The 144,179-nt window shown below is 40.1% G+C and overlaps 8 protein-coding genes across 14 annotated transcripts in view; 4 read left to right on the top strand and 4 right to left on the bottom strand.

Annotated features, from left to right (window-relative positions):
- Positions 1-17,191, bottom strand: part of LOC111217663 (MKL/myocardin-like protein 2) — a 17,380-nt gene extending 189 nt beyond the window's left edge. Inside the window, exons 1-14 of one of the 2 annotated variants that reach the window (XM_022739627.1) lie at positions 17,006-17,191; positions 13,657-13,722; positions 8,740-8,795; positions 8,553-8,628; positions 8,158-8,319; positions 7,404-7,585; positions 6,803-6,949; positions 5,641-5,888; positions 5,245-5,377; positions 4,225-5,151; positions 3,305-3,415; positions 2,884-3,015; positions 2,720-2,780; positions 1-2,623 (exon numbers count right to left, since the gene is read on the bottom strand). The exon at positions 1-2,623 is cut by the window's left edge and continues 189 nt beyond it. In XM_022739627.1, coding sequence (XP_022595348.1) covers positions 2,160-2,623; positions 2,720-2,780; positions 2,884-3,015; positions 3,305-3,415; positions 4,225-5,151; positions 5,245-5,377; positions 5,641-5,888; positions 6,803-6,949; positions 7,404-7,585; positions 8,158-8,319; positions 8,553-8,628; positions 8,740-8,795; positions 13,657-13,722; positions 17,006-17,105 — 2,865 coding nt within the window. In that variant the 5' untranslated portion in view covers positions 17,106-17,191 and the 3' untranslated portion in view covers positions 1-2,159. The remainder of the gene's footprint in view (positions 2,624-2,719; positions 2,781-2,883; positions 3,016-3,304; positions 3,416-4,224; positions 5,152-5,244; positions 5,378-5,640; positions 5,889-6,802; positions 6,950-7,403; positions 7,586-8,157; positions 8,320-8,552; positions 8,629-8,739; positions 8,796-13,656; positions 13,723-17,005) is intronic. The other variant, XM_022739628.1, reaches the window with a different exon arrangement.
- Positions 17,192-44,388: 27,197 nt separating this feature from the next.
- On the top strand, positions 44,389-62,549 carry LOC111217775 (protein shisa-9B-like). 2 transcript variants are annotated; one of them, XM_022739771.1, is made up of 4 exons: positions 44,389-45,042; positions 47,201-47,307; positions 56,388-56,528; positions 59,357-62,549. In XM_022739771.1, the coding sequence occupies exons 1-4, from the start codon at positions 44,534-44,536 to the stop codon at positions 59,734-59,736; spliced, it is 1,137 nt and encodes a 378-aa protein (XP_022595492.1). In that variant the 5' UTR covers positions 44,389-44,533; the 3' UTR covers positions 59,737-62,549. The 2 variants fall into 2 exon arrangements, with proteins under 2 accessions (XP_022595492.1, XP_022595491.1); XM_022739770.1 differs by having other exon boundaries at positions 59,354-62,549.
- A 13,549-nt stretch (positions 62,550-76,098) lies between these two features.
- igfals (insulin like growth factor binding protein acid labile subunit) lies at positions 76,099-79,147 on the top strand. Its single transcript, XM_022739769.1, has 2 exons — positions 76,099-76,188; positions 76,356-79,147. Exon 2 carries the CDS (start codon positions 76,361-76,363, stop codon positions 78,092-78,094), a length of 1,734 nt encoding a protein of 577 aa, XP_022595490.1. The 5' UTR covers positions 76,099-76,188; positions 76,356-76,360; the 3' UTR covers positions 78,095-79,147.
- A 3,349-nt stretch (positions 79,148-82,496) lies between these two features.
- On the top strand, positions 82,497-83,825 carry LOC111217709. The gene is made up of 6 exons (XM_022739694.1): positions 82,497-82,619; positions 82,725-82,868; positions 82,960-83,151; positions 83,251-83,358; positions 83,493-83,582; positions 83,769-83,825. Exons 1-6 carry the CDS (start codon positions 82,497-82,499, stop codon positions 83,823-83,825), a joined length of 714 nt encoding a protein of 237 aa, XP_022595415.1.
- Positions 83,826-83,933: 108 nt separating this feature from the next.
- Positions 83,934-89,106, top strand: LOC111217456. Its single transcript, XM_022739336.1, has 15 exons — positions 83,934-84,048; positions 84,513-84,595; positions 84,765-84,919; positions 85,087-85,210; positions 85,381-85,512; positions 85,609-85,773; positions 85,994-86,296; positions 86,957-87,120; positions 87,209-87,350; positions 87,470-87,564; positions 87,675-87,789; positions 88,160-88,374; positions 88,486-88,571; positions 88,671-88,740; positions 88,910-89,106. Exons 5-15 carry the CDS (start codon positions 85,386-85,388, stop codon positions 88,976-88,978), a joined length of 1,551 nt encoding a protein of 516 aa, XP_022595057.1. The 5' UTR covers positions 83,934-84,048; positions 84,513-84,595; positions 84,765-84,919; positions 85,087-85,210; positions 85,381-85,385; the 3' UTR covers positions 88,979-89,106.
- Positions 89,107-90,624: 1,518 nt separating this feature from the next.
- On the bottom strand, positions 90,625-104,770 carry unkl (unkempt family like zinc finger). 4 transcript variants are annotated; one of them, XM_022739331.1, is made up of 16 exons: positions 104,706-104,770; positions 103,853-104,062; positions 101,497-101,673; positions 100,785-100,918; positions 100,511-100,646; positions 100,300-100,417; positions 99,989-100,073; positions 99,519-99,685; positions 98,854-99,042; positions 97,964-98,014; positions 97,663-97,840; positions 97,473-97,583; positions 97,111-97,347; positions 95,694-95,881; positions 95,323-95,580; positions 90,625-95,140 (listed from the first exon to the last, which is right to left on the bottom strand). In XM_022739331.1, the coding sequence occupies exons 1-16, from the start codon at positions 104,768-104,770 to the stop codon at positions 94,985-94,987; spliced, it is 2,460 nt and encodes an 819-aa protein (XP_022595052.1). In that variant the 3' UTR covers positions 90,625-94,984. The 4 variants fall into 4 exon arrangements, with proteins under 4 accessions (XP_022595052.1, XP_022595054.1, XP_022595053.1 ...); XM_022739333.1 differs by having other exon boundaries at positions 95,694-95,812; XM_022739332.1 differs by having other exon boundaries at positions 97,473-97,562.
- A 4,303-nt stretch (positions 104,771-109,073) lies between these two features.
- Positions 109,074-110,184, bottom strand: gper1 (G protein-coupled estrogen receptor 1). The gene has a single exon (XM_022739699.1). It carries the CDS (start codon positions 110,182-110,184, stop codon positions 109,081-109,083), a length of 1,104 nt encoding a protein of 367 aa, XP_022595420.1. The 3' UTR covers positions 109,074-109,080.
- A 12,648-nt stretch (positions 110,185-122,832) lies between these two features.
- On the bottom strand, positions 122,833-130,646 carry gpr146 (G protein-coupled receptor 146). Of its 2 annotated transcripts, XM_022739682.1 has the most exons (3): positions 130,386-130,646; positions 124,784-124,906; positions 122,833-124,061 (listed from the first exon to the last, which is right to left on the bottom strand). In XM_022739682.1, exon 3 carries the CDS (start codon positions 124,018-124,020, stop codon positions 123,007-123,009), a length of 1,014 nt encoding a protein of 337 aa, XP_022595403.1. In that variant the 5' UTR covers positions 124,021-124,061; positions 124,784-124,906; positions 130,386-130,646; the 3' UTR covers positions 122,833-123,006. The 2 variants fall into 2 exon arrangements, with proteins under 2 accessions (XP_022595403.1, XP_022595402.1); XM_022739681.1 differs by lacking the exon at positions 124,784-124,906.
- Between the last annotated feature and the right edge of the window lie 13,533 nt (positions 130,647-144,179).

The following is a 144,179-nucleotide window of genomic DNA, read 5'->3' as shown; positions in this document are numbered from 1 at the left end:
TGTACAGTTTTTTTAATGACAAGCACTGAAAGGTAAATGATGTACTGCGGATGCTCATAGGCCGAGTGTGAAATCCCAAATATTCTCTGTATTTACAAAAAAGAACTGCTACATTTGTATAAAAGGTAACATAAATACACAATGTGTAAAACATGTGGCATACAAACTATGCATTAAAATGTTTCTTGCTGTTGCGTTACACTAGTAAAGACAAAATCATCTCATTCCAGCACATAATCCGTAAAGGGTGACATTTGAATAGTCAAATGAGGCACTAAAAAAAAAAAAAAAAAAAAAAAAAAAAAGGAACCAATCACATGAGTCCTTTTCACAACAGTTCCTTAAACATTCAGATGTGTTCGTAAGTGATGCTCCAGATAACCTGCAGAGGCAGACGGTGAATCCGTAACAATTCAACAAAACAACAGAGTCAGTACACTGTCCATTAGGCTCAAACACACCCACCCACTCCAGCAGCGGAGCGCCAAGACGCTGTGCTGCTGTCGTGCACCGTGTTGTGCATAATGGTTTATTTGACACTGAATTTTATTTCCTTCATACCAGAAGTCATCTTTTGCATAACAGAAAAGCAGATGTGGCCAGCAGGTGTCACTACTACACAAATCAACTGTGTTGCATTAGGGTTATTTCAGTATAAAAAGAAGGTAAAACACAAATGCACTCTGGATCATACTCATGAATACTGTTATATCTCTGTAGGTTGTGTGTTTGTGTGTAATGCTCTGCACAGAGATCATGCCCATGTTTGCACTTCTACCTTCTTGAATAAACTACCTGACCGAAAATGAAGCTGACCTTAATTCAGTCATTTTAAACCCTGGAAGAGTCAGTCTGCCAGACTTAAAGCAGCGAATGACGTTCCTATGACAGTTTATTATTATTTATTTGGACAGAGTCTTAACAGAGCAAGACTGTAACTATAAGTGAAGATTCTCCTTTTTTAAGCTTATAGGACAACTGGTCTTACAAGATTACACACAGTGTACAGATGCACACTCATTTTTGTAGTTTTCCCATCACTCATGATAGTAAAACAAGATTTGTCTGATCTGCAAGAACTTCTGTCAGACATGCTTGACATTTAGTTCTTGTGTGTTTACAGTCTATTCTCATAGTTGTAATTTCTGCTATTACCACAGTCAACACAACAATGTACATTCATAAAAATCGGAGGGCAAAGAGGACAAACGTGAGAAGAGATTGATAACAAACCAGCGGCATAACTTAAGATTGAAATCTAAAACAGCCATTAGCAGTCCAATGTTATGTCAGTCTCCACAGATAACCAGAGGGTTTACAGACCTCAAAGGACTGATTCATCTTGTCAAAAAGCAGAGCAGAGCTACCCACAACTCCGAACAGCTCTTATTCTCCCAGGGAAACAAATTAATTCCTCCCTTAAATAATTAAAAATGATATTTATCTGAAATGGCCTGTAGGTGTATAGAATCCACCTTAACAGAACCCAGTCCCAGTTCAAGTGCAGTTGTTCTGGATTTTGTCCGTCTTCAATAATGTTTCAAAACATCCATTGATAGATTCGTCGGAGCCGAACTCAGATGAACTTGACTTTATCTTTATCACACAATCATTTATTTTTCGGGTAACAGAGAGCACAAAGTACAAATCTGACATATTAATGGTCTGGATCCAGATTGCAGAGCTGAGATATTTTCCCGGACTGCACTTTTAAACCTCTGTGACCCCCTTCCTCTCCTATCCTGCACTCCTCCTAGTGAGATGGGATGTGACTGATTGGGCAATAAACACACATGGGACACTCGCATAGATATGACCATGGCTAGTGTGCTGCTTCAGCCATTAGAGGGTTTGTGTCCCATCTGCACACCACAGAAGGCTTCTCCTGCAGTTCGGTTAGCATTAGGTGGTGTGTCTGACTCTACACCCGCTACCTTTTCCCAAAAATTGGCAGTTCCTGATGCACACTCATTCTGGAATCCACTAGTCCAAGTGACATTTTTCCTGCTCTTCTTTGCACAGTTACATGAGTAAATGTACTGTTTGATTACAAATAATACGCAGTAAATGGATTACATACAAGTAATATACTGATTAATATGCCTTATATTGATAACACACCAGTTATGCGTTGATTGATGTAAATTACCTCAAATCCATCAACACAGTTCATGAGGGTCCAGGAAGTCAGAGGAGAAGACACCCACTGGTGTTGACATGTCCAAAGGGTTGACCCCCTCTGCTGGCACAGACAGGGTAAGGTCCAGCCAGTCCATATTGTCAATGTTGGTGTTATGCAAGGTCAAAGCAGAGGGCGGTGTGTTTTCATTAAAGTCCACATCCATGGCGTCTATGGGTGAGTGTAACTCCTCCATCAGCTTCAGTGTTTGTGGCTCTGTGTCAGCACCTAGTGTGCAGTCCAAGAGGGTGTCCAGCTGGGTGTCAGAGGTCAGTGCTGCCAAGGTGGTTGAGGGTTTAAGGGGTGAAGAAGGCAGCTGGGCCACTTGAACCATGGGAGGAGGGCGTGATAAAACCATGTTGATAGGAAGGGTGGTAACGCTGGCGGTCACAGGGAGAGGCTTGTCCAGGCTGGGAGGATCCTGTCTGATGAAGGGGGAGATCTCTGGAAAAACACATGCAGAACAAAAAGTGTGAAAATAAAAAAAAAACATTATTATGTTGAATTAAAAAAAAAAAAAAAAAGTCCAGTATTTCTCACCACCGCTCTCAATCAACACGTCAAACAGGTCATCCATCTGCTGGCTGGCTGCAGTGGGACCCTGCAGAGGAACAGTAACCAGCAAATGTTTCAGTGGCTATAGTAACAACTTAAAGATATATAATGTACTAAACAGTACATTTCATTGTTATTTCATTTTTCACCTGAGCGGCTGTTAGCATGCTGCGTGTCTGTTTAACTGCATCCTCATAGCGGGGTGGGTCTTTACACTTTGACACATGGTTTGTGAATGTTGGCTGCTGAAAGATCAACGGTGGCTGGCTGGGACCAGGAGACTGTTTAAGAGGAAAACACAACAGTCACTTACACCAAATGGAAAACAGGACACATCTCATACAAACCGTCATTCAAATGCAGCTCACATTGCACAAAGAAGTAAAACGGTTATGTGACGGTTATGCATTGATTATGAAAATGACCTCGTTTCCATCAACACAGTTCATGAGAGTCCGGGAGAAGACGGCCACAAACGGTAAACATCAGTCTAAACAGTGGCTGCAAGGTGCTTTGCAGGAAAAGAAAAAAGAAAGAGAAAGTAGAAGAGACTAAAGGGTCATTCTCTACCTTATTCCTCGGGCCTTTAGGGACGGGCTGGTTAGCAGCGGCTCCTGCAGGACATCCACTTGCTGGGAATGTGTTGAGTAAGCTTTGTGCTGTGGTATCCATCCTCCACGTCTGAAGGGGAATTTAGACAAGTCAGCATGGAGGCATGCATTAATGCAATCAATGTGGATAAATGCTTTCTGCTTCTACGGAAAAGTAGTGCATTGCAACACGCACTCTCTGTGGGAGATACTTCTGTTTAAGTATCCAAGCAGCAGTGAATAGTGTAGCTGGGAATAAGATCAAATGCTTTTAAGCAAAATAACTTAAATTGAATTGCTGTGGGCCCTCTTTGGCTGAGGCATCACCACAATTCAGCCCTCTAGTGACAACAGTGTTTGCAGTGCTATGCAGTACAACTCATGAGTGCTGTGTTTGCATTGAGCTGCGGTTTCTGTTGCTAATTCTGGCTGCAAGCTAGGCTCCGAGCAGAGGGACGACAGAGGGCAGTAAGGGCGAGATGGTCAGGCCTCACTCAGCACCTGCTCCAGAAGCCCATGTTTCCACAGGCCTTCTTTTGATGTGAGTCGAAGATTTCACCACCCAGCTGAGGCCTGTTATTACCGTGGCAACAAGGACGATGTATTACCCATGGTAGTACGTAATTGATTGTTAGTGAGAAAAACACATGATATGTGATATATCGGGCAGTGCCATCAAAAACATTGGACCACATCTATGATGTGCAACTTAATGACAATTTACTGCACAGAAAACAGACTTTATGATTTCAGGTGCACACACGCTTCACGTCCGGGTGATCACATACAATTCAAGTGTGTACGTTTTGAAGGAATCCAAATCTAGCACAAAATCACAGCTGATAGTGTTGACTAATAAGGAGGCAGACCGAGGCAGTCTGCGCAAATGTGTTTTCTTACCTTTGTCAGTGACTGAGTGTGAGTGCTGCATTGCTGTTGTAATGCTGCTGAGGCCTCTATTTTCTGTGGCACCTGTCCAGAGGTCTGGATGAGGCCTGCGGCTGCGCTGCTGACAGTAGGATGTAATTTGATGCCGTTGGCTGGGAGCTGGATAGTGACTGCTGAGGCAGGAAGGGATGCAGGCAGGAGGATCTGTGCTCCAGCTTGGACAGACTGCAGGGCTTCAGGCTGCTTGATGGTCTGATGGCTGATGATGAATTGATTTGGAGCAGCTAAGTGGCTCTGATCTGCAGCTTCCTCCTGTTTGACCAACACTGGCAGACCAGGAGAGCTACAGGACATGGAGCAGTTTAAGGGGGACCTATTTTCCTCTTTAACCTGGATGGGAGCAAGAGGGCTGAGCTGAGGTGGAGAATCTCCTTGCTGACTCCTCTTCTCCACCTCCAGCTGCATCTTCAGTTCCTCCACCAGCCTCTGCTCCTGCTCCAGCTTCCTCATCAGCTCCTCGATCTGACGCTCCTTCTCATGCAGACGTTTGTCCTTTTCAGAGTCCTTCTCATGCAGACGTTTGTCCTTGGCACAGTCCTTCTCATAGGACCTTGTCTCTGTGGGAAACTCCTCCTGTGGAGCTCTCTGAGGGGAGCTCACACAGGGAGCAGCGTAAGTTGGAGACAGAGCATCTGAAAGATTTGCTGGACTGTCTGCCATACTACTGTCCTCTATGCCCAGACTGGACACCTTGGAGGCTATAGGGGACACAGGTGGGGTTAGCCTTATGTTTTCAGACTGTGAGGCTGTTGTGACGGCTGTTGTTTCCACGGTAGCAGCAGAGGTCTCCTGATACAACTTTAGCCTCTCTATCAGGTCTGTCTTAGTCCCAGAAACAGGCAGAGATCTGCGTTTTAGTTCCATTTTCAGCTCAGCCACCTGTAAACATAACAGATTATCATCTCAAAACTCTGCTCTGCAGCATGCATGAGGTGCATATAGTCAGACTGTGTGCAGGCAGCAATGCGTCACCTTCATCTCATCCAGATTAGCTGGTAAATGATCCGGCTTGCGGTTCGGTCGAGTGTGGCGGGGCTGCGCAGGGGCAGACGCAGCGTTTCCACTCAGAACACTGGAACAGCTGGTTTGTACCTCAGTTGCTGGTCTGTTGTAATAAGATGGAAGAAAAAGGGAGTACAGAGTCTGAACTATTATCCATTTTTCACAATTAACAGCTTCTGTGTAGGAAACCTTGGGCAGGAAATGTAAAGTATTTAAGACAAACAGCAGCTGTGGTCAAACAGTTGTGGCAGTGAGCTTCACATTCTCTAAAACCAGGTGTGGGTGTTTGATTGAGTTTGAAGAAAATTAAAATTCAAATGAAAAGGAATGTAAAAGGAATGTTTGTGTTGCTGAATGAAAACATACTTTACTGTGGCAGGCAGCAAGGCCTGGTAGTTGTACTGCTGCTGTTGCTGGCTTAAGATCTGCAGCTGCAGGAACTGCTGCTGCTGCTGCAGGAGGCGGGCATAAGCAGAGTCCATCGGCACTTCGTTGAGCTCCTGCTTCTGGTCCGGAGGAATGTACTGATGGTACTTCAGCTTTTTCACCCATGGTTTGGGCTCTTTGCTCTTTTTGCTGCGGCTTTTATCGCCAGGTATCTTGGGCAGGCTTTGCTGCAGAGCACAACAAAGAAAAGGGGCATGTAAAACCTGAGCGGACCATCTGGAGGAAATTTGATCCCTGTGACTGATCTCAGTCCAGTTTATCAGGGAATACAGATAGCATTGCCAGTACCAACACTGCAAGACTTGGAACTGATACTGGATTTTTATAGCTTGAAGCGCTGAGGTGGAACATTGTTCTGACACCCGATGAGAACTGCAGGATGAGGAAACGGGTAGTGGAAATGTGACCCTTATTGTTTTACCACCTGCAATTACAGGATACACATGAAAATGGCCTGGCATAAGAGCAGCAGGTTCTAACTATGAAACCAGAAACTCAAGTTGGGTTAAGCAAGCACACACCCTCCAATTTGTCAAATTCATTCCCCTATCATATTCCAAGGGAGGGAGAGTTCATCTTATGCTCGCAGGATAACTGGATTATGATAAATGCACAAGTCATTGCTTCACCCCCGTCCTTTGATTTTTGGCTAAGATTTTACGCAGCCTGAATGAGGAGCCTGCCTGAGCCAGTCTGTCATTTGACCCTAATTGAAGACAAACTGTGGCTGGCACAGATTTAAAACCACGGATTTGTTAAATGACTTTAAACCCTGTTGTTCTTTGAACTGCGTTTGACTTGGCTGAATACTGACTTTCAGTTCACCCCTAAACTGAAGTGACTTTCAGAATGACAAAACACAGACTCTGTATCTTCTGACACTGTATCTATCATAACATTCCCAAAGGAAACAAAAAACCCACGCAGTAAATAAATCAGAGAGACAGAGAGCTGAGGACCAGCGGTCAGTTTCATATCAGCTGATTATAAACTAAATGAACTCATCCTTTAAAAAAAAACAATCACTGCTACTTAAGTTTAAGAAGACTTTGAAATGACCTCTGCCAAACTTGGAGCTCACCTTCACAAGAACTGGCCCTGGTGTGATACTGGGGACAACAGTGGGGATTGGCTGAGGTGTAGATGCTCGTGGATTGCTTTGTTGCTCGTTGGTAGAGACGAGGTTGACTAAATCTGGTGTGGACTGTGAGTTGGGTGGCGGGGATTGCTAAGAAAAGAAGAGACCGAGAAAAAAACACGTGAGCCGTTCAGTCAGCACAGTGAAGCCGCTACGCCTGTTAATCATCATCTCACGCAGGACAAGAAAAGCACCTCAAATGAAGTTGTATAACCAAAAACAGGTTAATAAACATTCAGAAAAAAAAAAAAAAAAAATGAGCACGATATGTTCCAACAAATTGTGAAAAATACATTATACATGGTTAGAACACTGTGTGCAAGCACTAAATGAAGTTAACTTGGGTTTCAAAATATTATTTTTCTCATAATTGAAAAATTTTACCAGTGACATCAGATAACTTCATTACGATCAAATGCAGTGTTCAACCTTCCCCACCATGAAAAGTTTCTTATAATTTTATGAATCTAGGTTAGAAAACTTGAAACATGAAGAAGGATAGTCTATGATTTAAAAATTGCAACAGTTCACAGTATTGGTTTACCTGTTTGGGAGAGTTTAACTGAGAGGAGGATGAAGTGGCCTCAGTCCCTCCAGACTCTCTTAGAGAGGCCGAGGTGGAACTGGGAGTTTCCTGGCTGGAAGGCTGTTCTGGTGATAAGGCATCACTGCTGTCCTCATCAAAGCTGTAAACATCTGGTGTCTTAGAGTAGTTTACCTTATCACCTATGAGGCCAACATCAAACATAAACAAGTACGCCTTATTATTTGTTTAAAGGGTATATCAAAACTGAACAAAAAGAAAGAATTTTTAGCATTTGCTGACAATTCAGACACACAGTGAATGCCGTCTGTGTATATACTGTTTATCTTTCATGACTGCAAAAGGAAAACTTGAGTTATCAGTCACTACAGAGTAAGGCAGCAATGTACACATAACAATACAGTAGAGATGTAACACCAGCCATGCTAGCGGCTCTGCACGTCAGCATGCTAACATAGTCACAGTGGCAATGCTAACATGTCATGTCATAAGTCATGCTATCACCAAAGTCACTAGGCTTCATCCTCTAGGTTCCAAATTCAGTGGTAATCCATCAAACAGTTGTTGAGAGGGTTGTTTAAGTAAGGGCCAACTTCTCAGTACCGGGCAGATAAGTTGCCCATCATTGAGTAACTTTCTGGGTGTCACTGTAAGTAGTGAATTGTTGGTGGTGAACATGACACCAAAGTGGGCTAAAACAATAACTTTTAATGGCTTAATGGCTGAGGATATAATCATGGTAATGAGTCTGTACCATTGGTGTCCTCTTCGCCAGCAGAGTCCACAGGCAGGATGTTCTTCTCCACCAGCTCCATGGGTCCAGGACGCTGGGCGATCTTCTCATTGAGATCATCAGCCAGTCTGGCCCTCTTCAGCTTCATCTGTGTGGCCTGCAGGGAGGGCTCAGCCTGGGTCTCTGATAAACACACAGAGGATCATTGGCTATGATCTGGCCAACATCCATCAGCCTCTTAACTGCTTCGTCAGGGTGACTCACAGCAGCTTCAGTCGGAACTCACACAGACATTTATCTGGTTTTAACTTTGTAAAACAAAACAGGCAGTAAGCTCAGACAGATGAATAACCACCATATTCATCTCCGTTATCTCACCACTATTAACCATTAAGAACACACAGCAGGATGATCACCTTGTAGGATGTGCATACGGACCAGCTCAGATCGCTCGGGTCTGCTGCAGAGTTTGTGCTTTAAGAAGTTTCCGGTCTGTTAAGAAAATGGACAGTTTTTTTCTTAATATTATGAGAATATAATTTAGATGTAGATTAATAAAATCATGATACCCTGCAGTGTTGATGACATTAGTTGATGTCTTACCTTAGCTCTCTCCAGGCTGCGAATCTGCTCATGAAAGGCCGCTGGTGTTTTCAGAGCTGTAAAAGGTGAATAAACAACATCTTCTTGGTCACTATGTTTCCACATACAAGCAAACTGCTCCTTCCATTTTAAAACAAATGATTTCTGCTGTTATGACAAAGTACCTGTAAGTTATTGATTTATTTAATGCACTTAATCATGATGTCCTTTTGAAATCTATACAGATTTTAAAATCATGGGCATCTAGTGTGTAAATAGGCCTAAAAAAGTTGTAATTACTTAGGAACAATATCAACTGGTCTATATATAAAAAACAAAAGATGATACGTCACTTCTTTGCATCACCGATGTCAAATCAATACAAACCGCATGTAAGTGATGACCTTCATTTCAGCATTTCTATTGTGTAGTAAAACTTTCCAAAGTTCTCTGGTCAGTTTTGGGACCTAGAATCCACTATATTGATAATTTATCACTTACATCTGGCATCAACTAGTTTTGGTTATACCGTGACTTAAGACACCACACCCTTATCGACCAACCTTCCATTCTTTTCAAAAGTACTAGAAAGAGCTGTGTCAGCAGCTTTCAGCTCACATATCTCACAGTAATCTTTTTGAACCTTTTCAGTCTGCTTTCAGGCCAAGTCACTCCACTAAAACTGCACTTGCTGACGTGGTTAATGATCTTCTGCTCACTACAGATTCAGATTCCACCTCTGTGCTTCTCTTACTTGTTCTCAATGCAGCCTTTGATTCCGCAGATCACTGTATACTCCTAGACCAACTGGAAAAAACATTTGGCGTCTGTGTTTTCTACAATAATAACATCAATATTTTCTGATGTGACATATGGAGTACCCCAGGGCTCTGTTCTTGGCCCTCTGTTTTTCCTCTCTTTATATTTCACCTCTTGGCTGAATTATAAGCAGTAATGGAATTAATTTCCACTGTTACGCTGAAGATTATATTTGATACTATGCGCTTATGATTTATATATATGATGATCATGATCATTTTTGTTTGATTTTATTTTCTTTCTTCTTCCTTTTATTTGATTATTGTATCTTACCTTGTGTTATCATTGTATTTTGTTGTCGTGAATTGAATTAATTAGCAGAAGTTCATATCGGCTGGTTGAATCGTCTTTTACTTGAACTCCACTGGGAAATGTTTCAAGTCAAGTCAAGTCCTCTTTATAATGTTTGGCCTGTGGCTGACCTTTCATAGCGCATTGACGTGGATTGTTGAATCACATATCTATCTTTTAGATGTATTTTGATTGACAACTGGTGTGTGCTATGATCTATAAACTGTAGAGTTTTGTTACTTCAATTCTGGCAGATGTCCTACCTTTACTTCACATGGTTCAGTTAGTTGATTAATTAATTAATGGTGATCTTACAATCAAAAAGCAAACTGTGAGGGAATTTTCTTTCTTTCAGTCTACTTTTTCTCAGTTTGCTGGCTCACACAAACTCTACAAGGGTAGGTTAGGTCATACAGAGCTCATATTGTTAGACAATAGCTCAATGTTTAACTTCCATTATGATGGATAATGTCCAGAAGGCCCCATTTCTACCCTCAGTAAACATGACAACCAAGGCCTTATAGATAAGGATGAGGGAAGAAGCAATAACTCAGAGAGGATCGCCCAGCTTCAGATAGTTCCAGATGCAGATAGTGATACTGTGTTAGTAAGGTACAAGGCAAGACGTGTAAAAATTATTAGGTAAGACATGAGATTATGTTTAGGTTCAAGTAACCAAAAGTCATATAGGTGAAGACTCTAGAATATTCTTATTTGAAAATGAGAGAAATGTGTGATGCAACATTGTGATGCCTGGTCTATATACACTCTGGAGGAATTGGTGTGGCATTACTCTGATTCACTTGACATTGTAATTCTCATCATTTCCCCTTGGCATGTCAAGCTTTCAATAAATACTTCTGCTTGAGACATCAGAAATCTCCTTCTGAACATCTGAAGTCTCCTAGTGAGCTCACAAGAATTTCCACAACAATACTCAGCTGTATTTTCCCATATAAACTAATGACCCTTCTCAAATGGTCAAATTAGAGACCTTGTCTGCTGTGAAAAGCTGGGTGTCAAACAAATGTCCTGCTCCTAAACCACCACAAGATCTCCAACTGAGATGGTGGTCATTGGCCCGACCATACATAGAAACCAGTTTGTAACAGTAACCTTGTGTGATTTATCAAAGTTGGACAGCCAAGAACCTTGTTGTTACATTTGATCCTGCCCTCTATTTTGATCAGCATACAGAAGACCTTTTTCACCTACATAACATAGATAGAATTTGGTCTTTTCTGTCCATGGCAGATGCTGAGACCCTAACTCACACCTTTGTGTTGTCCAGACTGGATTAATGTAATGTTTTTTAGGCCTGTCATTTGCCAGTACTAAAAGTCTTCAAATGGTTCAAAATGCTGAAACTGGATTTTTAACTAAATCCAGAAAATTTGACCAAATTACACCAATCTTTCATTGGCCCCACATCCATGACAGATTAAACTTTAAGGTGCTTTTGATGACTTACAAAATCATAAATGGGCAGGCCCCTTCACACCTGTCTGATCTCCTTAAACCTTATATCTGATCCTGTGCTCTTCCTTACATCCAATCTGTCAGGCTGCAGGGCCTATTCCTATCATGCCCTCTTCCTTTAGAATAACCTCCCTGCTGAGGTCTTTAAATCCAAACTTAAAATTCATCTTTTTATGCCTTAACTTTCAGTTAGTGTCTGGCTACTCCCGCCGGTGGGTGAGTCTCAATCTCAATGAATCCATTAAACCTAGTACGTACAACATAGTCCATGATATCCTGCTGACGAGGTTCCTGTAAACTTTCTGTGGTTATCAGAAAGTTTGTATTTGTATCTCTCTAATCCTCTGTTTGTTTATTCCCTGAAGCACATGAGCGTCCAGGCTGTGTGCCTCTCTCTCTCTCTTTCTCTCTCTATCCTCCTATTTTCTCCTCCCTGTCCTCTCTTTTCACTCAGGCTCTCTGTGCTGGACCATCTACCATCCTGGGACCTCTCTCCCTCTTCCGGCTGTCAGTGCCTCATTACAGATGTTTTAGATCTGGATCTTTGTCTTGGAGGAGTCCCAGCCTCCTCCCTGTCTCTCTGTCCGTTTGTGTGTTTGTTTCCTTCTCCTAGACGTGTGAATGATGTGTATGTTCGTGTGGTCTATCCTCTTTCCAAGTCTTTATGATGGAGAAGAGGTCATGTAGCTCAGATCTTATCTGTTGGCGACACCTGGAAGTTGCTCAGTGTCCTCCCAGATCATATTCTTCATTAATGTTACACTCCATGATGTTGTCATCCTGTTGGTCCATACTGTAGATCTACTTCTTTGTGTTTCTGCTCACTATACTTGACATCTATAGCATGTCTGTCTGTCCTGGAAGAGGGATCACTCTTCCTGAGGTCTTTTTTTTCCATGTGTTCCATTTATTTTTTATTTCTTTGGGAGTTTTTCCTCGTCTGATAGGAGGGACAGAGGGTGTCATAATGCTGCATAGATTGTTAAGCCCCTTGAGGCAAATTTGTGATTTGTGATATTGGGCTATATAAATAAAATTGGACTTGACTTGACTGTCTTCTCCTGGACATGGCAACAGTCACTTTCCACAATAACCTGGCTACAGTGTAATTTTTTCTATCATTATTTTCATGTGTTTTGTCTTTGTTCTGCATGAGTGTGACATTAATAATAAACAGAGGCTCATGGGAGTCCAACAGGAAGTGTCAGCTTTACTGATTCAAGCAGAGAGGAGATTGTTCCATGCAGAGAGTAACTCTTTGATCTCTCAGAATAAACCCATGCTGCTCTAGGCGAGGTCTGGCTCACTGACTAGTCACCTCTGCTATGATGAGCACTGTTTGCTTTAAAGACATTGGCTGGGGGGACGCTCTGAGGAGTGTGTCAGAGGAGCAAAGCAAAACATTCCTGCTCGTCACCTAAATCTCTGTGCATACCTACCATAAGACTATAAGTGTGGGAGTAGCAGAGTGCTTCAGTGGAGAATAGGAGGTTTGTGTGCAAGCCATGCCTGACCAGGCCACAGAGAGGGTGACTGACCTCCACTGAAGGCTCAGTCGTTGACTCATTTGGCTGCGTGGAGCCAGAGAGGAGTTGAAAACCTGACTGCAGGAGACTTCTCAAGAGAGAACAGGACAAAGAGGAAGAGCTGTGTCGTTTTCTCTTTCTACCTTCCCAGCTATCAGCATGATTCTGTCACAGATTCAGCTTGTCTTTTATTAGGTGTTCTCTAAAACACAATGCTCACCCGGGGAAAGTAGCACAGGGACTGAGTCTGCTCCACTTGTGTCACATCAAAGGATGAATCTGGATGGTATTAAAGTAGGAGCTAGTCCTTTCTGGTTTGGCACTGGTGTGCTGCTTGGTGGCCTATCTGTGTTAAATCTTTGAGTCATTCTCACCATTGCCTATATTTACATGAGACCAATGATGCAACTATTAGTGGGAGTAGAATAAAACCTGACTATTTATAGAATAAAATTGATTTATGTGCAGATAATGTAAGTTTGCCAATTACAAGAGACATTAAAACAATATGGCAGTTTAATGTAAAAACAATTACAAATGTAATCTTTTTTAAGCCTTGACGAGTGGTGGATTCGAATCATTTACTTAAGTAAAAGTAGCAATCACGCCACAAATACGCTCTCTAAAAGCCACGAAGATGCAGTACTCTGAGTGAAGCAGAAGATAGTTGTGAGAAAGAAAGGCACTCTGGAGTGAGGGCATCCTGGTTTCTTTCTTCGTGGCTGTCTGAATTTTCCCTACAGTAGTTGGCAGTCAATTAACCTAATTTTGTCAGTGTGAGTGTGAGGTAAGAGTTTTGTTAATGTGTGATGTGAATACTCACGTGGCATGATGCCTTGCTCCACAAGCTGCTCCCGAGTTCTCCTCTGCTGCAGACAGAGCTGGAGGACTGTGAGAGTGCAGAGACACAGAGGTCAGAGTTCAACTTTTACCATTCAGAGCCAACTCCGCTGCGTCAACTAACAACCATCTCTGGCTTTAAACTGTGAAACCTGCCAGACTTCAAATAAAACAAAGTACTTATTATTTCTCAATCAATATGCTACCCCAAAGGCCTGTTCACCACCACAGACATCCTATTCACTTCCTGTATGGTTTTAACTGGGGTTGTTAAAAGTACCGCACATTTGACAACAGTTTGACTCAAATGTGATTGGCTGAGAGCCTTCCCAGTGAGAGTCAATATCTGTGTGGGATGCAAATGCATTTAGGAATCATGCAACGTAACAGCAGTGCAGAACACAAGCAGATAAAAGAGGGATTAATGTTAGAGCTGCAGTCACGATAAGGAACAAAACTGGACATGGTCATGACGCCACAAAGAGCCGAGTGAGTTTTTAAAATGTAATCTTGCTGTGGAACATCAAAGACATGACTATCTTGCAGGAGAGACTGTTGAGTCCTGCATGTAGGCCCCACATAGAGTGGTTGTCCTCAGTCCTCAGTGTTGTTTTACCATCAATATAAACTGTAGTAAGACCTCAGTTTAAACATTTATAAACAAGGGAGCGTGGACATGTTATTTCAGTATAATAACACAGCTCCGTGCATGAAAAACAGTTTGAAGAGAAAGGTGACGGGTGATGGTGACGAATGAGGCAGCGGGTGTGAGCTACATGAGGCCCTTATCGTCACCACTGTAGTGAAGTGAGGCCGGCTTAGCTAGAGCTACTCAGTGGGCTCGAGGGGGGGGGGGGGGGCTACTCCCACACACACACACACACACACACCAGACCTGCTCTACTCTCCTGGGAAAGGCGCTGCGTCTGAACAGGCCTCTGTGAGTCACTCTAGCAAAAATAAACTGGGCAGCTGTGAGAACAAGGCCTGGGAACCATGAAATTTGGGGGTAGTTAAGGGGGTGGGATCTCCAGTTGTATGCAGAGCTGAGGGGACGTTCACGGGCTTCTACTGGTGGGCAAGGGAACACAGAGCGACAAGAGCTGAGGCAAAGGGTGGGAGGCCGAGTCCATTCTCACAGCAGCCCATCAACTGCGGGGCAGAGAACACAGTGTGCCTGCCCCGCCTGCTGTGTTTCCTATTACAAACCCAAGCCAGGGGGGTTATGGTCAGCATGAGACAGATCATACCAGGAGATTTAAAAAAATTGCCATTGGTTTGTTTCAATATTTATATCCACTGTGACTTGGAGAGAATGCCACAAGCTAGAAAATTTATGATTTCATATTACTACATATCAATAACATCAAAAGCTGCCTTCCAGCGCCACAAGAGAGAATGCAGAGTTTAATTTGAGCATCGGTATAGGGGTACACCTCATGCCCGGGGTCCTCCTCTCTTTCTGTCATCTTGCGTTCAACCTGAACCCTGGCTAACCTCTCCGTGATGCAAACCGGCTCCGCTCTCCTGCTCACCAGCAGAGCGTAAACAGAGGTTGTGGAGAGACACAGAGAGAGGACTCTGCTGAAATCCTTGCCTACTGATGTAATCTCTAATCTCAGACCCACGTTGTTCTCAGCAAATCATCCCTGGAGGTCTCCCATCAGACCCTTTATTTTATTTGACTTTTTTTTCCTTTTTTTTTTTAAGAAACAGTACAAATAAAAAATACTGTTTAGGGTGGCTACAGATAGTCCCTAGGCAGACAAAGCTGAATTTAGTTTAGAAACAGACTGACACTGGGTTATGTTGACTTTGCTGTTATAAATACCAAAGACTTTAAACAAAACCCAATTTTAGCAAAGATTTGTGCATCTATAACCAAAGACAGACTAAACCATGATACACAGATTATATTGGATTATCAAAAATTCCCTTTACTGCTTTCATGAGGGCAAAAAGTCTACCTGAATTGAATTTAACTGATAGACTTTGTGTTACATTGTAAAAAAATAATTGAGTCATCTTGTAATCATTCAAAGGGTCTGTAAACATATCAGCTGACTTCAGCTGACAGGAATTTTACCAACATTTATGTAGATAGTTTGTTAATGTAGACCAGTTTAACAGCAAATATAAAATACAGTGTCACTCATTTTATCCTATAATTGAAGAAAGCAGGAAATTTATCAGTGAGGTTTACACACAACAAATTAAATGGCTGTTACATAATGACTGAGAATGAATGGAAGGGAAGATGAGGCTGTTTAATACAGAATACAGAACTTCATAGTATTATTTTAGTCTGGTCTGGGTTTGGTTATTCAGGTTATATTTATGCAGGGCATGAATAATAATCTGTTGACATAGGATTTAAACAAAAAGTCATACATGCAAATCTTGCGTGATGGCCCTGATGGAAAGGAATAGACATTTTGCTTACTTTTTGCATGTCATATACACTATATCCAGCATTAGACACTTTTGTTATGTGAGTGCTGTTATGCATCTTCCATTGTACAGTATCACTTTAGCAAGATGCAGAAATACTGTATCTAAACACTGCTCCTTACATAGGTCATGAAGGTTAGAGGCTGCCATATATTTTCATCAAATGTGACTTCACTGATGTTACAACAACTTGGCTATAATCTATTATAGAGGCTAAATACCAGTGACATTTGTTTCTAATCATAAAAAGATGGATATGTTTTTTTTTTTTCTTTTGTTTTATTTTAAGAGTCCACATTACTCATGGCCTGGTCTAATCAAAGGAATTTGCAGCTGATGAATGCACACAAGGAAGATAAGAAATATTCAAATAATGACAGAATCTTGATCGGCAGCATGTCTGCGTATTGCACTTGATTTGAATGAAGCTCATTGTGTGTACTTACATTACAGATGTGAATTCATGCTTAAATTGTGTGACAGAAAACCATAACAACGTTTCAGCAGAGTGCCAGTATAAACATAGTCAGTATAAACCGATGTATTCTCTCTGAAATGTCTCTCTCACAGACTCTGACCGTCTTTGCAGAACAACTTCGATTCACTACCCATCAGAAATCAATAGTCTCTCCTGCAAGAATGATGCTTGGCATGAGTCACTGTGATGAGCTTTACTGTTGCCCTGTCATTTCCTGTTAGGGCTGCATCCACGTCACTACAACCCCTTTGCCACTGCTGCCAGCATCAGTTAAGACTAACAAGAGTAAAAAAAAAAAAAAAAAACTGAAAAAACTGAAAAAACTTGAGTTAACTTAATGCCGATATTCAAACAAAACAATGAAATGCATGCGGATTAGACAAGAAAAAGAAAGGAAAAGCACCTGATTTGAATTTACCCCTGCAGATGGAAGGGGTCTCCACATCAAGGCAGGCCATGGAGGACAGTGGTGGTTTGCTTGGCGGCCAGGTCTGGAGTCCCATGGAGTGATGAGGCCAGTGGAGAACGGGGGAGTGAGGGAGAGAAAAGACCCAGCTCTGAGCGAACGACAGCTGGCTCTCAGAGCTGCACACGGTCCCTCCTCTCTGGCTCTTTGCTGGCCTCAGCGGAGAAAGTGTGTGTGTGTGTGTGTGTGTGTGAGAGAGAGTGTGTAAGTGTGTGTGAGTGCTCAGTCAACGTCAGGAGGAGGGAACACAGTGCTGCTTATGTTAACCCTCGCTGGGTCACTTCGTTCTACTCACAGAGGACTCACCATACTACAACACCAAACCCTGGGGAACTTTTGATTACTTTGTGATTATCTCATAATAATCAATAAGTTTTGGTTTGGAAAATCACTCAGCAGGGCACCAAATCATTTACTGGTAAAAAATACAGAGTCAATGAAAACAAGCTGTTGGGGATTTTGAGTGAGTGTTTTTCCCCCCTCTATAAAATTTGTAACACTAAATAACAATGACAGGAACAAACACACTGGCTCCTCAAGGACATGGAAGCTTATCTTCAAACATTTTTTAATGATTAGTTGTGAGTTGGCGTTAATATTTGTAGTCATTATTGATTTCATTGGTATTTTCCATTACACCACCATTGATTTATAGCAGCTGATGACAATTTCATCATCAGCTGTTGTGTTAATTCCCAGGAATTCCAACGGGTGTGAAAAAAATGTGATGAGCAAACATTAAAATAAAACATATGAGGGATGTAAAAATTCAAAGAGGGGACCAAGAAGAACTAAAATGCTGTGGCTCATCCAAAAAACATGCTTATTCGTGGCTTACAGTGGTGGTTAGATGCCATTCATGACTACAAAAGCACTAACAGGAAATAAGATAAAAGGGAATTACACTAATTGTGGTGAGTTCCGTGTGTCTAAGTGGATCCAGGAAGGCTGGTTTGACAATATGTCAGCGCTAAAGAGCGGGCGTCATTTCCAGCAAAGGGTCTGATGTCAAGGTGAAGCTGCAGAGACACGGGATGCGTTCGGTCCTCCGGCTGTTCCTGTGATGTGTCTGAACAGGACAATGCATGCTGGGGAGGACGGGACCGCTGTGCTCTGGATTAATAATGTTCACTTGTGGGATCAAGAAGTATGCAAGTCAAACAGCATGGGGACAGGGGGAAACATGGAGCTGATAAAGTAAATGGGACTAGTACAGTCAGACGCAATATGTTATGACAGCTCACCGCTGAGATTGAGTAACGGTGAACAACAAGGCCATAAAAAATATGGGGGAGTTAGTTGGAGCAGTAGGAATGTGGAAAAACATCTTTCCGTATGTCACACTGTCCGTAAATACACAGAATTCCTTTGAGTTCACATTTCATAAGTGTGTTAGCCACATAAACATAACAACAGATTTTATGAATGCCTCATACACCTGATTTATCCCACAAGCAAAACCTCTCTCCAGCATCAAAGTCTGCTGTGGGCTCTCAAATTCCCACACCAGTCAAGAACAATGCTGTTTCTCATCAGCTCTCGTCTTAAACCACCAGGTAGTTTGTATTAATTCAAGATGTGTTCCACTCACATGGAATATATATTAAATTATATTCAGATCATCACTTTCATTGATGATCTACAGTTTAGACTTGAACATCCTTTTAGCACTGCAACTATTTCATTGCACTGACTGTTATTAATTGCCATTTCAGCTTGATGATTATCACGCTCACTACATTATTACATCCACCTGCTTCCCACTGGCCATTTGTTTTCACTATCTTACGAATTTATAATTGCTCATTTAGAACAGAGTGAAAACACATGAGTTTGCAGCTGCAGTCACGAAGCAGTATTTGATCAGGTTTGTGTTGCAAGATCAAAATTTGGTAACTCTACAACAAATCATAACATTGTCTTAAAAAGGTACCATGCAATATGAGAAGATTAAGTTGGCATTCACACTGTAGTTCAAAATTATAAACTGTTGCCTTTTATTTTTGGTCCCATTTGTATTCACACTGACTGTGCACATAAACCCAGAGGCGTAAACATGAAGTCACATGGACCAACAGGTAACCCATTCGGTGCCTCCTGTATAATCAGCACCACACGGACCCACCCGACTGATAATATTATTGCTGCTGAAAATCACATACTGTAATATGTTCTGGTTTTACTTGCACACTCTATTGCTACAGTATGAACGGCACCCCCCTTCTCAGGTGGCCTTGGTTGTTTACCCCACACCAGAGTTTGATTGTAGGACTTTGGTTTGGTTTTATTCTGTCATAAAACAACCTGCACACAACACATAATACTTTCGCACCAACCTAAACAAATCGAGCTCAACTGACAAAACACACCAGAGTTGCTGTAAACAGAACACAAACAGATGAGGTGTGAAAGCAGCCTATAAAAAGCAGTTTAAAGCTTTATGTTATAGCCGACAAATTACAGTGGGCGTGTGGGTTTGAGTATCTATAAAATACTTGGAATACAATGGAGGGAGAATAAAAAAAACTTGCATGTAAGAGGGACAGAGAACAGGGCTATTGGGCTAAATAACAGCATAGTCACTTACTAATAATACTAAGCTACAATTGAGTGGGGAAGAATGGAAAAGAAGCGAGGCAGTAAGCTCTCAATTGTGTTTTATCACCACTGAGGGACAGAAAAGTCTCCACAATAATTCACTGCAGAAATGAACTCCACAGCTAATTTTCCTACTGGAAAACCTGTTAATCATGCTCACTCGGCTTCATCCACAGGCTCCCAACTAAGGCTGAGCACCATAGATCTTCAAGTTAATACAAGGAGAAAAACATTGCTTCATAGTTATTATATAATTTTAAATAAATTATGCCCCTATACTTAGTTTATTGGTTCCTCAAGAATCCTCAATACAATTTTCCCCACACTTTCTTCTGATTTACAGTGTAATTTACTTCTATGACCCTCTTATATAAAGAAATTGTACTGTTCTCTTCTTCCTGTGCACCTACATATTTGTGCCAACACTAACTTGGCATCAAGTTCGAGGCCTTCTTTGTCATTATGCATAATGAAATTACTGTGAACATCCTCACAAATTTTCTATTACTTATACCAGATTATTAAAAGTGATGGGTTCTTGGTAGCTTGGTGAGAACCAGGATACCCAGTGATGTGTATATGACATTTTTCTGCCATATGGTAAGTAAAAAAAAAAAAATATTTGTAACATTAATCACAGGCAGACAAAACATTTTGGTGACGCAAAATAACATTGCTGTAAATACATAACAAATCCATTTTCCCAAGGAAAGGCTTTGATTTCAGTAACTAAGCTGTGATTATGTGCTGGCTTCAAGAGGCATTTCTGATATAATTCCTTACTTAATTCCACAAACAAATCACTGAAGAGTTTGTTTTCCCACAGTGGCCTTGCTCTTAAATGGTCAACGTAAAGTATGTCTTACCAAACTCTGATGTTTTGGTCACTGATTCTGCCGCATTGAGTTCCACTCACTGGTATTGTAGGCCTTGAGGCAGCAGCAACAGTGGCGGCGGCAGCGGCGGCAGCAGCAGCAGCAGCAGCAGCAGCAGCAGCGGCTGCTACATTTCTTCTAGCTATGCAGGAAGGAGCGAGGCCTTCTTGGACATCAGTGAAACACGACTCCTGATGAGCTAGGAGGACAGGAATCATTGTTCATTTATACTGGATTATACTGAACAAAAATATAAGCGCAACACTTTTGTGTTTATCAAATTTGTCATGAGTAGAAAATCCATGTTAATGAGCATATCTTTGTCAAGATCCTCACAGGTGTTGCATATCAAGATGCCGATTACACAGCATGATTATTGCACAGGTGTGCCTTGAGCTGCTCACAATAAAAAGGCCACTCTGAAATGTGCAGTTTTATCACACACAATGTCACAGATGTTGCAGGTTTTGAGAGAGCGTGCAGTTTGACATGCTGTATGTTCATCAGAGCTGTTGCCCGTGAAATGAATGGTCATTTCACGACCATAAGGTTTCTCCAGTGTCGTTTCTGAGAATTTGGCAGTACATCCAACCAGCCTCACAACCGCAGACCACATGTAACCATGCCAGCCCAGGACAATCCAAATCTGGCTTCTTCATCTGCAAGATCGTCTGAGACCAGCCACCCGGACGGCTGATGCAACAGTTGATTTGCATGATCAAAGAATTTCTGCAAGAACTGTCAGAAACCATCTGCAGTTTGTTGTCTTGACCGACCTGAGAGGGTAAATGTTCACCACATATGAATCCTGGATTTCACTGCACTGGGCAGATGGGAGACAGCATTTATGGCGTCGTGTTGGCGAGCGGTTTACTAATGTCAGCATTGTGAACAAAGTGCCCCGTGCTGGTGGTAGGTGAGTTATGGTATGGGCAGGCATAAGCTGCAGACAGTTAACACTGGTGCATTTCATTGATGGCAATTTGTATGCACAGAGACACACTGTGATGAGATCCTGAAGCCCATAGTTGTGCTATTCATCCACCGCCATTGCAGCATGTTGCAAGGATCTGTATCACTGAAGCCACTGAACGGGAGAGGGTCAACAATCCACAGGCCGCAAACAAAAACCTGGTGCAAGGGAGATGTGTCGGGCTGCACGAGGCACATGGTGGTCATCCCACATTGTCTCGTTTTCTGATTTGTACATCTGTAGCTGAAGTCACGTGAAATTCATAGTTCGTTGCCTGAGAAATGTCTTTTTTTTTTCAAAACAAAACTACACATTTCAGAGCTGCCTTTTATTGTGAGCAGCTCAAAGCACACCTGTGCAGTAATCTTGCTGTGTAATCAGCATCTTGATATGCAACACCTGTCAGGTGGATAGAGGATCTTGGCAAAGGAGAAGTGCTCTCTAACACGGATTTAAACCCATTTGTGAAAAACATTTGAGAGAAAGAAGCCTTTCATTTCAACTGATGAAAAATAGGAGCAAAAGTGTTGTGTTTTTTTTGTTCAGTGTATATTGTATATTGCTTTAGGTATTTAGTTTGTTGGAAATAATGCATGGATATGAATGGACCACACAAAAACTGTAATGGATAAACACAGTGACTGTCCTTCCCATCACATCACACTATCAGCTTATCTGCTGTATGACATTGTCTGGAGTAGCCTGTTGTGTGCGTGAAACCCTTAGTGACAGGGGGATGAGCAGTTCCTGTGACACAGAAACCCCAGATGAATAAGTGCGAGCTGCAGATTCCCAAGGCCGATCTCATCTCAAGCACTAATGACTATTCGATGAGGAGCTGGCTGTGTCACATGAAACAAATCAGTAATGATGAGAAGTTAAAATTTGCTCAAATATCTACAAAGTTTGGAAGTAATTTAGTAGAATAAACAATCTGCCATTAGGAAGTTTAAAATAAAAAGAAGGGAGGGTGCAATGCTGCTGTCCAGTGTAACATTTGTTGTTGGTATTGAAGGGCAATTTGCAACATGAGCCTTGAATCTCAGCCAGGAACGATGCCAGCAGCTTTCACTGTGCTTTTCATGTTAAATCCATACTCTCACTCCCAGTGCATCTTTGTTTGCACTGATAATGTCAGTTCTAGCACATACCATCAGAGATGTTACACAGACATAATAATGATTATGATTTTTAGGCCGGTTTTCCATTTATTTCACTGAAGACGTGGTGAAGCTTAACTGCAGCTATTTTATTTATTATTCTACGTCATTACACAACCAAGACCGCAGCATTTCCTCTTAGACACACAGCAGCTACTTAGCAAAGAAACAAACACTTTGCCACTACAGATATCAATGACCAAATTAAGTGTCTGCGCCTTAGTTTTTGAGTCAGATTGTCCAAGTAGACCACATAAAAAAAAAAAACAAACTCTGCTCTGCTCCATGCTCTTCTGGATACTTTATATTTTATGTGGACAAAACTGTCGGCCTTTTAAGCACCAAGCATCAATTATTTTAGATTTAAGCTTTTATGTCTATAAAGTTAAAGCTAGTACTTTTAGAGCACACACAGTTCACTCATTCCTGCAAGATGAAGAGATGATTTCTTGTGATTTTGCTTGATTTGTCCTCCACATGATTTTACCAAATATGTTCTTAAGAAGACTGAGTACTTGCTGGTCTTCCCTGATCATCCATGGATCAGGGATTTTGAGTTATTGCCATCTGGTCTTTGCTTTAGGGCATCAGCTGGACAAATGAACTAAAGCATCTTCTTGTTTCTGTAGCCTGTTGAGCTCTTAAAGCACTGGAGCTACGCATGGAGTTAGACTATCAAACTACCAATTACTGACTTTTAGGGCTTCAACTAACGATTATTGTCATCAATATTCATATCAATCAATCTGCTGATTATTTGTTTGATTAACTGATTAATCTTTGGTCTATCAAATATATATATAAAAAAAGAAGCCAATTAGTGCCCCAAGAGTAACATTCAAATATCTTATTTTCTCTGACCAAAACCCAAAGATATTGAATTTACAATGATAAGAGAGCAATCAAATTTGGGAAACTGTAAACTGAAAAATTGTATTTTTTCTTGATAAATGATTGAAATTGATTATCAAAGCTGCCAATTATTCGCCTATTTGATTAATTAACAAACAGTTTCAGCTCTATTGACTGTGGGAAGGGGGGAGTCTCCTGAGGGTCCCAGCTCCTTCTTTAGAACTGATGGCTTGTGTCAGTTGTATTGTGTTTTTTTAACTGCTGCAATTACTGCATTGCAGCTTAAAGAAACTGGATGTACAACCCACTCATCACACTCTCATCAAAATCTTTTATGTTCTCCCTTTTTTTTTTATATCACCAGTCAATAAACAAATAATGTGATGTGCATTCCAGGCTGAAGTGCTATAATGTCTCCCTGACACACTACTTTAGAGTGATATTGACGATGCAGTAACCCTCTCCTGTAACTTCACATCCTGTGTTTATTCAACTATATTTGCTACTTATGTCACGACGGTTCACTGAAACAGAAGTGACTCTTGCAGGATATTTCCTTTGTTTAGTGAGGGATACAAAGAACAGTGTGTGCCCCAAACAAAAGCCCATTAATATATATATATCAGTCCGTAATATTTCCTGCAGTTATTTTTTACCAGTGATGTCAGAGATTGTTAGTTTGTGCTGCTGTGCTGTCATAATGTCCTAGTGAGAAAGTGCACAGCAACCCCATCACTGAGATCCTGACAATCTCATTAGACTCTTGCCAAAATCCACACTTCTTTTTCCCGGATAAAGTTTCTTTGAACATCAAAGCACTCATTAACATCAAGTCCCATGTGGGGGCTTCAAACTAACACACATACTTAGATTTATGAAATCATGCTCAGCTTGTTTTTGCTCACGGTACAGTAAAGTGTCAAGGTCGAACTAAATTCTGTGACAAACGCATGAGTTTTAACTTCCATCACATAAGAAGAAAAACACTAAAGGTCAAAAGCACTCTCCAAAGACCATAAGCCGATTTCAAGCCACCACTTAAAGGCTTTGGGAGTAACTCTGTCCTTTTTCTGATGCTGCCTGCTGATGGGCACATGTTAATCAAGTTCAGGTGCACTATGATGAGCGAGTCATCTACACAGCCCCTTTCAGCTCGCATAGGTATTTCCTATAAAACCCAGACTGCGTCGAATTCCTTGTGGTTTTTCACTGGGGTGGTTCCAGGAAGAATCCCAGGGAGGGGCTGGATGAGATGCACATTTAAATTAATCTAGGTGCAGGTATGGGCAGCAGACAGCTCCTTCCATAACACACAGCTCATTCCTGGCTCGCTCTGAGCCAAGACGTCAGACTGAATAAGATCGATTTGAGTTTAGCCAGCACATTGTTGTGCATGTGCTGCTACACCAAAGACAGATGTTCACTTTAATCAAACTATGAATCTGTTAATCAAACTATTTCTCAAGGTATCAGGTGTTGGATTGTGGGGGATTGATTGCAGGGTTACGAAGCACTGACATTTCGAGCCTTAGAGTAGAGTTATTTATCATGGTAGTGAAAAGTCTGGGTGGTTGCCACGGCATTATCTTCGGTAAAGGATCACCAGGATCTATGTTTAGTCAAAGACAATAAACCAAGAGTGTGTTTTACTGATGGGATAAAGGCAAAATGTTATGTACGACGGCTGGTGCCTGATCAGCCTGTGAATGGATAAGAATATAAAAGGTAAATGACTCAAATCACGAATGAGCATATTTAATGACTGCACGTGTTGAAAGAGGTTGCAGTAAAACTGGATATTCCTTTTCACAGGGGAGTCTCCACAACAACCACTACCATCACATCCCATGAAGGCCTCTGCAGATGGTGGGAAAGCCAGAGGAAAATCCCTGTAGGCCTCCACTTTTCTTTGAAGCTGTGCTACACGCAGCTGCCACAAGAGGCTAAAAAAGGCAGGCATGGCCACATCAACATCATCACCCAAAAAATAACTAATTGCACACACTTAGCAGAAAGTAAACATACTCACAGTTGCTCACAGGCTAAATGTAATGGCATTCAAGCATGTGCATCAAAACACAAATAACCACAAATCATTTGCACAGTATTTACTCTCTTAGATGAACTGCATTAACAAGAGTAATCAAGGACTTGCATTCTTTCCCACGTTTTATTATTGATAAATAATGATACTGTCAGTTTGACCAAGTGTTTCACCAAGACTGATAATCATTCACTATTTACAACACTAAACAGAGAAGCTAAGGTTTGAAAAATTGTTGTTTTTCCATGACATCCAAATGCCATTGTAACTGACCGGACAGATTTACCATAACTATAACTGAAACACAATGGTGCAATGCAAATGTAACTGAGTCACAGCATCAGATAGTTGAATTTGTTTCATCATTTGTGGCATTTTTATTGAGAAACAGCCTATAAAATGTACTTGAGGTTGATTTAATCTTTTAGACTCCCATAGCCTTTAGTGGTTAAAACATCAGAGATTTTATCTCCCAACATTTCTCCTAAAGTCACATATCATTAACCAAGTACAGAAAAATCGCAGTAACATCAATGTATTACAACTACAGAGGCAATATTACTGTCAAATTTGTATTTATGCTTGAGACTTAAGATAATTTAATAACATGTATATGTATCCTGTTGTTACTGTAGTAGACTACATACAGATAGTGGAGTCACATATATTTTATCCATGCGAAATAATCTATCAGTTCTTGGTTGAAATCAATAAATAAAGAGGAGATGCATTTAGACAATAGCTTGACTACACAGAAGCACTGTGCACTGTTCAGAGGTAGTCAGATCAAACCTTCGTAAAGGTCAGATGGGTTGATAGCGGTCCACTAAATTGAAAGGCATCATACCATTGCAAAAGTTCTGAATGAGTAACGGATGAGTATACGGCTATAAAGAACAGAACAAAGTTATGTTGAAACAAAGGAGGCACAAAAACCTTGTCATGGAAAAACAACTCAGCACTATAAAGCAGGAGCAGGCTATGCTGCTAAAAATAGCTGGCCATATAGACACAGCAAGCAGCTGGATAAGGGCGGTGGGGGCGGGGGTGGGGGTCTCTTCCGTTTCTGTGTACGTCTGGGATACGAGGGCATCCCCACAATCTGGACATCATGTAAGAAAAGAACATGTTACATCTACAGCGAAGGCCAGGCGACTCATTCACACTTCCCCTCTAACATTCCCCGATTTCAACAACCATAACTTTCCCATAAGTCAAATTAACCCTTGAGTGGCTGTTACACACAACATGAGGCCCCCCCCCCTCCCCACTCGCTCCTGTTTGGACCCAGCCAGCAGTGTGCTTGGCGGGGGGTTGGTTAGGGGTCGACCACAGACAGAAATAACCTCTTGTTTGCTCACTGGCACGCCGTTACTCGTGGTGTTGTTCTGAGAGCCAGATGGTGGACTTGTGTTTTCGTCTAGTATCATAGTGAAACTCTTATTTAACAATCATGCTGTGCAATAAGCTTCAAATGATTTATTTAAAACTGACACAGCCTTTCTGAAAGATCATGTTTTAAACTGTCCATATCTGGTGAAACCAGAGGGAAAAAGATTGTTAAGATTAGTAAATCGATTCTTAAAAGCCATTTTTTAATGAGATTAACTTTTACTTTTTAATTCTGAAAAGTAAATTCTTAAAAACTCCCCTAAGAAGATTTCTGCATTAGAATAGTAGGACTGAGCATGGATTGCTTAGACGACTGCTCAGCTATGTTATACTTTATGTAATACAATCACAGGCCTGCAGCTCTGCTGACTCAAGGGAAAAGCTTCTTACTTTGTGTCAGCTATAGTTTTCACATTGCAAAAAGATGTATGTGCTTTTAATACAAATGAGATTAACAGAAACCTGGTTTTAGCATGTGGCATAGTCACCAGAAAACTGAAAATTTTGGAGATTGTGAAGTGTAAAAAAGTCATTACTCTAAATTACTGTTGATGCACCAGACTTACACAGAGGCAACGTGCCAACATTTGGCACCTCCTAAGTTTTCCATGCCTGAATGGAAAGCGTAAACTCCTTCCCTTACTCCGTTTTAGGAGTCAATGAGCACAGGAGTCATGGGTAAATCTTAGCGTTAGGAGAATCCAGTGTAGGTATCCTCTACTGTTTCCTAAATCTTATCTTCGAACATTTTCTTCCTGAACTCTCCATCAACACAGCCCCGCGCTATGCATATGATATTTGTGTCCCCAGAAAAGGATCAGAAATAACATTTGTTCATTGGAATAACAGGTAGCAATAACAGTGTAACCCTGGCCTCAGCCCCAGGAGAGATGGACAGTCAGAGCAGCAGACTGTGAAAATACAGCCCAGACCACAAGGGAAGCATTAACTGCCCTATAAATGCCAGGAATATAAAGTGAGCAGTGTTGTTTTCAAATGGACAATGTATAATGAAGGCTAAGGACTAAAGGCAAAATAAAAAACCCTGTGTAGCTTACTGGTTATCATTCAAAAACACAGTGAAATAATGTCCCTTTGATGATGCATATTGAAATAAAATATGATGCTGAAAACTAAAGCTTTACCTAAGAACTCTTTCTTTTTGTGTCCTTCAGATATGCTCCCTCTATTCAACTACTATCATCTCCCTGCAACTGGTTTACTTCCTGACTCAGCTATGGGAAACCGTGAAGTTACCCTGATTACAGACATTTCCTTCCTCCACCATTCACAGCAATGCCTGGAATGGCTGCAGTATTTACTCAGGGCTGAAGTGGTAAACTGCAGATCCCACACCCACATGGCATATGCATCATAGGCTCTAAAGGCCAAAGGCTCCTGGGAGAGTTCCTCCTAATCCAGACAGAAAAAAATATTATTTTGCAAGAGACATGATGCAATTAGATAATCTGGCCAGGTCGGTTGGTGTTTCAGACGTTTCCCTTCTGTTTGAATTATATCTGCTGAGGGACCCCTGACAGGACCCAAGACTAGATTTGCTGTACAAATGTTTACAGCAGCACTTTGCCTCTCTGATCGCTCCCCTTCTGCCTTGGGACCCCCTGAAACTTCCCCAAAATATTTCCCCAACTAGTAACATCTATGTTTGGATCCTGAATGGTTTTCACGCCCACTTGTTGTGATGTCCATGTGTGCGTGTATATACACACACAAACACACACACATATATGTATTTATATGTGTTTATGTGTCTCTTGGTTATACTCTGTAAATTTAGGCTGCACTTAACAAGCAAAATAAAAATCAAGCGAATCACCTTCTGCAGGAACACAGGATACTTTGTATTGCTGGACACAATAAACAGAACTAGACTTTTGCACACTATTGCCATGAGATTGTCCAGCTCTTGGCTAATTATGTCCAGCACTACAAACTGTTCCACATTCCTTGTGAGAGTCTCACAAAGAGATCATGTTTCTTTTTCTTTGGGACATAGTCTGACGTTGTCAGGTTTCTATTTTGACAGGTAGACCTACATATGATGGACTGATGCATAGTCTCTCCTCTAAGGGTGATTAGCTCCTATAGCCTGGGTACAATTAAATTTTATAAGCACCATCTGATGACAGCTTTAATATACAGATATTATACATATTATTTACATATTTACAACTAAAAGAAACAATTCCTCATTTTACATCTCATTGAGTCCTTAGCCTCCCCTTTTTGGCACTTTGTCACCCTATACCATGAGAAAAAAACATAACTTAGATAAGAGCATGCTGATGTTTGATATTTTTGTCAACCTTTTTGACATATTTTACCAGGGCACACTTAATTTATTGGCATGTGATGAGGAAACGATGCAGCTACAACTGGCTCAGAAGGAAAAAATAAGAAGAAACACAGAAATATTACAGATTTGTGCATTTCCTGCCTTGCAAATACAGTCACACCATCCCTTAGGAAAGATCTCATTTTTCAAATTCAAGAACAATACTATGTATGAAGCCATAATAACACTCACTGTTATTTGAACTACGCTGCCATCTAGTGTAATAAAGGGGGAAAATAATAGGTTTCTCCATACATTTTACAGTATTGCGTAATTCCACAGGTATCTTCTTTTTCAAACAGTATAGTGAAGAGGGAGTCATCATCCCGGCCCTGTTATTACTTAGGAGGCATTAAGTCTACCAAAGAGACAGAAATCTAAGTTACATGAAAAAGTGACATTTTATACTTTAGTGAGGACTGAAACCAAAAGCAGCTCTAACCATCAGAGACGCTGTAACTGAAAGAGCCAGGAAGTGGCAGAACATATCTTTCAATTCCTATTTAACTGAGCATGATAAGCAGTCACATAACATCACCTCCTGTGTGGTGGAACGTGTCAGATAAACACTGGACTGGCGCCCATAAGATGGAGGCATAAATTACCAGCTGTGGTGTTTCTAATTGCTCAGCATCTTGGCCAAAAGTGTCATCAAGCATCATCCAGTGTTGCCGAGACAGGCTACTACTAGTTGGTACACCAAATACATTTCTTAGACCAGGAGCAGTTGAGCTAAACTAGATTCATGTACATCTAGGAAACAACCAATAAAGATGTAGGCATTGCATTCAGGACAAACTACTCCAGGGATACCATTCATAAACACCTTTCTGTTTCACAGAGGATGTCACAAATGGAATGAGCTGGCTTGGAGGATACGTATATACCTGGAGGATTAATACTGTGACAGTGAGACTATTTGATGGATAGTTATTGTTTAATATAATCAAGTTTGGCTTTTAAGAAGTCAATCTTCCTCAAGTAAACTTAAAGTAATTATTCACAAAAAGAAAATCGATACCCCAAAACCTAAACAATTCACATAAAGAAATGAACATAAAGATTAAATTAATGATTAACCCATAATACCTCCTTACCTTTATAAAGACCGCATAGCCTGGATGTAATTACAGACACAAGGGGGCAGTGAAGTCATTATGTGCTGCAGCTTGTCACTTGGCTCCTTTGAATCTGGGAGGTTAAAATTATATCTGAAGTGTTGCTTCAGTATCACACAGTGGTAATTTTAAAAATCGATTCAGTCCATATGCCCCCCCATCAGCTCTGTCCCAAATATAGCGCTAAGTATGAAGCTACAGGAGTGTGATTATATTAGTCAGTGATTCTCTCCCTTGGAGGCGAATCGTTGGAGTGAAGCCTTCATGAATCTGCAGGACGTTATCTGTTCTCAAATGTCCAGCCATACTGAAATAATGCTTGCTGAGGTACCCATGATCAGGATAACTCAATTTAATTCTACATTCACATTTATTTCACTCACTTCGATATATTATCTATTATCTTATATCTACAAAGTATGAAGGGGTGGGATTAAAAGTTTTATACAAACTGAAGTACATATTTTATTTAAGTCAGCATAACGTCAATTTTTCAGAGGGGGTTTTATAAACTGGGGAATGAATCTAGCTAAAGCTAATGTTTGAGTCTAATGTAAGCTGCGTGGTTGCTTGGGGTGCCATGACTATACCTGGGGAAAAAACAAAGTTTAAAACTTAAAGCGGTGGTATTTTAGGGCTTTGTTCGTGATGAACTGTGCAAAATATCTGCTGAGTTATTGCTAACTGAATTAATTAATCTGCTTTGGTGCCACCTGCAGGCAAAATGTCATCAAATTTGTTATAATGCTTGGAGTTAATACAAAAACAACTTTTCAGACTGCTCGAAATACCTTACATACCAAACTTAGTAAAGACTGAATGGAGTTTGTAAAATTGGCAAAACTCCAATTCCCGCCTTGCAGGTGTATGACTCCGCCAACCAGTCAAGTTGCAGGAAATATGGTCACGATCTTCCCAGAACATTATGATGTCACAGTCTAGCTGACCTTTGACCTTTTGGATATGAAATTGTCACTTCATTAACTTATCCTTTTAGACAGTTGTGTTAAATTGTGTCATTATTAGTGTATAAATTCACGAGTTTTGTGAGGTCACAGTGACCTTTGACCTATGACCTTTGACCACCAAATTCTAATCGGTTCATCCTTGACTCCAAGTGAATGTTTGTGCCAGATGAAATGAAATTCCCTCCGGGTGTTACTCAGATATCGCCACGGCTGTCGCTGGCATGGAGGCATAAGAATTTCAAAAGTCTGGGAATGGGCATGGTACTTTATAATTGGACCCATGGTGGAACAATTGGGTCTGGATCAACATAAAAGACTAAACTTGTTCCCTGGCAAGTGGTCTAAATATACATCAAATTTCACTGAAATTTGTCAAGTTGTTTTGGAGATATCTGCAAACAAAGACACAAACAAACAGAACTGAAAACATGAAGTGGAGTTATCTTGAGTTCTGAGGAGAAACACAGTCTTGCTCATTTGAAATCAACTCTTTGCTTGCAGCAAACATCAGGCTTCAACAAAAAAGCAAATCTATGACAAAGTCTTAAACAATCTCCACATGCTTCTTTGAATCTGAGACCAATTTAAGTAAGAAATGTCACTGTACTCTAAAGAAATGCAGAAAAATGGAATTGCAAAGACATATTGTATTTTCTGCCTTTTTCTAAGCACCTACAGTATTGTATATGAGCATATGATTTCATGAAGAAAAGTATGACTACAATGCAACATCCCTCTCTATTGCTAAACCCATTCCCAGTAAGGATAGGAGACATATAGTATATTGAGTCACCAGTCAAGAGTCAGCCATTGCTCCCGTGGTTTTCTATAAGCAATCCACACTGAACTCTTAAGTCAATGAGTAATTTGATTAGAGTCATTTCATTTTCAAACAGTATGTTGCTCTCTGAATGTGGCTGAAGCTAAGTCCTCGGAGTCTGCAACAGTGATTAAGGCCCATGCAAATAAATCAGCTTCGACTTGACTCTCATTGAATGTAAATGTCAGAACAATTTGAGAGGTGGGACACTGTCATTTGGCAAAAAATTCACTGGAGCCACTGAGGTTTCTGAGCAATATCAACTGGAAAAGCATGACATTTGCTTTAAAAAGATAAGAGTTGAAGGGTTGATATGAAATCCCCCTGGGTGCAGTTGCTGAGAAGCTTATTAGCCTTTTTCTTTTTTCCATCTATGACATTTTACGGTTGTTCGTTACTTTCCCACAATAACTCCACTTTGAAAAAAAAAAGAAGAAAAAAAAAAAAAGAAACAAACAAAAACAAAAAACACTCTCAGTGCAATCAAGCATCTATTTGTTGAAGGGTAATTTGGAGGTTTTTCTGTGTCATTTGCTTTTGTACACAAGCAGTTTATAGTTAATTGAATTCAAATGACTAACAATAATATGGCTTTCTTAAAAGCCCTGGGTACAAACATATATTAAGAGCAACACAAACAACTCTAATTGAAAGTAGGGCTGCGGCTTACCTTTATTTTTTATCATTGTTTAATTTACCAATTATTTCCTTGATTAATCAATTAATCATTTTGTGTATAAAATGCCAGAAAATGTTGAAAATAGGCAATTACAATTTCCCACAGTCCAATGTGTTGTCACCGAATGTCTTATTTTCTCCAGTCCAAAGCCCAAACACAGTCACCTTTCAATTACATAAAACAGAAGAAGGCAGCTTAAAGAATTTTGCTTTAAAATGATTTAAATCAAAATAGTTACCAGTTAATTTCTATAGATAAAATAATCAGTGAGCTCTTATTAAAACACATCAAATGACAGTGTGCTGCACAGTTTTGTGCAGTAAAGTGGACTAAGATTTGAGTTTGCTTCAGAAAGCCTACAAACCATTATGCAAATGAGGCTTCAGTTTGCTCCTTTTTAGCCTAGCTGATTCTAAATACTCACATCTAATATTGGACGCTGCCCTAGAACACAGCATTTTTGTCCATAGGGGTTTCCAGGAGACCTTGGTGCCAGTGGTTGAGGCACACTTAAAGAGTTCAGCGTGATGCAGAATTAAAGACCTCAATCAATAGAGTTTAGTTTGCTTTTGTCAACCAGCCATTTCCAGACATCAATCTTTATATGCTCAAAAGTAGATTTTCTTAGTAAGGAATAGAAATCGATTGTAATTTATGTGTCCATGTTCTGTATCAGTAACTTGGGAGTCAGTGGTCGAGTGTGATGGCAAATATGTGAGGGCTGTCAGAAGAGAAGTTCCATAAAAACAGCCATTTTGGAAAGAATTTATAGCTGTGATGTCTACAGTTATCAGTTTCAATTCAACTCCACCGAATGACTTTGGCAATAACGCTGTGAAAATACTGGGCAGAGGGGACGATCTGGAGAGATAAGTGACTTGGGGAAAGTAAATTTGCAGAGAGAAAGAAAACAGCAGCAAAATAAATGTCTGTCCTAGCTGCGGTAAAATACCGCTCTGACAGGAGCTCGGCCAAATAAAAGCACAATTTGTCGTAAATGGAAAAATCTTGTGGTCCTGGCACGAATCGGGCAGCTTGATCATGTTGTCAAAACAGTGTTACAAACAGTGTTTTGAAAAGTAGTGGCAGTGACACTGACTCATTAAAACAAGCTAATTTAAGTCAACATGATGAAGTGCTGTACATATATGTCCAGGATTTAGCAAAGACAAAATCTGCAAAACTACTGACATTTCTTATCTGATTCTACTGTACTGCAAGACGTATTTCAGTCCATTGTAAATTCAGCTGAAACATATATCAGTTCGATGTGTGTTAATGTGACTCTGGATGTTTTCAGACGTTATTTGCAGATGATGATTTGCTGGACAGACCTGAGACTTTCCCTCAGAGGTCAAATTTAGGCCCAATTTGATTTGAGTAACCCAGCCAAGTGTCTGCCCTGTGTCTGTGTGTGTGTGTGTGTGTGTGTGCGTGTGTGCACATTCCTGCCAAATTCTCCCAGAGTGCATGTTAGGGAGATCAGCTTTGCTCCAGTAAAATGTGTGGGCTGAAAATAGGCCTGATCGAAGAATAGTGTGTCATATTACATTGCACAGGAGACCCATGCAGCTGAAGCTCTTACTGATGACTGAGGTCTCCACTTCTCCTGAACAGCACACAGTGGACTCTTACAGGACACTGGTCAAGGTCACATTATCACAACACTACACTACACTAGCAGAGGCCTAGGACAGTGACATGCACAAAAAGTAAAAGTAAGGATCATTATTGTTAGTGTTACTGCAGTTGTCTTTCACCTGGCCTTAAATAGTAACTAATTATAGAATTTCTTTGTGTTTTGTTGATATCATTTAAATAAATGAGCTTTTAATTTCTGGACTATAAATGCTCTTATAAAAGTTGTATATGAGTTTATTATCACTCAGCTCTTAATTGTGAGTCATAAACAACTTGGTCCCTCGAGTGACACAGAGTCTGTTTTTTGTTACTTGTAATAAAATGTTTTGAGTATGACTTTGCCGCTCACGCTCATGCTTTGAAAGCCACTGAAAATAATCAAAGAAGCCACAAGCACTGTAAACATAGTAATGGGCTGCCTGTGGGCTGGCTCACCTGGGAGAGGACTGGACGGACATTCAAACGTTACTGCTACAGTTGAGTCACAATTCTCTGGGATACGTGCCAAGGCTGGCAGCCCAATTCTGGATATCTCTGCTGCGGCAGGTCCACAGTTTTCTCCCTCCAAGCAGCTAATGTTCCCAGCACTAAAAGTATTACGCCCCTCCCCACCCCCCCACCTCCACCAGACCCACATATCTGGGTCTCTCACACATAATGCATCGCCTGCAGCAAGAGTGTTTTTGAAAGGCAAGGTGAATACTCAATGACATCTGAAAATAACCACCTACAGCTGTGATTCTTGAAATGGAAGAAGAATTTGCTCCAGTAAAGCTACGAGTGTACGAGTTTTTTTCTTTGACTAAAATTTCAAATCAGTGGCAGTGGGGCGTCACGGGTTAGTGGAGTGTAACGTGTAACTTTTATGTCATGGGTCTGAATCCACCAAAGTCATTTCTGTCTTCCTGTGGCCTAACATCTAAGACGATAGCAAATTAGAAGTGCACTAATAGTAGCAGTGCAACTCTGGAACTTAAACATCTTTAATAAATAGATGTGCAAGTTTCCATCCTTTGACTGTGTATTTCTAAGCATTTAAAATAATTGTTTGACATTTGGGGAAATACACTTACTACACTCATTTTGAATATGTCCAACAGTGACAAAATCCGCCTCCCATCCCAGCTAAAGCTCACTAATTAACACGTTGCATCTTGTTTCTTCGATTCCTACAAATAAACATAAAGTGTGAAAACAAAAAATTTGCTGTTTTACAGGTGTTTATGTGCCGGACTATTTCTTGGCCATGGCCAGTAACTTCCTGCAGTCTCGGCTGGTTGCCTGGCAACTGCTTAGAGCCAGGAAATAGTTTGGTGCATAACCTCCTGTAAATCGGCGGACTGTCGTTTTTACACTTCGGGTTTTTGTGCGGATTGAACAGACAAAAATAAGTGAGCTTCAGACGTGCTACTAGGCAGATTTTTATTAGACTGTGAGACTCCAGGGCCAGGCAAGCTGTTTCCCTTTTTCCAGACCTTATGCTAAGCTAAGCTAACCGGATGCTGGCTGTAGCGCTGTATTTATCAGACAGACTTGAGAGTGGTCTTGACTTTCTCATTGAACTCCTTGACAGGAAGCGAATAAGCATATATGCCAAAACTTTTACTTTTACAAACTTGGCTGTAATCAAATAACATGCAATCATGGTGTTATATATTAAAGCTTCTTATCTTTCTGACAGGCACATATGACTTATAGAAGTCTAACAAACATATATAAGACATGCCTGTTAAGTGTCGTCTGCAAGGTGACGCGTATCACAAACTATGATGATGGAATTCAGGAGGAAAACAACCAGGAGTGAAGGCTCCTCTGCTACAGACACACTGAAGCAGCCAGACAAGCATTTACTCCCAGTGGTCAGGAGGCTCATTATCCCTAGTGAAGCTCTCATGCAGTAGTTAGAGGAGAAGTGAACTCTCATCCCGCTATAATGAGCCTGGCATTCCAATAGAGACTTTGGCATGAGGCTGGCCAACTTGGAGCGAGGCAGCCACCCTGTTGCTCTGCAGCTGACTGAGGGAAATGAGCAGAGCCTCTGATGGCGTCCTGAACGGGCTGTTAGGTGTCTTCTGCCAGGCATCGCTGCTTCCACCGCTCTCTGTGGAGCAGGATCACCTGACTTTCAACACACATGCAAGACTTTATCTTTTGGGCCTTTCTCTGACTCAGTTGAAGGCCGTTGAATCTTGCAGTTTGTAAGAAGTGAAAGAGGAGACTCAAAGATCTACGCATCTCTACCTCCACCTTTTTGTTTATAATCCATCTTACTCCCCAGGTATCTGTAATTCATCAGCTATCTTTTTGTGTGTAATGGCAGTCCTTTAAAAGGATCTTTAGACAGGAACAAGTCAGATTTCCAAGTGAGGCTGATCACAGCATCCGTGTCATTTGCCTTCTGTTTAATATGTTTTCATTTTCATCAAGTAGTGCTAACTTTGCGGTTAGTGGTTGTGTCTTTGTGGTCTTCTTTTTTTGTAGTTCAAGCTTCTTTTTCCCCTGGATTATTTTCATATTAATGCCATTATAAGTCATTCACAAAACAAAACAGAAATAATGAAAATTTAAATGTTTTTAGTTTATTTTGTTAAAAAGTTAAAAAGGTAATTTAAACATGATGATTGACGTTATCAGAATATTTTCTGTACTGATCTTTATCATTTTTTTTATTTTAATGTGATTTAGTATTTTCTTAATGAGCGAGACTTGATCACAAGAATACAAATACAATGATTGATAAATGAGAAGAGGAGAGAAGAGAAGAGAAGAGAAGAGAAGAGAAGAGAAGAGAAGAGAAGAGAGACATTTCTAAAATAGGCATTTTTACAAAAATAACAAAAATGTCCAAAAGTTTCACCTCACATTCTTTTCAACAACAGCTTTAAACTCAGAAAGAGTTTGAAGCCTTTCCGGTGGCTATTTCCAGCTATAGAGCAGTCGGATATTATGAAGTCTTTCTTACCAGAATAATAAGCAGACACACCTGCAGGTATGTCAGTGACCAAACGCTTCAGCAAAGTTCAGCTGTCTCCTGAGGGAATCTCTTCCCGTCTCACAGAGCTGCCTCTCTATGCGAGACTGACCAATAGATTGTGGTTTCTGTGACAATGAAATCTCAGAAGCGCTAAAGAGAAAAATATGCATACCATCTACAACATCTGAAACATCATGAGAGGTTGAACACTAATCTGCTTAGGACACCATGAAACAGAAGTGCTGCCCTGCTCTTTCTATATGAGGTCACTTGATCTCAAACCCTCTCAACTGGGCGCTTAACTAATCAGATTTGGTTCGGCTTCTTTCTGCTTTGAGACTTTTCTAAAAGACACTCAATTTTACACGCTCAGCTTCAAAAGTTTGTCTCAGCCATAGAAAGCTATCACTGATAAATCTGGAAATGCTTAGGACCATTGTGAGCTGCCAGTCCATCTAGTGATTGGTTTGGACTTAAAAGACAACAAATTATGCATTTCTCTCTGCTGCAACTCGGACTCGGCTTCCAGAAGACACACTGAAAACACCAAGAGAAATAAGCAACTTGAGAGATAGGCCACGTTGACAGCAGTGACTTCAGTGAAGATGAGCCGTGCTCAGTATTACGCTGCTTTTCTAAATGTATATTTAAGACCGAAAACTGAAACGTACTAACTATACATCTCAGGGTAATAATAATGCTCAGAAAGCCAGTTTCCAGTAGAGTAATAACCTTGAAGCTCCTACTACTGTATCACTTATTTTTCATCCGCAGGAAATCTCTAAGTAATATCCTGCAGCTGTAGTATCAGGTCATGAAATACTTTGAACAGTACAGTGTGCTATCAGGTCTGTCTCACTCATGGTCATCCTGGCTATTTTTTCTGTTACCATGACAACATTTCTCTGCACTCCTCTGCCTCTTGATTGTGTGGAAAATGAGCAAGAAGACAAAGGGAAAAATGTCAGACGCTGAGAAGCAGAGATTGAACACAGACGAACAGTTAGCACTGACTGGCCTACTTTGTCTACAAAATTACTTAAAGGCTCAGCTTGATGTATTTGAGACGTTGCGTATCTCACCAATTTTAGTCTCGGTGTTCGCAGCTATCTATAGTCATGGAAAAGTGTGTTGCTCCATCTCACAAGCCAATCTTTCACTGTCATCCTACATTAATAAAACAGTCACATGGTGTGAACCTCGGGTCTGGTTTTAAAGGTTGATTTGGAACCCTTCAAATTTCATACAGACTAGTTAGGTCTCTTTTTTTCCAGTATGCTCTAATACTTCTTATAACTAGGACAAAGGAAAAATGAAAACAAGCACAGCGGCTATTCGCTAGGGCCCACACTGGGTCCAAAAGCCCGAAGTGAAAAGCTTACAGCTTTTTGACCCAGTAAGACTTCATCAACAGTGAAGGCCTGGGCCTGTATTTATCAAGCATCTCAGGAATCACACTGAGAGGTAAACTAGGTCTCAAAACACAAAAAATTAATTCAGAGACACAATGTGCCTGTATGTTTCTCAAGAGCTGTCAAAAGCATTAACTCTCCTTGCCAGTGGCTTGGTGTACTGAGCCTTTCTGATGGTGGCTGCATTTCCTTTCTCATAAAACCAACCAGTCCTCCAACCTGAACAACCATACAGGTTGTTTTTTTAACCCTCTGATGCGACCCATAGGAATCTCCTGAAATAGCACCCCTATGGCAGCAGGTGTACTGGACCTTGGTTGTCATGGTTACAATAATAAACACACGGACTGTACAGACAGTAGCATCGCCACATTACTAAATAACGGTCATGACTTGGTTTGGTTTAGACACTAAAACTACTTGGTTATGTTTAGGAGTAGATCGTGATTTGGGTTTTAAATGAGTACTTCCTTAACATTAGACAGTCTTTGTTGTCACGGTTACAATATTAACAATGTTGAACGGTCATGGGTATAGAAACGACATAAACTGCTACTTTCACATGGAAATAGAACAGATATCGAATTGAACACCGCTCTCGTGTGTTTTGTTGACCCATCCATCCACCCCGACCTCGTCCTGACACGGACTTTGTTGCTCTTTATATTATGTCACCGCACATTTCTCTTTGCTCCTGTCATAATTACTACGGCTGCTAGATGTCGCCTAACAGCAGAACGTAACTATGGGTCATAATAACCTGACGCACAAATGACCTATGGGCCCGTTTTTTACAGGACAGTCATGTACACTTGCAAAGATATGTTTCGGAAGATTTTTAACCGGCATTGTTTTACATCCATGTTTACTAGCTTGCAGTTTCCTCAGTTCTGAACTGAACTGAAGAAAACCTTTCGGGTGAGAGGTGAAACGTCTTCATGAACCTTGAGAAAGTCCAGTTGCCTTCATTAAGCTCTAAGAGATATGACACTGGCAGCAGGAGTGTTGTGCAATGATATAAACAAAATTAGGTCCCACTTATAAAAACAAGCCTCCAGTGGTCAAAAACTCCACAGGGTACCTTTAAAATAAATGTAAGCAAGTTGAGAAAACATACTACAGGTACTACAAGTCAGTCCTAAGCAAGGAGATCGTCCCCTTTCCTCTGGCTTGAAAACACAGCGTGCTGCCTCATATTAGAACAATGAGTAGTTCATCCAGTATCAAGAGAATCTGGAGATGAAAAGAAACCACGGAGTTGAGAAAGTCAAATCAGAAGGTCATGTACATTTGTTTGTGTGTCTCACTTTGAAGCGGAAAGCTTCAAGCCATGCCGGCATGAATAACTCATACAGCTGTGAGCAGAGGCCATAACACTGGGGTCACATGACAAAAGACTGTCTGCATGACACCTACTGCTTTATACTGGTCCCACAACCTGTTTCAGAGAACATCTGTTGAAATAAAGCTGCAAACATTTTACTGCCGAGATTTAATCTTACAAAACGTCAAATGTATGGATGTTTCTTGCTGAAAAATGATTGAAATATTCAATTTGTCACAGATTTAAGAAATCACAATATTTCATCTGATGATCAAAATAATGCCACATGCAGGCAAAGTAGTTTATATAACTGAACAGCGCTTTGTTATGAAGGGTCCTCCTAACAACCTCTTTAAACACTGGAATAATAAAGCATGATGCAGCAATGAACATCATAATTCAGGATGGGAAAGGTCAGCATGCTAACAGCAAGTCTTCCCCAGAGAAAAATTGGAAAACCCTCATATTTTCTCATTACATCATGGTACTATATACATACACGATGTATAAATTTGAAGTTAAAAACACTGTCAAAAATAATATACTGCAACTGGTTAACATAAATTACAAGGTGGAGGCTGCTTTTTTTTTTCTTTTTTTTTTTTATAAAAGGGAGGGATCCTGTATTTATAGTATAAAATCAAATGACTATTAATTATTTCTTGGGTTGAGGGCTTGTGTATAAAAGGTTATGTCTGACAGTCCAGTAAAAATGTATTAATCTCTTCCACATACTCAACACAGTGATATTAACATGATATGTACAGTACAAGTAATTGCTTAAAAAGAACAGATAAATATAGAGCCCTTATGAGCAAGAGTAGACTAGACTGGGCTGGAAAAAATAAAAAGCACGCACAGCAGACAGATGTAACAGAAACAAGTGTAAATCAAAACCTTTGTCACAGAAAAGTCAAAGTATCTTTTTCCACCTTTACAATTACTGAAGGAACATCAAAACCACTTTAATATGTTGTCACCCAGCTGTTGACACTGGGCGTAAATGCTAATGTGATTCACCGCACATTTCTTTTAGAGTTTTGACTCTAGCATATTCTAACTGACAGACCCTTAACTCTTTGTATTTGAAGTTTAATCAAGGAGTTTGAGAACAACCTGCTTAAACAATAGAGAGAAAACACCTTATTTTAAGCCATATTTAAGGTGTAAATATCAACCTCTTAGAAATTTGTAAATGTACATGATGTGGGAAGTTCTTATTTTGGCCAATAAAAGAATACATGCAATGTTAAAAAAAAAAGAAGTTATCCTAAGACACCGATGTCATGGTTTCCATACAGGTGGTTGTATGGATTTCAAAGCAGACCCCTCTCCAGCATGCTGGAGCAACAGACAGTCAAACAGTCTGAGCCGATCCATGTGACAGTTGCATTACTCAACTATAACAGAAAGGGATTACATTAAAATTCCCCAGTGTGTAAGTATTTAATTAGGCTCTTCCTCGTCCTGCCCACCTGCTCCCACCCAAGGAATGGCACAGAATGACTTGCACCGCAAAATTTTTGTGACAAAGATGTAGCTGCAAGAGTCATCCAGTTGTCATGCTGCACAAAGTATTGAAATTTATGCTTGTACATATTTGATCATTGTCGTCTTGGAGCAATCTTACAGAAATAATGTATGTGATTTGTTCGTGCTTCAAAAACATGAGCTCAAGTCATACATTTATATTGTTGCACAATGGAATTTTTGTATTTATTCATTTAGTCTGGTATAATGTGAAAATTGAAATGTCCAACTTGGCACACACACACACACACACACACACACACACACACACAAAACACTATACAACAAACTCAGAACAAACTAATTAACACCTAAGCATCGGCAATTACTTAAAACACCCTCAGAGACTTTATCAGGACATAATAAAGACTCTGCTTTAGCTTCGCTCAGAGATCTTATTCGCGGTAAGCTACTGGATTTCATTTACGGGTAGAGTTGGAAATAAAATAAAAGATAATTGGGACTTCTTATTAACTTTTTTTTTTGTTTTTGTGTAAGGTGTATAAAAATATCATCCACATAATGAAGCTGTAAAAAGTGGTGCATAATAATATAAAAATAAAAAGCAGTTACAACAGCTATGTTTCACGGGGTGTCACTAACACTGACCAGCCCCATTGCGAGAATACCAACTGGTGGAGGGTATAAACAGCAACAAATCTATGACATGTTTGTTTCACTTGGCAGTCATCTTTACAGTAGAACATTTAAATGAAATGTCACCGTCTGGAGATTATCCTGTCCTAATAAAGCTGTTGTGGTTTTACTTTAAAGGAGCACTAAAGTTTCATCCTCGGGGACCGTGTGCACTATTTATAGGGAACTTTAAAGATGCACAAAGACGAGACAAGCAAAACCTCCCCTGACAGCCAATTGTAAATAAAACTTGCCTCTCACGGCTAAGATGATTCAACATCAAACAAAAAGAGTGAGATTTCTCAAGTGGCAGATGGTAAGCCTCCTTTCATTAATCATAATTTTAGATGAAAAGGTTTCTCTAAAAATAAATTGCCAACTAGCTGTTTTCAGATCAATGCTTGTCAAGGCCCCTTCATCATCTTCTACTGTTTGTAAATGATCAGTAATTAATAGCTGATGGTCAGCACAGGGTCTGTGGCATGAAATGAACACTGGAATAAAGTGATGAGTCTGGGGTTAATCAAACTCTAATTCAGATCATAGTGTTTACACACAAAAGTCTTTATAAGTAATAAAAATCTTTTTTTTTTTGTTTTAATTTCTAAGTCTTTCCTTGGAGAAACGAGAGGTAGTTAGGTAGTTGCAGCAGTTGGTGCAGTGTGTGTCACTTATACGAACCAGACTGATTTAGGCAGGCAGAGTACATTTAAATTACATTTGACATGCTTTTGACCACCAGTGGCTATGTATCCACACAGCAGTATTAAGTTATATTATTTCAGTATTTGGTGCTTATATTCTGTATATCTGATTTGACCCTTCTAAAGAATCGCAACGGTGCTGTTTTCTTGTTGGAGTGGATGAAACCCTAAATGATCATTTTCACTTTTGTGACTGTGCAGGAGAGGTGATAATAACAGAGGCCAGCAGGGTTACAGCTCTAATGAAAACTGCTATACATATTGACATTGTATTGACTTGTATGGTAAAAACATGCGAGATTTATTTGTTCCTTATTTTGCAGGAACCAACATTTGTTTGATACGATGCTATTTCAAAACATTGAAATTGTTATCCTTCCTAATTCCTGATATCTTTGTTGTTGTGTTGCTCAGTGAGCCATTTTTAATTGAAATTGATGCAAAATCTTCAAGAAGGATGGACATCTAGAAACCAAAAGCTTTTGAGATATTTTTTTATGAACCAAAGGACTTGGTACGCACAGACAACATCAATTTCCTCAAAACACAAAACATCCACTACAAGATGTAACAGGGCAGATTAATGGCTTCTTACTCATTAGTGCACAAAGTGAAATCCACAGATAAAACACAACTGTTTTAAAAACTCAGTCAGTAACTGTGCAGCATATAAATCACAGAGCTGAGTTTTACTTAAAAACATGCACTTTGTGTTTGTTCATATTTTATTCTCATGTGAAGACACTGCTAATTTAAACAAATGTTTAAAAGTATCATTAATAACTTGGGATTAACAGTTTCTATTGTTAGCGCCGGTTCCACAGTCTGTCAGGTGACTATAGGTTACAATCCTGCCTTCTGAATTCTAGGGAGGGGATTTGGATCTTTACAGCCGATTTTAAAACTCAACACAATAATAAATGGCTGTGAGGGTTGTAATTAGAGCTATTGCACCAAGCTCTCTCGCTTTCTCTCTCATTGGCTCTCTCTCTCTCTCCCCTGATTCACTCACTCATCGGGGTCCCTTACTTTGTGTTGTCTTTCTCCTACTCTCTCTCTGTCTCTGTCTGTGACTGGCTCTGTGGAGGGAAGCAGCCTCAGAGGTGTCTGTGACACCCTTCAGCACAGCTAAGGGCACCGCTTCAGTGATGCTACCACTCTCCAACTATTTACAGTAGTTTGCCCTTTGGAAAGTGTCTGAACTGCCACTGCACAATAATTGTAATATTTATTTATTTTTTTTTTGTCCAAGGAAAGAAAAGTACGCGGCTGATCTGTGCTTTTACGCATGGAAGTTGGAATCAGCCTCATTACCTTTACGCATGGCTGTGTCTCGTCTCTTCGGAAGATGCTGCCGGGCTTATGAGAGCGTGTCAGGGCGTCAAGAGCGGGGTAAAAAGTGAGCAACGATGCGGGGCACTGAGCTGCTGCTCGGTTACTTTCTGGTGAAAGTTATGGTGTGCGACGCGGAGGGCGAGCCGGGTCAGACCGTCGACGACTTCATAATAGTAACCGGGTTCAACGACTCAAAAGAAGGGGAGAGCAGAGTCACGGAGAACCCGCACATGGAGGACAAGTGCCGCGGCTACTACGACGTGATGGGCCAGTGGGACCCGCCGTTCGTGTGCAGGACGGGCAGCTACCTGTATTGCTGCGGCACCTGTGGCTTCCGGTTCTGCTGCGCGTTTAAAAGCTCCAGGCTGGACCAGACCACCTGTAAGAACTACGACACCCCGCCGTGGATGATGACAGGCAAACCCCCGCCGAAAGTGGACGTGGCGCTGGACACCGCGAAGGATAAAACGAACCTCATTGTGTATGTCATATGCGGGGTCGTGGCCATAATGGCACTGATAGGAATTTTCACCAAGCTCGGTTTGGAAAAGACGCACCGGCCGCACAGAGAGAACATGTCGAGGTAGGTTCTAATTGGTTTTTCATTGACAATTACTTTAGAGTGTGACGGAGAAGATTTATCCGTGTGGAACAAGATACTGTAATAATTTCATCAGCACCAAGTCACAAAGCAACAAGTTATTTTGTAAATAAAACTGTGTAAGTTCAGCTGCACTTTACTACATTTTCAAAAGTGATCTCCTCTATGGGATTTTGAATAGGGGAGAAGGGATTCAGTGGGACCATGGAGTTTAACCATCAGTTTCCTCTTAGAGACGTGTTTAATGAAACTCGGCCTGCTCAGTGTCAGTGCAACAGTAAATCACACGCACATTTTTGTCAAGGTCACTGACAAAAGTGTATTTCTGATGTTCATTGCATTGTCCTTGACTTGCAGCTTTACTCTGAAACTGACAATTGTCAGTGATGTTGTGAAATGTGCTACAAATGTTAAATGTGTCCCTGCTCAAGGTAAAACTTCTTTTTGTTTTAAATTTAACCCAATAGATGGTCAACATGGTTATCACAAAAAATGGCTTAAATAAAAAAAAAAAAGCGCATGTCAAATTATTTTCAGCATGTTACAATTAAAACAAAGCACATGGTCACTTCTGTATTTTTTTTTAATCCAAATTATTAACTATCTGCAAGATGTACATGTACAGCGTACTTTTGTCATATGTACAACAATCAAGTTGAAGGCTGGTTGGTGGTGTATGTCAAACACACACACACACACACATACTCTCCATCATTCTCAAACACACTTCACACATACACACCAAGAGGCTTATTAAGCTCTTGCGGCCCACTCAGGAGAGTGAAAAAAGTCCGCACTGAGGAGACACTGTGTTGTCTCTGTGCAGGCCAGTACAGGTTGTACTCTTGTACACTGCCATTCGGATTAGTTGGATTCTGAAGGAGCTTAGGATTTTTATTACAGGCAATGTTACTCGAGTCTGAGCGGACACCTGTGATAAAGTAAGTACAAAATACCTGGGAGGTGCTGAACTCACACCATGATGATGAAATAGATGTGTGTGCACCACAAATACCTCATAATATATATATTATTGTATGTACCCTAAAAATGAAAGGAAAACTGTGGCCGTTCGATCACTGCTTGACAATGGTGAACATTTTTTAACTGCGGATAGTTTTCTGTATATTTACGCACCAGGCGACAAGTTTGAGAGAGATTGATTTCAGAAAAACCATGGTGGTTTCTGTGATTTGAAAGAATATCTTAACACCAGTTGAAAGTCTTGTTTTTGATGACCTCACCTTCCCACAGTGCGGTAAACGTGTACTCAGGGTTTTGGTCGATACACTCAGACATGACAGTTGGGTGAGTGTAGTCACAGGTGTGATGAGGCACACGTTTGATCAGCCCCGCCACACCCGACACTGACGCTAAATGTAGGCAGATCTGCCTGACTTGAAACTTTAGAGCAGCATTAATGAGGAGTGCTACTAAGGGTCGGGTTATGCTCGATCACAACTGGCTCAGGCAACGTGTTGTCAGGCCATGTTGTGAATCAAACACTTGTTGTGAACGGCCACACGGGATGGTGGTGTGAAAAGCTGATCTGACTTGGTTGTTCACAAGAAAATGGTTGTGTCAAGAGCTAGAGAGAGAAGTTCAAACCCTGGCTGGGTAATCACAACATGAAGTGGGTATGAATGTTGTAAAATGCGGATGTGTGTGTGTGTGTGTGTGTGTGTGTGTGTGTGTGTGGTGATTCCGAAGCAATTCGACAACATCAGACAAGTAGTTTGGACAGGGTTTATCGGCAGCTCATGCTTGTGAAGACAGTTGTGTCTTCTGTGGGTCTGAGGGGAGCTTTGTCAAGTTTGAGAAAAATAACCCTGATGACGTCATGGTGATGTCATCAGGGTTATGACTGATTGTCATGCGACTCTGACGCCAGAGACACCACGTTGTGTGCTACCAACAGTCAAACTTGTTCTCTGTTTACCATAAATGCTCTCTTTAACCTCAACCAATCAGATTTAGTTTGGTGGAACAGGCCGATAAAAAAAATGCTCATCTTTACATTATAATTTGTCATTTAGAAGAACTTGGTATAAAGACTGGCGGGCACTGCCGGCCTGCACAGAATCCGTAGTTGTCATTTACTGAAAATTACCCTCTCTGAGATTTTTCTTCGTCTTTCCAGGGCTCTCGCACACGTGATCCGCCACCCAGCGACAGAGCATACGGACGACATTGGACTTGGCCAACACTATGAGAACATACAAACCAGAGTCACAGTTAACAGCCTCCGTAAGTACTGTGACGTCAGCAGCACACAGCAAACCACACACCTACACACACACACATTCGCATGACTGAGCGGTTTGTTTAAACACCTCGTCTACACCTGTATATCTATTCGCTGTAGCAGCTTTTTTAAAATATAAATATAAACCTAATATTATCCCTACATATCTGCTTGCCTATCCTGAAATAGCTCTGGAACCGGAAGTGGTGGAAGGAAAAAAAAAAAAAAAAAAGATCCATCCAAAATCCTGCGGGCTGGTGAAGCAATTAGTCATGCCCTCAGCAATCACTTAACATACACACTAATTACCACCGGCAACCTAGCTAACAAGCTTTCTCTCTTAGCCACTACTTATACACATTATATCGCACCCTCGTTCTCTCAGTCATCAGCACCGACGCCTACACACACCCACACGGACACACACAGACAGAGCAGAGTTCTCATTAAAGCTAACCTGCTTACTGGCTTGACAGCTACAGTCAATTAAGATCTCTCTGCCTCTCTCCCGCATTTCACATTAAAAAAAAAGGTTAAACAGTCAAGCAGCATTTTTGTGATTATACTCTTCATTTATAGAAAAAAAAAAAATATTTGGCTTAACTGAGGTTAGAAGGTTTTTTTTTTCTCATGACTAATCCAAATTTTAAATACAAACTTAAATGGCAAAAAAAAAGTCTCCCTTTACAGATTAAGTCCAATGTCATGATGTATTTAGTGAAATAATTACACCTCACATCCCCTACAGTAAAGGTTAGAAGGAATGAATAAAATAATTAATCGAGCCAGGTTATGTGTTAGTGCTGCAGTTACAGTATAAAACGAATCACCGAATGAAGCAAAGAGAAATAAATAAGTGACAATCGTCCTTCAAGCAGATGCTTCTCAAGATGTTTCACGAGAGGCGGATGCAGACAAATATCGGGGATTATGTTGTGCTACGGACGGCCAGAAGTTTGTTCTCATTACAGGCGCAGAGTGCAGCAGGTGATTTCACTGATTAGTTTGGACGGTTTGATAATAAGTGAAAACACCTGGTGTAATCTGTGGTTGGAATGAACACCAGCCTGTTCTTGGCACACACAGCAGATGATTACCTTATCTCACATTATCTCATAGCCAGGTTTTGGTTACTACAGATGTTTAAGCATGTTAAATACTTGGTCCATGTCGGTAATGAATCCTAAAAGACGACAAAGAAAGTTACAGATGAATTATTCTCCAACCCAAGCTGCTGAGTCAAACATCATCCACAAGGTTTAAATGCAAAAATAGATGAAAGTTACAAGCACCAATCATCTAAAACCCTAAAATGCCCCCAAACAATAAGTCTTGATGAGCAAAATACTGGAGTAACAATACAGGCAATGTAAATTCTTTCACTTGGTCATAGAAATGTTATGGAGTCAGACATCTCAGGAAACCTGCGTTGACAGTTTTCTATGTGCTGTTTAACTTGTTGCTCAGTATGGGCTTTCAACATGGCCACATGCCACAAGGGCATTGTGCTTCATGTCACCTTGAAAATTTGTATTTGCATTTCCATAGTAATTGCTATAAATGTTTCTGGAGTGAGAAATTCAATTAATCTAAAAACAAAAGTAACCTCAAAAAATGGAAAGGTATTCTTTCATAGGTAGGAAAGGTATTCTATTTTAAGAGCTAGATATCTATCCTTTTTTTTTTTTTTTTTGCTAAAAACCAGCTGAGGTGAGGTGTCAGCACTGACATGATAATAATTAATCATTCTAAAATCAGAGCGCTCCCTTTCTTACCTTGCGCCCTCACAGAATAATTATCAGTTCATTAAAAACCAGCCAACACATTGACAGGTAGGACTGAATGTGAGGAAAAATATACAGCTTCCTCTAGTGCGGTGTACAGTATTATACTTCTTCATCAATTTTAGTATGACACACTACAAGATAATTCAAGAAGACAATGCACTGATGAATTTACTTGCTAACTGCACATGAGGAAAATATTTTTTTTTTCACTGTTGTTCTGCCTGTATGGTGTGAAGATCAATACTTTGGGGGGCAGTGCTTGTATACAGCTTTCAGAAAACAGTATCTGTGCTAAACATGTTGTGTGTGGTGAGCACACTTACATTACACAAACTGTGCGTGGACACAGTGAGAAACTTGTGTTCTCATTTAAAATCCCATTTTCCCTGCTGCTATTCCCAAGAGTAAATGAAAGAAAATGACCAATCATGTGAGGTAACACAATATTGTACAACAAGTGCAGTCACTACACCTATTTAAAGGTTATGCCACCTTTGAAAGTAAAAATTGATCTGATTTGAAAATGTGCAAGTTCTCTCACATCACCTGCTTCCTCCAGTGAGTCAGAAAATAACACTACACCTGGGGATAACTGTTTATCAAGTTTCAATTCGAGCCTGTAATAATCTGGAAAATTACCACAAACGACTGGAAGCTTCTTCTTCAGTCAACAGCAATGTAAAGACAATCTTTGCATCCTTGCAATTATAAATACACAGCATACTAGTTTACATATTTGCAAAGAAATGTCACATTTACTACTTAGAACAAATTTGAAAAAACATATACTGTAAGAAATCTCCTGATTAAAATACACGTATTTGACTATTTAACAAAGGCACATGGATTCACCTCAACCATATAGTGTAGATTCTTAGGTGTATTACAGGGGTAAGAGTCGCCCGTCAGAAGATTACTTCTGTATGATGAATGTCTCCCAGATGATGGGTTTAGTTTAGCTTTCTTTTTAATTTTGTGACCTTGGACATGGAGATCCAGGGCACAGTGTGCTGGCTCCTGTATCTTACAGGGAGGTAAGGGAATTATTCTGTGTAACTGAGCTGGCAACAGCACATGGATGGCCGTTGTTTTCTTGACAGCAATCCTTGCAAGGGTGCAAGAGGTGAGGTAATTTTTTTTTTTTTTGCTGCATGAATCCGTCCTGCACTTGTCCTCTCCAGCTGTGCTTTCTAGTGGCATGTGTGACTATGCCACAGCTATAATAGTCACTGTATATTACAGATACTAGTGCAAAGCAGTGATTGAAACGCTCCAGAGGGAGCCCCTGTTCCTCATCTGTTGCCTGTCAAAGATAACAAAAATCTGTTAGACTGGGCTATGAGCTCTCATTCTCCTCAAGACACCAGTAATACAGATTTTGCGAGCTGGGTTTCTTTGGCTACCAGCACTATCATGTTCATGTCCTGCTGGCCATGTGCGTACATGGGGCAATTGTGAGTGTGGCCTCTTTTTACTCCAGGCAGTCAGCCAGAGAGAACAAAGTCTCCGCTCACTGCCAACACTCCACTGGTGCATGACAGTCCATTTCCTCACTGCCAGATAGAAATGTATTTCAGCTGCATTACCTCTGACAGCAGCTGAGAAATCGCTACCAAGTGCAGAGTCTACCTATGGTTCTATTTTCCATCTGCCATATACTGCACTTTGAACTGTATACTGAAGCCTCAAACCGTTAAGGAGGTAATTACAAACTCGCAATACAGATCTTAAAAATATTTGGATGGAGACACATGAGTTGTTTTCTCGTATTAGTTTGTGAAATGAGAACGTGGCTATGGGACAGTTTGTTTATCTTAAATTTTCACCATATTAACAACTTACAACACAGATACAGTGGGGCCATTAGCCAGTGGAACATGTCACTATAATCTTGAAGGAATGTAAAAAATGTGAGCTGAAGAAAACCCCGACTGTTTCCTGAGTGATCGAATAAAAATATAGCAGATTTCAGGTGAACACTCAGAGAAACCAAATCCTGCAAGGTTTGATGGTGGGTCGAGGTGGGCTTGGACTGGGGTGTGGCTGAGAGCGGTGACTGCTTTGTTGTGACATCACAAAGTTACAGAAGTCCTGACGGCTTGTTAAGACACAGTTTCTGAATACAGGCTTTCACATTATTAATATAGAACCTAAACCTGCTTTATAATAAAAAAAGATGGAAATCTACCTTTATACAATATGGACCCTTAATGGTTCTGAACTGCAATTTCCCTCTTTCTCTACATTTTGAATAGTGCATTTCCTGTCTTTACTCTTAAATCCGACTGATGAACTTGATTTTATTGTAATAGTGGGAAAAATTGCTTTTTACACCATCCTCACTGCCACATCCCAAAGCTCTGCATAACTAACAAAAATTAAAAGTAATTTAGATAGATTTGTTCCAAAGCAACGTATGCTACGTCACAAAGGTTCTGAAACTACAATCAACTAGAAACCAAAGTTTGAGGTTTTAGGATTTAGGGTGTTATGAGTCAGGGTTATATCAGTCAAGCTGATCTAATCTGAACTGCTCTGAAGGGAAGGCCAAGTGATGGATAATGAGAGATACTGATACTGAGACATTTTGATGTAATGTATTAATGTGACAGAAGTTAGTTAAATATGTATTTTTACTTTGACTTTCAAACAGTGGTGTGATAAATGTAGCTTTGCACCATATTAGATTTCTTTCTTCTTACTGTCTTATTATTACTAGTATCAGAATTTTTATCAGGCCACTGGCATCAATACAGCTGAATTTTTATCTTAGATACTTAACATACTTTGGCCTAATATGTTCAATACCCTTTGGGATAATAAATATCTGCCACTGGTCAGGAAATTTGTTCGGTTTTTACAAGAATTAACCGAGAATAATGAGATGCTGTATGAAGTTGTTGATTCTACAGAAACAAAGCATTAGTTTTCTTAACTTTTAAAAGTACTCTTCATTGTTCTCTATCAGATATATTTCAGTTTCTTAAATCTTCTCGCCCCTCCCAAGCTATGAGTTATGTTTTGGTTCGTCCAATGTAAACATAACTGACACACATACGTGCATACTTGTTTTTATTAAAACTACATCATTTAAAACAGCATGAATAACTCCATTTAACTTACTCTAAACTCTGTCGTCTTGCTGATAAAAGAAAAAGAACTCAATAATAATTATGTTAAGTCCTCAGCTAAAAAATCTTGGCGTCATTTTTCATCATGACTTGCATTTCGAACCACAGCTGAAGAAAGTTGCTCAGTCATGTTTTTATCATTTGAGAAATATAGCCAAGGTTAAGTCTTTCATTTCAGCCACAGATCTGGAGAAACCCATCCACGCTTTTATTTCCTCCCGCCTCGACTGCTGCAACTCCCTATATACCTGTCTCAGTCAGAAATCAATTCACCGCCTACAGTTAGTTCAAAATGCTGCAGGTCGGCTCCTAACTCAGTCCAAAAAATGTGTTCACATCACCCCTGTTTTTTTTGCATCCTTGCATTGGCTGCCTGTTTATTTCAGGATTGATTTTAAAGTTCTCTTACTTACTTCTAAGGCCAGGCTTGGGCTGGCCCCTCCCTATATTTCTGAGCTTTTATCCCCCTATGAGCCAGGACGCAGTCTGAGATCCTCGGGTAGTGCATTGCTGGATATTCCAAGGTCCAGGCTGAAAACCAAAGGAGACTGGGCCTGTACTCTCTGGGCACCTAGACTAGTCTAACAACCTGTCAGAGGAGATCAGACTTGCAGAGTCATATCCCCGTTTTATTTAATTTCTCATGATATATTTTTTGTTTGTATGTTTATTTTAATTATACTTTGATCTGGTTTATATTGACTGTTATGAAAAACGCTATTTATTATTACAAAGTCTTCTTCTTCTCTTCTTACCGATGATCAAGCTGACAATGAAGTGTAACTTAGCTCAACTCTAAATTAGTGATGTAGACATAATTCTGGATGTTAGGAGTTTCAGAAGTCTGACACAAATGGCCGGATATTGACTCGAAGAGAATAGAATATTTTCATCACTGACTTGAAAGTAGGCTGCCTGTAAATAAGAGCGCCCTTCTCCTTGTACCATTTATTTCAGGGCATACAGCTCCCAAAATACTCTCTTAAATCTTTTATGAGTTCCAGGGAGGTGTCTGTGTCTGGAGTGTTAACTCGCTTATTTCCCGCAACAACCATGGAGTCTTTAACCTTACAAGTCTTCAGAAGTGGCCTACTTTCTCCCAGCAGCTGACATGAAAGCTGTGACTTTGACAACAGTACAAGCACAAATGAAACTCAGTCAACATAAAGTCAGACGAACATTAAAGAGGGAGATAAACAACTGTGTACATCAGCACATCAGCTTAAATTGAGTTTGGCATCCTCAAAATAGCAAAGTTGCACCAGATGTTCAGAAAAGCACTGCCACTAGTTATTAGCTGCAGTGAAATCTATTCCCATCTTGGACTTTAGTGTCTATATTTCTAGAGGACATTTGAGATACCGGAGACATCCAGACAGCTTGAAAAATTAATGTTTTTGATAAATACTGGGATACAAAACAGTTTTGCCAAAGCCCTCTGTGTATATTGATAAATATTTACTTCCGTTGGCTTCTGCCTTTAAGGGGATACCCTGACTCCGACCTTGACTGGAGCATCAGATAAGCGCAACAGTCAGGTTAGACTGCTCAGGTAGTGTAGATTACAGAGTAGCTGCTGAGTGGGTGGCTCAGCTAAGGAAGACATCAAAATAGTTCTCCATGGTTGAATGAGCTTATCTGATACAAAACTCCACGGGACTAAATTTGATCTAAGTCTTTTTCTTGTTTGTGTTGTTTTTAACAGACATGTGTACCTCAGACTTCAGACTGTGGTTAAATAACTTTAAAAGGAGATAAATTCAGTGGGAGGCAGAAGATCTCATTTGACTTTCAGCTAAAACAAGATCAGACTGAGTGAGAGCCTGTGTGCGTGGCCCACTTGCAATGAAAGGTATGAAACTGAAACAGGTCAACAAGCTCAGAAGGAAACCAAGGTAACACAGAAAGAGTAGATTTAATTCAGAAATTAACTTTCAGGTCTTGGAGGATTTGATTCTTTTTGTTTGTAACACAGCCAAATGTCATCAGGCCACAGCTATGACACAACATGTAAAAAACATTAATATGACACGGTCAGCATCTATCCTGCTGCTCACATTAAAAAACTTAATGAACCAGTTTCTTTTGGAGAGTTAAAAGGATTTAATGAGGCTTTATGAACACCACTTCATCACTGATATTAATAAGGTAGGCTATCTGTACATGTGAAAGTGCTATGCTGTATTTCTTAACGACTACAGTTTTTTAATAAGGCTTTCAACAAAACTGGATAACACGGGAGCTTGTTATAAAGAAATCCATATCGTAAGGAGAACACAGTGGCACCATCAATCTTTTGCAACCTCAAGTGACCTCCAAATCTGATCTTCCTCATTACACCGCCCACGTGTCCAGGTATGGTGAAGTGAAAGAACTGTCGAAGCTGTCCTCTGCATCATTTCATGAGGCAGCATTGATAATTTGAGACTTTCCAAATTAATTAGCACAGTAATAAAATTTCTTGCTGACCAGTAGGGAATAAGAGCCTAATTAACCCATTTTCTGTATTAATGATCTGTTTTTATCAGACACGTTCTAGAACAAGGACTAGAGGACTCCCCACATTTGAAAGTTTGTAAACTTTAACCATTAACAACGGCGGTGAGAGGTTGATGCCAGTGGTGAGGACAGTGGGTTGACACCGGCACCTCCAATGAACCACGTGTCCTTTAAAAGGAAGATAAAAAATTCACAACCTCATGACATTGAAAATGACAATCAGTGTGATTCTGTGACAGGAACAGCCCCAAGCTCCCAGTTTTTATTGAAACCTCAGCAGTTCAAGTCCAGTCAAGTCAAGTCCTGGATAACATTAAATGATAGAAAGGTGAGCTGTAAACTGCTTAAGGTGAAAAAAAAACAAAAACAAAACAAGTCTAGGTCACCAAAAACTGAATAAAATGTTTAATAGAAAACAGGCCTTTTTCAGGGATTAGGAAATGAATGGAATGGAAGTAAATGAGGCCTTGAAAGTTATTGCAAACCTACAGGTGCCCCAAGAAACCAACAAACCTTCTGTCTGCACAAAGACAGAGTTGGAACAAACTGTGTTACTACACCCTCTGATGCATTATTGGGACAATACTATACTGCAGGAAGTAGTGCTGTGTACACACACACACACACACACACACACACACACACACACACACACACACACACACACACACACACGGAACAACTTGAGCGGAGAAACATCGCAAGTACAGTAAGGGCACGAGGGGTCACTGGATGGTTTGATGCGTATGAAAATGATGTGAACCATATGCAACGGCCTTCACAGCCACTAGATCTTAACCCTGTTGAACACCTATGGGAGAATTTGGGTCAACGCGTTAGACGGCGCTCTCCATCACCATCATCAAAACACCAGATGAGGGAATATCTTTTGAAAGAATGGTGTTCAACCCTCCAGAGACTTCAAGGAGCATTGAAGCTGTTCTGGTGGCAAGTGGTGGCCCAAGACCTTTTCTAAGGCAATTCCTTTCGTTTGACACCTGTCTGTGTGTGTGTATATATACATATATATATACATATATATACATATATATATATATATATATATATATATATATAGCACATGAAGTAGCCTTCAAACTGCTGCCTGTGAATTGGTACGTTCCACTAATCTCCTCCGATCTAAACGCGGAGAAGACACTCTGAACATCTGTTTGCTCTGTCATGCCAGTAGGCAGGGGGCCAGTCTATTTGCTGTGCACCCCTTAATTTACCAGATGTCTACTGTAGGATTAGCGCAGTTTTACAAAGAGCAGTCATGACTCTCCAGCTGGGTCCCCACAAAAAGCCTACTTAAAGGAAAGTGACACCATCAAGTTAGAGGGACCGTTATTGTATATTCACATGCATCCATCAAGCAGGTTTATATGCTGGGAATTCAACATTGTGCAATAGTCGCTTAGAGGAAACCAAGACAGTTTAAATAAATCATAAAATAAATAATAAATAGATAATAAAATAATGACAATATTATAATAAAACATTATAATACATATGCTACTAATAATAGGGATTTTGTTGCTGCAAAGTGTTGCTGGTGTAGTTAACTTTTTTGATCTCCAAAATGTCAATTGCTCATTCACATACTTGCACTTAACAACAGTGTCTGAATTTATGCATTAATGACTTGTGTTTTCCCTCTTTTAGATAGCAACCAGATGAACAACGTGGTTCAAACTTCAACTTTAATAACTCAGCCTTACCCGGCTGTGGGACAGATCACCAGCCCTTACGAACAACAGAAGCCTGTCAAGGATCTCAACAAGTACGCCACGCTCAAGGCCGTGGGTAAGAAGCTGTTCACAGTGAGCCGTAATGATGAGAAAGCGGTTTGCATTTATCATTTGATCTGATTAGGTAGCTCATTACATCCTCTATGAATAAAACTTGCATAATTAATCAGGGTTTTCCCTGCCTCAAATAAAGAGGGTCAAGGTTTAATTGAGTGAAGTGGAAACAATACAATCTGTAATCATGGGGACAGGTTTAAAGGTTTATGAGGCAGAAAATTCATCTGCAGTGCTTCATGAAATATTTTTTTTGGGATCCCAGTAGGATGAAATGTGTTTAATTTAGTGTTAAACATGGCTTGTCTCAACAGAAAACAAAAACGTGTTATTAAAATTTTCTGCCAGCTGCTGTTGTTAGTAAACTGCCACCCCTCTCTTTGTAGTAAGCAAAAATGATATGGCTCTGACAGTTGTTCACTCTTTTATTTCTTTCTGCTTCAGATACAGAAAGGTTCCTGTATAATCACCACACGTTGATAGAAATGAAAATGGTCTTTTTCTTTAAATAGAAACCTAGCTGGTTTGAATCTCTTCTGTCTGGCTGACAGAAATCCTTGTCAGTTAATCCATAGTCCATCAATGCCAACAGAGAGGGGAACTGAAAGTTTATTTTTAGAGGCAAGTTTGTTGTTCTTCTCATGTGCTAATTTTGGAAAGTCTGCAGCCAGTCAGTGCCTGGACAAGCAGCATTTCAAACAAGAAATAACAGCAAATACCAAAATAGTACAACTGAGCAAGATTGGTGCTGTGATTTTCTTTTAATGTCTTTTAGATTTTTAAGTCTTGAAAAAAATGTTTAGTGTCAAAGTATGTAAATAAAAATACCTCAGGACAAATCAGTTGGCATGCTACTGATATTTAAAAGTGGATGACAGTAAAGTGAATTCTCCATCACACTAGCCAAATAAAAATAAACAGATTCATGCATATCCAGTAATTTACTACTTAAATCAACCAAACACACATATATATATATATATATATATATATATATATATGAGTTTCTTAGCAATATTCAAAGTTGACTTGATTAATGAAGAGAATTCAGTCATAAGTAATGAAGTCATTGATTTCTCACTATTTTTCATATTAGATTCCTGCTGCAAAATGTTAATTCTGTTTTGACCAACAGTCATCTGCCTGTTCTCTTAATGTGAGCAGATAAAAAATAATCCCAATAACTAAGAGAAATGAGCAGCATCAAAGCGTGCAGTGAAAGTATTTGTGGATCAGTATTTGATGCTATTCAGCAGAGTGAAACAGGAGTCTTTTTATAGAGTCTACTTGAATCAATTAGCTGTGTTTGACAGACCTGGCCAGAGAAGGGATGACAGCTATCAGCATGCGTCTAGTAGGTCCAATCGCATAAAACAGCTCGCTCTCTTTGTGATTCACTCGAGCAGCTGAAGCTTCTCCATTGCTAATCCACTGAAGTGCTGTCAAACAAACTGATCATTAGGGAAAATAAAAATAGAGCAAATCTTAGCTAATGAGACTGGGGACAGGAGACAATCAGGAGCGATCAAAACACAAATGAGTTGGGGCGCGGCGATGGGAAGCAACTATACTGTACACTGTGAGTCATGTGAGCCTCTCCGGCCCTAATATACTGTACGTGTTAATCCACCTGCACTGATGGAGGGGTTATACCGAAGTGGCTCTTGCTCATCACCACATCACTTGTCTCTACCGTGAAGTGTGATCCAGAGCACAGACACAGGTTATCTGGGAGACATTTCATTAAAAACATCTGAAATGTTAGTGTCGGGTGACGAAGGCTAACGCTGAAGTGTGCACTCAGGCTCAATTAGTGCTGAAGTGAACGCTGTTTTCGCACATGGTCTCAACGATATAGCATCACACCACAATGGCTATAAGGAGCAAGTTACAGCAGATGATTATGGCAAGAAAAATGTCAAAAGACAAGATATACTGTGCTGTGGTCTACTGGCACGTCTCACATGTCGAAACCTTACTGAGTTCCTAGTGTTGTACTAAAATATTTTGATGTATAGGAATATCAACAAAGATTTAGTGGAATCTGAGTCTAATTAATAACTGAACAAACACACACACACACACACACACACACACACACACACACACACACACACACACACACACACACACACACACTGTATTTACTATGGTTTAATTGGCTGGCAGGGAGGCATAATGTGAAAATATTTGAATATTTGTGAAAAACATTTACTGTCTATGCAGCTACTTATTAGTAAGTAGTAAACACTGTTAGCACTCTACAATGCATTATTATGTATTAAACAATCACCATCAGTTCACAATGAATAACTGGTATTTTACTGTAAGTTCACTGAATTTGTAATTTCACTAACATTTATATTTCATTCATGGGTAAATATTGGCTTTAATTACCATTGACATTTCCTATCCATTTAAAGCATTATAATATATATATTATATTAATATTCATTTAATGTACCAGGTTTGGCAAGTTATATCTCGTGCACAACTTTTTAGTTTTGCAATTTTTTGCTTAAATGCAATTAACTATTGTAATGAAAATGACGGGAATATAATGGTAAAACCAACAGTGGTTTAAACAGCAAATTTGTGTGACTTCATGGACCTGGAATGTAGGTGTACACAGTACATTTCTATTTTAATTAAGTTCCTATGATGATACCTGAGAATTATGCTAAGTTACTTGACTCTTCCTCTCTCTTTGTTTTGTTAGCCAGTTCTTAGCTGCCTGTCTCTGCACTCAGCATTGAGTAATGACTAATGATGGAAAAAAACAAGACAAACAAAAAACATCATGTTGTCTATTTGTGTATTTGTTAGCAGAGAAAGCCAACGACAGCTTCTACAGCAACCGTCGGCAAGTGATCGAGATGACAACCAAGGGCAGCCTTCCCATGGAAGCTGTGGATATGGAGCCAGAGCCGAGTAATCCCTACAGCCCACCAAGACAGCTGTCTACAAAGCAGAATGGACACAAGTACAAAAGCCCCAAGAGTCACAGCTCCCAGACGCTCTGCTACGGCTCCAGCTCTGCTGCCAGCCCGGGGGTGCTAAGGTCCTGGGAGAGCAAGGAGACGTCGGGACCCCGACAGAGCTACGGCCCAAAGAAACTCTGCATCGTAGAGAAGGAGCTGCACACCACTCGCTACATGCTCCCACAACCGTACTTTGTCACCAACAGCAAGACAGAAGTGACAGTATGAGGGATTGTCTAAACACAGGGCTTAAAAGGAGCCTGCATTTAAGATGCTGACTGAGGGTTCTCTCTCCAAGAAAGCAGCACAGACTCCTGTAAGTGCAGTTGTGCATGTAATGGGCAGCATTTAAGATGCCACCTGAAGGTGAAGTGTGCTGGAACAGGAAACGGTATCAATCACCGTGGCCTCAGGAAGGCACGGTGGTGAATATATTGTCATCAATATTCATATAATCCAAGTGCTAAAACAAAACACAAAGCTAAATAAATCATATATATCAATGATGGGACATGTGACACATACAGGACAGCTGTCAATATTCACTACATCATATCAAAAGACCTGCAAATTAGAGCATCTAATGTAACTTTTATTAAATCAACGGTGTCTAAATGAGAAAATCTTTCTTATTTACTGTATTTAATCAAGGTTGAGTCGTCTAAGGTTAATTGGGTTTTGATGAAATGCTTTATTGGACAGTTTATAGATGCTGTTTGAAAAAGGTTGGCACTGCTTACATGACAAGGAGGAGAAATTATTGCACTACTCCAATAAGTGTAGTGTTTTCGGCTTGCCTGTCTGAGGCTGATAAATTTGAGCAAATTACCTGAATAAATTGAACCAGTCCAAAATTCTCATTATTTTATTTATTTGAAATGAAAGGATCCATTATAGTTTTCAGCATGTTACACTAGTGACTGTTAATGAGTAAGAAGTTATAGTCACAGTTATATGAGGATAACTAACAATTTTGGGAGATCAAAGGGAATTTTTTGATTTTTTTTTTTTTTTTTAACTTCATTGTCCTCTAGAATTGAATCACACCCTAAGCTGTACCCTGCTCTCAATATGAGCCCTCCAAAAGATTGATTATGTTTGTGTTTTCTTTAAAAGCCAATAAATCATGCCCAATTTAGACGGCCATGACCATCACTAACTTAAGTAAGAACTGTTTTGATTTAAGAAAAAGACTTTGAGATATAAAATTGTCCAAAAGTAAGTTATTCAGGTTCATTTCCAAAATGCTGTACATTCATTCTGGGGACAAATCATAAGCTAACTTTATATCAGTCAGTATTTCTAAAATGTAGACAGTTGAGTCTGTGACAGCGTTACCTGTTGACTTAAATCACTTAAGATCCATTTAAATTTTGTGAATGTAGTGTCACTTTAGATGTCTCATTTTACAGGAAAACTGCATTCAAACCAAGTCACTGCCAACAGACATCCTACTGATACATATTTCTATGATAACTAGGAGAAGTAGCTGCAGATTGTTGAACCAGTGTTGTATTGGTGTAATAGTGCCTCTCATCAGTACCAGCATGTGTGTGATTATCCTAGAATATACTGTAGATGAAGCCCCAGGATTAGAACGCCGATTGGTCTTGTTCTTAGCCATCAATCATGGCCCCAACAAACGTCATTTTCGGTGTGAAGATGGTGGCTCAGAGTTTGCATCAGTGTGTGTAATTTGAGTGATTTTAATCCCAAATCTCACATTTAATGAATGTTTCTGGACTGAATAGCCTAAATGCTAGCGGCAATAGTTATTAAATCCATTGTTGGACGCAAAGTAGTTTTTTTTTTTTGTCTGTTACTACACAGTCCTCTAAATACATCCAGACAATTTGTTGGATGATGAACCTACTACAATATTTACCTGCTATTTTGGTTAACTATATTAAAAAGCTTTGGTTGAACCACAGTGAATTTAATTTTAAAAAATTGGTACTTTTATCCCAGCTGATAACTGAGACCTCACTAAAACAACACACCAGGACACTGGAATTCATGCCACACTTGGCAAAAACTTTTTAGTAACCAGGGTTTTCAGGAGCAGCTGGTCATGTGTCGCACTGATTTCCCAGCCAAACAATATAAAAGGATGCTCGCGCCTGCCTGCAAGTCTTACTCATGCGGTTGATTATTTCAAGCAGCGGAGGACAAGGCTACACTCATAGCTGAGTGGGAAGTGGCAATTGCTAGTATAAAGGTGTATTCAAGTCTTCTCAAGTCCAATTCCTACAAAAGAAAAAACATAACAAGGGCAGAAATCTTGCAGACTGTTGTCTTTGGGTAGCTGTTACAACTGTATGCACTATACTATATACAAAATATGTATATCTGGTGCACCAAACTGTCCTTTCACAATAATCATAAACTGTTTCAGTGTTTATTTCACAGTTATATGAAATCTGTTATTCAAACTATCCGAACACAACTGAGACTTTTTTTTATTTATGCAAACAATATTGTATAGTCACTTATCACTTGTTTTGTGAATGCAAATCGTTTTACTGAAATCACTATAAATAAGCTACAATACACCATATTTACACATGGAAGATCTAGTGAAATAATAATGTGTATAATATGTGTTTGCATTACAACATCCAGTAATGAGAAGGCAGCAGCAATGTTATATTTTGGTAAAGTTTAAAGGAAAGCCCCTATGATCACAGGTCTGATACAGTTCACTATGAAGGCTACCTATTCTTTGTATCACTGTTGGCTCACTATCTGATTACCTAATTGCTCTAATGAATGTTATTATGTGTCTTTGTGTACGTTACAAATTTACTTTGGTTTAAGATCCCCTGTTGAATATATTTACAAGCTCTGTGACTGACATTTCACATCCTCCATTTATGCTGGAAAATTACTGAGCTGCACATTTATATGTTTTCCACATGTTGTTTGTGCCGTAAAAATATAATCCCCATGTTGCAAGTGTCCTGCAAAAACCTTGAATCTCTACAATGTCACATTTGTCATACTGAACTATATGAAATTACAATTAAACCAGTGAGTCAGTTTCATTGTGGTATTTTGAAATAGTTTCAGTGCAGTCTGGAAAAGTCCAAGGTTCATGAAACATTTTCTTAATGTGGAAAACCTCGATGGCTGCCTCTCACGGTGATACAAGGTTTCTGTAAGATAGTGCATGCCAACGATTTCAACCTATTTTCCTGTGTTAGAAACCATCCAAGTGTAGTCCACCTTGAACAAAGCAAATGATTATTGGCAATGAGCAGCCGTAGCACAGTGTTTGTGGACTTCATTAAACAATCCAACTAATAGGTAAAAAAAAAAATGTCAGTAAAGCTACTACAGCTTTATGTGTTTAGTCATTGGTTTATATGGTTTATTTATTCATTTATTTGTTAAATGAAACAAGAAACATGGCTGATGATAAGAACATGCACGTAATTACAAAAGCAAAGAAAGGCATTTCTACAGAGGTAAGTTGTCTGTAACATTTTTGGGGCTTAATAGAGCTTCTTTGTTCTTCTTCCTTTCTAAACTAAGATTGTAGCTGGTTCTACTGGCTGCCCCCTCAACACCACACCAGATGGTATCATAACAACACGGTAGAGTGCAGCCAGAGGACCTCTTCCATACAATATACTACAGTTTATGGGACTTTTTGTTTTAGTGTGATTCAGCTATAAAAAAGTGAAGTGTCATTAAACTGTCTACATTAAAATTACTGTCTATTTTTAAAGACTTTTTTTAAAGCCACATCCTTATTTGTCCATCAGATTTATGATTATATCACTTGACCTCGTTCATTTGGGGGTTTTAATTCCTGTGAAACTATATACATACATATTCTGGATGCATATTTTTTTAAGGATGTTTATTATGTGTCATTCATCAAGTAAAGATGGAAAAAAAACTGTACAATAGCTCAAGTTGTACAGGTTTACAGGTGCATTAACACATTGACAATAGCCAAATACAGCCTCACGTTCATACTCATCTAGTCCAAGCATCAGGAGCTATGCACATTGATTTCCTCATTGTAGCCTGACTACAGATATACCACCGAGAGGCATTTCTTGAAGGGGCTGCCACTCTTATGTGAAACGCTCAATACATGCTTATCTGTCAAGGCCTGGATAAATAAAGGAGCTGTATCGATTTGGCCAAGCGCTAATGCCTCGTGGAGTTAGTTTAACTCCATGGAGAGTCAAAGGTTTGTCTCTTGTGGATAAGTGGACTGAATGATTGAATAAAAGAACAACAGCAGAGGAACAGCACAATAACAAAAGAGACCAAAGCAGAAAATGAAAGGAGGAGGATTTTATAAGTTTTTCTTATTGGAAACAAAGGTTTTGCTCTGTTTTTGTGTTTAGGGGGTGGGGGTGGGGTAACACAATAGGATTTAGGAACATTATTGAAATACTTCAACCACAGAATTCGACGTGTTACACTGGAAAAGTATCACTTCTCTTGACTTTAAAAAAAACAAACTTGCACATACCCATAATTTCACAACCAATTCACTTCATCCTTTGCAGCCAAACATAAACTTACTTATGTACTTTTACACTTGTTTCAATCCATGTTGGACCTGCTACTGCAGATCAGTCCTGTTTACAGCCGCTTTCTATCAGAACTTCTGTTTTAACATGCCTCTGGGAACACTGTCATTTTCTTGAAAACGCCAGGAGACATTCTTGTTAATTAGCAAACGATGTTTCCTACTGCCAGGGTGGATCCCTCTGGAAATTAAATCAGCACAATAACCTAATTCAGTCAGACAAAGAGGTAAAACCATGTCCTGGTGTAAATCTTGATCCTACAGCAATGACATAAAAAAAAAAAATGCTGCATGATTTTTTAATGCTGGATTGTACTTTTCACATGAACTAACAAACAGCCAATGGGGGAAAATAAGTTCAAATAAATGAGATTTTGGATTTATACACTGAGAAAATGCACTGGAGTAAATAATGAAGAGTGCCACAGTTTTTGTATCAGAGAGTCCTCTGGGAGCGGACACGTTCATGGTAGCCCACGTTCTCTGCCACTGCATACGTTTATTGTTTTTCTTACATAAAACCTTCTGTAATGTGTTGGGACAGATTGTTCAGCTTTTTGTACAAACTTTGCCAAAAGTAGTTAAAAATGTGTGTTGCCACATTTTAGCAGTCATGGTGAAAGACTGGTCTTTCATTAACAGCCTGTAATCCAAAGATTGATCATTTCTGTTTTAGCCGTTCCAAAAGAAGTCCTGGTAAAGTTTATCTCTGGTGGCGTTTCCTTATTTCTTTTTAATCATTTTCATCATTCATCACATGTTTCCTCCTTCAAAATAAAGCAATGAATGAATAAATAAAGCTAATTTGACATGAGAGTTGAGTTATCAGGTCAACTTGTGTGTAAGGTTTAAATAAGTCCTTTCAGACACATCAGACCACCCGTACGTCTAAACTAAGACTGCAACCCTTGCTTGCACCACTACATCCAGTAACAGGCTAATGGAGCAGCTAACTCTGCTGGTTTGAAACAGACCGTCTCTGTTTCCACAGCTACAAACAAGGACAGATTTTTAGGAATAAGATTATACCAAATGTAAGTTTTACACACCTTAATAAATGACTTAGTCCTGACTGCAGAATCAGTCTCATTTCATCCTCAGATACTGTTTGGATGCATTTACAAACAAACATACAGTATATTTCTATAATGCACACAAACTCGACAAAGACGCACTAAGCCATGTGCTACTACAATGTAAATAGGAGCCCAGTGAGAAGCTTCGAATGACAAGCTGTCGAAATTTCTTAGTCCCTGACATGAGGAATCAGACTGTGACAGGCTGCAGTTCCGGCTTCTTAATGAGCTGCTGCTTATTAAAAAACAAGTAATGACTTTCCGACTAAATTTGAGTCATCTTCTGATATAATGAGGGACATTTCAGCATCTTACTGGCAAACTGCTGCTGTGGAGTTAAAGACCATCCTGAAAGCAGCAGCTTCAGTTGTACCCAAAGTTACATGTTATATTCGATGTCAGTGTTCATCTGTGAGCTGCGGCTCAGTTTCCACAGCTTCATGATTCAGTTGTTTGGAGTAGGATTTCTGAGGTGATTGGACCAGTATCATTTTCCTTTGCTGTCATTAAGACAAAAAAAAAAAAGGTGGAGTAAGTGGAGTGGAGGTCTAATGTCTGTGTTTGAAAGATTGCTGCTCTTCATACACTCTACCACTTGTAACTAGCAACATAATGAACACATGCTCTAATCTGCAAACACCGTGTTATACTGGTGCATCCTTTCTTGTGAAAACAAAAAAAAAATAATCACAAAGCAAAACTCTACAGGGAACAATGTTCATTTTGAAAGGGAGGGAAGACATCAGTTGTCATAATTTCCACTGTACTGCAGTCAAGCTAGATGGTTAATAAGGGAGAAATTCCTCTCACATAAATAGAGATCAGGGGGATAGAATAGACTGTCGATGCTCCAAATTAATCCACTCCACAAGCCATTGCAGTGTAACAAAGCCCAGATCATTGTGCCACTACAAAAGCAAGCGAAGCAGCTTGGAGCAAAATCTGAGAGTTTCTGAAAGGAGGCACACAGAGATTAGAAATATGGAGCTCCTCAGAGAGATGACTCCGCAGCAGACAAAGACACTGGGAAGTCTTTCCTCCTGCTCGAGGCAGGAAGAAAGGTCATCGTGTTATTTTGGGATAGGGACTGTTTTCGTGGGTTAAAAGTCTGTGATATGCTGATTACCCTCACACGATCAGTCACACTTTCATAAAGTTTGCAACAACTTGGACCAATATATTTTCAACACATCAGTATGATGCAATTCCCTTCCGCCACCAATCTGTGGTCATCGTATCCCTTCAAAGTGAAGTGTTGGTTCTACGGACGCAGATGACAGTGATGCCTCTCTAACAGGGATCACATATAGAAGAGGTCCACAGGGAATTCTTGACACTGAGTTCAAGGATAGTTTTGAAGAAAAACAGTGCTGCCTAGAACCAAGGAAAGTTTAGAACCAAGATTTTGTTTTAAGGAAAGATGAGACTGGTTTCAGTGTCAAATTGCAAACACCACTTTAAAATTACAATTATCACTCTAAGGCACATGATGTACGTATGTATGTATGTATGTATGTATGTATCTCCCTCTCCTTTTTTCTTGCCTTTTTAAAAAAAAAAACAAAACAAATGAATGCAGTTTTTCTCGTGTTTCTGTATATGCCCTCTGACAAACTCAAAGCATTAGCAGCTTTTATGCATACTGTAAGAGCTGAATGCTTTTCTTGCTTCCTGTAAAACCATCGAACTTTGTCCTGCAATTCAATAGATTGCTTGAAGGAAAAAAAAAAAAAAAAAACAACACTCTTGTTGTAAACAATGTAAATTACAGTGTAGAGAGTTCAACAGAGGCTGCTTGCTCTGTCAGTGGTGCCCTTACTTGTTTATGGCATTTGAACTAATGCATCAAATTAAGGTCACATCTGCTACTACAAGCTGAATCATTTGAAAGAGAAACAGTTTTCACAACCACAAGGTATTCTATTTGTCGTCATCTTCAAAATCAGTTTTACATCGGTGATTGTGAAGCTGATGACAGATACCTGAAGAGGAGTTTTGCTTTAAAAGACAGGTTTTGACAGCTATCTTTGATGAACTGAGTCATTTCAATCAGTCCTAAAAGCAAAGGACAAGCTTTTGCGCTTTGGCTGTGGGAGGTTATAAGGCCACTATCCTCCTTAGTAGGCACATTGTCTAAGTGTCTCAAATCCTTATTAAACAGCTCAGCGAGGCAGCAATTTTGCCAGGTGGGTCATGAGTCTGCAGTGACTATTTTATTTCCCAAATCTCCTCTCCAGTGTGGCTTTAGGTCCCACTATCAGACGTGATTAACATTTCAATTAAACTGAATGTACATCTCATTGCTAACATTGTAACACAAGTCTCCATCTGTCCCCTCAGAGGCTACTTGCCAGACATTGCACTCAAGGAGTTTATGATTAAGTACAGCTTCAGCAAGTAGGAATCTTGCAAAGATGGAAGATGAGTGTAAATGTAATGTAATTCTATAAACTGCTGCTCAGTGAGCATCGCTGAGGGGTACTCAGCAGCTGAGGCCTGAAAATGGAAAATAACTTAGATGAGTCAGATAGTGGCAATAGACATAGTGAAGACCAGAGTTTTCAGTTTGACAGTTAATCAAGAAATGTCATGCAGAGGGTTCGTGCTGGCAGAGAGTGAGCTGATGAAAAGTAAAAGCAGGTTTGGTTTAATAAAGCGCAGTGATTTTCAGATACTTAGTTGGAAACCTTTTAGGTCATAAGAAAATTACACTGGATCCCAAATTATTCTGGAAATCTCAGTGACTTAGAAAAGATAAAGGCAACAGTAGCAGGCTTTAGTGTTTTATTGGTTTATATGGTTTTCTCTGCAAACTTTTGATTTTATCATGATCAGTACAAAAAAAAAAAAAACTAAACTGAAAGAGACTCCCAGATGGACTAAAAATCTTTATGTAATTTATTCATTTGATTCTCTTGTCATTCACTGAAGGACAGTCACTCAAGTCACAGACGTGGATTATAATTTTCCTGCCACTCTGTGCTGGGAGACTGGCTGCACCTTTTCATCTCACTTCCTTCTTTCACATCCATTCCATCAGTGACCTCTCACCTTTGCTCTGCCAGCCTCCCAAAGGCCCTCTGAAGACCTGGTTTAGTAACAAAGTCACATCATACACTGACCAGTAGACCCAGGCTTGTATTTGTATAAGGCCTGATAAAAAGCATTTATAAAAACCTGGCTTTAACGCTCAATCCAAACACACTAATTACACTAGCCTCATCATGATTTACACATTTAGAGACGGCTATGAAACACTTTTATTCTAAACTCTTTGCTGCTACTTTAACATTTCTGGCCCTAACCACCATCAGAAATACTAGTCTTAAAAAAGCATAACAATACATGCAAGTGAAATATGTACAAGAGAAAATAATGCCCCAACAGGGGCAACAGGAGGGCAACTAAACTGTGAAAATGACTGGCCAAATGAAATGCAATAGAATGAAGCAGCCTCATAGCTCTCCAGAAGAACATAACAGTCGACAGTATTCAAATGGCAGAAACGGGACCAAGGTCTTCAGTCAAAATGAGCTCTTCTGCAGTGAAACTAGTTAATAATAGATTTATCCATCACCAGTAGCAGATTCTGATAAAGGGATGACCTGATGTGAAGAAAAGTAAATCTGACAAGAAGAATGTGTTGTTAGTAAACTTATGAGGTCTTTCTAACAATGGGATCGTCTTCCTTCAGACTTTATAGCATTTGTTCACTAGGAGTCCTCAAACTGTCTTTGTTTGGGGAGCTGTAGAAGATATTTTGTCATGCAGATCCATGGGAAAAAATCTGTTGCTTTGTTCAGCTGCCGAGGCTCAGTTATGAAAGATTCAGTGGTACATAATGGCCTCCCTGAAGTTTGCTCATGAGCCATTAGAAGTAAGTTCAACACCAAACAAGGACTCTGTCTTTACAATCAAACCTTGTCAAATTGATATCTGTGTGCTACAATCCCTGTCTAAGAAAAGGAACTATTAAAATATTCCCCACATCCCACAGGCACAGTGTTAGTTTTTATTATTGACCTACACTTCTATCCACATTTATTCACTCCACTACCGGAAATGTGGAACAGGAGCCCTGGGCTACAGGTTGATGACACGCAACCATTTTCATCACCTTGCAATGACACACATTTTTTTTGTTTTTACCTGTTTAGCATTGATGAACATGAAACAATTGGGTCAGTAACGGTTTTGAGGAATTGGGGTTGGTTTCCATGTAACATGAACTGCAACAAGTACTAGTGACCTGCAGATTGCCTGTGCATATATGTAGGATTTACATGTTGCCCTAATTGTTTTCCAAATCTTAAATTATTCCTCTAAATACATAAAAGATGAACAATAACTTTCACTGAGAAACAGAAAAAAGCTGGGAGAGTTTCTTGAAAATGCTGCTCAATCATCTGAGATTTTGATTGAATGGTGCTTTGTGCTTTGCAAAACTGCAACCCTGGATGTTGCTCTCAATAGTTAATGTCCTTCTCTAGCACAAGAGCAGTTTCTTGTTCAGTGTGGACAAAGTGGACAGTGGACAAGTTAGGCAGGAAACTGGCACTTAAGTCTAAATTCTCAGGTAGATGCAGACTAGTCCATTTTTCTAAAGGCTGCACCCACAGTATCATACTATTGTAGCTGTGAGTAAAAAGACATTTAAGACACGGAGATGTTTTTCAAGACTGCCTACTCACTGTCTGGGGATTGTAAGAAACAGACTGAAATCATGGCTGCTGTCAAGGACATTCTGTCATCCAGAAAAACATGTGACACTGAAATGTGAAGAGGTGTCAGAGAATCTCCAGGATCCGCTGATGTGTGAGTGTTCGTCAAGTCCACCGATCCGGTAGATGGTTGATGATTTCAAACTTTGCGTCATTTTTCCGTCATTCATATGTTTCCATCAGAAACTCATTTAAGGACATGGGTACAAAAGAGACACAGCTAACATATTTTAAGATAATATCAAGGATTTTTTGGGGTGTCACAAAGAAGATTATATCTTGGAGACATGAAGTCTAGAGAGACGAATATTTCACTCTTATCTGAACTGCTGTTGAGCGCTGATCCACACTCGTAGCTGTGTAACGGTAGAGCTTAGGTGTGATTTGTGGAGCTGTTTCCCGATACCAAAGACAGAGGTCTCCAAAGCTTCAAACATACACAATATGAACGGCTGGGAGACAAGCAGTGGCTCCTGGATTTTCTGTTCACTACTAACTGATACTCTGAATGAACTGAACGTATAGCTGCAATGAAAATAATCTAATAAGATCACATCTGTGGCTACTTTTCAATTGCAACTTGAACTGCAACTGCTGTCAACTAAGCTGCAGGAACCAGGATTTGCTCTACTTTCAAAACAAGCCTTCAACATGTCAGCATCATGGTAGACACTTCGCTGACTTCACATCAGCTGAGACTGTTGCTATGTATATGCATTTCCTTTTTTGCCCAAATATATAAAAAAAAAAGTGGATGACACTGTGACCAAAAATGGAGTCACTCTTTTCACCTGGAAAGACCTGCAGTGGAAAATAAAATTCTCAACCTTTCAAAATGACATTAAGGTGAAGTGCATGACATCTGAAAGGTATGCCTCGAGTTTCCTACACATTACTTGTAAACCCTTTTTTTGGGTCAACCTACGAGTGTGGGTCTGTGTTTTCTCACAGGAAGATAAAAAACAAAATACAACCAAAAAGCAGAGGTTAAGCACAGAATGAATAAACTACTAACTGGGTCCTTCAGTTGAAAGGTTTGTCATGCTACGGCCAGGTGACATATATAAATGAATGAATAAATGATTGAGAGATCTAAAAGAGGCTATGGATTTTCTGAGTTTCTCTTGGGATTCGTCAGCTGCTTTTCTTTCTTCCTCTGAATGGGATCCAGGTCTCCTCCATGATTCAAAGCCTGCCAGCTAATTCAGACAGACTTTGGTGTGTGTTTGAGTCTGTGAAGTATCTCTCACCTGTCCTCTTCCACGCCTTAGAAGCTGACATTGTCTGGGAGTATTCAAGGTTATTCTGTAAAAGTTTTATCAATGTTAGTGAATTTGCAGTGTATACTTTCACAGGAGGATAGAGAGAAAAAAAGAGTTTCAAATTAGGTAAATTTAAGTTAAATAAAGACAACAGCAATCAAACTGGCAGTTGCAATAGTTTACTACAGTCAGTATTACAAATTAAGAAACTAATAGAATAAATTACATTTACTCATTTGTCAGACTCTTTTATCCAAAGCGACTAACAAGTGAGTGCATTGGCTGGGAATCGAGCCTGGGTCAACAGCTTGGGAAGCGGCTATGCTCAGCACTATATCACCAAAACCTATACCACCAATATGCAAGAAAGAAAAGTTGGTCATCATCGATTCATATAATTGAAATCCTCTATAGTTTACCAGTAAAAGGTGAACTCCTTTTCTAACTGAATTCTAACTGACTTACAAGAAGAGTCTGATCTTTATTCAGCCAGTGTATATGACATCAGGGTGTTTTACAGGATGGGTAAAATTACAGCCTCTATACATGCTATAAAATAGCTGAATCTCTGTTGATTAGCTAGTGAGAACTTGGCACATAAAAGGCAAGTTTCTAAAGGAGGCTGCAATGCAAACTCAAAAATTGCAATATATTGTAAATTTATTGTAAACAATAAAGACTACTACATCAAACAAATATCAAAAAATACAAGAAATAAGGATAGTGTTTAAGATCTAAGAAAATATTTTTAAAAAACCCTGTTATTTAAGTGCAAAAACTACAATGCTTTCTCTTGATAAATAACTATAAAAACCTCTAGCTTTCTAATTCATCCCTCTGGGATACAAGCTGCTCGTAATGTTAGGAAAAAACGGTTTAAATTGATTTCTTTCCTAAGAAACATTCTGTATATCTTTTTTATTGTAGCGTTCTTATATGTAAAGACATAATCCCCTATGTAAATGTAAACAAATGAGCATACAAATTATTATCATCAGTGAACCTTTTGAACCTCATGATGTTTATAGGTTAGCTTCATGTTTAAACACAAAGTGTATTTCAGAAGTATTTTTTAAAATTATTAACCACATACTGTATTTTCCTGTCTGAGTGTAACATGTTTTAATGTTATAGATCTGGTTCTGTCTGGTTCACACACTCAAGGGGTAAAATCAAATAGCTTAGTTGGGTCATCAGCTGTAATAATCTGCTCTTGTCACAAGGATCACAACCAATTAAGAAACAGTGGGTGACTTCCGCCACCTCCCAGATGTCGAGACAAAGCCAATGGATTCTCTCTCTTCTTAGAGAGCAGCGGGTTGACTGTGAGCTCACAGTGTTATTAATAGCCACTGCAGGGGTGTTGAGGGTCTTTGGCTGTCAAAGGGCTGAGGTGGCACTGCGGTTCAGAGCAGCGCTGAACCGCAATCACCTCGATGGGTGAAAGGCCACTGTACAGCCCTGTACAGTTTTAACGCTATCTTTCTCAAGCTAGACACGTTTCTCTTTGTTCAGTTTTAAATTACTGTGAAGGGGTTAACAGTCCAAAAATCTGCCAGATGATGGCAGTGTTGACGAAGCGTTGTCATTCGGTATTAACTCAAGTTGTTGTTTGCGTGTAACATATTCATATTTAACCTGTTCCACTTACCTTTCTTAACTTGGTTGGGGAAGCTGTGGGTTGCTCTCGCCTTAAGCCTGTGTAGGGACAAAGAAAACAATTTAGTTCAATTAAGCCTATCCACTTAGTAATAGCAGAAATAAAAGAAAAGAGCTCCATCCTCTAACAGTTAGTTTCTTAGTGAGATGTGTGGGCCCTGTTAAGAACAGGGACAAGAAAGTCTCCCCTTCATCTCCCCATTGTCCTGTCTCTCGCAGCAAAGCACCACTATCCACCATGTTATGTGCAACCGATGTGACCAACAGAAGGGTCCAACATTTTGCATGTCCAGAATCCTTCTGCACCAGCACAGGAGGATCTGTTTCTTTATGGGTTGTAGATTACAAAGCTATTTCATCCCCAGGTTTGAGCTTACTGCATTCAGCTGCTGGCTTTAATGTACTTATCTGAGGTTCACTGGGGTTGTATTGTGGCACTTGGCAGTTTTTACCTTACAAGAATAAAGTAGGTAATACCTCAGTAGGTCTTTTTAGTACTGGTTTATCATACAATATTTTATGTCTGACAAAATAGCTGGAAACGTTGTATGGTTTCAAAGGTGAATCAGCTCTGACCGTAAACAGTGCACAGATACCTGGATAGCAGCCTAAACAAAAAGACAAAACAAACAGAAAAGGTACTAATGTCTGAGTCATGATCCTACTTTTAAGGTTAATCTTTATTCACTTTTCATGCTCAAGTCTGTGTTCTGTGTTTTTAATCTGTGCAGCAAGACTTTGACTAGGTAATATATCTACAGTGAAAAAAATAAGTACACTTAATTAATTACACTTAAAAACTTAAATAGTAAACTTGCTTGATTTCTGAGTGTGATGTTGATAGACAGCAATTAAACATGTCTGTAAATACAAGAGGCACTAAGTGACTGAAAAGGGCCTAACAGAGCAGCATCTGAATTACTGGGGTGGGTGGGGTACAGATTATGTTTTAATGGATCCTAAAGGTTTGTACTTGGCTTCCTTGGCATTACATGTCAAGAGTTCTCTGACATTTATTTGCAGAGCAGTAGTGAAGAAGGCAGTACGATGAGTTTCAACACTGATCAGCGTGCATCCATCCAATTTAGATTGACATTATACCTTTCAGGCCTGTTCACCACTGCTGACGAAGCACAAAATTTATCCAGAACTATTTGAGAGAATCTTCCTTCCAGAAGCAAGGCACAGTCCAGTCAAACATTTCCAGCCACAGCAGCAGGCTCCTGCCACTTACTATTAAGACTCCTCTCCTCCACTCAGCAAGCCCACAGCAGCTGACAAACCTGGAAACCTTTGTGTCTGGTTGAGTGCCGGGGAATGAGCCAATTAGAGGTGTTTGTCAGGGGAGCAACAATCATGAAACAACTCACTATAGCATCCATTCTGAATGGCAATTTTTTGACAGGAATAGCAGAGAAAACCGCAGTATTTCCATGTTTGTAAAATTATTTGATATTCATTCTATGAAAGGATAAAAGCAAAACTTCCTTTCATTATTGAGATAGTACAACCTACAAGCAAAGACATCAAGAAATATCAGAACTAAGGCTGTTGTTAATTACATGATCTATGTTTTTTTTAAATAACTCCTGCTCATACTACATGCAGCATTAAATAGTTTCCTTTGGATGTTTAAGAGCGCCCTTTTCAGACAAAGGAAAAATCAAGCTGTTGGGCCTAAAATGACAAGAGACCAGCAGTGCTCTCTACTGGTAAGAGAAATAAAAATTCAAGTTCATTAAACGATTTGGTCTCCTCAGTTTTCTCAGTACAAATGACCACAGCTTCCTTCAGCATCTGTCAAACTAAGATTAGTTTGTTGGTAAGACATGCTGGTTTTATGTTCTGTGTGGTCTTGTTGGTTGTGTGTCTCCTCTTTTCTGTTTATTTGTTAATTTATTGCGGAACTGCAGTGCAGAGTCCAATACCAATTTGCCCATGTGGGGAAATAAAGTAGATCTTGATCTTGATACGCATATTAACAAATGTTTCAGTCAGGACACATTGGTCTTTTTACATGACACATCTCACATGGCATGCTAAATAAATGAATAAATAAATAAAACATCTATGTCTTTTTGGTATGTGACGTACGTGATATATCTTATCAAAGAAAACATTCCAATTACAAAAACACAAGTTACTTAAGATTCACTCTGTATGCTGTAAATTTGTGCCATATTAATATTTCAATATAAAGCTGTATAATATGATTTACACATTTAAAAATATTGATTTTAGATTATAACTTAAATTTAAATGGCAATGATGGACTTATCAGTAATTTACTGAGTGTTATGCTATTGAAGAAGGGAAGTTGGTGCTGTGCATCACATACCCTGCAACCAAATAACATTTAGTCTACTTATTTGCTCCAGACATGGACCAGATTTGAGTGACCCACATGATACATTTTCTTCATACTGTTATAAATCCAGTGTTGGCAAGTCAATCAATGAAATTCATGTGCACACAGTGTTATCTGGATTTGGTTGTCCTTTAGAGCATGACCAGTTCATGGTTGTCTAAAAGAACCCAGATACCAAGAACAAGAGTAAATAGAAAGTTAGTCATTACAATAATCGATTAGGAAATGGACCTCTGGAACTGACCTCATCCTGCACTGTCGAATAAGTGAATGCAGCAGAAATGACACTGGCACTAAGTCTCTTACATATAGTTGTTGCCATGATTCAGACAGGTGCATACACTTTATTTTATTCAAATATAACATGGAGTGATGGCAAAGGGGATGGTTAAATTGATTTTTAATGACGTATACAATTCAAGCTTTGGGGTAAGAAGTTAAATAAAACTTTGCCTCTTATCAAACAATGTCCAATATTTCTCTGGTAAAAGGTTAAGTATAAGCAAAAAGGAAAAAGTTGAAAATTTAGTCAAGGGTCTAGTGCACTGGGTTCATCTTATCTCTTTTCCACAGTGTATCAGTCAAAATCTACAGTAAATGCACTCAGTGGCAGGACCCTGACTTTAGTAAACACAAAAGGCCACTCAGATATAATCCCTTATAAGGATGACAATACTAAGTACCCTTAATATTATACTAAGGCAAAAAAGTATATTTCCATTTTACATTTGACTTCATCATTAAAAACATCAGATTATGGATTTGACATTACCAAAGTTGATATTAGTGACGGCAAGCTAATTATCGTTTAAGAAAACATAACAGGAAATTCTGATAAGAACATGAAAACCTACTGGCAACACGCAGCTCAGGTCTAATGGAAATGAACGGGTTAATTACAGTTAGTTACACATTCAGTGCAGCTGACTCAAAAAAGGTTTGGGGGCTTGTCAGAATTTCAGCATACAAACAACTGCACAAGGTTCAGTCATTCAGTATTTGACAGCCTGTCCACCTTAAATCAAGACCTCTCAGATTTAAGGTAAGCAATATAATTTAGGCCTTACAGCATGAAAACATTTAGAATTCAAAATTTCCTTAAAAGACTGAAATAACAAAACTAGGAAGACATTGTATTTTAACAGCATTCTGTGTTCTGTGGTGAATTTAATGAATATTTATATATTGATGGTAATATTCTATTCACAGCTGGTATGCAAACCATTGTGCTGTTGGTACTATGGGTACTGGGAACATCACTGGTGTTACCAGACCCCGACACAGCTGGAGAGAAGGTGACTGAAGAGCCTATTCCATGTTCTAAGGGCTGCACCTGCCTGCATGATGACTACAGCTTGGAGCTCAACATGTATTGCAGTACTCGTAACTTCACACAAGTCCCGTCTGACATGCCAACATCCACCCATTCTCTCTGGCTGGATGGCAACTTGTTCACCACACTTCCAGCAGTGTCTTTTAAGGATCTTACCAACTTGGACTTTTTGAATCTGCAGAGCGGCCAGCTGGTGACACTTGACCCTCAAGCTTTCAAAGGACTTAGGTCGCTAGCACACATTCACCTTGAGCGAAATGGCCTCCGTTCGTTACCAGGTACAATCTTCCAGAACACACCTAACCTTGCTTCACTCAGTCTGCACAACAACCAGCTCACTCGCATTGAGGAAAGACTGTTTGCAGGACTCTCCCACATGTGGCTTCTCAACCTTGGGTGGAACTCAATAGCAGTCTTACCTGAAACAGCTTTCCATGACCTGCAAGGTCTACGAGAGCTTGTTCTTGCAGGGAACAGACTCGCTTACTTGCAGCCACAGCTTTTCCAAAATCTTGTTGAGCTTAAAGAGTTGGATCTAACTGGGAATTACCTCAAGGTTATCAAAGCCAATGTGTTTCTTAAACTCATTAAATTGCAAAAGCTGTACCTGGCCCAGAATCACATTGTGACAGTGGTGCCCAGAGCCTTTGCAGGCATGAAGTCGCTCAGATGGTTGGATCTCACAAACAACAGATTGACTTCTCTGCATGATGACACTTTCCTGGGCCTGCACAGTCTTCATGTACTGCGTCTCTCCAACAACTCCATCACAGGAATTAGGCCCAGGACTTTCCGTGATCTGCAGTACTTAGAGGAACTACGCCTCAGTTACAACAGGATCCGAGCCCTGGGGGAGAGGATCTTTGAAGGGCTTTGTCATCTGGAGGTCTTAGAGCTAGAACACAACCAAGTGCAGGAGGCACAAGTGGGTAGTTTCACAGGCCTCTCTCATGTGGCTGTCATCAACCTGTCTGGAAGCTGCTTCCACAGTCTGCCAGACCAAGTATTCAAAGGTCTGCCAAAGCTTCACAGCCTTCATCTGGACAGAGGCTGCCTAACAAGGATCACAACTCAAGCGTTCACTGGACTCTCTGGTCTAAGGAGGCTTTTCTTGCAGCACAACAACATCTCTGTGGTAGAACGCCAGAGCTTTGTAGATCTGGTTGGCTTATCGGGACTGGACTTGAGTTTCAACAAATTGGAGGTTCTAACAATCCACACATTCTCTGGTCTCAAGAATTTGGAGTACTTGCTGTTGTCCAACAATGAATGTCGACAGTTTTTGCAGAACGGCACAAAGCAGGTACTTCCAAGGATGCGCTTTCTGGACCTGAGAGCTAATGCCTTGACAAACATGGTCCCTGATTTCCCAGAGAATATGGAAAAACTTTTGTTGTCGGGGAACCGTTGGAAATGTGACTGCAGCTCCCTCCCACTCAGAAACTACAGCTTGAGGAATCCATTGGTGATACCTAGGCGAGTGGAGACCCATGCAGAGGGAGAAGAGCCTGACACAACCATCACCCTACACAACAACATTACATGCACCAGCCCACCACGTCTAGCTGGTCAGGACCTACGGGATATTGACAATGAATTCTTCCAAGGCTGCTAAGCAGACCCAGTATACAGTCATGTTTAGAGGATTTGTTGGTACACAGCACAGAATATTTCAAAATTGTTATCAGCAATTCAACGATATCAATTCTCTCAGTTTTTGATTTCAAGATCGAAATTGTATTGCTCATGTGTGATTCATTTTCTTTTTTCACAACAACAGTATTTATAAATTGTTGTTATTTGTAGCGTGTATAAAAATGTAATTTGTTTCAGATTTGAGGGTTGCAAAGAATTTTCTTCAATGAAAAGACCAAAACCATTTTTTCTTTTGCTTCAGCTTGATGGAGTCATATTAAATGTACTTGTTTAATTGTGGGAGAATGTGATGACAGTTGGTAAATTGTCATCTCTCTGCAGAAAATTTTATGGAACCAATCCACAACAAATGCTTTGAAATAATTCAGTCTATAGTGACATTATAGAATAAGATGGACTGTAAAGAGCTGAATTTTACCACTGTGGTGGGGTAGCTTGATATGACAGGTCTCCAAAAAAGTGGATAAATCCAGGTGTGATGTATTTTGAAGTATCTTTAAAATAGCCTACTTTTAGTTTGTTGCTCCATAAACCACCTGAACCTCCATTCATGCCCTTGAACACAGAAAATATCAAATTTACATAACAATATGATAACACTTTTGTAGCTGTGGTCATGAGCATTGTAGGACAATAAAATGGAGATAACAAGCAAATCAGCAAACCCTGAAAAACAATGGCAACACGGCCTGTAATTTGAAATGGAAACACACGTGGCACAGGTTTCTGGAAGCCCCCAAAACACTTATACAAAACTGAGAGCAACAAACTGAAATGTCATCTTACAAAATTTTAAGTTTAAGCCATTGAGCTCACATTTTATTAAATTATTTATGTGACTGGGCTGGGTGGTTACTGGCAGAAAAAAATATACACAGCTCATACACTAAAATGTCCTCAAGTATGTTGTAGATGTTGTATTATTTGGTGTAGTAAAGCTCCATGTTTGTCACTTTAAAAAGACGCACTAATGGGAAACTGCCTTAAAGGTGCAATAAAAGTATTAAAACTGTGTGCCTTCCCTTCATTAAAGATGTTACCTGTACCAACATAGTACACAGGTTTAGCCACTGTACAGTTGTCAGTTTATTAGGTACACCTAGCTCAACTTAACACAGTCAACAGCACTGTAATAAATTCTCCCTACACAACGATTGTCATGTTCAGGTGTTGATTCAATTGTATGTAATTTTGGAGGCAACAGTCTGTAGTGCTGTTAATCTGTATTGCGTTATACAAATAGGTGTGTCTGTCACAGATTTGAATGGGATGGACAAAATAACAGTAAGACCTGTCAACACAACGTAGCACAACTCAATTACTAATAAACTACCAACTGACTGTACATTTCACCACTGACTGACTCTCTCGTGAGTCATTGGCAACATGGCAAAAAAATATAACAAACACAATACCATGAAAATATGTAGGCCTGCCTGGATAGAAGCAGGATATATGTAACGTTTCCTATCAGTCAAACCACTGGCATACATTCGACAGAGCACCTGCAAATGATAAATAACTTCAGGACAACAGCTAGCAAGCTAGCTTGCCGACTGCACTGTCCATCTACTCCCTAGAAATTCAACATGAATTTCGACAAGTCAAAATGCCAACATGTTCATACAGTGGATTTACTTATGTCTGTCCACTAACTGTGCAGCCTACTGAGCTGAACCTACCGGACATTTCTTTCTTTCTCTGTCAGGAATAGCCCTCGCCGAAGTTCTGTACGCTAAAACGTTTCTTCAGACGTAAAACACTGTGTGTTTTATGCGGCTTTCGTTAGTTGAGATATTTCTGACAGCACTTGAAGGCAACATTGTTGACGATGCCCTCGTGCTGCACACAGAAGTTTTCTGTTGCCACTGGTTACCAAGGACCCTCGGTAATGAACTGCGGATCACAAACTGTACCGTTGCATAAAATAAAATACTCGTTTATCTTACTTGCAGACTTATCCCTGCGAGAAGGAAATGGACTTAAATCCTTCGTCGTGTTGGAATTCAATTCTTGAGAAAGTGAAGCCACATATACCAACCATCGACTTCGACTCGTTAGCAGTATGTGTTTTGTTTTCCTTCCTGACTGCTAACCTAACTGAAAATATTTTTTTTTCTTTTCTTTTCTTTTTTCTTTTTTCTTTTTTTTTTTTTTTTTTAGAAAAAGAAAAGAAAAAACACAAATAACACACAATAACGTTTCCTCTTAACATTACAGTCTGAAAATGAAGAGATTATCACCATATATCAAAGGCCAGCTGGTCTTTCCCTGAAGGTCCTTGAAGACTTTGACAGTTTTTCAGTGGAAGATGCTGAACTGGAGGTTAGTTCATTATAGTTTATTTTCATGAGTGTTAATGGAACTTGCTCATGTCTGAAACCCCAAACTTAGGCCTGCATGATTGGTAATCACTGATATGTGTGTGTTTTCTCAATCAGAGGCTGTTGAAACCTGTAGCACAGACAAGCTGGTCAGAAGAGACTTGTGACAGCCTGAGTTTGAAGTTGTATGATGATCAAATTGCAGAAAATAAGACTGCAGTTCAGTGGGATACAGGAGGCTCCGATGCTGATGCTGAGGTGGGTTATATTAATCTGCAGTTGCTGTTCTGATGAGAGTAAAGCACACTAGAGCTGTGATACACTCAATATGCACCCTTTCCTTTCCTGTTTCAAAATTTAAGGCAGGTGCTTGTCAGAGCAACACTGTAGAGTTCAACAGAGCAAAGCTGGAAACCTCTGTAAAACCGCATTTGGACAGCATGAAATCTGATGTGGATTTCTCTGTCCTCTCATTTGCGGTAAGTCTGAGAAAGTAAGAAAAGTAAACATAGCTAAACTTTATCAAGTTATGGTTGATGCACATAATTATTATCTAGGTGCCATACCTTCTTATCTAAAAAAAACAAACAAAAAACAATCTCTTTTCCTTTCATGCCTACATTCAGAGGCTTGACCAGTGGGATCTGGATAGTGTCCTCCAAAATCTGAAAGAGGATGGGCTGTCTCTCCAACAACATGTGTCAGTTGACACACATGCAAGTAAGTAATTATAACACACTTCCCCGTAGCAATGATGAATGATAAAGGGGGCTATGTACTTTATCATTTACATCATGAATTTATTATCTTGTGTTATAATTTCAACAATTTGTGTTCGCAGATGGTGACAAGTACAGCCCCCAGCAGAATGTAATGGAGAAGCTAGTTACTTACTGTAAAAGCCAGTCATCTAAGTCTGTGTCAGAGCCTGGGAAAAGTCCAAACATCATCAGGTAAGTCATGTCACTGCTTAGTGATTGTGACTACATTTGGAGGCTAATAATACAAATAATATTAATAATAACATGTTTCATGCAGACAGAATAATGTGTGGAGCAAATCATTGGAGAGGATGGCAGAGATTCCCAGCTACCAGGAATACCCCACTGTTTATATTGACTTGCGTTGTCCTGATCCTTCAATAATACCACCAAGAACATCCCCAAATCTTTCATCACAGTCCAGGTCACCAGCCAAATACCACACTCACGGGGAAGCACCACCTGCAAAGATACACAACCTGAAAGTGCACACTGGATCATGGATGGAGGACAGGTGAATACAGTATATCCTGCATTAGAAAACATTTTTCATGCTTCAGTCTAGCACATTTTGTTTCATTCCTCATTCCTTTCTGTTGTTTCTCTGTGTATAGGGAGGCGACTGGCAAGAGTGTGCTACTTCAGAAAATAAGGAAGATGAATCAAAATGGGAATAAATATTCCAATAACTACATCGATCCATCAGAGTCAGTACTAGGAAATGAAGCAGAGGAACTGAAAGACAAGCCACCACAGCCTGTAGAGTCTGCATGTAGCTATGACTCACAACATGTGTGGGTAGATAAACAATCTTCGCCTATACAATCTGACTCCAGAGAACCTAAAACGGAAAGCCCACCAACTGTTCAGCAAACCTCAGTTAAACAACCAAAGCAACAAAGGTATGGGTTTCCTCTTTATTATTCATTCAACACATCATCGACAATAAACAAATATTGTAACCATGACGATCCATCTGTTAGTGACCAACAGAGACAACAACGAAAGCAGACATTACAGCATGAACAACAGCAAATTCTTAAGCAACTGGAAATACACTGTCCAACCAAATCTGTCTATCAGAAGCAGTCGGCTGCTGAAAGGACTGATGTTCTTTATGATTTCGTAAGTGCCACAAAATTAAAAAAAAAAAAAAGAAAAAGAAAAGAAATACATTTTGTACATTTTCCTACACTTATTGTGACTTATTTTTCAGGAAGCATCTCACCTGCAATCAGTCAATACACTACCAGAAGATATTAAAAGTAAGGCCAGCATGCTACTGACTGTCAATCTCTCCTGTCCTGGGATGGTTGGAGACAGAGTTCATGGAAAAAGGAATCCAGCTGCAACCAAAGCACACATCTACAACACTTTGGTGGCTTGGTTTATGTCCTTGGTTAGTGAACACTGGCTTCTCTCTCCTAGTGTGAGCCAAAGTTTGTTGTTTGTGACACCAAGTTCATAACTCACCATGTCGGGTCACTTGTTTATGGGTCATTAGGTTGGCCCAGACACACTTGATGATGAGGAAGCCGAGGGTGCTGGAGAGGTCCCATTCTGGGTTGCAGGACTTCAGCAGCTGTGGACAGAGAATGGACTGGTTTTACATGTTTTAGCTGTGGCTCATCACTGTTATAAACCAAGGGTACAGTCAATAGCAAAAACGAACATCTTCAGGCTTTACAATGTCTGATGATCTTGGCAGTGATGTTGTTCTTTTTGTTTTTATTTTATAGAAATGGGACATAGACATCCATGCACCTTTCTATAGCCATGTCTGTAGGTTTCTCTCTGAGACCTCACTCACTCAGATTGCTCCCTGGCTACCTGAGCTCCAGATCTTGCTGAACCAACAAGCCTACGCGTCACCCATTCACCTGCCTTCCTCCTGTTTAAATTGTTTCATCTCTGCCACCTTCAACAAAAAGGTGCTTTGCTACTGAAAGTGTGATTTAATTTACTTCAAAGATCTAAGATGATTTTGCATTCTGTTGACTGCATCTTGTTCCCCTGGCTTTGTATTTCAGGTTATCGATAGGACATTTGGTCTCACTCCAGGTTTTTACTGGCAGACTATGGAAACTCAGGAGCGTGTTTGTAAGAGGAGAGAGACCACACAAGCACTGCACACAGAGGTGAGCACGTTGCCCTTCAGAAGTGTACTTCAGGGGTAGGAAGCACTGAATCAGAGGCATAGCAGTAAAGGTGGAGAAACTGAATACTGAAAACTGAAAACTTATATTAACTTCCCCCTTTATTTTTGTTGTAGGTATCAGTTGCTCTGGGGTTCAGTGGCTTCTTCCTACATCCCCTCATAACACACTACACCCTCCAGCTTGTCGTCGACTCAGGACTCGATGTGTGTGGTCTGAGGCTCCTTTATCCACCACACAGGCTCCTGAGTGACAGTGCTGGTAGGACATAACTAAAGCCATGTGTTCATAAAATAACTCAATAACTCCCTCTGGCTTATCGGTCTGGTGTATATCCTGGATCCAGCTCTGGCCATATGTCAGTGTCTTCACAATATTCCTCTCATTCATAGGTGGTGTTCCAGTCAACCAGAGAGCTGATGAAACCTGCCAGCCTGTCCTTGCCCTAGCTGTTCGGGGTTCTTATGCCCACTCATTGTTGAAGGATATAACTAGTTCCTTTGACACTTTTTTGCCCAAAGAGACAAATCCAACTTCTGTTAGCAGAAGTCAAGAACCTCCCCTGGTCTACTCCCCTCAACTGGCCAGTCAGGTCCACAGGGAGCTGTGTTTGTGGTTTTCAGGAAGATTACAAGGAGGAAGTGCACAGAGTCACAGCCAGCCTCTGAATAGGTTTGTTGTTAAAATTTCAAAATGCCAAAGTCATTCAACAGCCTGATATTTTTGACTCTGTATATTTGTTCTCAATTTATCAGTATTATGACTATTTTGAGCAAATGTGAGATGGATTTGATAAATGAAGGGGGGGGGGGGTTAATCAGATTGATCTACTTCAAATTAACTGCAAGTAAATTGAAATTGATTTTTAAAATAGACAATAGAAATGCTGCAACTGTAAATCTAAATCTTTATGTTCTTAAGGAAACTCTCAACAAGCTACATTTAACTGAAATAACCAAAAACCAAAAAATAGTGAGACTAATGAAGCTGAGGTTTTAATATTACTTAAAGCCCTCCCTCAGAGCCACGAGGGATTTACCTGAAACATACTACAGCACAGTCCCTTTATTACTGTGACACTGTTTTGTTTTTATTTTAATGGTGTTACAGTCTGTCTCCCTCACTTTTGTTTGTAGAGTTGTGCCTTCGGATGACAGAGTCAGAGGCAGCCTGTTCAGTTTAAGTAGATCGTCTGCCTTTCTGTGTGCTACAACTAAAGGTATTGTAACTCAGCAGTCAAAAACTGTCGCAAGGGAGAGAACTGGCTCGTGTCCGTAATTCATTTTCAACTTTCATCTTTACTGTCCTGAGGGAAATTTTGTTTGCAGCAAGGATAAAAGATGTTTACTTGGAGTGGAGCTCCTAATCCTTCTCTCTCTCCTGCTTAGCTGACATACTCCTCGTGGCGTCGCCTGTTGTGTCTCCATGTTGTTATGGCCAAGTGTTGGCTGTTTGTGAACGTAGAGGCTTCAGTCTGTTGGGGCTGCAGACACTTCGGCTTCAGAGACATGGAGCTCCAGGCCTCGGACTCACCAACCAGCAGGTAAAACTACATGATACTCAGTTAGAGGTGAGAGATTCAGAGGGACGCTGTGCTGGAAAATGATCACACATCATGAAACATGCTTGTACTGTAAAGGAAACACAGATTTCTCCTCGTACTTCTTTACTATTTATTACAATGGTGACGTCTGTTTATATTTTTTCTAGACAAATGTGTTCTGCAGTCCACCCACCGTGACCCTGGATCAGGAGGTGGACCTTCCCTCTCAATGTCTGGTGTTGATACTGAGGAAAGAAAATGCGGTGCACCACAGTGTTAGTCTGCCTGCAGGTCTCAGATTTTATCTCAGATTCTATCCACAACATAATATAAGTTCATAAATTATATAAAAAAATATATATATATGTAAAGTACAATTTTGGATGTAATAATGCAGAAAGTCTACATTGTCATGTTTTTCTTTGCCATTAAAATAACGTTCGACTGCCATGCTGTTTCAGCTCTAATGAGAGAATTTAAGGCTCAAAAGCTTGTGGGCTGCCTCCACTCCAGGCTTAATGGTGTGGACACAGTAGAGCCAAGTTTCTGTTTCCATACTGTGCCCTACAGCCGTAACCTGTTCCACATCTTTGGTAAGCAGTGTGTGTTCAGTGTCCTGAAAAACCTTGACAGATGCTCCTCTACTGTTGCCATTTATGTTTCTTATGTACAGCGTGCTTTATTTTTAGTTCGGTCCATGTGGACAGTGCCAGATCCTCCTGGTGTGATCCTGCCCCATCACAAGTGTCTGTCCAATTCTGAAATGGAGCAGGTGGTGATTTTGACCCTGTGTGGGAAGGACATGAGCCAAGGCCTGAGCCTCCTACACAGAGTGCTGACAGAAGGGCCAGAAGGTGGGTGAAGTTCAACTATATTTCTGAAAGCACAGCCTTTCCTGGGTTTTGGAACTGGAGGTAGCAGCAAACAAACAAAATACACTATCAGATAAACATAGGAGCCAACAAAGTTTAATGAATTAACAAATTAATGAGTATGTGAGTGAATCATTTCACCAGAATTGTCGTAACTCCAATGTTTAAATGGTTGCAATGTGTTTTTTATTTGATATTCTAGGCGATGCACAACACGCACATTTCAAGCTACTTGGTTTGAAGTGGCTGCCCGTGCTGACTCGACTTCAGGCCCAGGAGCTGAGTCCTTACGAGGTGGGAGAGCAGCTCTACCGCTGCAGCCAGGAAAATCTGATGTCCTCTCCTGCTCTAGTGTGTGCTCTCAGACGGATGGATGCTTTTGCTTCACTGCAAAAGCTCCTACCGCACGATTACCCCGGTAACCTGAGTGTCCTGATGTCACCCACACCTGAAGTGGCCTTCAGACAAGCCTCCCTCTTCTTCTTTGACCATGAGCTGATTTCTGGTGAGTTTGTTGAGTGCTGTATAAAATAATGCAATCAGATACCGTGTCTAAAATCAAATCTCCTGAGGCATGCTCCAGTATTTTCTGAGTCTATCACAAGGATAGATGTAAGGAAAACATGAGCAGATCATTTCTCTGGGTACAGACCACAGTGTAGGCCCACCTCCCCAAAACTGCACAACAAAAGTTTTGTGTAAAAAAAAAAAAAAAAAAAGAAGAAAACGAAAACAACCCCATCTGAAATGATATTTACAACAACCATGGCGAACTTGTTTTTACATTGTTTCTGGATTTAATTGATTTAGTGATACTACACATAGTACATATTGTAATTTGCCAGATAAGTTCTGTTGAATTTCATAATGATGACACTTCATTGTAATTATTTGGGGAATTACACTTACAAATTCTCTTTGAATCTGTAGCACACAATTTTCTGGCTGCAAGCTCCAGAAAGCACATACACTATATAATCTCTATATGTCTTTATATCACAAATCAGACCATAAATACTTTATATAAATCTGACTCACAAAAATATTTCATGTAGGTCAGAATTTTGTAAAACAAATAGTAAACTAGTGGCAAACACTTTTATATTGCGGTAATACTGGTGCTTTCAGTGATAAAACCGAGCAGTAAGAGTGACTTTATGTTCAGACCCACAGATGCTGCTCACTGTGTGCCTATTCAAGCCGAGAGTCTGGAATCACGCTCTGACTGAAATATTCCACAAGCTCCAGCAGAGTGGCCTCATGTTGGTCGGCCTGCGAGTAGTGACCCTTGGCAGGAGCGATGCTACCTCACTACTCTCTGCAGAAAGTGTAACTAACTGAACGTCTAACTGAAGAATTTGTTGTCATTGTCAAACTGTAAGCCTTGATAATTCATAGTATTACTTGCTCTGTGCAGGAGCCCTCAGACTTGGACGCCCATGTGGAGTGCCTGTGCTCTGGGTCCTCACTGGCTCTCTGCCTCCAGGGAGAAAACGCTGTGAAGAGGCTGCTGGACGTGCTGGGCCAAGAGGACTCATCCCTCTGGACAGACTGTTATGGTATGGCTCATTTATACAATGGCATCTGTGGTCAGTGCATCAGACTGCAAACTGGTACGTATTCCAGAGCAGGATTGCTATGCTGCTTTATGTTTATATGTCAGTAACTAATGCCATAGGTTCGGGATCATATCAGAAAGCAGTGGAGGATGTGAAGAGGCTTTTCCCAGATGGGCTATGCTGTAGTGAGAGCAGTACAATGAGACAGGAACAGGTATATGTCCAACACAGGACTTCAACATTACATTGCTTTTAGTGCTTGGATTGTACTTGTACCTGATAAAATACAGGCATTCTGTGCTGGCTCTTGGTTTCTTGTTTCAGATACTCAGCATGTGTTCAGACCCATTAGCCTCTGTGGAGCGTGAACAGAGCTGCACGCTGGCCGCTGTGGCCCAGGAAACTGTGTCACCTTCAAATGCATCAGGAACAAGACAAGGTTAGGAGGACTACTTGTCTGGTTTAATTTTCATAAAAAGACTATATATGTGTTAGTAACTTTTGTTTGAGAACAATGCTGTAAACTCTGCAGAACTAGACTATGCCTTATATTTAGGTTAAAATAGTGATGTGCCCATAATCACAGGAATACTGTACATATCAAACTGATTTTAGAGTCAAACCATTAAACATTGCATGGTTCAATCATTTATTAAAGCAAAACTGGTCCCTTTAAATTATTTAATGATTTATTGGGACTCTGGCAGAGGCTGTTCTGGAGAGGATGTTGAAATGTGACTCAGTTCCAGATAAGCTTTGTAAACAGTGCAGAAAACAAATGTCCTGTTTTGCTTGTTTATTGGTACCAGGGTCCCTGATACACAGTCCTCTCTGGCAGACAACCTGTCTGCTGATACCCTTAGATGCCCCACTGCTCGGCCAAGTGCGCTCCCAGCTGGAGATGCTGGAGCAGCTGCTGAGGTCAGGCTGCCATCTGGTGGCAGGGAGGATGTGCATGCTGGATAACAAACAGAGGAAACACATTGCTGAGACACTCAAAGTGTCATCAAGTGGAAATGAGAGGGTGAGCAGTGTGGCTTTCATACAAGCTGCTTCAGCGCATACTTTCTTACACACAGTGCCATCAGCAGTTGATCTTTTTTTTTTTTTTTCTGGTCTATTGTGTCCTTAAAAGATGACTCATCTTTACATGGCCCCCTGTCTCATCATGGCTCTGCAAGGGGAAAAAATTGTAACTGCCTTCAACCTGCTCCTTGAAAGGTATGAAAAGACACAACTCAAACCTGTTGTGAATATGTTAAGAATACTTACATGTACATAACGTTTTCTTTTTAAATGTGCCTTTCATTGTTACACTAGCATTTACAAGGACAGGCCAGACCTAGAGAATGTGGAGGAAATGATAATCTACCCAGGAAGTGAGAAACAGGTACACTGAATGACTATAATTCAGCTTTTGGTTTAAATATATTTAAACAAGTAATTTGTCTTTAGTTGGTTTACGATTGTTGTTTGTTTGTTTTCAAGTGGTGCAGCAAATATCATTTTACAGTTTGTCAACAAGTCACCGTTACACAATGTTCTGTTCTCTCCTCCAGGCTAAGCAGCTAATATGCTACCTGTTTGATGCCTTGTCTCCTGAGAGCTGTCATGCCATTGTGCCATAAAAGTTCAAATGTGAACAAAACCATTTTCTGAAGAACAAGCAGCATCTGGAGACATTTTCATAAGGTGTCTGCTCTGAATCGTTCAATACATAGTTGTCTCAGTTTATATAAATGTTTTTCCATACTGTTGAAAGGCAATAAATGGATTTTTCCTATAAATCCCCCTTCCTCTCATCTGGTGCCCACACGACTTTAAGGCACAAGTAGAATTTTATGAACATAAGTTGTGTTTGAGACAATAAGTATTCACACATTTCAGATGAAAAATTATTTTAATTCTCAAGATGATAAAAATAATTTTGTGAACTCTGTAAACCATTGCATAACTGTAGTGTAACAATTGAACAAGTGTTAACAAACTAGTAATACACTACAGAAATTATGCAGTACACAATCCTCAATGTAGAAAAGAAAAAAGCTAGTATTCTAAGACTTGCACCAATTTTTGTGTTCACGACACAAAAAATATCAATATACCAACAGAATAATTTCTACGATTATCAGTAGAGAATTTCCTACATATCCATACAGCTTGTCACAAAATAAGGGACATTTTTCTTAATCTATCTATAAATAATGTCTAAACTCACTGACATTAAGTAAATAAATCCATGAAATGCAATTTCCTCAGATATAACACATTTTCTATTAAATCACTGTATTACCCTGAGAAAAATACATTTCTTTCCTTATAGTTCCTCATTATGCTGACAAATAGAAACTTGAAAACTTGCATTTGTTTTAGTTCTAATAAATTTTATTGAATAGCAGTTCACAACTAGATGCTACATCATAATGAATTAACTGCGCTCCATAATATCCAGTGACCCATTCATTGAATATCTAATTTAGAACAATACATTCAATATTTCAGGGCTTCAATGTTAAAATAACATTTCTACTGAAATTTTCTAAAGTGTATGGAACAACTGGTTCCACATTCAGATTATTTACTTTCGACACCACCTGTTGTACTAGTATTTTACTCATTTTGAACAGTTCCATACATCATACTCATACATGTACAAGATTGCATAAATCTTCAGGCTCCATTTTCATAATATTAAAAACAAAAAGACAACACAACAACTAACAATAATGCAAAATAGATTAAACTATTCCAATGCAGAGCATAATGATACATCTATTACAGTTCATTTACAAGATTCTTCCTATTTGGTGCTTTTCCTCACAAACAACTGAGTTTTTGGTGCCAAATAAGTAATTGAGATCAAAACGGTGTATTCAATGGTTAGGTATTGCTGTGTTTTCTTCAATGGTATGGCAAATACAGACTGAGATAAGACAATTATAAGTCAATTTAAATGGCCTGAATGCAGGAGATCATTTAGCAATCACATTGTGGTCCACAAAAATATTGTAAGGCACTGGAATTTTGATTCTAATTAAATAGACCGAATGTTGTCTCAGAAATATTCTCGATACCAATCAACATTATGTAATTATTAAAAGGCACAGATGTACTTCAAAGTGTAATTGGTCCGTTAGACATAAATTTAACAAATCTGAAGAATGTAAAGAAATGTATGCTGTGCTTACCAAGTGAATGCTTGTTTCATTTCTTTTCAGAAAACTTGAATTAGGGTAAGTAGACCACTAGAGAGATCAAGAGCCAACAATTTACCATCAGAACAACTCAGTTTTAATTATGTCTGTATCTGCCATTGATGCTTGTCACAATCATCATCATTTTCCCCTGTAATTTTACAAAAAAAAACAAAACAAAACCTAATTTGGACCACGGCTTTCAGAAATAGAAAACAAAAAGTCAGGTAAAAAGAAAGCACCTTACAGTCAGGTCTATCTTGACAGCATATAATGCATAACCATCAGATTTTCCAAAGTGATTGAGATTATCTAGTTAAGCAAAAATCAACAAACAAAATGAACTTCAGAACAGTACTGTAGTGAAGTTATATGGCCACTTTAGAAGCACAAATGCCATTCACCTTTGACATTCCTTCACTGTAGACAACAATTAAACTGACACTGAATCCTCGCTTAAGGTCAGCATGTGCTAGCCAGTATTGCACAAATCTGCCATAAACGTCAATGTATACTTAACACAAAATCAAATGTACAAATACACATTTTGTGAGGATCTGACCCATGCATTTTTCATTGATCATTTGTGTATCCACTCACTATAGCTAACTTTAGTTAGAAAAAGATGCCATTAATTACTGTTAATGAACATTATCTATTTAAGGTACTAGGTGATTACTTTGTAAAATCAATTTAGGTTTCTTACTGAAATAAAAGTAATGATGAAATGTAGTACAAAAGAAATAACAATAGTACAGGTCTTTGGTAAAACTGCAAAAAATGGGCTCAAGTCCATTAATGTTGTAAGCAAAAGCCATTGGCATAGTCCTGCTGTGTACTCGCTAAGAGGATATATGTCCTACTGAATGAAATATTAAAGCAAAAATCCATCCAAAAACAGAATTCCTGCCACTCACAATGCTGGACTTCGTCTCAGTCTCATCTACATAATCTCGGTGCTCTGACCTGCCCCCTTCACAGCTACAGGCTGATCTTTCCAATACCTTAGCAATTATTTGAATTCTGTTCAAGGGCAAATTTTCTCTTTAGAATACATATTTGGACAGCTACTAGAACACTACTTTGGTTCACTTTTAGATTTTTACACTAGACATCATTAATTTAGTTGGCTTCACAGGCGTTAACAAAACAGACCAGAGGACCCTGTGAAATTAGCTGCACCGTACACTGCTATCCAGTGTATGGAGGGAAAAGAATTCCAACAAAAATACATTTACCTTCAATCAATTCAAAAAAAGGGATCATCTACAGCAGTAGAGGTCTGTGACATCATTCTAGGTGATTTACAAAAGTACTGAAACTCTGACTCTAATGGATTTACAAATGAAAAATTCAATCAAATAAGATTTAGTCAAGTTAAATGCAGAAGACAGATTATTTCATAGTTTCTGTAATCTGACCTGTGGATGCACAACATTCAAACATCTAAATGTATAACAAGAAACTACATTAATACCTTTTCCAGTAGCAGCGAAGCTTGCAGAAGTTATTAAGCCTTTACTACACTAAAAATAAGTCAATACAAATATTCTGGCAGTGTGACACAGTGCGAACTTTTTTTTTTTCTTTTTCTTTTTTTTTTTGTAGCTGGTTAATATATCGCATAACATGCAATACCAGAAGTGTTTAGCCTGCCTTTTATGCTGAAATATAGTCATGAAAATGCTAAAATACCATAACCTTTCTTGATAGTTTTCCTCTGAGTTGCTTAATCGACATTTATGTGAATGTAAACAATGCATTTTCCCATATTTGTAAGTAGCAAAAGGTGTACCTGGAGATACATGATTTTCTATTGAATTTAAAGCAAGAATAAAAAGATTTTTTAACACAGTAGAAGGTCATTTCAATTAGAGGAACCTAAGCACTAATCCTTTGCAAAATCCAACCTACAAGCTAACGACAGAATTCTTCATTCGCTGCAGAATTATTACAATAAAACTAATTAATGTTACTGAACTGTTTAAAAAGCATTTTTATATGTTGCTATACAAATCCATGTGTTCTATGTTTGCATACTCCCAAACATTAAATTGAAAAAAAAAAAAAAAAACTAATTTCAAAGACTGAAGCTGCACCAAAAGAGCACCACGACCGAGGAATGAGCGGGTGGGTCGTTGGAGGGGAGAGGGGCGGTTCGTTTCTAAGGTTGAAGTCAGGACACAGGCACTGACAATGCTTGTTTTCAATTAACTTCCGCAGAAATACTTAATGGGATTGGCCGAATACACTGGCATATATTTATATATACACATATAGTCATACACATGTCGATGCTTCTGCAAAGTTAAACAAGACACATTTTGCAGAAACCTGTGCACAAGCTTCAACTACTTGTGTTTGCTCTGACAATTCTACACATATCCTTTTCAACTAAGGCAAGGCACTTTAGAGTTAGAGGCCGATATGTTCTAGACAAGGTCAAGAGGCTAGATTCCTACAAAAATCACCATTTCAGGCTTTTTAGCAAATACAATACATGCTTCTCTAATAGCTAGGCTATATAAATCTCTACAAAACAAAACTAACTGATTGAACAGCCTTAACATGTAGCATGTGCCTTACTGATATTACAGCTGCTGGTTATGCCTAAAATGCATTTTAAATTTGCACTTATTTGATTGAAATTTTATAAATCTAACTATGAAAGTAGAAACTATTAAGTACTTTTCTATGAAATCTTAATATGTAGAACCATGCCATGATTTAACAATAGGAAACATGAAATATTCAAATTATGTTTCACAGTACACACAAATGCTTCAGACATTAGCTTATATAGAAAAAAAAAGTATAAATCTAAAAAAAGACACAAAAGAATACCTACAAAGCAGCTTAAAGCAAAATTCTATATACCCTTTAATAAAGTCCCAGGTCAACAAAGTGCTTTAATAAGAAATCAAACTTCTTCAGAAAGTTGGTCAAAATAATGATGCTTGACTGGTTGCATTAAATGTCACTGAAAAGTTGGGGTTTAACAAAATGCTGCTTTACTTAAAGAGGAACACTGATAAACTACAGCATTCATGTGTTTCTGATTTACTGCTGCTGATTTATAGACACAGGTCTTCATTCAGCACTAATAACTCATCAGATGTGAAACATGTTACAAATCTGCATATGGAGACTCTGCTGTTGAACACTTTGGCCAAAGATGATTATTTTTCCTTTCATTACTCTACAAAGTATTGAATGCAAAAATACATGTGTGTTCATGAGCTCATTCCTGAGAGCACGGAGCTTCTAAACGTTGTAGTGCTTTCTGATACAATGACATGGATCATCACTGGACAGTTCTGGAAGCTGTGTGCTCTGTGAAATGATGTGAATACACTTTTTTGTCTGGATTTCCAGCCTAATTAGGCTAACAAAAAAAAAAAGAAAGAAAGAAAAAAAAAAAAAGATTTCCTCTTCAATAAAAATCAGCTTTGAGATTTGCCCATTTTATGTTTAACATCACCAGACCAGTTTGTATATAAACTCACCATTTCCTAGCAGCATGTTTCTAACATTTATAGTGACTTCCTTGTATTTGAGATCTCAAGCGGAAATGACACTGGTTATTTTCGGAAACTATCAACATTGGCTTTGTTTGTAATTTAGTCAAATTTGAGCCATAAGGTAAATGATCTACAGAGCAGCTCATTTTAATATAGAAGGATAATTTGTTCAACAAACCTTTTCCACTTAAGACTTACAGTATGTCACAGACAGAGTTTTTATATGCATTTTAAAACTCTGATATATCCATTTTCAGTTGTGATAGACTGTTAAAGTACATTTCCACAGGATTTTCTGGAAAGATGTGGGTTGAAATGCCTTCACATTTGCTGACTTTAAGTGCATTAAATTAAGAAGATGCTACCTTATGAGATTAGAGAGCAAGATGTGTGGCCAGAAAAACAAACTCACACTCATTAATAACTTTACGTATTAAGCTTTAAACCGAGTTTATTGGTCCTGTTTGTATTTTATTTGTCATTAATTTTGCATTTACTGTAAGAGCAATATGGCAGGTTGGCAATGCATATTTGCATTTTGTTAGGGGAAAGCACAACTGAAACTGTCTTTAGCCAAAATATATGAATGTATACCAAATGCAGACATCTCTGGACATAAGACTTACGTCCTTCAGAGGGTCTGAATCATAGTTGAAGATTTGGAAGGGCAACGCAGGATTGAGAAAGCTATCTGGTTGATGGAGGTCATGTTCACATAAAATGAGCAAAAGCTACAATGATTGAATTCCCTGTATATAACCTGATTTGTAATACTATTTGTTTTGTCAGTCAAACATCATTTTGTTCTAAATTAAGTCAATCACTGTATGAAACAGACATTGCTATTTAGAAAATGTAATATCTATTAGTAGTTTTTCAAAGGGCTAATTCTTTAAATAGTACCTTGAGTAATTGTACATCACCACTTCAATATTTTCGTTCTACAGTAGGGACATTCTGTTTTACTAGGTGCACAGTTCTCACATAGTACATAATGTTGGCAAGGCTGCAGAACAATGCAACGATCATGCTTTTGGCAAACTATACATTTCTTTGACTGAAGCTGATATATTACCTGTTGGGGAAGAAAAGAGCGAATATCAGCCGCAACTTAGGAAAATAACAGTTGCATGCAGACTTTTCAAATAAGCATGCTTGATGACAAAACGCAGATTTGAATGATAAGTCTGATAAACCATTTTAAAAACTATGTAAATGCTACGAATGAAATGCTGTGTGTGATCTAGTCTTTCTTACCCCGTCTATAAGGTCTAGGTCATTACGCAGCTGACTCTGGATGGAGTGAAGCTTTGACAAGGGGAGCTGGTCCAGCTCGCCATAGCTACGCAGAAGAGGTGTTCCAGGGGTGCGACAAAGCACATCAAAGTCCCCTTGGAGCTCTTTCAGCTTGCGCTCTGTTTCCTCCCACTTCTGTTCTGCCAGCTGCCGCTCCGCCTCGGCTGTTTTTGCTTGTTCCTTTGCTTCGTGAGCTTCTTTCTGGCATGCTTCACACGCCTGGAACAAAGTTAAAATGTGATTAAAAAAAAAAAAGAAAGAAAAAAAAAAGGGGGGAAATCATTCTGATCCACCAAGATATGTATTGCAACGAGTTCATTTATAACACTGACTTGTTTGACCTGATGCCAGGCCTCCTCCCATTGTTTGATCTTCCTCTTGGCCTCGTCCAGTTCTCTAAAAAGGCGGGCCAGATCAGCACTGCTGGTTGTGGAGGTTAGGCTGCTGAAAACTGGAGATGGACTCGGTGAAAAGCTGCCACTTACAAAATCCCAAATGCTGCTGGCTCCTCCATTTAAGCCTAGGTGAGTGATGTGTTGGGCATAAAAGTGAATTGTTACTCTTGACTCTGTGTGCAACTTTAGAGCAATTTCATTTAGAGCTAATTAATCCTGAACTGGTGTTTTTTATTTTTAAAAGCAGTGATTTAGCTTTGAGAAATTCTCTGTTAAAGGGGACCTTTTATGCTCATTTCCAGCTCTATATTTTTATTCTGTGACTCTATTAGAGAAGCTTTGAATGGTTCAAAGATCAAAAAAGTACTTATTTATCTCAAACTGCCTGTTATGAAGCCCCCTCCAGTTGAGCCTCTGAATGAACCAAGCAATATCAGCTTGGGCTGCCTTAAAAGCCCCCTTTCTTCTGATTGGCTGAACTTCTGGAAGCCTGCAAATTATCCGTGCCCAGTGCTTGAGAGCACCGTCTCATCCTCTTACAGGTGTGGAGGTTCTGAAAGCAAACTGTAAAACTAAGTAATAGAACAGAACTTCTCAAATCCATCCATACATGTTCAAGCCGGAATACGATCTGCAATATGAAAGTGGACAGCACTAACATCTGAAGCAACAAAGATTACAGCAAGGCATCTCTGATTGGTAAATATTACACCCATTACTTGCTTTTGTGTGAAATAACGGTGAACTTAGTCTTTCAATCACAATCCTTATAAAACAGGTTTTCTATACATGCCCGTTAATAGTTGTATGTGTGGGAAATGTGCTGAAATGCAATTGCGAGCAAAATGTTGCCAAATGACTGACTGCACTGACAGGAAATCTGTGACGTCAGCTCGTCGCAGGGTTAGAGTAGCAGAAAACCCATTGGAAACCTGGAGTTCAGATCAGTGTGACGCCTGAGTTTTTGTCACTTTTATCTCATTATTTGAAACTTTGGTCATATTTAACATGGACATCCAAGATTGTAACATTATACACATATGACAAAGAATAAAGAAAAGCATAATAGGTCCCCTTTAAACCAAGTTTTTCAGAGAAATTGTTTTCTCTTACTGAATCAAACTCATAACTGCCACTCTTCACAGCTTTAACTATTGCATATGGAACTAGAATTATAAGTAATGCTGAAGGAAGTACTCAATGAAAAGCTGAATATTACTGAACAGAGTAGTGGTGTAGTAAGTCTACAAGACTCTTGAGGTATTTTATTGACACATAAGACTCTGAGATTTAAATCTAAAGTTGCATGCTTTCTATCTCACTTGGAACAAGATGTCTGATGCTATCAGCTTACCCAAAGAGTTCTGGGAAGAGGAGGTGGGTGTTCCCAGGAGGCCATGCTCTTGCTTGGCTAACAGATTTGAAGGTTGATTATGCTGCGATACTGCCCCAGACAGGAGGGACTGCGACAGGGACTGGGAAAGGGAGCTTAACGGGGAGGTGGAGAGCGATGACGAGGAATTAAAGGAGGACGATCGTGCCAGGGAGCCGGGAATGTTAACAGGAGCAGATCCACCTAGCACCCTTTGACCTGTGGGGGACAAACAATATGCTACTGTTGCTTTTAAAATAATTTACCAAGCATATTATGAGAAGGCCATTCATGATCAAATGGTCAAACAACCACAAGTGCTTTAACAAACTCGGGGTCCTTACTTGCCAACCCAACACTGTTGTCTTGCTCTTCTAGCTCCTTATCAAGAGATGCAACATTTATGTCACTAAAATTGATGTCCAGAGCGGATCCTATGGGAAAACACAACACATCTGACTGACATTTGAAAACAAAATACAGAGTGGTAGTAGTCATCTCAACCAGCCTACCATTGGGTTTACGTGCACTTACCTATGACAGACTCCACCGTGTTGCTCCCTGGATAGAAAGGAGTGGCTTTTGCATTCATCGTGGATAAGGTGGTCGGTGAAGAACTATCTGAGCCAATACTAGAGGCCAAGCTGGATGTTATACTGGAGGTAAAGCTTGATGCCAAAGGGTTCACCGCAGAGAATACAGTATTTTGTGTCTAAAAGGGGAGCACAGAAGATATTTGTTAATTATGGTTTAGGTTTTCTAACTAAATAAATACATTATTTATTATGTAATATCAGCCCACTATAACCACAAAGACACCCATTAAAACACAAACCTGTTTTTCTTGGTCCATCAATTTTTGATCCACCTGCCCCTTGTTCTTGATCTAAATATGATCAAATAACAACAAAACAGCACATTTCAGTGACATAAATCTAAACTTTGCATCCAGACAGTTAATATCAATTAAAGGGTATTTTTACACTACACTTAGCCAGAGACAGAAAATAGCCTTAAAAAGAGCTTATTTAAACATTGACTCTTTGCCCTTAACCATTTTTCAGTTTCCAAGACAGAGCTAACTGAAACCTGGTGACAGGAGAAGTGGTAAAGACTGCTGATCTTCAATAGTACTTGTTATTGTGATGATTTATGTGGTGACTGTCTGCTGAATTACATCTACTCTGAATCAGAGGTGTGTAAACTGATCATGTGACTTGACTCTTGTAGCTCTAGGAATGATTCAAAAATACTGCCAAACACTACTGGCCATGTGTCCAGTGTGAAAATGCTTTTTAGGCACTCTGATTGTAAGATTCGGCTTCTCAGATAAAAAAAAATGCAATAATTATAAATAGATTCAGATGGGCTTTTGAAAAAAAGTCAGATCACCCAGATATAAATTACTTAATACTTTTTAGATTATTCAGCATTCCGCAATGCCTGTGGATGCATATTTTAAGAACTGTCATCAAGTGAATTATCTCAACGACGACAATCATCACATGAAATTTGATTATGATTATATATAAGATGTAACTTATATGTGTAAATACTAAAACTGCAGAGCTAAAAACAATACAATTCATGGGAAAATGGCTCAAAGTGATAAAATTAAAATGACATGGCAAATAATGAATGAGAAATAAAGAGAATGACAATGATACAATAGTGAAGTGTAAGGCCCTACAGTTGTCAGCGTGTTGTATTCTTTAGTCTGTGTACCTGATCCTCACGTTCAAAGCCCGGAGCTTTAGGATAGTTAGACGTCAGAGATGAGACACTGGATGTGGTGGACTCTGAACATAAACTACTATTAGTTAAGGATTTGGGTCTGCTGATGGATCCCACTGGGGATAACAAACTGTCGCTTCCTGAGCTTGGCGTTACAGTTGAGCTATTAGAACATGAAACCTGAGAAAGAGAAGCGCACATGATCTTAATAAAATGATGATCAAAACATTAAATTAATAAAACCATTATTCTGAATGGGCAATGGAGGTGATGACTGCTGAGATAGACATGAGCATCTATCTTAGATTGAGAACATAACAATAAATGACAACTGTTTTTACTGAATAATCTTCCTAAATAAAGCTTTCAATGAAAAACTGCCTCTGTTCTTTCCAAAAATTGTGGTAATGAAATGTAAAACAATAAAAGAATATAGTAACAATGACAAATCAATGTATAAAAAACATGCCAACAGAAAAATGAGAGCATGGTACACAACATGTCAAAGGCTGGTTTCAGTGTCACTGTTATTTAGTTGGTTACAAAAGCAGCAATTTTCTTAAAATTGTAAGAAATGTGTGAACTCTTAAAAACACCAGCACCCTCGTCAAACCGATTCTGATTGAAGGACTGCTGTAACAACAGAGAAAACATACACTTCCCACTTGTCCGTTGCTACTGGTTGCGCTGGTGGTGGAGTTTCCTCCACTGTTCCACTCACTGACTGGACACTCTGAATACTGCTGAGAGCCCAGCTGGGACTGTGAGCTCGACTGTATCGCCGTTAGCAATGAACTCATGGTCTCCTCTGTGGAGGGAATTCCTGGAAGGGTTTTAAAAGGATGAACATTAAACTGCATGTACATCCAATAACATCAATGTTTCTTATCACTGTGAGGAAATCAATCAGAGACTCAAAAGGACGAGAAGAACTTTGAAAGCTCAAAAGAACCTTCTAATATAAGAAGAGTGAATTTCGGAAGTCAGATATGTCCATCATATCATTTCACTTTAGCTTCATCTTTCCTCTCTTATTAAACATAATAAACAAAACAACAGAGTTGGCCAGTGGCAGGTAATTAGCATCACAAAAACAGTAGTTAGTGTTGACAAGCTTTTTACTTACTTTCTACATGTGCAAATGCACAAAATGGTCCTCTGGGACAGTATCCAGTTTGTCGCATGTCATTGCATTTAGTAGATTTGTAGATCTTGGAGAAAGAAAAACAAATCACAAGCCATTGAGATACAAAGTTAAGTAAAAGCTAATTACATTAGTGAAGCTAAAATGTCATTAACAGCCAAAACAGCTCAAATATAACAGTTTATTTGACAACAACTCAAATTATATACTGTATATTATTGAAAGTTTTATTACAGCAAGGTTGGATGTGACTTATCTCTATTTTTATTTTAGGGAAAGGAAAATTCACTCACCTCCGGGTGAAACTGCTGTTCAGTGCGAGAGTGACAATATTGGCAACTGTCTCCACTGTCACACTTTGAGGGCTCGCCCCACTCATCCCCATGTTTCACATTTGGGCAAGGAGTTGACCTGCAATGTTAATCACAGGACCAGAACTCTTAACACACAGAACTGTTAACACACTGCAGCTACACAGCTTTTTGCTATTTTACCTTATCTTACCTATATTTAAACTTTCGTGGATTTCGTCTTCGATCTCTACTGTTGTGGTAGTGGGGGCAAGCATAGCCCTGTCTGCATAGTCTTGGGGGCTTAGTACACTGATCTGTTTTATAATTGGCTAAAACAAAGTTGGTATCTGAAAAATAAAGTACAAGGCACAAAGTATGAATATCATTTTTCATTGATTTTGCAGAAAAATAAGAGGTTTGGTCCTTTAGAATGAATTGTGGTTTGGTTGGCACTGGATGAGACCATTTAAGATGGGGCTTCTCACCTTGCCACCGAGGGTCTTCTGTCAGCGTTTTCTCAATCATAGCTTGGCTGGCTAACACACCAGGCTGCAAATCAGGAATACCTTCTCCAGATCCCAGCTGTCCATTTTGAAGGGCCTCTTGTGCTTGGATCTCTCTGTGCACAAAACAATGAATGTTATTTTAATTCCTTGTTCCTCAAAAAGCAAAAAGAGAGGTTGGTTTGATGCCCTTATACTTTGGACCATTGTTGTCTAAAACAACAAATGTAGTGTGAAGGAGAATTATCTCACTGACATTTTTAAAATCACCAATCACAAGCTAATTTCATGATTGAACTGCAGCTTTTGATGAAATATTTGTTCAATCTAAATCTCAAAATACTTAAGTCATAAATACAAAGCACAATACATATACAAGTGACACCTGGCCATTCTGGTTCATAGTGACACATGTAACATGATAGTCTTGGTCTTGGTATAATCTGCTATCAGCTAACCTCAGCACAGAGCTGAACTAAACATTTTATTACAAATATATTTATTTATCATCAGGTTTTCCTAAACGGTTAGCCCTAACAACAAACTGTGACTCTGGCAATCCATTAAACCCCTACAATACCCGTATTCTGTTTACATTATGTCTAAACTGGCTGATTTGTTTGTTCCATTGTGAAGTTCATGAGTGAAAAGTTTGGCAGTGAAAAGAGAGGCCACTATTTGCTATGTATGTCACCTGATATCATAGACTGGAGGTCGGAGATCATGTGGCCCGTGAGCAAAAGCACAGTGGAGGCCATTCTTCACACAATGCCCTCGAGCATCTGTCTCATGGATACAAGTGCCTGTCTTGTAATAGCGTAGATGGTACTTGCGCTCTGTGTCACCAGTGGTCCGGTGTAAGTAAGGACAGCTGAGAAAGCAAGGAAACAACATTGAAATGTTTCAGTTTATGTGATAAAATGATTTGATGTGACATTAAAATGATCTAAAATGAAAAATTTGTGGACATAATTAAGGAGAAACTTGTTTTTAAACTGTATAAATCTTCTTTATGTTCAAGATATGAATGTTCACTACCAATTCAAATTGCGCAGGCAGCATGTTTGATATGACACGAATCCTGAAGCACAAAACAGGCAAGCACTGCACTGACATTTAAGACATGGTCCAGAGAGTCTGTGATGGACCCGCAGGGCTTATGAATTGAATTAAAAGAAGATAATTCTTAGTTGCACACATTTTTAAATCAGGAATAATATTCTGTTGTGAATGCAGGGCTGACACACAAGCAATGCCTCAAGAAATGTATGCCCAATAAGCCTTTTGAATAAAGCAAATTTTCCTTTCTTGAGTAGCAACAGTTGCTATAGCAACACATAAGGTCATACAGAAATAGCTTCTATTGGCAGTGGAGGCATTATAAGGACTGCAGTCGTTCATTTTCCATTAGTTCAACTATTTTATTTCGATGTGGGGCTCAATTAAATGCTCCACCGTTTATAATTTCCAATCACAGAGAGAGCCTACTGTCTTTCGATACTACCTGATGCAAATTAAAGGGGAATGCCATTGCCACCTCTTGAGAATTCATGTATCCAGTTTCTGTGCCACTAGACAGTTAATCAATACTTATGACAATGCTTGATTCCTCTGAAGCCACAAGCCTTTCAAAAAATGTTTTCCTCCTGCAATGACAGAGGTCAAAAGACACTATGCACAAAACTCTGCTCACATATAAGAAAAATACAAACAAGAGGAACTGGCTTTTTTTCTTCTTTTTTTCTTTTTCTTTTTTTTTTTAAATATGAAGATAGGGAGGAAATGTTGCATCAAATGTTGCCAATAGCTGCAAATAATAGTGGTAGTCATTAATACAACGTTGCAGGGCAGATCCGACCTGGCAAGTAGCCTATCTCAAAGACAAATGAGTCCAACTAAAGGGTCAGTTCAAGAGAATGTAACGTGCTGCCAAAACCTGCTGCAACATCATACTGACAGGGCAACTAAGTGATTAATACTGCTTACCAAGCAACTACAAATCAAATCCTATTTTCCTGTGTAAATAAATAAATTCCAAAATAGCAGATTCATTCTTCATTGTGCACTTCTCACTTGTGCAAAGAATACACATTTTATGTTTTGAGCACTCAAATTTTGATTATTAAAAAAAAACCCATAACAACAACAGCAAAAAAAAAAAAAAAAAAAACAGTTTTAAATAAACCGGCAGGTTATAATCTGAGTTCAGTCCCAGTTGAGTTAATGTGCACATATATAGAGCTGCAACAATTAATTGATGGACAGAAAATTAACTGGCTATTTTCATAATCATATAATTATTTTAGCATTTTTTAAGCAAAATGCCAAATATTGGCAGGTTCCAACCATGTACATGATACTAAATTGAATGTTGTCAACTGTTGGTTGGACAAAACAAGATGTTTGAATATGTCACATTGAGTTGTTGGAAAGTATAACGTGCATTTCTTTGGTATTTTCTTATATTTTATGAACAAAATAATGAATCAAGAGAATAACCAGTAAATTTGTCAATAATAAAGTTTATCATTTGTTGCAGCCCCACACATATGGCATTAGACAAAGTTTGCTTATCCTACACACTTGTGTGGAATTAACATTAGTTTTAATCTATTACAATTTTCCTCCTAATACACAAACATAATAAAAACAGGACTCTGCAAACCGTATCTACATTGAACATGCTATTTGGTCTGCATACTACAACACAATGAGAAAGTGCTTCAGCTTGTTTAGGTTTGTTTCACTCACTGTAAAACTCACTGTATGAAGCAATGAAGTCCAACACAAGCACAGAAACCAGACACACAATCACACACACTATCCACACAATTCCTCCCAATCACGGCAAACAGCGCCCAAAGCCATTTAAGGTCAGAGAAGGGAAGACATAAACACCTGTCTATCACTTAAGTATACTGTGTATTTTAGTGGTATTACTTTGCAGTGGTCCTCGCCCCAAACTAGTCCGCAGAGCGTCAGCTGCATCATGACACACGCTGACATTTTCATGAATCTGGAGGATGGTAATGACTGAAACTGGGACTTACTCATCTCCATCTGGACAAATGCCTGTGGTCTCGTCGTATTTCGTGCAGTACACGTCGGGGCTGTAATTGAAAGTCCCGTCTCTTCTTCTTATGGGTCGTCTTCGCCGCTGGTTGAGAAAATGCCAGTGAAAGCACGTAAAGGGTCTGTGCTGCGTACACTTGTGCTGGAGGAACAACGGGCACTGCTCTGTCCTGAACTCCTTCAAGTATCTGCAACAACGAGGAAAAGCACAAGTTTCGTCAGGAACTGGGTTTTAATATGACTATTATTTAAGCGATAAATCGAAGCCAAATAAAAAGTTCAGTGTTGTGATATGCTGCTACTGGTGTGGGCTACTCTATATTTTGGGTCACTATCGTTAGCTCGCTATCCACAGAGCGAATTACGCAAGTATTTCGACGTAATACTGGTTGAACGTCCCCGAGCGTACGTCTATAAATGTGCGTAGCAAGAGGGAACTCAAAATAAGGCCGAGCTATTTACAAGCAGACTGGTTAGCGAGTTCCTGGCTAATCATTTAGCAGACCAAGTTCACGGTATAATATTCAACGGATAATTCAAAACAATTGCTCAACTCTGTAAAACAGTTGTAAACGATTCCGGTTACGACTGGCTCGTCGGTTAAGTGATTTAAGACGTTCGTGTTTCCCACATTAGGACTGGTGTCGTTAGCGTGCAGTCGCTGTTTGCTATGTAACGTTAGGTAGTCACAAAGCCAGGAAAAGCACCATGTTTTTAACGCACACACAAGAGTTGAGGAATGCGAGAAATGCAAACGCGCACGGGTGCACGTGCAAGTAACATTTTCGACAACGAGCGATTTTGCCGTTTCTTTGCACCAGCTTTACTCACGTATAGTGGGTAGGTTTCTCGGTTTGAGGAGACGCATTGGCCGCCGTTTTCGAAACCGACGGCATTTTCAGTCAAAACAATGATTTGCGCATGCGCTCGGATCTGTTGCTCGAGTGCGTGCACGTCCGCGCCCACACGCCAGCGCACTGCAGGACACCAAACAGTGGTGCAGGGGGCGCTGCAGAGAGGAGACATTTCTCATTACGGCTCTTGCCTCTGTTATAACCACATCCATGACTACTACACCTCCTGGATCAATGTACTTTTTGTATTTTGAGTAAATATACATTTGAAATGAATTAAGAAATATTTCCCCAGTAACAGTGACGAAATACCTTAGTCTTAAACTTAGTTTTTTGTTGTTTTATTCCTCTCTCTATAAATTTAAGAAAAAACTGTTAAAAACTTAAACTTCTTAAACTATGCTCTGCCATCTCAGTGTTGCATTATCTACTCTATAATTCTGGTGGAAAACTAAAAATCGATTTATTTTATTTCACTTTTGATGTAAAATACTCACATTTAAGATGAATCAAAAACCAATGAAAAGGCACCATTGTCAGATATGAAAAAACATTGCTTAGTTTTGACATAAAAAATCTTTCTTAGTTTTTGGAAATAACTTTTCTTTTTCTTTTCTTATTCCAAAGTTGACTTCTCCAGTACCTGTCTCCAATACTTTGCAGATTTAAGTTTTGGTATTAATAATCAAGTTTTTGTTTTTAATATACAATATATATGTAGAAAACAACTTGATAAGACAATCAAACTCCCCTTTCCTTCCTTCTGAATGTGGGAAGCTAATCTGTTCCATTCAGCACTTTTTTTCCTGTGAGGGATTTTAATTTACAAATGCAATTATACTTTTAATCCATTATTCAGCTGCTGAGGTCCATCGAGTGCACTGCCTTGTAATTATGCATAAGCCCTGGTCTATCCAGTTGTAATTACTTTGACTTTGCCCCACCCCCAAAATCCAGAATACCTTTCTTACATAAGAAAACTTTTAGAGTTGAATCCTGTTTCTTTATTTGTTTTCTGCATATTTTGAGCAGCTAAAGTGCAGATTCTCATAAATTTCATTTATTCTTAGACATCCTCAGCTCTCTGAGCAGAAACTGATCATTGTGACATATGTGTTGCAGCATTTTTTTTCTTTATCATGTTTTGCACCAGTTAAACGGGTATCTATTTGTGTGTTTGAGTATCACAACAGGGATAATGAGGACAATATGCCCTTATTCCTGCAAAATTATTGTTTTCAATTATTTTGCCAACAACTTTTTCATTCAATTTAGTCAGTAAAAAGCTCCAGGATTTGTGTCTAGATTACATTATCATCATAAATTGGCAACATGAACATGTTCATCTCCTTCTTTAAGAATAACCAGCCGAATGTTATACATGAACAACCTAGAAATATTGTTTTGTGTTCTTTTACCAGATTGATTTTTGCTCACAAACCCATTTAATGCAGCATCATCCAAAGGAAATATAGTAGATGTAAGCAAGGGGAAAAGTCACACCCTCTTTCCCTTTTGTGACGTCAGTCACCACAAACCTTTAACCTTACTCAGTAGTCTCAGCTGTACACACAGTCCACTGTCAACCTCTTCTCACAGCATCTCATCTCATGTGTGTTTGTATGCGTGTGGATGTGTGTATGTGTGATGTAAAGATGATCCTTTGCCTCTCCCTGGGGTTTGAACTTGGGGGGTCTTGGCTCTGGTGTCTAGGTGTTGCTTGTTTATATCAATGAACTTGACAGCTCTCATTGCATTGCTCGCCTGTCTTCTTGTCTTTGTGCGCTCTGTGGCTTTTGTTAGAAACAGGTTCTGTTAACAGATGATTCTAGCCATTACATCAAATGCAAACATATAATCTGTGTTTAAACCTGGTTAACAAAACTCTGAAAAGCAGAACACACTGGATGCTATTTTGCATACTTAACCTATGGAGACATAAAATTGTGTAATGGAAACATAAAAAAAAAATCTTTAGTAACATGGACCACAACAAGTTTTGCATTTTTGCAGACCTCTAATAAACAATCACTCACACAATCCTCAGCGCTGCTTTCCCAGGCTGCTGGGACTGTTACAGCTGGAATAACAGTTTGTGGTTTGGACTCCTGTTTTTCCCAGTCACGCCATTATCTCTGGCTGCCTCATGCACAAACACAGCACAGGCACACCACAGGCTGGCAATACACAGATTTTTACACACTGATGAACAGTCTTCATCGTAGGTGTGGCAGTCTTTCCTCCTGTATTCTTTTAGTCCATACTGAACAACACATCCATCTCTTTAACATTCCCAATGCACAGAACCTGTTGTGCATGACACTGTGCAGTGTTTTGTTTTGCAGAAATATGAAGTGAAAATTCTTTTAACCCTTTTTTCAGTGTAGACAGATGAGTGTGAGCACTACTGAATTTAAGAAAACAAACTGTGCGATATTACAGAAATAGAATTTATAATGTTTAGTCCTGACGGATCAACAAACAAAGAGGCTGTAAAACTTTATGACAGGTTTCAGGGAACCTCTACAATGAGGCCTCTGATGGGACACAATTCAAAAATGTTTATACTGCACCTGTGTAGCCTGGTAATCTGCATTACATTAACCTGTGATCAATGCATTAATGAGCATCTTTGTTCAGCCAAAAGCATCAAAATCAGATTGTGATGATACAAGATGAGACTCCACATGTACAGTGATGGCTCATACATTATGTCTGATGGCATATCTTTGATTTCGTTTTTTTCTATCTAAAGAATTACCTATAACTAACTCTAACCCTAAGACACAAATGTGCAGATAAAGCATATGTTTGACTTGGGGAACTGTTAGTCCCAGGTCCATCACTTATGTCCAGGGTTTGCTACTGTTGTTTATCAGTGTAATATATGTTAAGACAGGTAAGAACAAAATATTGAAGCGGCTTCACATTATCAACATTGAATGATGTGTTTACCCAGTCTCATCCCCTCCTGGCAGAACAACACCTGCCTCTTTGCTCTCCCATCACGCTAACAGGGACTGACAAGTGATGCAATAACTCAGCCTTCTTTGAACATGAGCGCTCACTGATTCCCTGCATTACCACAATACAGACGAGCTCAGGCGCCAGATTCTGGAGACTAATCCCCCCCCCCCCCCAAAAAAAAAGAAAAATTGGATCATACATTTTCTTTACCCACCTCATAGCTTGGCTGTGATGGAAACTTTCAGTACAACAAGAAAGAAATAAAGGGTGTAGCTGCAGTACCCTTTATTTATTTCATGTAATAATTTAACACACACAAAAAAAAACCTGCTAAAATGCTGTTTTTGGAATCTAAAAAACAAATTTGATGTCATTAGAATTCATCAACAAGTTTCACTTTATATTCCTAGAAAATGTGGCATTTTCTTTATTTCTAAAAATAAAAACACATCTGTGAACATCTGTTTGCATTGTCCAATGAATGTTATGGATACATAATACCTTTTGATTTCAACACAGGAAAAAAAGTCTAACAGAAAGTAGAAAGAAACTGAATCTGTATTATCTGATTGTTCCTTTTGTTCCTTGACTGTGATGTCCTGAATCGCTGTTACATTGCGTTAAGATGCGTTACTGCTTTGAAACATGACATTCATTTTCTCATGTGCTGTCACGATGTTGTTGATGTGGATGGTGGGTATGTTTGAATTTCTTGATAAATGCCACGTTTACTTCCTGTGCAAGAACATGTTGGGTTTTTGACTGAAACGACACCTGATTAGATTTTATGTGACGCAGTATTTCCTCTACGTGTGTTGCTTTAGCCGTGACGCAGCTTTTTCTATCTCTACCACATACCCAGAAAATGTTCTGAAAGATTTATATCAGAGGCCACACAATTCAAAATGTTACACTGTTCTCTTCTGAGACTCATCCGTCCACTCAGGCTGTACTCCTGGGGGCAGATGCTGACATTTTGCCTCTCACTAGCATTTCATCCACTGTTGCCCGCCTCGCCACCCAGATAACTTTTTGAAGGAATAACACACTAAATCCACTTAAAAGAAAACAGTCCAACAGGCAGATAAACATGAAATAGCTTTAAGTACTGTATGTGCATTGTTATCTACTTAAAAAGATACACACATCAAGTAATTTTCATCCTTTGACTGAACGTTCATGGTGCTTTTGTGGGGGTTTTTTTTTTGTTCAGAAAGTGAGCAGGTTAACTGAGACACTGGTACAACTATGAGGCAAAGCTAAACAACAGTTGAAAGAAAGATGAGGTAATATTTCACACTAGGTGATATATCACTTTGATATAAAGATTTTTTTTTTAGCATATTTTGTGGACTTGGTTTCATAATTGTCCCTCTTCTCAGCAGTCACACCTCTGACACTTCGCTCCTGACAGGGAGGCGTAAATCGAGGCCGTGGTGGCAGAAGCGGTTCACTACTGACCAGCTGGCCTTCTGCTTAATGAAGAGACGCAGCTTGTCCCTGAAGGTTTCCCCTAGAAAGCTGTAGATAATGGGGTTGAGGCAGCTGTTGGAGAAAGCTGCCAGGTTAACAATGTGGCCTGTGAGCGGGTAGTCGTGCCACAGGGTGGTAGCAGTCCTCTGCGACGGGTCAGCTGTGCCCTGCAGCAGCTGGATGCTGATGAAGACGTTCTCCGGGAGCCAGCAGATGAAGAACACCAGAACCACCACCACGATCATGCGCAGGGCTTTCTGCCGCCGTGGCCACAGTCCACGGTGCTTCTGGGCCCTCATGAGGATGCGCCCGATCAGAGAGTAGCATAGACCAATGATGGAGAACGGCACCAAAAAGCCAATGGTAACCTCCAGCCACTGGATCTCAAAGACGTTGGCAAAGCAGAAGTGCACCTCACCCCTGTGCTGCGTCTGCACAATGGTGAAGGGGAGGAGGGTGGCCAGGATGGAGGCCATCCAGATGAGGCCACAGCTGAGCTTGGCGTGCTGCATAGTCCTCAGCGGGCTGCTGCTTATGGAGCTAGCCAAGGCAACGTACCGGTCGAAGCTCATCCACGTGAGGAAGAAGATACTGCTGTACATGTTGATCTGCAGGAAAAGGGACATGAAGGTGCAGAGGACGGCATAGTCGTAATACTTCTCGTTCAGGTTGAAGACCTCGATGAGCGAATCTGCCACCAGGATGAGGTCAGCTACGGCCAGGTTGACAAAGTAAAGGTCAGGGATGGTCATCTTTTCTCTGTGGTTCAGGTTCACCACCAGGATTAAGATGTTACCGATAAATCCAATAGGAAAGAGGAGGATTGTGTACAGGCAGGACAGGAAGAGACCAATTATGTAAGACTGGTATTTGTCTGAGTCTTCAATCAAATCCGTGGTGTTGTATTCATATGAAGAGTTCAGCTGTTCTGTCCTGTTAACATATATCCAGACCAGAGAGGTTGTCTGCACTTCCATACTGACTGTGGTTGGACTGTCTTGAATCATAAGCCACATGTGAGTCACCTGTAGCTGCTACATCATTAGACCATGTTAGTTCCCACTTATGTGTCTTTAAAGGGTAAATCATCTATGCTGTATTGACATGCTGACAGAAGTCAGGTGCGTGGAGCAAAAAACATTTAGGGCGCGTTTGACCCCATGCTGACATCAAGGTTCATCTACCAATAGATTCCAGAGACAAAAGAGAAGCACCTCCATGATTGAAAAACAGACTCTGGCCTCCGTAATCTGCCGACTCACATCGTCCACACCGACCAAACTGTTGACCTGAGATTAAAAGGAGGCTTTCTTTCTCCTCTTTTGAGTCATCTGATTGTTTGAGTGATGCTTTGTCTCTCCAAATCCTTGTGCATCTTTATTCAGCGAGCCTCGTCCAGAGACCCTACTGCTGTGACACCTGAGCTGTGGAGAGGAGAGAAAAAAAAGAAAAGAAAAAAGAATTAGGCGTAGAAAGGTGTTGAAAAAAACAGCAGTCTTGTTGTATACATTCATATTGGGATACAAGAGAGGCATAGTATCTTTTTTTTTCACCTATTACAAATATTTTAAAACTCTTAAGATCAAATAGGAAAATGATGAATCTACTGTGGTGAGTTTTTTTTGTAAGGGGTTCAAAATGGATGTGAGACAGCTACATGAGCACATTAACATTCAAGCTTCAGACTTAAACAGATGCATTGAAATCCTCCTTAGAAATCCTCACTCAAACCGGCTTGCTCTGACTTGATGACTATTAATTGGCAAGATGAAAAAAATATTTGCCATTAAAATTTAACAAACCTCCTGCGTGAACCTCTGTCTTTTGATGGATCCAGTCAGCACATGCTCAGCTTTTTGAATGTACGTGACATAAAATCTATGTCTATGCCTTACTATCTACGCTCTTCTTTAGTCCACCATTATGAGCCCCCCCCCCTCAAAGAAAAAAGATCCCAGACTTTCCCTGGTAATAGAAAGACTGAGTTGTGTTTGGCAAACATGACCTTTAGCAAACATCCACAGCCCTTAGGGTTTTATTTCCACCAGAGGAAACGATCTGCAATATTAATGCATTCTTATTAACCGTCATCTTCACAGCAGTGGTTCAGCGCATGTCCGACATGCATGCACATGAGAGGAAAATGGGATAAAAAACAATGTATAGGCGAGGAAGATTTTCAGAGGAACAAGTCTGCTGTGGTTTTTAAATCTTTGCTTTAAGGAATACTCTTCAGTAAAGAAATGATAAATACCAAAGTGTGAGGGGCATACAGACTTTGCTTTTTCATTGTCAGACAAGGTACAAAATCGCACATGAGCTCAACTAGTTTCATGATCTAATTAATATTCTATCACTAATTTATGGTAAAACAGTCATGTTATTTATTTATTATTATTTACAGATTTATTCAGATAAATGATTTTCACCCAAAATTCTTGTTTACTCCTATTAGACACGTGAATCCTGAGCTACACCCTATTGTAATACTCTAGGAATATTTTTGGAACAGATTGAAACACTTTTTGAAACTCTTCCTTTGTGTGTGTGTGTGTGTGTGTATCTGCACTTTTTTTTTTTTTTTTTTTTTTTAAATCAAAATCAGTGTGACCTAAGATTATGTAAAAGTGCTCTCTGAGAAACTACAATCAGCCACTCCAGACGTGTAACGGAGCGAGGTGAAGAGCTAGTTGATGACATAATATACAACTCAATGTGCAGCTGGATTCACAAGCCACGAGGGAATGCCCCATCCACACTGAAACTGTACAGACACCTTATTAGCTGTAAATTAATAAACACGTAAGGTACACTAGACTTAGTCTGTCCACCTTAATTTTACTGTAAAACTTCTCTTCCTTGTTTTTAAGACACTACTTGATATTGACAGAAAACAAATAAAGAATTAAATTGAAAACAGCACTTACTTTTTAAAATGAGGGATTTGTTGCTCCTCCATGCTTGTCCGGTGCAGAAGTCAGAGAGCCAGAGGTTTGTAAATCCCATGTCCGGGCTTCTCTTCTGCACCACCTGCTGTTTGGCCCAACCCTGTCTGGAGAGGAGAGGAGGGCGGGTGAGACAGAGAAGCAAGAGATGATCTGTCACCCAGGCTTTGTCACCATGCTTCATCAGATTCGCTTTTCTCTGCCTCTTTTTTTTTTTGTTTTTGTTTTGCAGAGTTTGTGATTCTAGGTGTCCACTGAGCATCTAAAAAAAAAAACACTGATAACTGAACTGGCTGAGTGCTGATTTTAACACAAAGGCAGGTTTGGACAGCAAATAAGTACATTGTGGACCAGGTTGTGTTGTTATGGAAACCACTCATATTTTTTTGGGAGTATCTGTTTACCTGGGTTGTCTAGCTCAGTTTAAAGGGCCGTGTAAACCCACAGCACATGACCTTTCTTAGCTTTTCCATCAATACATTTGCAAAATAGTCACCCCCCCATCTGTATTGATTATTGATTCCCACATGCAACAAAAAACATGGACCCTTGCTGATTTAATGTTCATTCTCAATACTACAATTACATGCAGATAAGGCTTTGGAAACTGTGAGCCTTTCACTCTCAATAAGGTGGAAACAGAACAGACCCTTTGCTCCAAGGCAAGAAGTAACATTAACATAATTTGAACTAATCTGTGTCCAAACTGTGACTATGGAGACCTATTTGATGTTGTGTTGGCTTGTGTAGTGTTTCTTTTGATGGATTAACTGCAGATGCTTTCAATAATTGCATACAATAACCATCTGCTGCAACAGAGCTGTTCATATATATATATATGAATCAGTCTTGGATAATGTTGATGATTTAATTGATTCCTACATAATCTATTGTTTTTATGCAGCTGCAAAAACAGCAGAAGGTAGGGGAAGTAACTTTCAAATCCTCATATAAAAATGGGTTTGTGTTCCATGACTACATGAATTTTCAGGTTGCTTCCAAAAAGACAGAAAATGACTGTGAGGTCCTTACAAGGCTGTGAAGGTCATGCCATCCATAGACAGCCAGAGGGGAGAGAGGAGTCAAGGCCAAGGCTGGATCACTGCCTGGAGGTATGAGGCTGCAGCTACTTTGGCAGCGCTGCTGTGCATCAGCTTGATAGCTCTGAATGTGAGTGTGATTCAGGAGTTTGAAGACAGGGCAGCGCTGTCAGTGTCCATACCTCACGCTCGGACATGGGGGAGAGAGTTCTTGGTACGGTGGGATACAATTTAAGATTTACGGATTCGAGAGGCAGTAAAAGTTCAAATCCCTATATTGGTAAAAAAAAAAACAAAAAACAAAAAAAAACAGTTACACTGGCTGGTGTGTGCATTACTTAGAAAAAATGTTGACTAGTGGAGTGATACCTGCTGGCTAGTTCAATTCTAATACACTACTTGCCTCTGTATCCAGTACAGCCTTACAATAAGGCGGTCTATGTAAACCATCAATGCTCTGCAGCCTGACAACAGTCCAAACATGTGGCTGTAGGATGTTTTTATAGTCATTTTATTCTTTATCATCTCTCCCCAAAGGGTTTGCTGGTGAGAAAGTGGGGTGTCACTGGTTCACTTCAACATGCTAATGTAGCCTATTCGATGCTTGTGCTAACCTGCATGTCATGTGCTGGCGGCTTGGCTCTGTCCAGTCCTGTTTGTGGCTGTTTTAACTGCTGCTAATGCCTCACAGTGTCTCACAGCTAGTCAGGTAGAGAGGGAAACATACACTCCTGCTGTGTGTAGCTCTCCAGACTGGCAAGGACAATGACCATGTGTGTGAAGACGATATACAAAGAGTGAGTAGACGGTTGCGTGTGGAGTGATTCAGTGACATGAAGCATCATGGCCTCTGCCTTGAAACCAGGATAGTTTGGGTTAGAGTCAGAAGAGTCAGTATTGTTTAAGCATGAAAAAATGAAGACAGCGTTTGACAAACGGGTCAAACACTGGCTTCATCTTGGAGAAGTGCAGCACCTCTTGCTGATTTGAGTGCAGATGACACACAGCCTTGTGTCTTGGAGAAGCTGATTCTGGCAGTCAGGAAATGGAGCAGCAGAGGAGCGGAGCAGCGGTGATGCTCTGAAGGAGCAGACGGGGTCAGTACTTGCAGCTGGTGGCCCTGCTGCCACAAACAAAGGTTTTGGTTTTTTTGACGAGAGAGGGGGCAGATGAGAAGCATCTCTGTGGGTTAGAAGCGAGGGATTTTAGTCGTGTTAGAAAGTCAACTCAGCAGCTGAGATGAAGACAGCGAGGAGCAGAAAGTCAGAGAGGTCGTCCAGCAGGCCCAGCTACCTAAAATCTCAGTTATTCAGTCCGCATGACTTCACACAGATAAGGGGAAAGTGGGGATGTAGAGATCAGTCCAGTAGAGGGGTGCTGGAGAGGAGAGGAAGATAAGAAGGAGAATGTGCATATTTCCCCATCAATGACATATTACTCAAATGCAGCACTCAAGCAGAGCAGCTAAAATTGCTTATATTTGTTCAAAATTAGGGTAAAATTGATGTTAGACACACATGTGACAGTCAAACAAACTATATGTGAAAGAACTGTTTTAAGCCCAGCAGAGAGCAGACTTGGTGCGTAAGTCACAGCCCTCCCTATAAAGACACAAAAAATGTTAAAAAGGCGAGCTGTGACACTGACTGATTCTAGGATTTCTCCAGATTAGAAAGCACATCCATGTGACTGGCTAAGTAAGGTAACATCAGGTTAAGTAAACAGTGAGCCTCATCTGGAAAATGTCCCTCTAACAGTGACACACAGAGAAGGCCCTGCAGGTGCTAACAATGGCTGAAATGATCTACGATGGGAAATGCCGGTATAAACCACTTGAAGAAATAGTGCGATGTGTTGCAGCGACATTATTTATAGTGAGTGGTTGTTCTGTTTTGTGTCTTTTTTCTGTCAGTTTTACGGCTGAGAGAGGATAGATGTATCGTGTCCTACCATCTCGACAGGCCTCCATTTTTTTTTGTCATTTCATGATTTGAATGTACACACTGGGCTTCAGTCACTTCCTCTGCGAGACCTTTTCCAACTACAGTACATTCATTTGCTCATGGGTGTGCGAGAGGATGCACTCCCTGTTTGCGTCCACTGGATGGCCCACTGGCACAAACAGTGAATAATGTTTGGCAAGTTGAAGAGACCGTGACCGTCGCTGCTCAAGCAGCAGCTGAGTCAGGGAAATGAGTGATGTGATGTTATGAGGATGGCTTGTGAAAAGTGAAAAACACATGAACAGGTGAAAGGTGAAAGCATCGGTTTGAATTTTGACTTCTAAAACTTCCAAAGAGGCTGAAGGGTAAATAATTGAATTACATGGTAAATGACAGGGAGAATCCAGCATTTACATTGGTCTTGGTTTGTTATACTATGAAATCCTACCATAGCTGTAATAACATATGATTATAATAACTCTATTGCCCACGTTACCCAGGTTTCCCATGAAAGAAAGAACAACAGTGCTTCCCATCCAGTGACATCTAATGAACAAGACAATATTTACCAGTGTTATTAATGGGAAGTTGTGGGGTTTAACTGCTTGTGGTTGGGGGAGAGAAAGTGGGAGGTCTAATGGGAGGGAGGGTACAACACCACCATCATCTGCCTCCACTTACCAGTCTGATGTGCTTCTGGCTCCATCCAACATCTCCCACAGCCACAACCGCAACCTCTGGATGGGAACATCCTGCACAGTCCAGCTCCTCTGCTTCCAGGGCCACGTTTGATATTTAGCTGATGCCTGGATTTTATTGTTAGTGTTTTATTTTATTTTTTTTCTTTATTTTTCTTAATTTCTCTGCTCGCCTTTCTGAAGAGGAAAAATGGCAAGGGCGGGGTTAGCAGGGGAGGAAGGGTGGATTATTTTTCAAGCAGCTGTCCACTTGTCTCCCCCAGAGCTGAAGTGACGTGGTGGGTCAAAGATGAAGGCTCCTTCTAGAAGCCTCTGTTCTGTTCTGTGGGATTCATTATGGCGGGAGCTCTCAAATGTGTCAAGGAATATCTTCTAGATACAGCCAACAACAATCAGTTCAAATGTTTTGAACCTGGTTTATGTGTTGTTGCTCCTGCTGGTCTTTTCTATTTGAGCACATTATATCTTATTTGCATTGAATCATTCACCCTGTTCTCTTTGCTGTGTGTACTCTGAAAACTCCCAGCCTATGCTCTTTGATATCTTTTATATGATAATTTTATATGTAATTTTTGAGTGTTGTTATATTTTATTTAATCCTGTTGCTTGACTCCGGGATATAGGATTTAATTCCACCGCCGCCCTCTTCCTGACACACTCGATCACAGTGTGAGTTAGATTTCTAAAACACTAACTGCAACCTGTCTCGTCTTGTTCTCCTCTTTACATTCCGCAGCCCAATTTGACCCACATTAAGAAAAAAGCTATGGTGGTCCGGGGCTGTGCGCGAAATCTGGTTGACAGCCAGATAAAACATTTAAAACCACAAGCCAAATGTTCTGACTTCATAGGTGGTCTGCTGTTCGATGCTGTATGTGCGACTGAAATTGACCCTCATACTTTTGGTCTGGCTGAACCTCTAAAGTAGAAAAACAACATTAAGACTAATGTAGCACATTAAACACTGTGCTATGTCAGCGTTAGCCTGTTCCCCGGCAGATGCTTGTTCAGTTAAAAGCTTTTCCTGGTACACTTTGGCTTCATTTTACCCGAGGAAAACAATGTGAAACATCTCATTTGACACACAGTTCCGTTTGAGACTTTCAGTTATAACTGCATACAGCTTCAATTTTGTTAGAATTAAACTAATTATCTAAAGAGATAACTCAGTGCTCATTTGTTTTGTGGCAGACAGTTAGATAAAATCGATACCACTCTCATGTCTGTTCGTTAAATATAAAGCTACAGCCATCAGTCAGTTAGCTTAGCTTAGCACAAAGACTGGGAAGAGGGGGGTACAGCTAGCCTGGCTCTGGAGTCTCCAACTGCTCCCAGCCAAGATATAATCAGGGCCATAATTGTTGTTTTTACAGTTTGCTTTTTTTTGTTTGGCTGAAACAAATAACATGTAGCATATTCATTAGTTTTATTTCAAAATGCTTGGTTTCTCTCTGGAGCAGCTGAGGAGTCAAGCACTAACTGAAGGTCAAAGATTGTGTCGCCCAATTAGTGTTAGAGGTAGGAGAGGGGAGGATGGGAAGGTGAGGAGAGTTACTCAAAGGTCACATAAGCATGTAAGTTTCCTTTTCATTTATTCTTTGAAGCTTGTACTGATGTACTGCTTCCCATTCATGCATGCAATAAACCACTCGTGAAAAATTGGACTGAGACTTATTCAGTTGGAGATTTCCATTGCACTGTTTGCTACCCAGCTGCTGGCTGAAGCTTCATACTGTGCAGACATGACAGTGGTATCTGCATCTAACTCTTCACCAGAGAGCAAATAAGCTTCCAAGTGTTGCTTTTAAACTTCACTTTTTTTTTGGCCATTTAGGGGCAGCAGAAACCAGTTCATGTGGAGTTGTGTTTCTGTCCGCCGGGTGAATTTAAGTCCAATATTCACTCGCTTTTCGTATTGTGTTTGGTGTCTAACAAATCCAGAGGGAAATCTTTAGCTGCTGAATACTCCACTGTGTTTGCCAGCTGGTCACTAACTGTGTCTGTTTGCTGTTTGGTGTCTAGCTGCCTTTCGGAGCTTGTGACAGCTGTGGCAGGAAACAACACTCTGAGAGGTGGTGAGACTGAATCAGAACTGTAAAGTTGTGAGTCAAACAGCTAAACAATGAGCTGAAGCTATATCAAACCCTGATTCTCTGCAGGTTCAACACTATGAGTGACCCTTTTTCACATTGTCACAGTCATATGATTAGTTGCTATTATAAAAATGTTGATTATAACACACACAGCAACAGTGAAGACAAGACAGTGATTCACTAGAACATATTTTGAGTGAGTACTTTATTGGTTGATGAGCTTGAAGGCCTACCTCTTATACTCACCTTATAGTCCTCTGTCCATCTGTCTGCGATGAGAATACTATGCACTTGTGCCTTACTTTATGCACCCCCAACCTTACTGCACTTGTGTCAAGTAGGATGTGGAACTGAGTGTTACAACTCGCCTCCCAGAGGGCCTCTCCTCCATCCACATAGATTTGTATTGTACGTCATCGTATGTCCTCTTCAATGACCAAAAGTGTCTGCCACATGACTACATGTAAATGTGGGGAAAAAAAATGGTTGGCAGCTTATGTGATCTGTTACCTTTTTACAGCTTAATTACAGTCTAAAACAAATCTAAACTTCTTGCATCATTACCTTCCCTTCCTTTAAAAATAAGAATCAACATATAAATACAGATGAACTATACTAACTTCGAATTGCATGATCTGACTGATGGTTTGTGTTCTTTGTGCTGTTTGCTTGAGCACCCAGAGTCAAGTCGAAGCCCCCCTGAAACTCTAGTCCGCAGAGGGGGAAACGGCAACCATGACAACCATGTTCAATTCACTCCATTATCATATCATTTCCAGATGTAGTACATAATAATTCAAGGCCTCCCCCTCCTCCTCCCGCCGGACCTCTTATGTTTGCCTCTATATTTTGGCTCTGAAGCTGCTGTTAATACGTACACTATTGTGAAATATGTTGTTATTGTCGCAGTGTCTGTCTGTAAGAAACAGAACAGCTGTTGCATTATGCAGGTGAGGTGCAATTTGACACCTGAGCTTTATTTGTAACTCGTCTCATTATAAAGTCAGATTTTCACGGTGTGATCTCTCACCCCTTCATCTCACTCCTGCAAGCTTCCTGTTGCAACATTTAACAGTTTTTTTTTCCCCCCAGTTCGTACTTGCAGGCAGTTGCACAGCCCTGCGTGCAGCATTATCAGATGCAGCCTACACAACATTGTTTTCATCGAGAACGGCAGCGGTATCAGACTGTCAGACCCACAAAAGACAAAACAAATCCCAGAATGCCCGGAATGTTGCTTTTTCCCCCCGTCCCAGTGTGAGTGGTGTGGTTAAAGGGTCTCGCCACAAACAAACTGCCTTTAGCAGTGTGGCAAGCAGGGACGAGGGTGGGTGAGGGTGGGGGGTGAGAGGGGTGAGGGGGGGGGGGGGGAGGGGTGGGGAGGGGGGGGTGGGGGGCTTGGTGGGCGCATCCCATTTTTTTTTGATTCACATCCCACTTATCACTGTGCAGCTCAATCTGACAGTACTTTGTTTTGATGTGCACTCGAGTTGTAGATAAAAGCAAAACCTACCAATTTTAGTGAAGCAGCCAGTCGTTTTAAAGTCATAGAAAATAAAGTAAGAATAGTATTTTTCCATTCAACGGACAATTTCGGGGACAAAGCACCAAAACTGAACCTGTCATGTTTGGTTAACATGATAGCATAGCAGCTGTTTCGATGTGTTTTCACTTTAAAAGAAGAATTGTCACATATTGAGATAAAAAGGAGTGGTAACATCCATGTTAGTTTATTGTTTAATCAGTCTTTGACTCAGTTGACAGTTGAGTAGATTACTTACAGAATCTAAATATATCTCTCAGAAAATAATACTGTACTTTGTTTTTTTGTTTTTTTGAAAGAGTATGTTATCTTCCTGTAAATCTCTCACATACAATATATACACATTATTTTGTATTATACATTTACACTTGCATACATAGTCACAAAAGCATCACATCTGTAAAGTGGATTCATCTGGACTTTCTGAGGTTCTGCCGTTCAAAGAGCTAAATCGCATCTGCATACATTCGAAACACGAGAACGTTCAGGGTGTTTTTACACTCGGCCTGTTTCAGCTATTTAACTGGACTCTGTGATTATCACTCAAATTTCTTCATGCTGATGATGTGAGATTATGGCCCCCTCTGGAATAACAAACCAAACCCAGACAGACAGTTGGGTGTGATTTGGAGCCCGCTTTGATCAAGCTTTATTTGCCTGTCGTGAATATCGTGCAGTCAGTCAATTTGTGGTGATCCCTAATTATTACCTCAACCAAGGTGTTTGTCTTAGGTCACATCTCTCACTTAGCCAGATATTTCAAAAAACGTGATGGATTTCAGTGAAATTTGGAGTGTGGACTAAAGAAAACTTATTAGAATTGGGTTTTGACATCAACTGCTTTCATTATTGAATCTGCTGTGCACAAATCAGCCTCAAGATTCTTGCAAAACTTCATGGTGTTTTGCCTCAAGGTGGCGCTGCAGCAACATGGGGAAGTTAAATGGTCATAACTTTTTATTAGCTACTCTCTAAAAATCAGCATGATTGTCATTCACTTAGTTTGATGCAGATTCAGATTAATACTGAAATTTAGATCTACTACATTTTTCTTGGATGTGTTTTCATTAAATGAAGGTAAAACTGATCCATATTATCTGTCTAAAAGTACCAAAGGAAACCTGCTCAAGTGTCATATAATGAGAAAAAATGTGAATTTTGTTTGCTATAATTCAAGTCTCATTGTTGGACCTACTCATTAAATAATAGTTGAATTTTTTATAAAAATGAATGTGAACACAACTGGAATCTCTGACAGTATATAGTGCACCAGCTCTGGATTTAAAATGGACACAACCTTAAGGACTGTTGCTTAAATGTTCCTCCATCAGACCGTTACAAACTTTGATTCAAACCACTAATCATCTGACCATGTGCTACTGTTCGCCTTCCAATCTTAAATGAATAGTAAGCATGAGGACTTTGAACTGAGTTCAAATAATGATTAACTGTGTCATGATACATACAAGTTTTTTTTCCTTTTTTTTTTTTTCTTAGTTAAATGGGGCAGCACATACTGTAGCACACAATGTAAACACAGTCTCATTGAAAATAAACAATTACTTCCCACTGACTGATTGTAGATACACATAACGAGGGTGGGGCTATGCAGCAAAAAATAAATTGTTGGACACTGTTTCATACCACAATTGTATAAATTATCATGAGATGTTTGAAAAAAAAAAACAGTGTGTGTGTGTGATATTACGTTATAATCTTATTAATAACTTCAATATGTATGACAAACATTAAATCACTGTCTAATCCTTTACATTTTACAATCAAAGCAAAGCACAGTTGTTCATTTGAAGGTGTCAATTAAAAACAATTATAAGTGATTACCATTGATTGCTGTCTGTGGGTGGGATATAACAGTGTGCCCACTTTCCATTTCTCTTCAAGTGAATACCCCACCTCGCTGGTGTATCTGTTCACAGGATGATTAATAAACTGGCCCTTTCATTCAGAGAGCAAATTAAAAAAAACTGCACTAATGCAGTGATGCACAGACTTCATGCAAGAACAACAACATGATTACTGTTCATTCTGTAACTGGGGTTCATCTCTGTTAGAATTGTCTGTTCACGTGGCCGGCAATAAAAAGCAAAGCAGCTTTGCCAGTAATGTGCAGATTACCTTGATGCGTCTGAGCAGCATTACAGTTCAAACTCTACTCCTGTGTAAAACACTGTGTGCAGGTGAGTCTTTCATACTTTTTTGTAAAGTTATTTTTGATAAGCGCCTCTGAAGTGACCCAGTCAGGCGACATATTTCCACTGGACAAAACCTCCACCAACTAGCCACTCACAAGTGTGCATGCAATTTAGGGAATGTACTCTACAAGTCGCCTCCTCAGGGTCCTCTCTGTGACCCTGTGTGCACTTCACTGACCCTACGTGAGGCTCTGCATGCACAAATTCTTGCAGCAGCAACACACAGCTTAACAAATCACATACTGGGGCTGAGGCTCTCAGCTCAAATTAATTAGTTGATTTTTAATGAGTTGATTTGAACTGTTACGGTTAACAGGTGATGTGATTTCAGCAGAGATCACAAGAGGTAAACCGGTTATGTCTGAACCCTGAATACAAGCTTTATAGAAGCATTTTGTGTAGTTCTGTGTGACTACAGAGTGGTGTGGATGTATATAAACTCATTTTATATTAATAATATTTGTTGTGGAGCATAACAAGAATAATCGTTATGCCTCTTTATACCTGTGAGTGGATCAAAACCTAGCTTTTGAGATAAAGCTACAATTTCTGGGAGAAATCCATTACTATTGTACTTCACCTTTGAAATTTAAAGAATATTTACTCTGTTAATGAGGAATCACTCTCAATGCATTAAAGTAAAAGGTAAAATTCAGCTCAGCAGAGAAAGGTAGAACTGTTTTCTCATTCAAGTGATCAAGGCCTCTAGCTTTAGTGCAGTAAACAGTGTTGTTGCAAAATGTTGTATTTGCAATGTTGACACACAATACAAGTTCATTAGTTGTGGTGGGCTGCTGATACCAGCCACCATCCATCACTGCAGGAATATAGAGTTTTCTCTTTAGAAACTAAATAACTTCACTTAGTTAAATGTTATAACTTACTGGTTGTGTATCAGGCTGGAGGGAAAAAATAAAAAATAAATCAAACCTAATAGCATATTTAGACTTTACAGTGAAATTTAGGCAGTCATGAATGAGCCAAAATAAACTTAAGACAAAACAACACCCAGTGCAAAGGCATAGTGATTGGGAGTCCCTTGCTAACAGGGTATTTCGTCAGTGTTATTGGCTAATTTACCGCCCTGAAACTAGAGGCCCAAGTGTCTTGGTGGAGAACTTCACTCAGTGACAAAAAACAAAAACAAAACAATAACAGCACTTAGTGGTTTTTGCTTGGTTTGTCAGATCAAGTTCTGGAAGGTGACAGGAAATTCCACAGTTAGCTAAGTCGCTCTTAACACAGTCCAGAGCAGCGAGGGAGCCCAGTCAGATACTGGCTCTATAGGGAAGAGAGGAGGGGGGGGGGAGTAAGTGCCGGCTGGGCCAGGAAGTGGAAGTGGGGGAGTGGGTTGGCGGTGATCTCACGTCACCACTTGCTGCACTGTTGAGCGTTCATGAGGGCAGGACTGGTCTCTGCAGTGCAGCCTCCTGAGCAGCCGCTGAAGCTTGTTGGAGAAGTTTTTGTTCATCTGCCTGTACATGAGAGGCATCGCAAAACTACTAGAGAAAGCCAGCAGTTTGGACACGCATCTCAAGAAATAATAGGTAGAATAATAGCTAGGTAAGTCATGTATGTTGCTAACGTACCCTGGTGCACCGGCTACAGTGTGCACCAACAGGGTCATATAGTACGGGGTCCACAGTACAAACTGCACACAGACTGAGGCTAGCAGGAGCCGGTGGATAGAAGGGTCTAAGCGAGCGGAGTCCTGATCCAGAGGTGTGGACTCCTTCCTAATGCGCAAAATAAGCACAAAGGCGTAAAAAACGGCCACAGCTGGAACCACGTACCCAATGAACATCATGATGGCGTCTGCTGCCTCCTTGTTCTGCATTTTGGAGCACTCCACCATCTTCGTGGAGATGTGGTTGCACACGTAAAAGAGCAGCGAAGAGAAACTGGTGAGCACTGCGCCGCCCCAGATGAACCCACACACATGTTTAGTGTTATACACGCTGGACATGTATGTACGAGGCAACGCCCGCTCTATGTAGTAGTCCAGACTGAGCAGTGTGGTGGAGTACATGATGACCAAAGAAGAGATGTTGAAGAGGATGAGCAGGGTGATATAAACCTCGTTGTTGTAGTCCCACGCATGCCAACGGGTGAAGGTCGAGCTCAGCAGCTCCACGGGCGCCACCAGATTAAGCACAAGACCCGCAATGGCCATGTTGACGAAATAGACATCCGGCATGGTCATGGACACCTTGTTGGAGAGGTTGACCACCACCAGCAGCACATTGTAGCACAGCCCCAGTGGGAAGCACACCAGGAGGTAGATGAGGGAGAAGACTGACAGGATGAGGCCAAAGTCCTGGCAGAGCCGGAAGTCCACGCTGGTGTCCGTCTCATTGTAAACCATGCAGATCCACATCGCTGTGCTCTGACGCAGGTCAAGTGCTCTCAACAGGTCGACTGCGGGAAGAGAGTTGGAGAGAAAGGAGTTAGTTATAAATGTCAGTGTTGTTATCAGTTAGAATTGGATGACTTCAATACTGAAGTCAGAACAATCAAATACATTCAGAACACTGTACCATATATATTATATGTCACTGTAATTCAGCCTTTGAGGCCATGTGTAATAAGAGAAAACTGAGCAATATCACAAATATAGAATTCTCATTCTAATTTTTGTGATCATCATATGTTGTATGTATTATTTTTGTATTTTAAGTCTGTGTTTGTCTTCTGGACTGTGCCTGGTTGCAGAATTCAACCCTCTCTGTTTTTGGTTTCTGTGTTTGCTAGAGGAGCAAGCAAGGCCTTGACACAAAAACACATCAGCCATGGCGCAGCTATTATGCCCTCGGTAACACTGTTAATTTCACTTCACTGCATCTGACTGGCTGAATACGGACGCCTCACAATATGTTTCAATTGCAAGCTCAGCCTCAAAACCCACTATTTCTCCTCTCTGAGCGACACTGGTCACACTGGCCACAGCAAATGAAGCCCTTGTTCTGGTAGTAGAATACAAAACTGCGTTTGTTGGACGCCTCTGCAAGCTCTTTCTGTCTAGCTCTGCCTCTACCTCTCTTCCTCTCTCTGCCACACAGTGCTCTCACACGTGCACTGCAACCCTGAACTTATCTAGACAGAGAGATGTCTGAATCAGTTAGACTGGACATGAAACGTACTTTATCCTCCCAGCTGCCTGGTACGAAGTCTGGATACCGTCCGACTGAGACCTCATATGAATAGAGCAGGTCACTGTCTGCGGAAATCACAGCAAGCCAGTCGACGTGTTGTTGATGACGCTTCTATCATGTGAAACAGTAATATTAGAAACATCCAAGGGTGAAGAAGAAGAAGAAGAAGAAGAAGAAGAAGAAGAAGAAGAAGAAGAAGAAGAAGAAGAAGAAGAAGGGTAATTTACACGAAGACGCCAGTGAAAATGTCTAACTGGAGAGAACTGCTGTTGGTAAGGGCCGATGCCAAAATCGTGCTGTAAACAAAATACTGTGCACTGTTTGTGGCACTTCCTGCCTCTTGCATGCTCTACCCAGGCGCCACCCCTCGTCTAAACCAAACGGAGTATTTCCAGCAGGTGAGAATGTGTCTGACATGCAAACAATCTCCTGTTGTGTGTTATACAAAAACAGTGAGAGTCACATACAGAGGCGTTGCTGCCTGTACAGAGCTTCTTCCCTTGTGCTTTTCACATGGTTGAGCAGCAAGATAAAGAGGAACTCAAGCTCTAAAACTCTCTCAAGTAAAAGCATTTGCACCTTCTGTTCAGGTTACTGCCAAGCTGACTGTTTGGGGGGGGGGGCACGTGATGATGGGTAGATTTATAAAGAGTGAAATGTGAAGCAGGCTCTGGTGAAGGGTCAGTGAGGATTGAGTGGTGGGCTGGAGTTCAGGGCAAGGTCAAAGGAAATGGCCGCACATGTAGGGAGCCTTAGTGTATCAAGCCTGACGGGGCTGCAAGGTTTTCAACAGTTATGTAATGCTCCCATTGCATAATTAACTCAGGTCATTTCAAATAAATTATTCATCCATTTTCCTTAACCAATTGCTTTGGTCAAGGAAAAAGAATATCATAAGGCTATCACAGGATTGCAGCGATAAGTCACCCAAGTTCACTGTGTTTCATTTCCTCTGTGATAATTTGGCTGTTGTGTTTCCACATGTTTGTCTTCAATCTCAAAAGTGCTTGAAGAAGAACAATTCTCTGAAGAGCAAATACAATTTTTCACGGACAGATGCATGTGCTAATCTTTGCAGAGTTTTCTGGAAACCTCTCCCCTGACAACAAAACCCTGGAACAAAGTGAAGGAAGGGAGTTTTGTTTTCAGGAAGATGAGTAATGATGCCAGCAAAGGGGAAACATTTCTCCGTTTACTTACGTAACTCCACTACAGAGGGGCTGTTTTGGCCTTAAGCCGCAGACACACACACACACACACACACACACACACACACACACACACATACACACACAAGGGCTCAGTCCCTCCTCTATAGTACTCCAATTGGCTGCAATGAGACTATAGTGGAGGCTGGAGCTCAGAGCCGGACTGGAATGGGATCAGGAAGAGGAAAGTGTAATGTTACTCTTTATAAAAAAAAAAAAAACCCTGTCATTTCCAGAACAGGAGCCCTGGTCTGCCCTCTTGTAAACATGCCTCTCTAACACCAGCAGCTAGGTGACTCATGTACAAAAACAGAGCAAGACAAAAGCACATAATTAGCCACGGTCCTCTCCCATTGATTATGTACTATTTTCTGAGTGTATTGTATTCACTCCTTCAACAACCTCTCATCACTTATAGTGAAAATGACTTTAGGGAAGTTGACGATTATTAAAGAGAGCTCACTGCATTGTGGTTGGCTGTCCCTATTCATTAGCACCTGCTGTATAGAGACATTTCTGCCACCCTTTCATTACCACACTGGCTCTCTCTGCAGATTCCGACAGCTGCATGGCACCTCATAATTCTGCATTAAAAAAATGGAGTCAAGTTTTTTTTTTTTTTCCGCTAGTGTTTAATTACTGTTAAACTGCTGGCTTTGTTTCCAAAGAAGTCTGCAGAAGTAGATATGCACTACAGAAAGTTGCTTCGCCTTGACTGAATGGACTCATTTCAAAATCATGAGTTAGAAGTAATGGTTCCTGTTTCCTGTGCCTCTGTGGACAATATTAGCCCAGTATCTGAATCAAGATCTTGACAGTGACGAAGCAGTGATGAAGCACAGATAAAAAATACCACAGCCCTGTAATGCATACTGGATTGAAACTTAAACCTTAAGATTTCCTACATGTACCGACTTGAAGTGACAGAAATGTCACTATGTGGACCTTTTGTTTTAAGCCTTTCCACTTCATATTAACCCGGCCCCCCCGCCACGATGTCCCTCATTAAAATAGGACAAACAAGCCACACAATTTAATTTTGGTACATGAATAGAGAAGAAAATGCCAGTCACTAGACTATTATTTGTCTCCTCTGTACATCCTGCAAGTCGCTGCTGTGCAGGAAAACACATTCAGCTGCCACAGCCAGCGCTTCATAATATTTTAAACAAGGTTCTTCATGTTAAGCTAGTGAACAGCCACTGTTAGCTTTGCACTGTCTGCATCAATTCACTCTGGGCAGCATCTACTCTGGTGTTGTGAAAGTCACTGCACTTCAGCTCTGCACATTTTGCCAGCAGCCCGTGATAATGAAATCTCTAGTTTTCCACTCAGCTGAGGGAAAAACAGGGGAAGTGAAAGAAAACGTCTACTCCTGACTTACTGTAGAGGCGCCACACACACACACTATGGTACAGTATGAGCTAGGCTCTGTTTTCATTCAAGGTAATGGGGACCATTTCATTTTAAAAATCCATTTCAGATTCTGCCAAGACAACAGATGGTTGTTCGGGTTGAGTGAGGGTCAAAGATATTTTCAGTTGTTACTGTCTGATAAATACATAGTTGAGGTAGCTGTCTCTCTTTTTAAGCACAGAAATTAGTTTGTATCATTTGTCAGTAATAATAATTATTTGCTGTAATAACTACATTAGTCAGTTACTCAAATTATAATCTATAATAATTTAGCAATAATGACAATCATCAGTATTTGCAGCCCCAGCAGCTACTTATAACATATTTAGTGATAAACTGAGAATGTACTGATACTATATTAGGTATCATTATTTTTCTCTTGTTGGATTGTTTTTGGTCACGTTGCCCAGTCCTGTTACTCTTCATTAATTATGCACATACCTATAACCACAAGACAGATTGCTACTTCCATTATTGTGTCTTTTATACAGAATTTACACAAGTCTTGCTGTAATCGAGCATATGTGATGATAAAACCAGGAGAAAGATGATGGCTGCTTCTCCTCCAGCTAGGTGCTTCCCATAAAGGTGCCATACATTGAACTAAACTGCTGTAGTGAGTGAGTATAACCTCAGCTCTTGTCAACAACATGAGGAAGAATCTGTTGTGTTCTTCTTGCCCGTGACTTTCACTGCAGTCGTAGACGAGGTTAAGCCCCATCTGAACTTTTTGCACCACTTCACGTCAGAAGTTGTTAAGTTAAATATTCCCAGAGGGAGGGAGAGGAGAAGGAAAGGGAAGGGAGGGGGGCGGGCGGGCTGCTTCAGCATGCTTCAGCCCCACCAACCGTGATCTCGTAAGAGTGACGCCCACGTGCTTGACGTCTTAGTGTTTTGAAGCCAGATCTCACGGGCTGATGGGAGTAGTGTGACATAGTGGGCCCACACCCCTCATATATCCTTACTGGAATTTACAGGCCCTTCTCAGAAAGTAAAGTGATGTCACATGATTCGCTGCTTGTGTCTGCAGCAGTGTGCAGTGGAGCAGCAGGAAGAAAGGTACTACGGAGAGAAAATAATATAACAATAACTCACATTTACACATGCTGCGACTGTTTCGCAGTATCAAGTGGGAGAAAGTGACATTTGATGGGCAGAATAAACTAAGATCATACTTCAATGCAACTGCCTACAAAACTACCAAACTCTTTACAGCAGGAGAGGCCATTAATATGGAAATGATTAATTTAAAGAGGACTCTAAATCTCTCCTGGTTTTAGTGATCTTCTCATCTGCCTATTATTCTTGGAAAGCAGCCCACTATCTGAGAGTATTAATGAGGGATCTGGATTCAGGTGTATGCTAATGCTGCATAACATTTTGCAAATTAAAATGACTGAGCTCTCAGAGGTTATTAAAATACTTTGCCGCGACTCCATTCCTGTGTGGGAAGTTTTATATAATTCAGAATGTTTGCCACAAATCATCCCAACAGGATTGACACAAAGTGCTGGAGTTTGTTTGTGAGCTTGTTCTTGAATGGATTCCTTGCTACTGTTGAACTACTACACATAGATCAAACAATCTCGACTGACTAAAGACAGCAAAACCAAAACAACAAACAAAAAAAAGTCTAAAATATCAATGATTTAATTCACTCACTGCTGCATAGAGATTGTGGAACAATGTCGCATTTGCTTTGGAAAAAAATAGCATTTAATCATATCAAGTTCTAGTGTAACAAGACTCTGGTCAAGCACAAGTCACGGTCAGCCTCCACAGCCTCCTCAGCTTCTTTTCCGGCAACACGTTTAACTGTCACGGGCATCAACAAAGTCAGAGTTCAATGGTCGCCACAAAGCAGGCTTACTGTCATTAAGCACACACACCCTTGTCCCCTATGGTCACATGGATGAAGTTAACAACAGCAAGTGCAAAGCCCAACTCAAGAAGCATTTAATTCAGTCAGTGGTAAGACTCATCTGAGCTCTTAAATAGCACACGTTCAGCTCTCTGGTTAATGTGTAATAATATGGCCAGGAGGCTGTCATATATGAAGTATCACTAGCATGTTAGCATCATCATTTTTATAAGCCAGAACGTGACTAATATCATTAGTACATAAATAGAATCTAAAAACATCTATCAAAATAAAGATGTCTGGTAGAATAAAAAGAAAACTGAACAAATCAGGTATTCATGTGCCTTTGAAGAATAAGAATCTAATGTTATGCTTTGAGCAGTTATGAGCTTATAGTTCATGAATTATTTAACATCACAAGAGTGTATGTAAAAAAAAAAACAGTACTTACTAATGACTTATTGATGGCCTGGCAGTTTACTAATGCAGTAAATCAGGCTGTCTTCATCTTGCAGCCTACCAGTTGTAAACATTACATATGGTTAAATAAACAAACTCACTGTGACATCCCATTAGTTGTGGGTTTCAGTGGAAGATGAAATGGGCTAAAATAAAGACCAGCCTGCCACAACTTTAAACGTTTTTTTTTTTATTTTTTTATTTTATTTCTTATAGAGGGGTTTTTTTTTGTTTGTTTTGTTGTTTTTTTTAACTTCAGAGGCCTCTGATTAAACTGATCCCAGCCCCAGAGAAAACTGATCCCGTGAGAAACATCTTCAGGTGTCGTTTCCCAAAATATAAAAAGCGTCGTTAAAGGGAACAGAGCAGCTTATCTGGAGCTCTGGTTGTTGTTACTGCGGACACTGGCTCTCTCCATCACACTTGACTGCGCAGATCAAAGCGTGGATAGCTGTCACGGCTTTACCATTATTCTGCCGTTTCTGCGACTATTGTTGGCACAACTGGAGCCGCTCACTCATCGCATGGTCAAATCCTCAAGCCGGGGGGGGGGGTGTTCACTTTTCTAAACACTGCAAGATGAAAATTCAGCGCAAAAACATCGCATGTCTGGATACAAACAGTAGAAAAGAGAGCACCAACTCACCAGAAACGTATAGCTTTGGCTCGGTGACAAACCTACGGAGGCATTAGGTTTGGATGTAGCATTTCGACTGGCATTTCTCACTCGCTTCATTAAATAAACACACATCCTAAAAATGCGCGCTCCGGCTCCCCTCGCGCTCCTGACGACTTAAAAAACTGCCAAAAGACACCGTTTCACTGCATTTCGCTTCACTCGCTCTTCATCTATCAACTTTCCGGACGAGGCTCGTTCTGAAAAGGGGCCGTCCGTAGCAGACTTTACTACTGCTGGAGTGCTGCTGAGCCCTACACTGTGTACACACGTGACCCTCCCCCACAGTCTCTTCGCTCCGCTCTTTGCTGCCGCTGCTCCACGGTCGCGAGGCCCGAATGGCCGGTTCTCTGCTCTGATTGGACAGAGGGCAGGGAGGTGGGGACCGAGGGGGGAGAACGCTAGAACACAAACACACACACAGACACACACACTCGAACCCTGCCTTCTTTAGAAATGGATGTTCCCGATAAACTGCTCATATGCAACAATTCATCAGAACTGTGTTTCTTCAGTTGTTACATAGATATCACTATCACAGCAAAGACAAATCCTCTCTTTGTTTTTGTATGCACCGCCCAGTATTGGATAAAATGTAATAATAATCTTATCATGCAAACAAAGACATAGCTGACTATTTTGGAAACCCTCTCCCCACACACCTTTCTGACGTCATATTAAGTTATGTCTGATGGTTTCTAAAAAAGTGCTGCAGGGATGACGTATTTTTGTAGGCTAACCTGGATGTTAGCATCACCCTGGTTCCCTCGACAAAAAGCCAACAGGATTTTTTCCATTGGCTTTCGAGTCATGCGGAAAATAAGATCTGTGACAAAGTTTATGATACTGATTTGTTCAGCATGATAATCTTCACAAATGAGCACTACTTTCATGAGTTTTGAAGCCTAAAGAAGCTAAGTAAATTTCCAACTTGTAATTTAATTTAGCTTACCTCTTCCACAAAAGAATTGCCTCTTACAAAGTTAGTAATAGTTTGCAGGTTCCCACAGCCCTATGTTCCCACAGCCCTATATTCCCCTTTTATACCCTTTCAGAACGCTTTGCATCCACGTTCCACGGCGTCTTCACATTTGTCCACCTCAGCGATCGTTTTTGTAAAGCATCGTTTTCAGTTACGGAATTCACCATTCTAATGTGGACGGAAGGGCTAACCGGATAAATATTACCTGGGTTAGTGTGGACATGGGCTTATGGGAACATATAAGACTGTGGGAAATAGGGCCTAATTTTCAAAACATTCTTAGAAATGTGGGAACATAGGGCTGTGGGAACATAGGGCTGTGGGAACATAGGGCTGACCCCTTTAGGACGAGGGAACTGAAAGTGCTAAAATGCTGACTTATTTCGTTATCCCTGTTTTTAAATGATGTCGCAACTCTCCCCTCTCTATGATGACTGGTGAATCAGGTATAAACGCTTTTGATTTCCATCTTGGTTGGGTAACATGTTTTATGAACTCCTTCTTTTCTAGTGTACTCTGACCTTTAGGTGTTGAGATCAACTTTAGCCCTGCATTGAAAAAAAGCAGCCCTCTAGCTGCAGTGGCCAATGAAATACATGCAAGTGCACATTCCTGATGGATTACTTTGTAACACGGATGCTATAGTGCAACTTTTTAATTCAACTGTTAGAATGAAAGACAAAATAACTGCCAGCATTTATGTCTCATGCAGAGGGCAGCATGTTGATGTCTGATCTAACTTCAAACTCATGGATCTATTACTCAAACTGCCCTCCGCCCACCTAGGCTGTATTTCATTATCTCACCAGTACCTGAAACAACACACCACCCCCAGCAAAGCAAACCCGTTGTTTTAATACAGGGCTGTTTGGTCTGAACGCCTGCTGATCATAACCTAACCAAAGACTTTTCCCAAACCACAGAAGGGAGGGCTATACGAAACACATTTGAAAACACACGGAAAAAGACCAACACAGGTACAAAATCACTTTGTCAGGGTGCAAGTCACTTGTTTTGCATTTTCACCATGACAAACAAATGGGCTAGGGACAGAATAGCCATAGTGCAGATCTGAGTTTGTGCTCATGTAGATCAGGTGTGCAAATGCAACTCCACCCATTTTCAAGTTTAGTTGTAAGTGCTGCAATGAATATTGTACATTAGACAGCTGAAATGCCTTTGTGTTGTTCTGTTGAATGGAGGCGTTAATAAAGCAGCTGAAGTTTGCTAAGAAGATTAAGGATTATGATGTAAATTCTTCATAGTTTATGACACGTATCATAATCCTGACATAGAGAAGAGTGTGGTGCAGCACATGTTTCAAAGCCTCTTCCAATTTCACCATGGACCACTCGGATACGAGATAATGAGCCAAGTTAGTTCATAACTCAACTGGTTTTTATCACTGTGCCCAAAGGGTGCCGTGTTTTATGACCAAATACTCATATATTCATTCTCTAGTTTCTTGCTTTTCTCGTTGCACATTCCTCATGTTGCATCGTGCAAAGTCTGTGATCATATTGCATTTTAACAACCCAGATAAATCACAATAATTTTGGGGTCTCACAGCAATATATAATCCTTACCGTTCAGTATTACCGTATTTCAGTACGCAGCTTTATAGGTGCTGATGAGTCATACAGATATAGCGAGTAAATGTCACGTTCAGTTTTATTGCAGTTGTCACTGGCAACCAATAAAACCTTATGTGATCATTGCTAAGCTTTATCCACGCGCCAGAGATAAGCGCTGCACATGCAGCATGGTAACATCAGGTCTTAATCAGTGCTTCACTGTGTACAGATCCGTCCCCTCATTTCCTGCTCAGCACCTGATGGTGAAGGAGGGATGGAGCAACAAAGCCCTGAAGTGAAACCCTGAAGGTTCCACTGTGTTAAAAGAAACCTGGAGGCTGATATTTCATTAAACTCTCAAGAATTGTCTCCGTGCCACTTCAGCTCTCCATGCAAATAATGGATTAGTTCTAGGCCAGCAATAAAAATGAAAAACAGTACTGAAAGATTGTTGGAATGTGCAGTTTCAAAACAAAGTGGCTCGCCATGGCTCAGTGAGCACACTGGAGCTTTATAGTGAGTACATAGGAGTGAAGAACATAAGTCACTTATGCCACTTTTGAAAGAAGTTAAGTAGAAATACTGGAATGGAATAATTCAAGGGCAGAATATTTCACTGATCTTAGTCTAATAGACTCAGCTGTTAGCATCTTCCTCAGTCAGAGATATCTGTAAACAGAAAACGGACACTGTTGTGAAACTGCTTCTTGGTTGCAGCTATCGTTGAATCTAAAGAGGCAGTGTTGAGACATACACTCTTTCCTTTTGCATGTGCTATAGCCATCACTTATGCAAGAAGGAGTATGTCTGCAGTAAGCCATAAATGTCAAGCGCAACACTACAGCTGCATCAGAAGCAAGCAATGGTTAATGAATAGTATTTGGGTATGTTGATGATGGTGAAGACATCTTTTACAATGCATGGGTGATGCATGATGGCACATGGTGTTTTAAATAAAACCTTTTAGTGACTAATAATCTGGGAAAACAGTATGACAGGTTTGAGAGCATCAGATCTATGAGTCTGGTCAACACACAATAAGAGGTTTAGAGATTACACTGTGGTCAGTGTGTAGCAGTTTAGCATTTGCTTGGCTATAGTATTGTAGCTTTAATGCAAGATAAAAGCCAGAGGGCAGAGGAGGCAAGTCAGACAAAATAGCAGCAATAGCAGTTTGATGACCAGATGGAAAATCACCGCAGAGTAAAATGAAGTGTCTCTTTGAGTCCCCATAAAATGAAGATTTTTCCTTGTTCCTGGCCAGCTAGCCTTGATCTCTGTCTTTTATATCTCTTTTTCAGCTAATTGAGGCGCAGCAGCGGAACAGAGCACTCAGGTCTCTGCTCCTTATGGAAGCATCACCCTGGAGACCGAGATTAAAATTGCTCTTGTAATTTTATTGTTGACTGTGTTTACTTATCAGATAAGACATTTTAAATCCACCACCATTCAGAACTCATGTGATGGTAGAATACAAAGTGCTTATTTATGCATAATGTGAGTCACTTCTGCCTGCTTTTGAAAATTAAAGTAATCGATTTTTAAAAAATAAATCATACCAGTATTATAGCCATGTTGTCTTGTTTTTGTTATGAAACTACAGTATATGGTGCATGACATATGTTTTCTTTTGACATTAAAAAATCTTGCTTTTGTTTCATGTTGGAAAAAAAGTGAAGATGGTCTGAAATAAACGCCCAAGCAAACAGCAAACTCTTAATCACTCAGTCTGAGTCACTTGTGTGCGAAGGCTGGGTGTTAATGCAATAATCCTTCGCATACAATCTTCAGAGTTCCACAACATCAGTCCGATTAATGCTGCATATGCTTAGGCATAGCTGAACGTTTCCTTCATCTTGTGTAACATGTACAAGCTTGTTCGCTGTTCTGCCTGAAGCTGCCTCCTCTTGGTGACACATTATATGAATCAAAGATAATATCACCATGAATCCAGAAATGTGTTCAGGTAGCCCCTGTGTGCTGTGGTATATTGTGTGGAGGCTTTGTTTAGAGTATGTTTTGTTTGTAAGTGATAGATTGTTGTATGTCATATGACTTTAATTCATAATAGCATGCTTAAACAGGAATCAAGTGTTTATTAAGGCTGCAGTGCCCGTGAGGTGATTATTTACTGCAGCAGGGGAGAAAGTGAGTGAAGTGTCAGGGGCTGAGTGGACCATGGGTCTGAGGACTAAATCACAGTTTATCCCCAATCAAGCTCTGAAATCTGTTCCTATTCTTGGAAGCCTCAGCACCACTGTAAAGCTCCGGTCTGCATTTACTTTCCCCTAAAGACTTTAGGGTGTATGATGACATATGGCTTGTTTACAAATGAAAGTCTATGCTCGGCCTCAGCCAGCCCCGGATGCATGTCAGCTGTTTGCACAGTCACTTTGGCACCAGATGGTCACACACACGTAATGTGAGTCTAATGATAATGATTAAACCAAAGTGTCTGTGGGCACACTGAAACTCTGAAATATTTCATCTGACTGCGACAGTTGTCACCATAACTTAAGATGATGTCAGAAAGTTATGACCAATCGCGGTAGCAGACACACCTCGGTGCTTGTGTGTTTTTATTTGGAGAATTTACATGCACACACTCACACAGAGGCAGACACAGCAGTGAAGTGAATGCTGGTGCACATGCCTTTAAGCCCAGAGGCCTGGGAGTGCACATTAAGCTCATTAAGTCTGTGGTGGAGATTATAGTGTGTTGCAGACCAGGCACCAGCATCCAGTGGCTGGGACGTCTCCTCATTTTCAGATGGCAGGGAGGAGGTGGATAGATGAGGGTGGAAGAGCTCATCTTATTCACTATCAAAATGTCTCCAAGTCAGACAAATGACGGACTCTGGCATGCCTCATTAATATTCTTATTTAAAACACAGACATGTTCTAGTGATGTGAAAGGCCACTTAAGAACAATGTATAATACAATCGCGCACACCAACGCGACTAAAAACGTGCACAGATACGTGTGAAGCTGATATGTACAGCAGGAGAGCAGTGCTCAGACACAGCAAGCTCCCATGGTAATCCATAACAAGTTCATAATATAAACATCAGTGCAAACCCTGCAGCTTGTTTTTGTTTTGCCGCTGACTCTGCACCACACTGAGGTCTGTCATCCTGTCAGACGCCTTCCTGGTTAAAGGCTTCCCATGTGGCAAGATGTGTTTGTGTCACCAGGCCTGGCGGGGGAGGCATTGTGTGTGTGTGTGTGAATATGTGTGCTGGTTGTGTGTGTGTCATTCAGTAATCTAATATAAATGTGAACATAAGTAAATAAAAGTTGTTAAAATGTTTGAAAGGTGGCCTGGGTAGGTGAATATATATAAATGATGGTGTTGCTGCAGAGAAGAATGGAATAGCAGTGGAGCCTGGATTATTATAACGCTACATAAGCCTAAGCTGCTGTCTGTGTGTGTTTCCCTGCTGGGACAAATGATGCTTTGGAAAGATTTTTGATGATGAATTTTGATATTCCCCTCCCATCTGTCTGTCTCCTACCATTTCCCCCCAGAGATTCATTAACCTTTGGGCTTTGCAAACCGAATAATGTCATGAGCAGTAGTGATTTTTTTTGTTCTGGCCAAAAGCCCTCTTCTTTGTTTATGCTGAAATGAGCAGTATGACTTGGCAGAAGATGGCAAAGAGCACATCTGCTAAACTGGAGTAACTCCTTATAGTCTAGCTGGTCCTGAAAGAGAACTATAAAGGATAATTCTGGGAAACTTCCAAAACTCATACTGCTACTATGATTCATATAGAACCTGTTAAGTGCCTTGATGAAAGTAAGTGCACACACACACACACACACACACACACACACACACGCGCGCGCGCGCACACACACACACACACACACACACACACACACACACACACACACACACACAAACAACAAATTATGTCAAAGTAAAAAAGGAATATATTGGCATGCTCTTCTTCTCTGGGGCGAGCCTCAGGGTTCCACTCTGGGCCCCATTCATTCTGTCTTGGTCATACCTCCCCCAGAAAACATCATATCTATGTCTATATCTATATCTACTTTGATTACTGCTGTGCAGATGATGTCAATACACACATTCAGTATAGTTTTACTCATGAGAGTTTCCTGCAGCTTAATTCAGGTAACCTGAGGTCTCTACTTGTGCCACAAAGGCAAGTAAATGCATTTATATGATGCTTTTATCTGAGGCGTTTTTACAATTTGCCCATTCATACACTAATGGCAGCAAGTTACCAGTCCTGTTCTGGACTCACAATTGGGAACAGTTTAGGTGACTTTCCCAAGGACACTTCAGCATGTGGGCAGGAGGAGCTGGGGATGTTTACCAAAAAGTCCTATGTGAACAAACACAATTTTACTATGTTACTTACTAACTCAGTGTGTTTTCTTTAGTGAGCCTCCCACAAACACAAGGTAACCCAAGTCTTATTATTGCATAAATCAGGAGTGACCCTGACCCTGTACACACCAACATGCAGATACAATGATATCCTGCAGGACATAGCTGCATAGCTTAGTAACATTCCTGGAGTAAGTGAAGAGGACAGGTAATGTTTTGGTAGTGGGTGAGTTTAAAAAGGGGTTGTAGGCTAACTGAGGAGGTGCTCAAGTGCAGGGAGAAAAAACATGCAGACAGGTTTCCACCCACTTCTCTGCTATTAGCTTGTCCCTGGCGAAAGAATGAGCATTGACCTCAGGTCAACCTTGTAATGTATCCTTTTCAATAACATCCATCTCAGCCCTATGCTTAAACAGTAGTTTTATGGCACGTTCCCTGGATTTTCTTTGTATCTCAAGGGAAATTTATTCGTTGCCTTTTGTTACAGAATAGGAGTCCAAATCAGGTCAGCTTGAAGCATGAAGCTTTTAGTGTAAACACAATCCAGAACATTGGGGTGACCTCCATTAGGAATGTGAGTGATTTAGCCTCCAAATCATGTGCTCTGTCTCTCACTGGCAAATTGATGATTACTGTGATTTGGTGCATCATCTAGATGCACTCAGAAGCTTTGTCATCATCATTATTTGGAGTGTTGTGCACCCCACAGTTTCGGGTTGCTTGAACCCGCTGGTTACAGGTAACTAAACATCTCTCTGACATTTCTTTTTACGTGTCCCTGTGAAAGGCTCATTTACAGAATTGCAGAGGTGTAACCTATTTGTTCAACTTGCAGGAAGGTTATACTGAGGAAACAAAAAAGAATGGATAAACATACAATAAGAGCTGTGTTTAATACACATATCACTGTTTAACACATCACTGTTTGCACATAGCACAACAAAATCCAATGGATTATATCTTTTAAGAACATTTTCAAAACCTTTAACCTAAAGCACATTCCTCAAAGAATACAATAATACAATGATTTCATTACTGTATGCATATAAACACAATCACACTGCCTAGTACATGTGGGTTAAGTCACATTAAACTCTGTAGTCCCTTTCAGCTGTATGCTTTTATTAGAGCTGCTGAGTCTGGGGAGACCATGCAAATCCTCTTGCACCTAATCTAGTTAAGAATTTATTGAGGAGTTTAAACACTTTTATTGTACAACAGCCCCGTTGTTGTTGTTTTTTTTGTTTTTTTTTACATTCAAGAAAAAAAGTCCTCATGACATCTTTCCTTTAATTCATTGTTTTTTCTGAGTGGGACACAGAAGAGCGGCCGGGCAGCAGGGGATCCGGTGAGGGCCCCCCATTACTCCCACCTCATGGGCCCCCTGCTCCATTCTGCAGTGGCCGTAAGCCAAGATTATTCCGCTGTTTGGTTCTACCAGATGCAGCAGCGCCACTGGATGGGCACTGTCTGGCCCTGATGAGCAGATCTAAGGGGGATTAGTGGGCTGTTGTGGTGGATCGGCAAGAACAGTGGGAGGCTGTCCACACACAGCTGTGTGTTTGTGTGTTTCATAATGCTCTGGCCTCTGGCCTGTCTCTGGCTTTGGCTCCAACCCTGAACCACCTTTCCCTCCCACTGACCTCACAGTTCAGGGAGCTCTCGGACTGCAGACAGCAGGAACTCGGAAATTTCTGGAACGGCATGAAAGCTTTCAAAGAAACATGAGTCTCCCTGAAGGGCTGTGGGAGAGAAGTGCTCAGACAGACGCTGCATCATCTGAAAGTGTTTTTTAGTGTTTATTTTTTTCAGTGGCCACAATTGTTTGGGATTTATACAGCAAACATTTCAAGCAGGTACAGATTCAGCCACTGTTGTATTAATACTATAATAAAAGATATGTTTGCTGAACGATGGCTCAGTGTAATTTGTGGCTGTGATTAAATAATCCTTTCATACAGAGAGAAATACTTGTGTGGGCCTGAGAAACTGTTTCTTGATGTGCTGGTACCCCTGCTGGCACAGACAATTGCTTCTGTGCAGGTGATGCTGCCAAGTTGTGTTTATGTCCTTTCAGTGACCAGTGTGGTCATATTTCAAGTCCCCATAGCAGCCACTGTTAAACTGGTGACAGTTTCTATTTACAGAAAGCAATCCCCATGGACGAAGAGTTGGTCGAAAATGTCAAATGATAAATGCCTCATGGATAGAAATGTCTCAACATACCAGCATTTACAAAAAAAATAAATAAAAAAATACAGCCCTGGAGAGATAAATAAAACACAGCGCTACGTTTATCATAAGATTTGCAAGTGTTGGAAACCAGCGCACTACAAATAAGTCATGTCATCAAAGAAAAGAAGTGAAAAGGTTTTTCATTTTTGTTGATAAAAACAGTGTTCTCACATTTGTGGTATGTGAAATGGACATATTTCTGTGGATTTTGTTGAGCAGACTCAACCTGACCTTAGCTTTGAAACTTGACCAAATAAGGTTACTTTCTAAATAAAAAAATTAATTAAGGTCAGAATCTCTGTAGCTCTAATCAGAGCACTGCAAAAAGCTGGTTACCTACTGCTCCAGTATGTTTGATTTCACTCACTTGTTATCATGAGACTTGCACCAAGATAGGAGCGTTGATTAAAAAAACAACAAACTGCAGAAACAGTTCAAACTTGTCTGATCCCTTCTCTTTGTTGACCCAGATTTTTGTTTTTGGCATGGGCCGCGTTGTTTTCTTCACCCTTTCCTCTCAAAAACACTTTTCCTCAAGGGCTTTCACAATAAATCGGAGAGCGGAGCGGTCAGGAGAAATTGCTGTCCTCCCAAACCTTTTTTTCTAGAAGGCCTTTAACACACAACATCGCTAACAACTGTTTGGATTCAGTGTCTCTTTCCTCTCACTCTCTGTGTGTGTCTGTGTGTTTGATGTCGTGGTTTGGCTGTCCTCTAAAGCATTCATTTCAGAGTGGTTACTTTGGGCCTCATTTTGACTCACTGGCTGTCTGCCTACACCCTGTGGTCTACCATCCACTACAACAACTGCCTGTGTGTGCACGTGTGTGTGTATGTGTGTGCATGTACAGTATTTCTTTTTGTGCACAAGTACTGTACATTCCATGATAAACTGTCTCTGCTATATACTGTATGTTGTTCTATCTGCAATATAGACTTATTTAGTCTGGAAAGGTGGAACCATAAAGAAGAGCTCCTGGCTGACAGCCAGTGAAACAACCGACCTCCAGTCAGCTGATGTTTTTCAGCTCCACTCATCATCCTCAAGCGTACAGTATATTGCAGTCATCTCATAAGCCTATTAATGGGAGGATGAGGAGCGTACACAAAACGCGCTCATTACTTTTTAATGGATTCCATCATCTTTAATCACAGTCAGAGTTGCATTCTGTGCAGACTGCTCGTTTAAGAGCAAAGCTTATCTTGTTAAAATTGTCCTCCATTCACTCTGTCAGATAAAGTAACTTCTTCTGCACTTCCTCCATGCCTTCCAGGAACAGATAAACCTTCATTGTATCTGCAAAAGGAAGGCCTTGATACACAGGGTGAGAAATAATGACAGGAAAAAAACTGTCAGTACTATACAGAACTTTACAGCTGTGGAGAACATCTTACAAAAAATAGTTTGTAATGTTAATTTGCAAGTGCAGCAAATCCATCATCTGCTGTACATCATTTGATGTTTCACATCTGCATTCTATGCCATATCTCAGATAGTATTTAACTATAGGCTTAGCTTAGAACAGTGAGGACTTTATCAGCATGCTAACATGATACCAAATGATGTGATTCAAAAAACATACAACTATAGAAAAGATGGAGCACAGTTTTGGTTTGAAATGGTGCCATTATTTAACATGCATTTGTTTGTCACAGAGGATTTTTCCAAGAAAAATCAGAGACATGCATTGTTTAAAAAACTGTAGTGCTTTTGTGTATTGTGCATGTGCAATGCCTGAGGGGAGCTCAGGCCTGTTGCCTCTGAAGCCATTTTTAGAACAACTGAACCAGAGACAGACAGGAACTGCACAGGGAATAATTGGAAAAGAGAAAGGAAGCGAACAAGTGTTAGGAGCTCTTTGAATCGAGGAAAAAAGCAGCCGATGTAAAGCTGTTTGAGCGACTCGCTGAGAATCAGGCCAGGCTCTCTGAATGTGGAGAACTGAATCGGTGTGGATGTTTGTACAAGGGAATGGAAGACAGCAGGGGAGGAAATGCTAATGATCTTTATGGGCAATAAACAGGACATATATCTTCAGGTTGATAGATGCACATGACCTTTGGGGTGATTTAGTTACACTTAAGAATCAGAGTGAGTGTCTGGGGAAGCCTGACGTCAAAAGGTCCTTTGGAGTTCTAGTGATGCAGAGATGAGAAAACACAGAAGTAGAAAAGCACTTCCTCAGGATACACTATCTAGTCTTGATCTGTTCTTTTCTTCCAGGAACCAAAACGTCTCCGCCTCACCTCAGTCTAAAACCCCATGGCACAAAACGGAGTCTTAACTTCCACCTTCATTCAAACTCAGTGACTTACATTTCATAGTCAGCACACATCCAGGTCTCTGTGTCATTTGCTGTAATGTTATTGATCTTTCTGGAATATCCCGGTCATTGACCTGTGGGTATCTGTGTGTGTTGAAACATTTAAAGCTGTCTGTGTTCTACATTCTGATCAAAGAAGACGAGTCTCAAAGGCGTGGGACGGTTAGTGGCACCTTCACGGTGCATATATGTACTTCCTGCTGCAGTTCTTAATTCAATGGAGCAGAACACCCCCACCTTTCTCGTTTTACTCCTTCAACTCCCATAAGTCCCCTCTTGCCTTTATGAAGCCTGAGGAGATGGGGCCCCTTCATCAGATAACACTGCAACTGATAAGGCTTGTCTCCTACGACTACTCTGATGGGGGCCTTTCTTTATGGTAATGGATAACAAGTATTTATGTACACACACTAAAAAAGCTGCAGGTGTAAGTGAGGGGCAACATACTTTGCCTCATACTTTGTCTTAAAGGAATCGTTGGACATTTTTGAAAATAACACCGCTCTCATGTTAGTTTAGTTTAGCACAAAAACCGGAAAGAGTAGGAAAACTAGCCTGGCTCTGTTCAAAGGTAACAAATCCACCTACAGAACTTCTAAGACCCTCTGATTAACACATCACATCTAGTTTGTTTAATCCCTACGAAAACCGAAGTGTAAAAACAACTTGTGGTTTTATGAGGGATAATGTGTCAGGCTGTTTCTTGGCTGGGCCCAGTCACCTGGCAACTTGATACCCGTTTACCCCTGTTTCCAGTCTTTGTGCTAAGCTAAGCTAACTGGCTTTAGCTTTGTATTTACATCTTTTTCCTAACTGCTCAAAACAACTTTACCCTTTGACTTATTTCATGAAACTGGCAGAAAAAGATTTTCCACATGTGTTTGCCATGTTAGAAAATAGAGAATATATCTAAAGTGATCCTGTCTTTTCAGCCGCTGCGACAGAAATGTTTCTGACACTTGCTGATGTCAGTTTGTGTTAAAGTACAGCAGACTCCTCCCCTTTTAATCACCAAGTGTGGATTTCTGAAAGCCAACGTTTTCTGCATTGTTGTACTACATATGAGGACCACATGTATTGTAATCAAAAATGCTCTTTACCTTCTTGTTGTGGTTATGGCTTGCGTTGTAGCTTCACCACCAGATCAGGCAAGAGATTTATCTTTCAACAAACTTGTGGTGTACCAAATGGCAGCTAGCGGGGGGATCTAACACCAACCAGCCATTTGTAGAAAATAAAGCCACAGAATAGGACCACATGTTTTACAGTCACGTGACCTATATGTTGGCTTGAAAGTGTTTGTACAGCGACAGCTCAAGTCATGATGTCTAGATGGGTGAAATATACTGTATTATATAAAACACATCAAAGAGACTTCCTCTCTGTTGGCAGGCACAAACGAGGGTTGAAATGACATATTTATGTCACCTCGTTCCCTTCATCAACTTCTGCCAGCACTTGCAGGCATAAAACCTGTCAGATGAAAACACAAACATACTAATGTACTGTATACTATGCCATGCCCACAGTGTTAGCTCAGTACTTTTGCAGCTGCAACAGGTGAAACGTGTTGAGGGGGCTCTTTGTAAGTTTCCTCTGCTGTGGTGGTGAAGAGCTTCAGCCATTGTTGCATTTACAAGACAAGAGGTTATAATATGCCCTCTGAGCAGTGTTATGTCTTCAGGGCAGACTAGAGGCTACAGTGACTCGCTATTGGAAAGTGACAAGGCGAGAGATGCCAGCTGGTTGGCGTGCTAACTTCGGGAGAAGAAAAGAAAGGTGTTTCTTTCGACCACTGGTGACAGTTCTTGGTAGGTAAATGAGTGAAGTTTGATACTGAACTTACGACATTTCTTCTTAACTGGTAAGTAAACAGCTGTGCAATGCTAACACTGGCTATAGCAAAACTCCAAATAGCTCCTTTAAATGTCAAGCAAAACATGATGGCTTCCTTTGGACATAGCTTCTCTTTTTATCCTTGTATAAGTTGTAAAGGTATCACATGATGTGTCACAATATACTATATCAGATCACTTACCTTTACAAAACACCTGATTGCATATTTAGCGTTTGTGGTAGGGGCTGCTTTTAATTTTGAATTTTCTTGAACTACTTTTCAAAGAACACCAAGCTCTCTCTAGCCAGACACCATACAGCACAGTGGCCCTTTTTTTTATATAACCAGCTTCAAAGAGAGCCATCTCTCTCTTTGGGATTACCCTATGTATTACTGCAGAGCTCAGAGAATATGAAACTAGACCATTGATCTCGCTCTGATGCAAATTATATGG

Source organism: Seriola dumerili, unplaced genomic scaffold (assembly GCF_002260705.1).
Source record: "Seriola dumerili isolate Sdu_G_001 unplaced genomic scaffold, Sdu_1.0 BDQW01000044.1, whole genome shotgun sequence".
NCBI lineage: Eukaryota > Metazoa > Chordata > Actinopteri > Carangiformes > Carangidae > Seriola > Seriola dumerili.
The sequence above is the reverse complement of the archived record's forward strand: the minus strand, read 5'-3'. Positions and strand labels throughout refer to the sequence as shown.

Excerpts from the sequence above, each read along its gene's own strand:
- LOC111217775 (XM_022739770.1), top strand. The coding sequence starts at position 44,534 with ATGCGGGGCACTGAGCTGCTGCTCGGTTACTTTCTGGTGAAAGTTATG. Across the intron at positions 45,043-47,200 it reads CACAGAGAGAACATGTCGAG|GGCTCTCGCACACGTGATCC; the intron begins GTAGGTTCTAAT and ends TCGTCTTTCCAG. Across the intron at positions 56,529-59,353 it reads CGCCACGCTCAAGGCCGTGG|CAGAGAAAGCCAACGACAGC; the intron begins GTAAGAAGCTGT and ends TGTATTTGTTAG.
- igfals (XM_022739769.1), top strand. The coding sequence starts at position 76,361 with ATGCAAACCATTGTGCTGTTGGTACTATGGGTACTGGGAACATCACTG.
- LOC111217709 (XM_022739694.1), top strand. The coding sequence starts at position 82,497 with ATGCTACTGACTGTCAATCTCTCCTGTCCTGGGATGGTTGGAGACAGA. Across the intron at positions 82,869-82,959 it reads ATCACTGTTATAAACCAAGG|AAATGGGACATAGACATCCA; the intron begins GTACAGTCAATA and ends TTTATTTTATAG. Across the intron at positions 83,152-83,250 it reads CTGCCACCTTCAACAAAAAG|GTTATCGATAGGACATTTGG; the intron begins GTGCTTTGCTAC and ends TTTGTATTTCAG.
- LOC111217456 (XM_022739336.1), top strand. The coding sequence starts at position 85,386 with ATGAGAGAATTTAAGGCTCAAAAGCTTGTGGGCTGCCTCCACTCCAGG. Across the intron at positions 87,351-87,469 it reads CCTCTGGACAGACTGTTATG|GTTCGGGATCATATCAGAAA; the intron begins GTATGGCTCATT and ends CTAATGCCATAG. Across the intron at positions 88,572-88,670 it reads TTCAACCTGCTCCTTGAAAG|CATTTACAAGGACAGGCCAG; the intron begins GTATGAAAAGAC and ends TTGTTACACTAG.
- unkl (XM_022739331.1), bottom strand. The coding sequence starts at position 104,770 with ATGCCGTCGGTTTCGAAAACGGCGGCCAATGCGTCTCCTCAAACCGAG. Across the intron at positions 101,674-103,852 it reads ATTTGTCCAGATGGAGATGA|CTGTCCTTACTTACACCGGA; the intron begins GTAAGTCCCAGT and ends TTGCTTTCTCAG. Across the intron at positions 97,584-97,662 it reads CACGGTGGAGTCTGTCATAG|ATGTGTTGTGTTTTCCCATA; the intron begins GTAAGTGCACGT and ends AATGTCAGTCAG.
- gper1 (XM_022739699.1), bottom strand. The coding sequence starts at position 110,184 with ATGTGGCTTATGATTCAAGACAGTCCAACCACAGTCAGTATGGAAGTG.
- gpr146 (XM_022739682.1), bottom strand. The coding sequence starts at position 124,020 with ATGTGGATCTGCATGGTTTACAATGAGACGGACACCAGCGTGGACTTC.